Below are 144,179 nucleotides of genomic sequence, written 5' to 3' on the forward strand. Positions count from 1 at the left end.
TCAGTACTTTACATTGGTGCTCTTCTCAGCAAACAAGTTCTCCCTTTCTACAGAAGAAGCAGCAGCTTTTATTATATCATTCTGTTTTTCAAAATGGAGCAAGTCTCCTAATTAATGTAATAATCCTCTGCCTTCTTTTTTTAAATCAGTTTTTTTTAGAATAAAGATTAATCAAAATGAGGCTCTGTTTACTACTGCAGAAATACAAGCATTGCCTCAAATTCTACCTTTAGCACAGTGTGTGCTGAGCTCTCTGAACAAGACCTCATGTTACATCATTTCCTGTGATTCTATTTAATGGAGTTAAGCATTTGATAGGCACTTGGATATTATGGTGGTGGGAGCCATATAAATATTTAAATGGGGTACAAGAGATTTCATTTCAGGTCAAATTAACAAAATGTGTTTTATTTATTTACAGTAGACAACTGCCACTTTACAACAAGAAAATGAACAAAGTACATATTATGTTACTTGCAGGGTCCCCTGTATACGAAATAGTGACTCAATTATTAGCTAATTGTCCCACTCTATTTGGCACTGGTGAGGCCTCAGCTGGAGAACTGTGTTCAGTTCTGGACCCCACACTGTAAAAAAGATGTGGATAAATTAGAGAGAGTCCAGAAGACAGCAACAAAAATGATATAAGGTTTAGAAGACCTGACCTATGAGGAAAGATTAAAAAAACTGGACAAGTTTAGTCCTGAGAAAAGACTGGGGCCGGAGGAGACATAGCAGTCTTCAAATATGTTAAAGGCTGTTATACAGAGGACTGTGATCAATTATTCTCCACATCCACTGAAGACAGGACAAGAAGTAATGGGCTTAATCTGCAGCAAGAACATTTAAGTTAGATATTAGGAAAAGCTTTCTAACTATAAAAGTAGTTAAATTCTAGAATAGGTTTCCAAAGGAGGTTGTGGAATTCCCATAGTCAGAGATTTATAACAACAAGTTGGACAAACACATCTCAGGGATGGTCTAGGTTTATTTGGTCCTGCTTCAGAGCAGGGAGCTGGACTAGATGACCTCTCAAGATCCCTTCCAGCCCTATATGTCTGTGATTCTATGATTCTTCCATTCTCCTTGTTTGGGCAATTGAAAAGGACAAGAAAAGAGGGGTTAGACAAGAGGGGATCACTACAGAACAAATGGTCTGGTTTCAGTATCAACTCCAGTATTGGCTTCTGGAACTGGGCCACCAGCCAACAACAAAGGGACTTTCTCAAAGTATTTTTTGTCAGTAAAATGGTCAGAATCCATTTTTATTCTTATTGTGTTAACAGTAAATGTCATGAACAAGGCCACGGCAGGGAGGGCAGAGAATATCCTTTCAGCAGTAGCTGTGGTGTCTGGAGGACTGAGAGTGGGTGGGAGAACATAAGGGTGAAATCTCAGGAATCCATGTGCTGGAAGAGAGGGTCCCGAATTAACAGGGTATTTTTTTTTAATTAGACATTTACAGTCATGGTGCATCTTGTAATGACCTTCCATCATGAGCAGCCTCTTCCTTCTCCCCTACTCCACTGATGACTGAGGGTGCAGTGTTTGCTTAAGCTGCTTCAATACTACTGGGTCCAGTTTTCCAATTCCTCACTCAGCACTGAGCCCTGGAATCTGGCCTGAAGGAAAACACTGTACCAGCATAAAGAGCATTCCAAAACTAGTTACCATCTGGCAAGGAGATGGAGTCTGCAGCAGGGAGATTTCATAGTCATTGCCAGGAGTAACATGACCCGAAAAACTTTAATTAATAACACGTAACACTGCTTTTCATTTCAGCTGCACTTTTTATCAGAGGTTTATCTGCATTTCTGCACAAACATAACTTAAATAAACCTCCAATATACAGAAGTCAAAGTGAAAAGAAAAACTAAGCTGTAAACGGTAATGACACCAGCATGAAATATCAGTCACAGGAGAATATGCACAGCTTCATAAAATAACTGCCTCTCCATTTTTCCTTATGTGAATATAAGAATGGTCATACTGGGTCGGACCAAAGGTCCATCTAGCCAGTATCCTGTCTTCCGACAATGCCCAATGCCAGGTGCCCCAGAGGGAATGAACAGAACAGGTAATCATCAAGTGATCCATCCCCTGTTGCCCATTCTCAACTTCTGGCAAACAGAAGCTAGTGACGCTTCAGAGCATGGTTTTGTATCCTGGCTAATAGCCATCAATGGACTTATCATCTTATCTAGTTCTCTTGTGAACCCTGTTACAACATCCTCTGGCAAGGAGTTCCACAGATTGACTGTGTGTTGTGTGAAAAAATACTTCCTTTTGTTTGTGTTAAACCTCCTGCCTATTAATTTCATTTGGTGACCTCTAGTTCTTGTGTTATGAGCAGGAGCAAATAACACTTCCTTATTTACTTTCTCCACACAAGGCATGATTTTATAGACCCCTATCATATCCCCATTTTGTCGTCTCTTTTCCAAATTGAAAAGTCCCAGTCTTATTAATCTCTCCTCCTAAGGAAGCCGTTCCATACCCCTAATCATTTTGTTGCCCTTTTCTGAACCTTTTCCAAATCCAATATATCTTTTCTGAGATGGGGAGACCACATCTACATGCAGTATTCAAGATGTGGGCGTACCGTGGATTTATATAGAGGCAATATGATATTTTCTGTCTTATCCATCCCTTTCTTAATGATTCCCAACATTCTCTTTGCTTTTTTGACTGCACATTGTGTGGGTGTTTTCAGAGAACTATCCACAATGACTCCAAGATCTTTCTTAAGTGGTAACAGCTAATTTAGACCCCATCATTTTATATGTATAGTTGGGATTATGTTTTCCAATATGCATTACTTTGCATTTATCAACATTGAATTTCATCTGCCATTTTGTTGCCCAGTCACCCAGTTTTGTGAGATCCTCTTGTAGCTCTTTCCAGTCTGCTTGGGACTTAACTATCTTGAGTAGTTTTGTATCATCTGCAAATTTTGCTACCTTGCTGTTTACCCCTTTTTCCAGAATATTAATGAATATGTTGAATAGAATTGGTCCGAGTACAGACCCCTGAGGGACACCAGTATTTACGTCTCTCCACTCTGAAAACTGACCATTTATTCCTACCCTTTGTTTCCTATCTTTTAACCAGTTACCAATCCATCAGACGACCCTCCCTCTTTTCCCATGATAGTTTACTTTGCTTAAGAGCCTTTGGTGAGGGACCTTGTCAAAGGCTTTCTGAAAATCTAAGTACCCTATATCCACTGGATCCCCCTTGTCCACATGTTTGTTGACCCCCTCAAAGAATTCTAATAGATTGGTGAGGCATGATTTCCCTTTACAAAAAACGTTTTGATTCTTCCCCAACAAATTATGTTCATCTATGAGTCTGACAATTTTGGTCTTTACTGTAGTTTCAACCAGTTTGCCCGGTACTGAAGTCAGGCTTACCAGCCTGTAATTTCTGGGTTCACCTCTGAGGCCCTTTTTAAAAGTTGGTCTCCTCCAGTCATTTGATACAGAAGCTGATTTCAATGATAGGTTACAAATTATGGTACAGTTTGGTTCATTTAAGATTTTTACTTCATTTGACTCTACACTTTCTTTCACATATAGTGCCACTCCTCCACCAGCATGACCTGTTCTGTCCTTCCAATATATTTTGTACTCCGGTATTACTGTGTCCCATTGACTATCCTCATTCCACCAAGTTTCTGTGATGCCTATTATATCAATGTCCTCATTGAATATGAGGCACTCTACTTCACACATTTTATTATTTACACTTCTAGCATTTGTATATAAGCACTTTAAAAACCTGTCACTTTTTAGCTGTCTGCCATTACATGATGTAATTGAATGGGCCTCTTTTTCATTTTACTGTTTCTCATCAGATCCTACCCATATTTTATCATCTTCCATCCTCTCCTCCTTACTAAGACATAGAGAATCTCCGTTAATAGATCTTCCCCTAAGATATGTCTCTGTCTGAACCACATGCTCCTCTGCACCTGTCGGCTTTCTCACAACCTTTAATTTAAAAACTGCTCTACAACCTTTTTAATTTTAGGTACCAGCAATCTGATACCATTTTTGTTTATGTGCTTTGATGAGCAGTGCAATAGTTAACAATTTTATCATAAATTATCAGTAGGTTTTGGATTATCAGTCCATTTTGATGAATAGTGCTGTTCACACTCCTGAGTTATTATTTCAGACTATCTGCACGCTCAGGTAGACATCACAACTTTGTCACTTAGTTCATGTTTATCTGTCCTCAGATATTACAGGGATGAGCATAGTATGAGAACCTATTATGACACACTGTACCCTAAATAACAACCTATAACCCCATATTCACCCCTGTTATATGGTTATGATATATTTTGTACAAAACATGCCTTGTGAGGTATCATTTGAAAAGTCATTGTCTACTGAACATCATTGTCCTTTTAAAATGTGTGTATCAACATTGTGCATGGAGTATGAGATTTCATTATATGTTTGTTACTAAGCCCTGGTCTACACTAGGAGTTGAGGTCGAACTTAGCAGAGTTAAATTGATTTAACCCTGCACCCGTCCACACGACGAAGCCCTTTTTTTCGACTTAAAGGGCTCTTAAAATCAATCTCCTTACTCCACCCCGACAAGGGGATTAGCGCTGAAATCGGCCTTGCTGGGTCGAATTTGGGGTACTGTGGATGCAATTAGACGGTATTGGCCTCCGGGAGCTATCCCAGAGTGCTCCATTGTGACCGCTCTGGACAGCACTCTCAACTCAGATGCACTGGCCAGGTAGACAGGAAAAGGCCCGCGAACTTTTGAATTTCAATTTCCTGTTTGGCCAGCGTGGCAAGCTGCAGGTGACCATGCAGAGCTCATCAGCAGAAGTGACCATGCAGAGCTCATCAGCAGAGGTGACCATGATGGAATCCCAGAATCGCAAAATAGCTCCAGCATGGACCGAACGGGAGGTGTGGGATCTAATCGCTGTATGGGGAGAGGAATCCATGCTATCAGAACTACGTTCCAGTTTTTGAAATGCCAAAACATTTGTCAAAATCTCCCAGGGCATGAAGGACAGAGGCCATAACAGGGACCCAAAGCAGTGCCGTGTGAAACTTAAGGAGCTGAGGCAAGCCTCCCAGAAAGCCAGAGAGGCAAATGGCCGCTCCGGGTCAGAGCCCAAAACATGCCGCTTCTATGATGAGCTGCATGCCATTTTAGGAGGTTCAGCCACCACTACCCCAGCTGTGTTGTTTGACTCCTTCAATGGAGATGGAGGCAACACGGAAGCAGGTTTTGGGGACGAGGAAGATGATGATGAGGTTGTAGATAGCTCACAGCAAGCAAGTGGAGAAACCAGTTTTCCCGACAGCCAGGAACTGTTTCTCACCCTGGACCTGGAGCTAGTATCCCCTGAACCCACCCAAGGCTGCCTCCCGGACCCGCCAGGCAGAGAAGGGACCTCTGGTGAGTGTACCTTTTAAAATACTATACATGGTTTAAAAGCAAGCATGTTTAATGATTAATTTGCCCTGGCATTCGCAGCTCTCCTGGATATACTCCCAAAGCCTTTGCAAAAGGTTTCTGGGGAGGGCAGCCTTATTCCATCCACCATGGTAGGACACTTTACCACTCCAGGCCAGTAACACGTACTCGGGAATCATTGTAGAACAAAGCATTGCAGTGTATGTTTGCTGGCATACAAACAACATCCGTTCTTTATCTCTCTGTGTTATCCTCAGGAGAGTGATATCATTCCTGGTCACCTGGTTGAAATAGGGTGCTTTTCTTAAGGGGACATTCAGAGGTGCCCATTCCTGCTGGGCTGTTTGCCTGTGGCTGAACAGAAATGTTCCCTGCTGTTAGCCACGGGGAGCGGGGAGGGGCTAGCCACATGCTGGGGGGAGGCAAAATGCAACCTTGGAACGAAAGCACATGTGCTATATATGTAATGTTAACAGCAAGGTTTACCGTGAAAGAGTGTACCCATTGTTCTATAAAATGTGTCTTTCTAAATACCACTGTCCCTTTTTTTTCTCCACCAGATGCATGTGTTTCAAGGATCACAGGATCTTCTCCTTCCCAGAGGCTAGCAAAGATTAGAAGGCAAAAAAACCGCACTCGCGATGAAATGTTCTCTGAGCTCATGCTGTCCTCCCACACTGACAGAGCACAGACGAATGCGTTGAGGCAGACAATGTCAGAGTGCAGGAAAGCACAAAATGACCGGGAGGAGAGGTGATGGGCTGAAGAGAGTAAGTGGCGGGCTGAAGAGAGGGCTGAAGCTGAAAGGTGGTGGCAGCGTGATGAGAGAAGACAGGATTCAATGCTGAGGCTGCTGGAGGATCAAACTAATATGCTCCAGCATATGGTTGAGCTGCAGGAAAGGCAGCTGGAGCACAGACCGACGCTACAGCCCCTGTGTAACTAACCACCCTCCTCCCCAAGTTCCATAGCCTCCTCACCCAGACGCCCAAGAACGCAGTGAGGGGTCCTCCGGCCACCCAGCCACTCCACCCCAGAGGATTGCCCAAGCAACAGAAGGCTGGCATTCAATAAGTTTTAAACTTTTAAAGTGCTGTATGGCCTTGTCCTTCCCTCCTCCACCACCCCTCCTGGGCTACCTTGGTAGTTATCCCCCTATTTGTTTGATGAATTAATAAAGAATGCATGAATGTGAAGCAACAATGACTTTATTGCCTCTGCAAGCGGTGATCGAAGGGAGGAGGGTGGTTAGTTTACAGGGAAGTAGAGTGAACCAAGGGGCGGGGGGTTTCATCAAGGAGAAACAAACAGAACTTTCACACCGTAGCCTGGCCAGTCATGAAACTGGTTTTCAAAGCTTCTCTGATGCGCACCGCGCCCTCCTGGGCTCTTCTAACTGCCCTGGTGTCTGGCTGTGCGTAACCAGCATCCAGGCAATTTGCCTCAACCTCCCACCCCGCCATAAACGTCTCCCCCTTACTCTCACAGATATTGTGGAGTGCACAGCAAGCAGTAATAACAGTGGGAATATTGGTTTCGCTGAGGTCTAACCGAGTCAGTAAACTGCGCCAGCATGCTTTTAAACGTCCAAATGCACATTCTACCACCATTCTGCACTTGCTTAGCCTGTAGTTGAACAGCTCCTGACTACTGTCCAGGCTGCCTGTGTAAGGCTTCATGAGTCATGGCATTAAGGGGTAGGCTGGGTCCCCAAGGATAACTATAGGCATTTCAACATCCCCAACAGTTATTTTCTGGTCTGGGAATAAAGTCCCTTCCTGCAGCTTTTGAAACAGACCAGACTTCCTGAAGATGCGAGTGTCATGTACCTTTCCCGGCCATCCCACATTGATGTTGGTGAAATGTCCCTTGTAATCCACCAGTGCTTGCAGCACTATTGAAAAGTACCCCTTGTGGTTTATGTACCCGCCAGCTTGCTGCTCCAGTCCCAAGATAGGGATATGGGTTCCGTCTATGGCCCCACCACAGTTAGGGAATCCCATTGCAGCAAAGCCATCCACTATGACCTGCACATTTCCCAGGTCATTAGATCTTTGATTGCATTGGCTACTTGCATCACAGCAGCCCCCACAGTAGATTTGCCCACTCGAAATTGATTCCCGACTGACAGGTAGCTATCTGGCATTGCAAGCTTCCACAGGGCTATTGCCATTCGCTTCTCAACTGTGAGGGCTGCTCTCATCTTGGTATTCTTGCACCTCAGGGCAGGGGAAAGCAAGTCACAAAGTTCCATGAAAGTCCCCTTACGCATGCAAAAATTTCGCAGCCACTGGGAATTGTCCCAGACCTGCAACACGATGTGGTCCCACCAGTCTGTGCTTGTTTCCTGGGCCCAGAATCGGTGTTCCATGGCATGAGCCTGTCCCATTAGCACCATGATGCCCACGTTGCCAGGGCCCGTGCTTTGAGAGAAGTCTGTGTCCATGTCCTCATCACTCTCATCACTGCGCTGATGTCGCCTACTCTCCCGGTTTCATTTTGCCAGGTTCTGGTGCTGCATATACTGCTGGATAATGCGTGTGGTGTTTAATGTGCTCCTAATTGCCAAAATGATTTGAGCAGGCTCCAGAAAAAAGGTGCAGAACGATTGTCTGCCGTTGCCCTGATGGAGGGAGAGGTGACTGACGACATGGCTTACAGGGTTGGCTTACAGGGAATTAAAATCAACAAAGGGGGTGGCTTCGCTAGAAACTGAATGGCCCCCTCAAGGATAGAACTCAAAATCTCAAGGATACTACTCAAAACTGGGTTTAGCAGGCCATTGATTTCACAGAGAGAGGGAGGGAGGAGAAAATGAATACAAAACAAATCTGGTCTATTTCTTGTTTTGAGCCACTTCATCTATCTTTATACATCTTGCTGGCAGCAGACTGTGCAGTATGACCACTAGCCATCGTCATCTCCTGGGTGCTCGGCAGAAGGTAGTGCAGTATGACTACTGGCCATCGTCTTCTGCTAGCTGCAGATTAAAAGACAGTGCACTGCCGGTAGGACTCAATCGCCATGAGACGAAACAAGGGAAATGACCTGACTGAGTCACTGCCATGTTTGCCCAGGCACCCGGTTAAAAGAGCACCCAGGACTACGTCAATGATGGCTACCAGTCATACTGCACTGTCTGCTGCCAAAAGGCAATAAACTGCTGCTGTGTAGCAATGCAGTATCACGTCTGCCATAACCTAGGAGACATATGGTGACAGTTAGCTGAGCGGGCTCCATGCTTGCCATGGTATGGCATCTGCACAGGTAACTCAAGAAAAAAGGCCCAAAACGATTGTCTGCCCTTGCTTTCATGGAGGGAGGGAGGAGGGAACGGGGGCCAGACGATATGTACCCAGAACCACCCGCGACAATGTTTTAGCCCCATCAGGCACTGGGATTTCTACCCAGAATTCAAATGGGTGGCGGAGACTGCGGGAACTGTGGGATAGCTACCCACAGTGCAATGCTCCGGAAGTCGATGGTTGCCTTGGTACTGTGGACACACTCCGCCGACTACATGCACTTAGAGCATTTGTGTGGGGACACACACAATCGACTGTATAAAAACGCTTTCTACAGAACCGACTTCTATAAATTCAACCTAATTTTGTAGTGTAGACATACCCTAAAAATGAGATGTGAATCTTGGGAACACTCAAAGACTAGCTCCTCAGAAATAACAAAGGACTGTAAACAAAGGCTTGCATGTCATCCCAACTGTCATGTACACAGAAGGTGCGAGCAAGAAATTTACAATTCACCTGAGAGTTGCTTTGAATCTCACATACACAGGAGACTGTTCTGTCTACACCCCGGTGGGGTTTGGGGTGTTCCTCCAGGAGAGAGGAGGGTATAAAGTAAGATACAATGGCTTCTTATTACCTCTCCTCCCCCACTTCTACTCATAGAGCAAGATCATTTAGAAAACAAAGAAACATCTTTGAACTAGGGGAGTGGTCCCATGCTGTAAGGGGATCCAGCCTGTGAACTGTCTGCAGCATCTGATGAGGTCAGAAAGTTGCTCGCTTCAAGTCTTGCTTAGCTTGGTAAAATTAGGAATTAGGCTGCAGTTCTGTGTTTTATTTCTTTTGTAACCAATTCTGACTTTTATGCCTTAAACACTTGTAATCACTTAAAATCTATCTTAGTTAATGAACTATTTTATTCTTCCATCTATACCAGGGTGTTTTTGGTTAAGGTGTCTGAGGAATCTCCACTCAAGTTAACAAAGGCTGTGGCTTGATCATTTCCTTTGATGAAATGATGAACTAATTTATGACCTTACTCTGATGAAGTGGGTTTTGAGCAGTGTAAGACTTCTGGGGTGCAAGGTTGGGGTTGAGGGATTTGCAGGTGCCACCCTCTATACAGTTCATGAATGGCTGGGAGAGAATTCATGTCACTTTGCTGGGAGTGCCTTTACATGCTAATGCCTGTCTCCCTGGCACATTCCTAGGTCCTCTAAGGTAGTAATTCTCATAGTTTTCCATACCCTGACCCCATGTTATAACAGAAAAAAACCCACCAGAGTACCCCTCTAATAAGTTTTGGCATGCTCTCACATGCAGCCATAAAAAAGGGAAGGTGGTCACAACGCCCCCAAAAAGGCCACTGTTCCAGGGTACATGCATTCATGCTGATGACCGGTTCTGCTCGATAATGATCCAAAGCAGTGCGGACCAACTCATGTTCATTTTCATCATCTGAGTCAGATGCCACTAGCAGATGGTTGATTTTCTTTTTTGGTGGTTTGGATTCTGTCATTTCCACATCAGAGTGTTGCTCTGTTAAGACTTCTGAAAGCAAGCTCCACATCTCATCCCTCTCAGACTTTGGAAGGCACTTCAGATTCTTAAATCTTGGGTCGAGTGCTGTCGCTATCTTTAGGAATTTCACATTGTATCTTTAAAATGTTCTTAAAACAAACAACATGTGCTGGGTTATCTTCCGAGACTGCTATAACATGAAATATATAGCAGAATGAGGGTAAAACAGAGCAAGAGACATATAATTCTCCCCCAAAGAGTTCAACCACAAATTTAATTAATGCATTATTTTTTTACAAGTGTCATCAGCATGGAAGCATGTCCTCTGGAACAATGGCCAAAGCATGAAGAGGCATACGAATCTTTAGTGCATCTGGCACATAAATATCTTGCAATGCCAACTACAACAGTGCCATGTGAATGCTTGTTCTCACTTTCAGGTGACATTGTAAATAAGAAGTGGGCAGCATTATCTCCCATAAATGTAAACAAACTTGTTTCTCTTAGCGATTGGCTGAGCAAGAAGTAGGACTGAGTGAACTTGTAGGCTCTAAAGTTTTACATTGTTTTGTTTTTGAGTGCAGTTTTGTCACAAAAAAACCTACATTTGTAAGTTGCACTTTCATGATAAAGAGATTGCACTATGGTACTTGAATGAGGTGAATTGAAAAATACTATTTCCTTTATTTATTGTTTTTACAGTGCAAATATTTGTAATCAGAAATAATATAAAGTGAGCACTGTACACTTTGTATTCTGTGTTGTAATTGAAATCGATATATTTGAAAATGTAGAAAAAATCCAAAAATATTTAATACATTTCAATTGGTATTCTATTGTTTAACAGTGTGATTAATCATGATTAATTTTTTGATCACAATTAATTTTTTTGAATTAATTGCGTGAGTTAACTGCAATTAATCAACAACCCTATTAATTTATATTGTTGTTTTTTTAACATAGGAACTATAAGGGGGATCTCCACCAGGAGCAGGTTATGATCTCCTAAATTTGCCATGCTTTAGAGTAGGGACAGACAGGGTAAAGGACACAGAGCAAGAGGAAATGAGCTAAAGAGATCTAAACTCAAAGGTCCAAATTCTTCAATGGCAATTTACACCAGCTGGGTATCTGGCCCAGATAAGAACTTGAAAATATATAAGAATGGCCATACTGCATCAGGCCAATAGTCTGTCTAGCCCAGTATCCTGTCTTCCAACCGCAGCCAGGGCAGTTATCGAGTGATCCATCCCCTGTTGTACAGTATGGTATAACCCAGTAAATATATAGAATGACATATTCAAGATGCACAATGAGCTCATGTAGGGTTTGGTTTCTAGAGGATTTTTATGATCTATAATTAGGCATTAGAAAGACTGGCCTAATGTTCCTAGGTCAGAGTCCTAGCCTCACTCCTCGAGGGACACATTTATTTTCAAGAATTGTTCTGGAACATTTCTAATGTTACCTCTTCTGGAGTTTCTTTTCTTTTCTTTTCTTTTCTTTTCTTTTCTTTTCTTTTCTTTTCTTTTCTTTTCTTTTCTTTAATGTGTCTGAATAGAAGTTGACAAAATTCATGAATAATTCCCATTGGGCGACATGCTGACATTCATTATGGCTTTCCATTCAAAGAGAAGATTTCATTTTTTCTTTTTATTGTTATAAAAAGGCCCCTTTTTGTCCTGAGAAATGCAAATTGGATTGGTGTATTCAGAAAAAGGGTCACTGATAATTGCTCATGTAAGCTCCCTGTCACACAAATGAGTGCTACATGAGAGATTTTTATGTTATGCATGATGTTGGATCTGGTTTCAGAGGTGTTGGATCTGGTTTCAGATTGGATCGTGCCAACCTGTTATGAAATTCCTTTTTAATTTTTTGTTGAATCATTTCCCAGTAGCTACATTTATACACACACTGTTAACTGAGTCTGACAGATCTGTGATCTGCAGTTTTGTGAAGGATGATTGGTTGTCCCTCTGTGATGGAAGGAGAACCCCAGGGTTAAGCGTAAAGGACTCAGAGGTCAGTGAGGTGCAGAAGAATAATTGGGTATAGCAGGAACACGTGATCTATGCTGCATCACATGAGAAAATCAGTTTCTAAAGCACTGATGTATCTATCTTCTGATCATTCAAGTATAATATTTTATTAATGAAAAGCTGTCATCATATAATTCATTATTCCATGGGGAAAAATGTTGTGAACAATGTACAGGAAAAGCTGTTTATTGTACAGGAAATTTTGGTCATAGTGAAAGGAACACAAAAATCAGAAGGCCAAATTCAAACCTGCAGCTTTGGTAATGACACTGAATATAACCCAGAAATCTTCAATAAGTCAGGAAGGTCTAAGCTAACACACACCTTTTTGATCAAGTTAAAAAAATGCAACCTAATGTACTTATACCAGGAACCACCACACACATATATATACACGGGACAGAATCCCTAAGGTCTTAACAATGGCAGAAATTACAAGATGGAGTAACTCACTTGTAATTCCTACCACCTCTTAGGTCACCCCTGGGTCTGGTCCAGTGTTTTATTCCACCTTTGCACCTCCTTGAATCAGGGGCCAGCTGGGTAGCAAAGTTGTCCCTGAAGTAAGTCAGATAAAGCCCTAAGAATGGCCACACTGCATCAGGCCAATGGTCCGTATAGTCCAATAGCCTGTCTTCCTATAGTGGCCCATGCTACATGCTTCAGAGAGAATAGAACAGAATAGGAGCCATCCTGTGTTGTACAGTCCCAGCTTCTGGCAGTCAGGGGTGATGGGATAACCAGAACATAGGGGTGCATCCCTGACCATCTTAGCTAATAGCCATTGATGGATTTATCCTCCATGGACATATATGATTCTTTTTGAATGCTGTTATACTTTTAGCCTTCACAACAACCTTGGAAATGAGTTCCACAGGTTGACTGTGTGTTGTGTGAAGAAGTACTTCTTTTTTGTTTGTTTTAAACCTGCTGCCTATTAATGTCATTGGGTGACCCCTGGTTCTTGTGTTATATGAAGAGGTAAATAACAATTCGCTATTCACTTTCTCCACACCATTTGTGATTTTACAGACGTCTATCATATCCCCCCACTTAGTTGTCTCTTTTCTAAGATGCATAGTCCCAGTCTTTTTAATCTTTCCTTGAATGGAAGCTGTTCCTAACCCTTACTCATTTTGTTGCCCTTCTCTGTACCTCTTCCAATTCTAATATGTCTTTTTTGAGATGGCACAGCCAGAGCTGCACACACACAGCATTCAAAGTGTGGGCATATCATGGATTTATATAGTGGCATTATGATATTTTCTGTCTTCTTACCTATTACTTTCCTAATGGTTCCTAACATTCTGTTAGCATTTTTGACTGCCAGTGCACTTTGAGCAGGTGTTTTCAGAGAACTATCCACAATGACTCCAAGATCTCTTTCTTGAGTGGTAACAGCCAATTTGGATCCCACCATTTTATATGTATAGTTGGGATTTTGTTTTCCAATGTGCATTATTTGGCACTTATCAGCATTTAATTTAATCTGCTATTTTGTTATCCAATCACCCAGTTAATGAGATCCCTTTGTAACCCTTCTCAGTCAGCTTTGGATTTAACTATCTTGAATAACTTTGCATCATCTGCAAATTTTGCCACCTCACTGTTCACTCCCTTTCCCAGATCATTTATGAATATGTTGAACAGCACAGGTCCCAGGACAGACCCTTGGAGGACCCCACTATTTTCCTCTCTCCATTGTGAAACTGATTTATTCCTTCCTTTTGTTTCCTATCTTTTAACCAGTTACAGACCCATGAAAGGACCTTCCCTCATGCCCCATGACTACTTACTTTTTTTAAGAGCCCTCCTTGGGTCATTAGTGCAACCCAGAATAGTCTAAGTGCAGTGCAATTGGGCCACACTCTCTTCTACCAGCCTTATGACAGGGATGCTTTCTGGCAGGAGGAGTGTCAGTTTTGAAAAGCTGGCACTCAGAAACCACAGAGAAGTCTAGAATCAGGGCCTGACAAAGTAGACAAAGCTACCAACAAAGGCATGTAAGAAGGTGTGTGATAAAGCAAAAGGTGTCACCTTATACTTCACCATCTGTGCAGAATTTAAAATTTGCACTGATACATATGCCTTACGCTGCCACTTATATCCCTCTGAGTCTGGCTCAATATTGCCTATTTCTTCACACTGCTAATGGAAAAAGAAATTCCAAAGTAGGTTGGGGTTTTATTTGTCTTTCTCCAACCCCCTTTGAATCATTGTCCCTGGAGCAAGGGGATTATTCCTCAGTTAGGGTACATGGTTCCATAATCCTCTGGTGTCTCCTAAATGCTTGCACTATTTTTCATAATTGGTTGAGGAAAGGATAACATTATTTAGGGGATTTATTTCTTTGTAAGGATGCCTATATTCTCTACAAATAACAAGATAACAAAAAAGACTTCAGAAAAGCGTATTGGCATTATGATAGCAGTTATTATATGCTATCCTGAATTCACTATGTAATTACTCAGGGAAAAAAGTACAGAGGCATATTCCACTGATGTATAGTAACAGAATAGCAAACAAAGAGATGTGTGATGATACCATAAACCGTGAGGTGAAACTATTTCGTTATTGCAACCAGGACAGCCCAAAGCAGTAACAGCATGTCATTCAAATCTTCATTATTCACATTTCGACTCTAAAAATATCACCTACTTTAGCTGCTCCTAGGAAACAATTACTTTTCTTTTCATAATACAATAAAGAGCAAATGTGAATTCATTGTATGCCATCAATAGGCTGAGGCACTTGGTACAAGCGTTGTAGAAATAATAGAAATAGAGTGATTACATTTTTTTCAGTAGTGCAAAACAAGTGTTTCAGGAAAGTGAGCACACCTTGAATTTATGAACTGGCAAGCTTATTCCTTAAAATAATTAATGATGGATTTCAAATTAAATCAATCAGCCATGAAAACTTTTCATCATTCACCAGTGAATGTGCCATACATCCGGTGTTAGCAGAGGGAGCAAGAAATGTTATATCAGAAGAACACACAACATAACTTTCTCTTTCATTGGCTCAAGGGAGTCCCACTCTTCCAGAGCTTCCGCTCCTTGTCTAGTTAGGTGAAGACTCACCAGACAAAGCAATCTGAAGTGCAAGCAGAAGTATATGTTCCTGGGGCAAGCTGTCTTTACTGTTAATTTGGCGGAGCAGTGGCAGCTGCTGATGGGGAAGAGGCATCCCATCTGTGAGTCCCCCATTCATCTAAAGGAAGATAAGCTCACCCTCTCCACTGCAGTCTGTGGAACTGATTCTCTTCCCCCACCCATCCACTCTGTCTGCTCTCTCTCCCCTTCCAATGATAGATTAGTACATAGTACATAGAGTTTGCATAACATCTCATCTTTGAAATACTTTGAAATCCACTCTGCCAGAAACTGGATCAAAATTTGCTAGGGAAAAAGAATCCCCAGCCTACTCCTCACTTCCATTTTAATTTGCTTTTACATTTGTACAGCTTCTCCATCCTGGTCAAATCCAGGCATTTGTAGGAATGGAGATGGGGAGCACGAGATATGTGCCCTTCTCTCTCTCATTACACACACACTTTTGCTTGGCTGGCTAGAAGCCTGTTTGGGGACACAGGACTTTTTTTCTCTTCCCATTCTCTGCCTTTTGTTGTACCTGGTCACCACGCTATAGTACAACACTGTCTTAACACATAACACTGCAACCCAAGATGACTGTCGCACTTGGTGAGCTACATCTTCTCTTCCAATCTGCTTAAACCACTAATCTTTCCATGGTAAATTTAATGCAAATCTGCTGCCTCACTGATACAACAACATGCTACATTTACCTTGGGACAGTACACTTACTGCAGGATGATTACACTCTGTGATGACCTCCACTGAATAAAAACAGCCATGCTCCACATCAAGAAAGGCCATTTAAATGGTCGAGTTAAAGAAGGCACAATTAGGACTAACTTCTTTCCAGAGTTCCCAAGGGTGGTTGCATGAACTTTGGGAAGGGAGGTTAGTCATATTTATCATGGTAACAACAGTAATGTACCTTAAATCTGTACCATGACTATCAATAATAAGCATAATCTGTGTATGTTTAATTAAAGTAAATGGAAGAAGACTTTCCCTACACAGATTTCCTGTTTAGCTTTTACTGACTAAGGAGGACTAACCAAAGTACTCAAAAGCATGGGAGGAAGGTCTCAAAAGATAGATGGGAATTTTCTGATCAGATTTGTGATCAAATGTAGCATTGGATCAAGCAAGAGAAAACTAAAGGTAATACAGGACTGAATAAATGGGGAAAATAGCATACCACCTTTGAATTAAGAGTAGAAGACTATATCACTGAGTCTTCAACTTAAAAGAATAACAAAGGACTAGGGCTCATCCCTGTCACAAACCTCTGTAAAACAGGAAAGGATCTGACCCATGTTTCTTAGTTGGTACAGCAAGCCAGGGAAGAGTTGGAAATAAGGGCCTAAATCTAAGTGCCAAAATTAATCAGACGTTACACTGTAATGTGAATCCCCCATTCTATGCAGTGTACATCTGTCTAAAAAATACCTTCTTGTAGTGGCTGGAAAGGATAGTGACAGGATCAAGGTAATGTTACTTAGCATAATCTCTCTATTTCTCAAATTTTATGTAATATTGTCCACAGAGAAGTGACTTCAAACCAAACTTGCCTGCTCGGAATAAATTAATTTTAGTAATGGTAGTTCAAGATCCCCTGCCATTGTTTTAGGAAAATATACTTAGAGTGATATTTAGAGAAGAGGGAAGCACATCTCCTAGCATTTTTCTCTTTTCTCCATTTGGAGAAAGGTGTGCCAAATTTACAACAAAGAAGAGGTCTTTTTGAGGCCACCCAGCAAGCTTCCAGGCTTCTGATATTTTAATGGACATTTACTCTTTAGATGATCTGTCAGATTCCAAAGGTACTTGTTTTACCATGCTGATTTTTGTCACCCTTAATGCCTCTTTTAACCCATTCCCAAATAGCTAATATTTTTATTATTTTCTTTCTTTCAAGAACAGACCCTTCTTTTACTGATAAAAATGACAATGGGAAGTTGGTTAGAAAAATGTCATATTCCTGTTCGTTGGCCTGTAATTTAGAAGAGAATAAAAGATGAAAGTGTGGCATAAAAGTCTTTATAGACACTCCAGATCAGGTAAGACCTCCTCCATGTATTTTCTGTTCCAACAGGTTGTCCTCCTTTCTCTCTTCTAAGTGCCCAGACCAAAGATTCCTCTATTTTATTGTAACTGGTAAAGCCCAATCCTCAAATGGGTGAGCGTTAAGTTAGATTTCATCTCTACAGCTCAGGCTAATTCTTGCTTTTGATGAGTTATGATGTTCAAGGGAATGGGTGTCTGTATCTGGAACACACTAGCTCTAATTTCTTGATCTTATTTTTTTCCCTACCTGAGAGAAAAAAATAATCTGACCTCTAAAAGACACAGTTTCAATATCTTCTATAAAACAACATGAAAGGATGCAGATCGAGAATGCCATTCCATCATCTTGCTCGTTAAAAGGCTCCTAAAGCCTTTCTCATGCATTCATCTTTTTAAAAAGATGAATGAACACAACACCTCGTATCATACTATACCTGGTAGGGCAAGGATAATGTTAAATCAATGCTAAAGTGATCAGAAATGAGATCTGGATCAATATTCTGATCCATTACTATAGACTGTGCTGTTTTAGATACAGTAGAACCTCAGAATTACAAACACCAGAATTGCAAATTGACCAGTCAACCATACACCTCCTTTGAAACCAGAAGTATGCAATCAGGCAGCAGCAGAGACCAGAAAAAAGAGAAGCAAATACAGTACAGTGTTGTGTTAAACGTCAACTACTAAAAAAAAATAAAGGGAAAGCAGCATTTTTTCTTCTGCATAGTAAAGTTTCAAAGCTGTATTAAGTCAATGTTCAGTTATGAACTTTTGAAACAACAGCCATAGTGTTTTGTTCAGTTACAAACATTTCAGAGTTATGAACAACCTCCATTCCCGAGGTTTTTGTAACTCTGAGGTTCTGCTGTATTAAAAAGAAATCCTTCTAGAAAAAGTCTACCCTGGAAGGATAGAAATATGCCTCTGAGTCTTCTAATATATTTCACTCTAAATATTACCGAAATCCAGCTCACAGATAAAATTACAAATCTGAGTGAAAAGAGCTAAAATTAGGGGAGGCTGTGACCATTAGGAAATTAAAATACAATTAAAGTTCTCAAAGAGAATGAAATACCCTGGGAGTTCAGCTAACCATAAGAAAGACTACAGGGGGGAGAACACAAACATTGTAAGTTAATGAATATGTACAGCTGCAAAATGCTAACCCTTAAAATTACCATGGATGCCCTATACCTGCTGTAAAATATTAATTCAGATTCTACAATGGAGAATGGTAGCAACACACAGATAATGGACCAGAACCTCAGCTAGTGTAAATCAGTGCAGATCCTTTGATTTCAATTCTCCTTCTGATTTCAGTGACACTTCTCTGATTTGTAGCAGCTGAGGATCTATCCACAAGACATTCAGAGATATTTTTATTTTATTTTTATTTTTCATGATAAGGGAGCAAAAGGAATGGATCCTTAGATAGGCTGCAGCATTTTGCTGATGGCTGGTGCATAGGGAACAGGGTGTAAGGCCTTCTTTCTTCCCACCTTCTCTGAAGAGTCTAGTGCTGACAGGCAGGTTAGATTCCAGTAGTTTTAGTGCATCCCTGAGCATGAAGTCTGTGATCCTGTCCAATCACTGCACAAGGGCACAAGTGGTGAAGATCCTTGCGATCTTCTCCTCCCTTTGCAAACTTGCACAGGGTTAGAATACTGCCAGCTGATGTCTCTCAAAAGGCAGATTTGGAAAGACTTTCTTCCAAGACATGAAAAACAATTTCTAAAAATCCAATCCAGCTTTGAAAAATATCCCTCTGTTTCACAAGATTTAGCCACGTAAGTTAATGGGGCAGATTCTCAGATGATGAAAACTGTCATAGCCCCATTGAAATTGATGGAGCTATGACACTTTGTACCAACTGAGGATCTGCCCCCAAGAGTTCCCTACACAGGCAGAATTACTCTATAAGTAATTTTGCTGGAGTAGAGACAGCAGAATTGGTCTCCAGGGGAGTTGAGTTGCTAACTACAACTGTCTATATGTTTGGGGTGTATGACCAGACACATGTTGTTTGGTTGCCTATTTACCTCCTATTAACAGAAAATTGAAATTACACATTTGTGTTAATGTAGTGTTGATCTTCCTCTTCTCTCCCCTTACGTCCTGGTTTTCTTTTCAGAGACACCTTAGGGCAAATTTTCCCCTCTGTAAGTATCACAATATCTTTGGGGGACCATGTTAGTATTAAATTAATGTATGTTTTATGTATCACTGTGGGCCAGGGATTGTATGCAACTCCAGGACAGAGGGTTATCACAGCTACTCCAGTAGCCTAAAAAAAACCAGTGTGGGGTGATTAAGGTGAATCACTCAGTTTGTAACACCTCCTGAAAGGCACCCTTCCCTTGGATGGTTTGCATATAATGGTTCAAACTAGGTTTTCCAGAGAACCACAGACAAAGAAATGACTTTTTGGCATAAAAAGGCTGCATATAAACTGACTCAGGGCCTTCTTTTTGATCCAACAAATGGACAGGAACTTCTGTCCAAGGGGGGCCCAATCCTTATGGAAGGGTTGGAAAGTCATTGGTCTACTAATGCCCCATAAGTCTGATGGGTGACTCCTACTATGGTTAGTGTGTGTTTTAAATCTGTTTATTGTTTTTATTATATTTTCTCTATAAGACTTTTACCTTAAGAATAAATGTACTTGCTTGGAAAGAGCTGTGTGGTAACTTGTAACTGCTGGCAATACACTGCTGGGTACCCTTGAAGAGAGGGAGCAATCCACAGGTGCTGACTGTTAGGCAGACTGCCTTGCTGAGTATAACACAATGTAAGGCAGGGAGCTGTGCAGACTTAAAATCCTTGGTCAGAAGCAAGTGGGACAAAAGTCCCTATCCAGACACAAATGATAGCTGGACACCTGAGACCTGACTGGGCATTCCTGAAGTAGACCGTGCAGGCAGGTATATTGGTGCAGTTACCCTTGAACAGTGACAGAAATAACCCTGCAATCCTATTGCAGTCAACAAAGTTGTCCGAGACTAATTAAGGGCCAAATTTGTTCTGCAGTTCCTGTATATAAAGTGCCTGACAACAATGTTGTTTAAACTGGTTTTATAGGATTTATAAGGGTTTATTAAATTGTGCCACCTACCCCCGTATCAAGATATATGCTAAGTATTTGGGTGTGGATTTTGGGGGGAGGGTTAAGGGATAGCTTTAAGGGAGTGGAGAGACCCTAATGGATAGGCAGACAGAAAGTCCTGGCCTATGCAGAGTTACCCAGAATAAACACTGCCTGCCTGCTATCTCTTTATATCCTGTATCAACATGAGAACAACGAACACCCTATTCCCTGCACCATTTCCCTGAATATGACTTGCATAAATCCCTATAATATCACTGAAGGTCATCGTCAAGTATCAGAGATGCTCACATTTTTTAGATTTGCCAGTAGAGATACCTAAGGAATATTTAACATCCAAACCCTTCAACAACAATTATCCTTATTAAATAAAATCTGTATCAGCTGTATCTTCAGTACAAAAGAAATTACAAGCACTGTGACACATCCGTAGCATAAATCCATAGAAGTACCTGATTTCTGCAAGAGAATATTAATCAATAAAAGTTTTAACTTTATCAACTGTGCTAATGAAAAGACATTTCCCATTACATATCATGCAAAGCTCGATGGGGTGAAGGAGAGCAAACCTTAATCCTCTAGATTTTAGCAGATGTATTACTTCTCCAAATTCACAATGATTTTGAAGTGCCTCAGAGCTTAAATCAAGGAACATACACTGCAAAGGGGATTTCCACAATAAAATTCACATCTTACTGACTTTGCATGTGCTAGTAATTTTGCTTGTCTTAGAATTTAAAACTGTTACATTTATGTGACAACAACCAGCATGTTCCTCTCAATAAAAAATGGAACCTATTCAACAGTTATACTGATTGCCACAAAAGCCTGAAAAGCAGAGGGCTATTTTAAGTATTGGCTGCAGAACTGTTGATACTTATTGCTAAGGCTGAGAGTCTGTCACAGAGGTCACGGAAGTCACGACTTCAAGTGACTTCTGCAGTGGCTGGTGCTGGCTCAGGGGCTGCCCAAGCCAGGCAGCCCCTGGGCCAGCAGCAGAAGTTTGAGTGTGTGGGAGGGGGCTCAGGGATAGGAGCAGGGGGCTGGGACCTGTGGGGGGGTGCTTACCTCGGGGTGGGGGGCTCCCCGGCTCCCACTGGCATGGCCTCCCTGCAGCTCCTAGGCAGTGGAGGGCCCGGGGGGGGAGGGGTCTCTGCACCGCGTGCTACCTGTGCCCACAGGCCCCGCCCCCACAGCTCCCATTGGCTGTGGTTCCCAGCCAACAGGAGCTGCGGCAGCAGGCACTTGTGGTGGGAGCGGTGGAGCCCCTGCCCTGGCCCTTACGCCACCTAGGAACTGCAGGGATACAGAGCCAGGTAGGAAGCCCCTGCCAGCCCTGCCAATTCCCCCTCCCTCAGGACCAGCAGGGTCCTGGACTACCTCCCCCTAGCACCCACAGCGCCCCCAAACCGGTCCCGCTCCCAGAGTACCCACGGCCCATGGCCCAAGTTTTAGTCATGGTGGGTATTTTTAGTAAAAGTCATGGACAGGTCACGGGCCCCTTAAGTTTTGTTTATGGCCTGTGACCTGTCCATGACTTTTACTAAAAATACCCATGACTAAAATGTAGCCTCACTTATTGCTTAAAAATCGTGTTACAATGCAAGCATAAGTACTTTTTGGATTGTGGCTGCCCAAGATGTTATGAACATTTGTATATACACAGCAGCTATATAAGGATTCCATTATTATCCTTAGATCATAAATTCAGAAATCTAAAGGCAAAACCCATACTCCTCAAGAACAGAATTTGACCCTCAGGGCTTAATCAAAATAGTACTTCAGCTGAAAATTTCAGCAGATTTCTTCTCACTATGATGACTGTTAAACTTCTGCCAAATTAGAAGCCTTCAGAACCATGACATTCACTCTGTGGATCTGACGTGAGGGAGCAGTTTGCAGATCCACATTTTAGAACCGTAGGATTGATGTTAAGCCATTAATCTTTTCAACATCAGATAATTGTAAGGCTTCCAAACACTGAATTATACAGTCCAGCAGAACTATACACTTGAGTGCTGTACACTGCAGTATTATGCAAAGGGGGCTGTAATATTTCACAGCATGTGGCATGCATGTCATTGGCATCAGAGGCATGTTACGCAAATGCTTTTTGACTGTGATGGATTACCTGGGTTGTGCCATGACACTGCTAGTTTGTAGCATGCCACAATCTATGTGTCACTTCATGTCTGAAAAGGCACATGTGCAATATGAATTTCATTTCACTGATATGCATGACTACACTGCAAAATTTTGCAATTTCATCTCAAATCTAATGTGTTTTCTCACATATGTCACTGTAAAACAATTAAAAGATATTGTACCCATTCTTTTCAGAGAGCAGCTAAATGATGCAAATAAGCATATCAGCACACATGAAAGCCAAGGGAAATGAAATCAGCAAACTAGATCAGACACAGTGGTTACCATTGGAGGTCATGCATTGCCCAAGTTCCAGACATATTATTATAATTATTTATTTTTGTGTTACTATAATGCTTAGAGGCACAAACACATTGCACCAGTCACTGTACAAACATAAAGTGAGAGTCAATCGCTGCCCCTAAGCACTTTCAATCTAAATAAACACAACAGAAGTTGAGAGAGGAAAGAAGTACAGAGAGGTGAAATAACTTGTTCAGAGACACAAGGTAGGTCAGAGGCAGAAATAGTATTCATGTATCCCAATCCATTCCTCCAGCCACTCAAACACATTGCCTCCCCACATAGTCACTGTACTTTATTACTTCAAAGAACAGCCAAAAACTATTTTAATTCTAATATCATGGAATGGTATCTGGTGGACACTGGTAACTTTTTAATGACATCCATGTATCAGATGACAATAGAGAGGTACCAACGACAAACATGTTACTTAAAAACTTTGCTAAGTAGCAGGAATGGAATGATTGACGCTTATTAATAACAAAAATGCCTTTTCATCTAGTCATTCATCACTCAAACCAGCCTAATAAATAGGTGGACATATTAGAGTATACAGGAAAACCCAGAATCATACTACTTACTTTAATCATAGAGTCTAAAATATTTGAACCAGTGGGCAGTTCCTCTAATGATGTTTAAATGTCACATGGCACTTTGCAAAGTCAACATAAGTCATTGCTCCAATTTCCTTTCTTGGAAAAAATCTAAACAGCATTAGGATGGTGCCACATTAGTTGTCATGTAGACACTCTCAGTTTGGTCATGTTTAATAGTGCTTTTTTCTTTTCTCTGGACATTTTGAAGCACTGGTCCAAAGGAAATTGGCACTTTTAATATATAATATGAACAACACTGGAGCACAATTATTTCTGACACTGTATATCTTCAGTGTACAACAGAAGGTTCTGCTTTTCCTGAGTCCTAAGTGAAAAAGATTATTCAATAAAGGAGAAAATATTTCTCTTTCATTTTCCCTGAGGTTGGTTGAGCCATCTCTGGATAAGACTGGAGCTTCTGCAGAGAAGCAAGCTCATGATGTGAGAAACCGTGTTCTTTACAATAATTTATTATTAGCCACCCTCTACAAAAGAAGAGTGTGGAAGAGATAGTATTGAAAATCACAATCCAAGCCCCCTATTTCACTGCTGATATTTGTTCACTGATGTTAGTGGGAGTTCCACAGGCAGGATGAGGAAACAATTTGGCCATCAATATTTGCAAAGATAAACAACTTTCTCTTTGGTTCACAGGCAGGCTGGGTGGTGGGGAAAGAGGAATGGTGCAGAGGCAGCCTGGGAGGGAAGAAGTGATGTACAGGCTGGGTATGGATGATGCAGAAACAGAGACATGATGCAGCCACCAAAGGGGGGGAGGAGGACAAATAGGCTTCAGACAGGAGGTCTGGACAATATCAGGGTGCAGGGGCTAAGTGGACCATTTCACAGATTCCACCCAGTGAAGAAACAGCATCCAGGCTGCAGTTGCAAGTAAGGCAGGGAGTAGACCCAACCCCTAGTGGTGGGAGCAGAGGGGAGGCAACAGAAGATAGGAAGATTCTCCACCCACTCAAGAGATGTTCTTAACAAGTGGCACACCTAAGTAAGACTCAGTGGGTCTAAGCAGGCTTGGGGCACTAGGCGTTGGGAGTCTCAACATGTCAGTGAACAGCACAGCCTCCTCACTCTTTACATTGCCTGGCAAAGGTGCGGGGAACAGTTGGCACAGCAGCTATGCCTCTTTCTAGAGGCACCACCTAGCCTCACTTCTGCAACTTTCTACATGCTGTGTGAAAGCCTTGGGACACAGACAAAGTTTCAGTTTAAAGACAAAGAAATACCAGCAAATTATAGAATCTATGATCTTTCCTAACCATGTGCAATGACATCTGTTGTCCAAGCCAGTAGCAAAGTGATTGGTACTTAAAATCTTGGTATATATTATGCCATGTTATGCAAGTATTTTCTACACAAAGTAAAATTTACCGGTAACACATATTTAATGCAGTTCATTAACCTGGAAAGAAACTCACTTACACGACTTTACTTAGAGATGCTGTTTAAACTGTGAGAGATTTCCATTCTCTCCAGATTTTCCCTCGCATGCCTGACACTAACCTGCTTATCTCACCTCATCAGCAAGCACTTAAAGGATGAGACTAAGAAGCATTATGTTCAGTGCTACACTGATTGGCTGGAAGACAGCAAATTCTTGTCAATCCCTTTGCTTCATTTACTTTGGTTCTAGATGTTACAGCTCAGTTTTCTCTTGAGGTTTATAGAAGCAATAGGAAAAGAGAAAATGATCTCAGTTTGTCAATGAAAGTGAAGATTATTTCAACTCTCCCTTTGCTCATTCTTGCCATTTCTCTCCAGTTTTCTTCCTGTTTTTCTTCTTTTTTTTCTGTCTCTTGCCCAGAACTCAATATTAATATTGTCAACACATACCATGTTGTGATCATGCTAAAGTCTCATTTGAACTATTGGAAGGCTCCTCCACAGTGTAATGAGAAGTCTCAATCCTTCCCAGTAAAAAAGTATAGAAACCATGGCTCTGTGTCTGTTGTTTTCCCATGCACAAAGAGGGCCCATAAATGAAATAAATTATTTTAGATTAAGAGAAAAAAGAACAAAAGTAAAGTCTCCATGAAATGGCAACATGTGTACATCTCCCCTGTAGCATGCTGCATATATGAGCTCACAAAATGCTATCTACAGACAGCAGGTTCCTACCAATTTAAAAGCACAGTATGCAGGAAACAAGACCATACTGTATATAACATCCGATGAAGTGAGCTGGAGCTCACGAAAGCTTATGCTCAAATAAATTTGTTAGTCTCTAAGGTGCCACAAGTCCTCCTCTTCTTTTTTTGTATATAACAGTTTCCTTATATAAAAAGTACTATACAACTTTGTACAGCAATAGACAAAGCACTGCAATAACAGTACTGCACATTGTACTGTGTTGGTCTGGACCAGTGGTTCTCAAACTAGGGCCGCCGCTTGTTCAGGGAAAGCCCCTAGCGGGCCGGGCCGGTTTGTTTACCTGCCGCGTCCGCAGGTTCAGCCGATCGTGGCTCCCACTGGCCGCTGTTCGTCACTGCAGGCCAATGAGGGCTGCGGGAAGAGGCACGGGCAGAGGGATGTGCTGGCCGCCCTTCCTGCAGCCCCATTGGCCTGGAGTGGCGAACCGCGGCCAGTGGGAGCCACAATCGGCTGAACCTGCGGACGCGGCAGGTAAACAGACTGGCCCGGCCTGCCAGGGCTTTCCCTGAACAATCGGTGGTCCTAGTTTGAGAACCACTGGTCTCAAATAATAACTGCTGCTGAATAACGGCAGTGATTTTATACATTTTCTGTTGTAGGGATATAGGCCTCAGTGCTTCCTTCCCTATGCGAGACAGAAGGGATCAAATAAATGCAAAATGGGACAGAAAGACCCTGTATCTCACAGAATGGGCCTTATCTCTTCTGTCACACACCCCTGCCATCCCCAACACAGGAACCCTAGAAGGCCCCTCAATGGAAATACTGCTTAGGTTACATCTATACTACGAGTTAGGCGTGTAAGTCTTCTGCTCACATACACATACTCATGAGTAGCAGTAGCAGAGGCATGGCTGAGTCGTGCCAAATCCAAAGCTGCCTGAAACCAGCAGGTATGTACTTGGCACAGCTCAGCCATGTTCCTGCCGCTGCTACCCATGCTATACTCCTATATATACTCTAGCTAGCGCAAGTATCTGTACACGAGCAGGGGAATCACACCCCTAGCTCATAGTATAAACATAGCCATAGTTGGAGTTCAGTATTACCAACACCATGTGATCCAAAACCATGAGTTGGGCCCCCCAATCATGAGATTTAAAACTGTTGTTGTTGTTGTTCTTTTCATTAGTTGTGTGGGTTGTTTTTGTTTGCTTGCTTTTTGTTCTGCTTTCAGGGGTCACATTTTCAAACTTTGCGCTGTAACCAAGGGGACTAGAAACTTTTTAAAATGAATGCTGAGATATAATTTCTTGAGTCTAAGAGCCAGGGCTTTAGAAAACCCTAACTAGGGCAAGAATTAAGATAAAATACTGAGAGTTGGCCACAATGACTGCTGATTGGGAAGATGTCAGGGCGCAGGTGCACCGGCAAGACTCAGCATATTAGGCCATCCATATGGGACATAACTAGAACTAGTCAAAAACCAGAATTTCCCTCCTGAAAGAAATGTCATGATTTTGAAAATTGATTTCATCCTGCATTGGGATGAAACAAAATCTCAGATTTTTTTTTCCGAAATGACATAATCTGGAAAGATTTCAATTCAACATTATTGAAACATTTTATTTAGATAAGATTGAAATATTTTGTTTCCATTTTATCCTTTTCATTTTGTTATATATTATATTACCATAAAAGTCAAAGCAATAAAGTCAAAACGAAACATTCAGACCTTATCAAAACACTTTGATCATTACAACAAAACTATTTGATAATTTCCTGCAAAGTCTTTGGTGAAATAGATATGTTCCTGTTGAAAAACTGTTCCACAGAAAAAAATTTACTGGCTCTAGAAATAACATTAATAGAATCACCATTAAAATACCCTACTTATATAGCCCCCATCACAGTATTATCTGAGCACCTCACAGTCTTTAATATATTTATCTTCACAACATCCTCATGAGATAGGAAAGTACTATTACACCAATTTTACAGATGGGAAACTGAGGCAGAGAGGCTAAGTGACTTGCCAAAGGCTACACAGGAAGTCTGTGGCACAGCAGGGTATTAAATCCAGGTCTCTGAAGTCCTTGATTAATGTCCTAACCACTGGACCACTCGGTATCACCTATCCTACCTCTGAAAGGGTGGTAATTAACAAAAGAATGGCAATAAATTGAGGCTGCCAGATGTTGGTGAGGAATGGAGAGAAAAGCATGTTGGAAAGGCCAATTCTAGGCCACTTAGTTGCCATTTTGTATGAAATACTAAAATAGTCACTGGGCCAGAGAAAAAGCAAGAATGACTCCACAGCTCAGGTGTTAGGGCCCCCCGCCTGGAACGTGGGACACTCATATGCAAGTCCCTACTCCAGTGAGTATTTGTACAAACTGAAATGGCTTTGGCAGGTGAGACTGAGAGAAACCAATCTCAGACTACCCCATATCACCAATGATTAAGGCGTTCAGGTGCTCCATACCAGGCAGAGTAGGGATTTGAAACTGGGTCTCCCACATCCAGCATGAGTGGAGTGCTCTAAACACTGGCCTATAGGTTATTGAGGGCAACCACCACCACAATTTGTGAAATAGGGCATAGACACATAACCCAGGACAGGTCCATGGCTGAGTGGGTTGCCTCCCTCCAGCTCATAGTGAGGCACGTAAGTCCCTTGTGGGGACTTCAGCCACACCCCACCCAGCATCCCCCATTGACTAGCTCAGGCAGCTCCCTGCTTGGCATGCTGGCTTTTGTGAACCCCAAATACAGACTCGTGGATGGACAGCTGGGATTAGAATTCCTAGCTCCTTATTCAGTACACTAGGAGGCAGTGCTGACTAGTGGGGGCATGGAGGTTAAAGTAGGGGGAATGCAATGGAATGCATCTCTTCCAATAAAACAGAAATTGTGCTCTCCCATCTTTGTTAGGCTTAAGAAAAGCTCTCCATCCCTTCACTAGTGCTCTGCCTGCGTGACATAACTGCTTACGGTCACCTGGCAGGAAGCAAGAGAAATCCTGGCCTGGGGGGTAAACAGGGAGGGAAAACACCAGCAGGTTTCTTTCCAGTCTTTTCAGGGGAGTAGAGCAGAGCTGGATTTGTATGTCACTGTAACACTATTCTCTGAGGTGGAGGGAGTGAATGGACACGCCTGCTGCCCTTCACACTCCATAAAAGGAGAGAGGAAGGGGACCAGTGGGCCCCTCTGCTCCTTAAGAGGGGGAAAGTAGGATGTTTTCTCTCTCTCTCTCTCTCATTGAGAAGAAGTTGTCAGGCTTTGACTTATGAGAAAAGAGAATGTGCGCTGGCCAGTGGGTCTATCCCACCCACTCTCCAACCTGTCCACACATACACCTCACTCTCTGTAAGGGAACACGAGGAGAGGGAAACTTGTTTGACTGGCCATGGGCCTGCTTGGGAACCTTGATTCCTTTCAGATAAATTCTCTTGTCTCCTTTCTCTTCCCCATGCTCCAATCTACTCCCACAAATAATGCAATAACATAGCTGCATGCAACAGCAAAACCAATCATCACAATGACCATCCAAACTGGTGAGCTCTCCCTCTTGCTTTGATCTAATGTTACCACTGGACTGACAGGATGGAATTTTACACACCCTTTGCAAACATCTCAAGAAGGGTCACAATAACTGCAGTAGAAAACATGGCTCACCAGCCCAGTAAAATGCATTATTACCATATCATCGTATTATAACAGCTTTAATCATATGTTATCATTAAAATTACATGTATTATCTTGGAATTATTTAAGATAAAAGAGGGGCCTCTAACATCTAGGGGTTCGTCTTCACTGCTGAGCCCTTATCCGAGTGTTGCTCCTAACTCCTCTTCTATCCACACACAAAAACCTCTCACCCAAGTTAGTGATGCTTTCAGCCCAGGCTAGCTGTTACAGCCAGGGATATGGGCTAAAGCCCAGGTGCTGCTTTCATTCAGGCTGGTAACTCCCCTAATTAACAGAGATGACATAAGTTAAATCACTTGAGTGCTTATAGTCCTCCAGTGCCTTCCCACAATTCCTCCCATGTGCCGAGAAGGACAGAAAAGTTCTCCCCCAATTCACTAGAAAAGAATCATAGAGTGGCTCAGCTTCCTGCAGGAGCAGCACAAAGAATGTGATATGCTCCCAGAAGTCCTAGTAACACATACACATGGGGGAGTGCTGGACCAGTGTGGACACAGTGATTCAGGTATGGCTTTGCAGTATTGCTACTCACACCAGGCTAGGCTGAGCTAAACTGGATGCCCATCACCCAGGCCATCTTAGCAGTAGGGACACACCCTAAGGTAGATATTGGTATTTTTTATGGAAATATTATGACTGCACTAGTTCTCAAATACCAAAGCAGAAGATTGTCCCTGATGCTCAGATGTAATTTTCTATCAAATCTATAAAGGCAAAAGCTAGAGGCTACCAGCCCTGATCTTAAGGGTTTGGGCAAATTAAGCTATGCGGAGCTCATTTTCTTAAGAAATAGACTGAAAAGGGGCATGAGAAAGAGTAACACTGAAGAACAGGTGTAAAGTAGATAATGTAAGGTTTTTACAGTAAAGGCAGTTCATGCTGGCAATGCCATGCATACTTTCCAGCACATTCTTTGAACTTCTCAGTGCATCTCCTCCTGAATGCAAATAATGTATGCAAGCAAGAAACCTATTAAGGCCTATTGTAAAAAATCATCAGTCATTTTAGAAATTGTACTAAAGCAAAATCTGTTTTAGCTGATTTCCAGTGTAGAAACATCCTAATATAATATAGAATATGACAACTAGATGGAATTCTATCTTCCAGCACCTGGGCAGGAGAAAGCGAGGTGGGACATTTAATGTTAATACAAAGAATTAATGTTAATACCGTAACAATGGGTACTCATGAAAAACATTTGCATTATCTGTCAGCCCATTCCTCTCAATAAACTCCTCAAATACCAGTCAGGCAAGCACCAGCTTGCAAAAAAATTGAATGACACTTGTGCTGTGTTTCTGGCTGATAGCACAATGTCCAGGTTTTAAGACAATGACAGATTCCACCACATTCTGCTGAGAAATAATTATACACCATTGAAACCAGGATGGAGTAGTGTTCCAGACCTTTCCAGTACCTTTCAGACCATGCACATATCAATTTTAATTGTGCATACCTTTTGCCAGTAACTCAGAAACTAATTACATGACTGGGCATGGTGTAATCTCCCCTTTAGTATGTGTCTCTCACTATGGTTTCAAAATCAAACAATTAACATGTTGAATTTGAAGTGAATTATCTTCAAATAATCTCCAATTATCTAGCTATTTTTTTCTAGTTTAGTTGGGTGAAGTATATAAAATTTAAAGAGCTCTAAAATATTTTTAAAGGAGCACTAAAGAGAAGTGTGCTTTTATGTTAAAGTCATTCCTGTGAACACCTGTGAACTGTTGAGTTTAATTGGGCTACAGCTGCTGCTGATTTTGAGAGTGCTGACTGATTATCTGTCTTTGCATTGTGTTGAGTTGTTGTCTTCTTTCTTCCTTTCCAGATTCTTTTTTTTTTTTTTACAGACTGTAAAGGACCATGCATCTGGGAAATCAGTGATCTAAAAGTCTGCAAGCTCTCATGCTTCTCAAATGAAAATATTTAGAGGCAGGCAGATGCACACATGAGGCCATATCTTGTTCACCTCATTCACATAAGTGGTCACGATAACTTTAGAAGGACTACTTGTGTCACCAAGGTGAGCATGGATGTGGCCAATGGGGTGGGTTTATTGATCACCCAGAGAATGAAGATGTGGATCTGGAGAGTCAAATTCACTCAAGAAAAAACATTCAGAAGAAAGAACATTTCATAGATGGAGTATTGAGAACCAAATTCTGCCCTGAGATGCATGTGTGAAGTTCCCAGTCACTCCAGTGGAGTCCCACACATATGGAAGGGCAGTAGGTGTCCCTAAAGTGGTGATTCCAGCAAGAACAGGAGGGGCTACAGAGCCAAATCTTGTCCTAAGATATGATAAAATAAGTCTGCAGCTCTGCATTAAAATCAATAGGAGTTGTGTATGTACACCTATCCCAAGATAGAATTTGGCCCTCATGCCCTGACCCAGTCTCCACTGAAGTCAATGGCAAGGGTCACATTAACTTCAGTGGGTGCTGGATCAGGCGCTTAGAGCATATGTTATGAGGCAAAGTAATACTGGAATCAGAAACCTCACAATGAATTCAGAAGGAGAAAAAAAGGAAGGAATAATACCATAAGAAATAGTGGAAAATAGGTAGCAGAAACTGTAAAGCAGTTTCTCAGTTATAGAAGAGGCTTAGGCAAATAAAAGAAGCTTAAAGTTTTTATCACAAAGTTACTATGAAAAACACCCTGACCAGTAAGGGGAACAGAGTACAGTGCACAGGAAAAAACAAGTGAGTTTTAATGGTACTCAGGCTCTTAAATCACGTAGTTGCTTTTGAAAATTTTACCCAATGACCAAAGCACATTAGATGGGAAGTACAGACCGATTCACGTAACTTTTGTATAGGTATAGAGAGATACCCTTAACATAGTATAGTGAGTGCTACACTCGCTACACTTGACACAAAGTGCTTCGGTGACCCTAAGGCTTCCAGCAGCCTGTGTCCCCTCTCAGGGTTGGGGAGCGACACTTTACCCAGGCAGGCTGGGCAGGAAGGCAGGGGCAGAGTGCAGTGTGGTTTCAGCAGGTGAGGCACTGAGGCCAGCAGCTGCAGCAGGGATGGCTCCACAGGGCCTGATGGTGTGCACCATGTGAAAGATTTATGGGAGCACCCCTGCAGCTACTGTCGCCAGGTTGGATAGAACATGGACAGAAAATGTATCATTCTTATGTAGCATTGAACCTCTTTCATACCAACTGGAGCTGGCATGTCTCTCTGATTATCTTGATCTCAGTGAGATCTTCTTTCCTGTGAGCGGATATCCAATGTATGGCACATCACATTTTTTCTGGATTGAGCTTTAAATTCTTGTTTCTGCACCACTATGGAAAAGCTTGTAGTTTTCAGTCAGGGTCTCATTTAGCTTCTGCATTATTTCTCCCTTCACCTACAAAGAGGATATCATTTGCAATTCTTTTCACCCCAGGCAGTCCTTCCAGTGCTTGAGTGAGTCTACTCTGGAACATCTCTGGAGCTGAGCTTATGCCCATCGGCATGCACAGCCATCAGTAGTAACCAAATGGTGTTGCAAAGGTGATCAGCATGCAGGACTCTTTATCCATTCTCACATGCCAAAACCCATTCCTCATATCACAGACTGTAAAGACTCAGGCTTTAAAAAGTTCTGTCAATATGTCATCAATTGTGAGCAGTGGATAGTGACTTCTTTTCAATGCCTGGTTCAGATGCATAATTTGCCTGATATGTTCCCTTCCACCAGCATGCTACTTACCTAGGCTATATTGGCCTCTACAGGTGCTATGAAACCCCTGCTCTGCAGACCTTTGAGATCCTTGTATACTATATTACATATTCCCGCTGGAATTTTCTTTCCTGGTAAACACACAGGTTGCACTGCAGGGTCTATTCCAGTCACAGCTTTCCTTCAAAGTTCCCATCGCCTTTGAAAACATTTCTATATGCTTTTAAAATTATCTCCATTGTCCATCGAACACCCCTTTTTGCTTCTTGTATGTTCTGCTATCAAATTCTGATTAGATCCATGGCTCATATGGTTGTAATCCCCAACAGGGATCTGTGATGCTTACCATCTACCACAACAAACGTCAGTTGATATTATCAGTTTCTGGGTTAGTTACTATGAGGTCACATTTCCCTGTGGGCTGCATGGTGCTCACACTGTATATTAGGACAGCACCAAGGGGCAATACTAATCTCTGTGCATGCAGCAATGTTGCATACTTTTTGTAATGGGTCCAGTTCACCCTGAGGAATCATGTCAGAGGAGTCCCCTCTGCCCAGCTGAAATCACACAGGGCATTTCCTTATCAACATTGCTGTATGCACAGAAATTGGTCCCTTGTGCTGTCCTAATAACCTGAACCCAATATGTTCTTAGACTCAAGGAGAGAGTTATGATGTCATCACTGCTATCTCATGTGTCATCCTCCTCTTGTACAAATCTGAGTGAATCCTTGAGATCTTCCTCTACTTTTGCACATGCTGCTAAAATGGTTCAACTTTCAAGTGCAGGGCACTTCTACTTTACCCACTCCTGCTGGCTCCTACGGTAAGTGCATCTCACTATTTTATAGAAGTTTGGCCATCTGCTCTCCTTTGCTGTTGTCTCACTGCAAGTACTTCTGGGATGCCGTGTAGACATACTCTTGGACTCTGTCTGCTTAAACATTCTGTTCACTTTTCTTGTCTAAGCCTCTGAGCTTTCTGTCTGGTAAACTGCTACTCCAAAGCTGTTCAACCAGAATTGCATAGTCACAATATTGCTCTCCAACACGAAGAAATTGAGAAAGGTTAAAATATACCTTCAGACAAAGAAAAGTGCTTTAACCCACACAATCCCCTTAATGACTGTATGGATGTGGTTAATGCATGGATTTTCTTCAAGGAAAATTTCATATTAAGTCCTTGTATCTCGACAGTTTGTAATGTCCTGACATATATCTAATTTGTCATAACATATTTTCCATGTGCAAAAGAAACAGCCAAGAAATTAGAAGTTCTGCAAATTGAAATCTCTAAGGCCAGATGGAATCCATTTCCAAATTTTGAAATAAGATTATGCAGACTGAAACATATTCTTATGACACAAAAGATGAAGCTGTATCTTGGAGAAGAGTTAGTACAATGTTGTATTTATTTTTGGGAAGGGAACAGAAGGAAATTACCAAGGATTTACGTTTTTATTGATTTCTGCAGTGGGAAGATAGTGAAATCACTAATTAGTCATTAGCAGGGTACAATTTGTAATACTACTGCCCCTGAGATAAAATACAATACAGTTGTTTTGTACTACAGTAATGCTTAGGGTCTCTAACTCAAGGATCAGGGCCCCATTTTGCTAGACACTGTACAAACATGTAGTAAAAAGACAGTTCCTGTCCCAAAATCTTAGTCTAGATTTATGACAAAACATAACAAGTGGATGGAACAGACCAATGAGCGGGGAAGGCCGGGGTCAAGAGTGGCAAGGATGTGTATTGCAGTTCCATGCTGGTAGTTGGGCTGAAACCAAGTGCTAATACTAATACCACCGGAGGCTGCACTATAGAGCTGCAGTCCTCCAGACGGGAAGGCAGGCTGGTTGGTGTCCAAGGTCCTAAGGTTTCCTTTTATCTAAACAGTTTCTATGTTCCAATGTACATGGTTCCTAAGTGAGTGTAATCAGAATGCTGACTAATTGCTACCTTTCACAATAGATGCAACATCCACTCAAACCCAACAGTTGATGTAAAAACACCTCAGCTGATTTATGCACATGAAGGAAATATTAGATTTATTTTTTTCCTGTTATTCAATTGTGAGTCCTCTTGCAATCTGGGTTACCATCAACCAAATAGTGTCTGCTGGGGACATATTTTTAGAACTGCTAGTGGAAAAATAACATTGCTGGCTAAAAAATTTGAAACAAAGAACAAGGCATTTTGACAAATTTGACAAACCGTATAACACAAAGCTGCAGAGTAGAAAACAATGCAGAACTGAAAGAATAATAATAACATTGCTAATGTCAGGGAACAGGTTGTATTTTTTTCAATATAATATACTAGTATCTTTTTTATTGCACTTTAGTGATGCTAAGAAAGGCATCAATTCTTATCTTCACTGTAAAGCTCAGAAGGAAATTGTGAAAACTGCTGTATCCTTTCCAAGTAAATGTGCTATTTCTGTAATACTGTGAGAATGAGCAAACTCCTTCAACTAGTAAATAGGCTGTAAAATAAAGAGAGCAGTTGTTCTTCCGGCTGGACTGTATTTATTTAATTTGTTTGTATGTTTTTAGTTTGAGATTGGCCCTCAAATCATGAGGGTTGGTTTTTTTTAAAGATTATATTGTTTTTTTCTGTTCCTTTATTGTTGAACAATCTTGCCTACCCACAGCAAATGTGGCATTAACATTGTTGCTAACTCTACCAAATGTGTGGAGTAGGATGATTCTGGTCCCTATACCAAGAGCTATCACTTGGTGCTTGATCAAGGACATTGGAGCCTTTCCAAAAGTGTGTGTGTGGGGGGGAGAAATCCGGGGGAAACCTCTCCTGCCCCTCCTCTTTCCCCCAAGTGCCAAGCCAGGCCAGCATGGTGTCCGGACGGGGAGCCCAGGTAATAGTGGGAGCTGTGCTGACCCTCCACCCGCCTGGCGGGGGGGAGCACCGAGAACCGCCCCCAGCCCATATCCCCGCCCCCTCAACCCCCTGCCAAGGGCAAGTGGAACTTCCCACAGCTGCCCGCGCAGCTCTTACCATGGCCGGGCTGTGGCTCCGAGGCCCCACCTCTGGCCAGAACCGAGTCAGGGAGAGCCACACAGGCAGCTGTGGTGAGCTGGCACGGAGTCACCGACCCTCCACCTCCAACTGCCCTGGGCGGGGAGCCTGGGGGCAGGGACATGGGCTGGAGGCTGCTCTCAGCCCCCTCCCCCCTGCACCACAGGCAGGTGGAGGGTCTGCGCGGCTCCCACAGCTGTCCAGGCTCCCCAGCTGGGCTCTATGCTGGCCTGGCCAGGGGGTGGGGCCTCAGGGGGAACAGGAGGGGAAGGGGGCGGGGGCCGCCCATCCACTTTCAAAAAGTGGGAGGGCTGTAGTGTTCCTGGTCCCCCCAGTTCCCATACCACTGTGCTCGATAGTGCAGTGCTTGAAGCTTCTCCACAAACCCCAAAGTTTTAATTAATTCTGTGCCCCCCCAACACTGTATCTGCATGTCCCCCCAGCCTATCAATTAATTATGCAACTCCAGCTCCTTATCTGTCCCTCTCCCCTCAGCATGTCTCAGCCTCTCCTGCAGCTTTGAGGGCTCTTCCCCCACTCCCTTTGCCCAACGGACAAAGTAGAGAAAAGCAGAGAACCAACTGATCCATCCCTGAGCTGCAGGGCTCTTTCCACCCCTCCTGTGAGAATAGTGTCAGCTGCTGTCTCTCCTCCTTCCCCTATCCAAAACTGTCTCTTGGCTCCTGTGGGAAAGAGGGGGAGGGAGCTTAAACTTCCCAGTAGGTAATAAGTGATGAAGGCCCTGGAAAGGGCAGGAAATCATGTGAGGGCTGGAATGTCTCCTGTCTTTGCCTGACCGGCCTCAGCAGCGGCCAAAATCGGGTTACTCACAATGATATTTTGATATTTGCCAACACATTTTCCAACAGAAAATCCTGTGTCTGCAAACTTGAAAATTTCCTCGGGAAATTTCAATTTTGAAAAAATAGAATGTGACGCTATCCTTTTTTTAAGCTCTCATTTTTTGGTGGGACATTGCTTCTTAAGCTTATTGCTTATTGCTTCTTAACACTTCATCTCTTTTGTCAGATACTTAATAGGATAAATGGACAAATATAATGTCTCCTGTCTATGCAGATCCCTCTGTTCTTGCTCAGATTCAGAAATAGCCACTGTTTTTCCAGGTACACACACGTACTTCTAATGTCACAGAACTTTCCCCACTGGGAAAATCTAAACTAAATCTTTTGTTTCAGATCAGGTCATGTGAACGGAAACATTTTGATTTGACAAACTGAACTGAAATGTTCTGTTTCAGGTGATTTCAACATTATTCTGCGTCTGCTTGAACTACTGTGGTGCTTCATAGGAGATGCACTTCAGGTGACTCATGCCCCCATTTTCTTCTGTGAGCTGGGCTCCCTGGCTGGACTACATCTCACATAATGAACCGCCATGTATCAGGTGGGTCACATGACCATGGTGCATAATGGGTGACACAGTCTAGCCAGATAGCCTACCAGTTGGAGGAGAATCAGGACATAAGGCAGCTGAATTATAACTCCTATGATGGACGGGTGCAGCTCAGTAGGACATAGATTAATGTTAAAAGGACCTGAAATGAAACTTTTCAAGTTGGAAATGTCCAAGTTTCATTTTGATTGAAAATGTGGAAATGAAACATTTTGACATTTCTGAACTGAAATTTGTTGGAACTTTTCTTTCATCTCAATCCAGGACAAAAACAAATTTTGAAATATCAGAATTTCCCCACAGGCTGGAAATTCCTATTGTTAATCTGTGTATGTGTGCGCATGTAATTCCAAAGTAAAGTTCTGTCAATTAATCAAATGGGTAAGAGGGAAATTCAGCAAGTCCAGACCTCCCTTAATAGACACACTGGATATGTCTATGCAGCACATGGAAGTGAGTCTCCCAGCCCAGATAAACAGACTCAGGCGAGTGGAGCTCACACTAGCACTCTAAAAATACCAATGTAGATAGTGCTTTGAAGATGCTGCCTAAGCTATTTTTAGAGTGCTATCGTGAGCCCAGCAAGCCAGAGTCTGTAGTCTCAGTCTGGAGGCTTGCTCCTGTGGGCTGTGTACACACACCAACTCTTGCTGCACGCATGGTAGCAGTGAGTGGGGAGAAGCCCCCACTGTTCCTGAAGGAAAGTGAGGCCAAACTTGCTGAGAGGCCCAAAGTACCCGAACCGTACAACTTCACAGAGTTAGCAGTCTCCTTTTCTGTGACTTTAATGTTTCAGCTCATTTCTTGTGACAGAAGGGTGTGCTGAGAGCCTTTAATGTGAGAGGAGGGGTTGCCATCTTGACAACAAGTGGGTGGGATTGCAAAATGTTGATTGATCTTTGGTATAAGAGAGAAATTTTGTATTTTTATCCTTTATAAAAGAGTTAATGAGCAAATAAGTACTTGCTGTGGCAATAGATTCTGCTAAAAACAATAAGAATTAGGCAAAGAAAACACATTTTGTTAATGGGCAGCTGGGAATAGTTTCCTTTAAGAAGAAACTCACAAGATAAGCCCAACATTAACGTTCCCCTTGCGTTCCCCCACCAATGTAAAGTGAGTGGGTGCAAAACTCTGCCATTCTGATTTAGTAGTGTGGTCTCCTGTGACTATCCACTTACATGATCCCCATCACTATAGTATCTGAATACATCACAAACAATTAATTTATCCTCACAAAAGGTTTAGTGAGATAAGGAAGTATCCCTATTTTACAATTGGGGAACAGAGGCAGAGAGAGACTAAGCAATTGGCCGAAGGTCACAGAGAAAATTGTAGCAAAAGCCAGAAATTGAAGCCGGATTCCCAAGTACTAGTGTAGTACCTTAATCACAAGGAAATCCTTCTTCCCTAACTTTGCTCACATATTTTTATTGCTTTCCCTCACCTCCTTAATACAGTACGTCTTGCCTTTTTAGATCATAAACTACTCAGGACAGGGACTTTGTCTTCTTATATACTGGTAAAACATCACACAATGGAGCCCCAATCCTCAGTGAGACACTTGGGAGCCACCATAATAAAAATAATAAATAATAAGACTCTCTGTATGCCCATTGACATCAATGAAAATTCCAATTACAAAATATGCCACAGGGAATGCAACAGAGATCTACAATACATGAAAAAGAGGACTTTGTCTTAAATTCTTGTGATCAATTATTTTAACTGTTGTCTTTGCTGTTATATCCTGAGAAGATTATTTTGAATGGGGCTAGTTGAGTAGATGTCTTCTCTATAAAAATGTTAATAATCAGGAAGCAACAGAAACCTTAGCAATAAAGAAAGGGACAAATGCCGTGTATAAATACATTGCTTTAATGGTGAACTGACATACTAGGTATAGTGACTGGAAATAATTATGGGCTGAGATGCTTGTGAATAGACGGTGACCTCATTAACCATTGTGATGGAGATAATTGGTAGCTCCCTGCAGTAAGTCATTATAAAAGTGCATCAAATAACAAGCAATGACAACTAGCTAGTAGTGACTGAAGGCTGGCAGATGGTCAATAAATTCAGAACTGGCACATTTTTGTCACTAAAAGGTAGGTTTGAATGTTTTTTTGGGTACTTACAGTGTTTTTCCTGTTCTAATCTGGGTCATAAAAGTTAACGTCTACATTTAAGTGCTTTAAATGTAAAGGGGAGATAAAAAACAAATTCTTCAGAGAGTAATCAAACTGTGATGTTCCCAAATACCTAATACCACTGACACTTACCACTTCACTCCAGTTGGGAATGCTGCATCATTTCTAGTCTTCCACCACACCATGCTGTGCTACACCACAAAGCATTGTATGCTAATGTGATGAGACATCACACAGTTTGATATGATGTGGAACAACACAGTGGTGAAAACTTATGGACCAACCTAATTACTTTCAGATAAGAATTATTAATTCAGCTGGCAGAACTCTGATCTAAATGCACAAGATCTGGGGATAAATAAATAGATTAGATAGATTTACTGAAAACAATTTGCAAGAATAGATATTCCATTGTGCCTGCCTCTGCACACAGCTCTATTTAAAGTGCTTCTCCCTATAGAGGAGCACATACGTGTATTAATCTCCCTCTTGCACTTTGCAAAACTGCATTCTTTTCTTAATATTTGCGTGTTTTCCTGATTTTGCCCCTTATAATTAATTAAAACTTTTTGGAGGGATTGTTTTTTGGTGGGGTTTTTTTTAAAGAGGCTGAATTGGCAAACATTGTGTTAATGAAATCAGTCTCTTTGGAAATAAATATTATTGAAGGGATCATCACAAAACTGGTGATTAGAAATAGATGGGTAGATCCTCAGTTGGTGTAAACCAGTATTTAATTGTGGAGCTATGCCATCTTACACAAGCTGAGAATTTTCCCCAAAGTCCTTATGACCAGTTTTTTGAAGCAGTCATACTGAACTGGAGAAATACAGGGGGGAAATGGCAAATGTTCTTGCAAATAACAGCACTTGCAAAGTGACTTGGCTTGTACTTGCAACTCCTTTTATTAGCAACCAGTCAGAAGAGCATGGTTTTATTCATAAGAATGTTCATAGAAGCAAAAGTGTCGTGAAGACTAGTGTGAATAAATATTCAAGAGGATATACATGTAGACACTTTGTGTTTTTGGTAGGTTAGGTGACAGAAGAGGAAGGGCAAAAGTTGTTTTTTTTTGTAGATGTAGGAGGTCAAAGTAAACAATGAGCAGCTACAGCAGGGGATAGATGATGTTGGGGAGTGGCAGAGGCCACTACAAGTGACAGAGGCATTCTCACAGTACTTCAGGGCACGCCAGGTAATTCAGCTGAGTGAGTGAAATGCAGCCAACTACTGAAGAAGGGGAATGACTAGAGCAGACAACCTCTAGTACAACTTGGTTTGGGACACTTCACAGAGCAATAAGACAGACCACTCAAAAAGCCCAAGTGGGAGACCTGCCACTAACATGCTTAATGCCAGTCAAACAACACTCTGCACATACGTGCTGTTCAATGGAGACCAGTGTATTCTATCCATTCTTTTCCTTGGCAGACATTTAAAGTGTGTTATTGTTTATATGGGATGAACGAATTACACAGCAGTATCTTGAAGACCCTTGACCACCCTTTCAGTTCTAGCACAGAAACAACTAGATGAGCAAAACAAAGATCTGGCTTCATTAGGAGCATACAATTACTTGGCATGAAGAGAAAATTGAATGGAAAGTCTTGCTAGACAACCAATAAATCTTCTTTACATTTCGTCATCAGTCAAAAAGGAACCTCATTGTTTTCAAAGCAGGGGTCCATATATGTAGCTAAAAATAATGTCCTGTTTTGTGCAAAGGAGGACATCAAAAAAATTTAATCTACTATCATTCCCTTTCACTGTTTATTGCTTGCTATATGTTGTTTCCTAGAATGAGGGTCTTCACCACTCCATCCAATCCCCAACAAAATCAAAACTTCAGTTATTTCTTCAGGCACTTCTGTTTAGAAAGCTTAGTTTATCTAACTAAGGACCAAAAATGTTTCTATGTTATATGGGGAACTAGTCCTGCAACTCAAATGCCAAATCATGAATACTTACAGTGAATTGCTCATGAACAACTGATAGGCTGCAATTTGTTCATACAAATCATTCACCCAACAATTATGCATAATGAACTAATCAGTGAAAATCACTTCTTGAACAAGGATAATTCACATTCAGAAAAAGAGAATTAATTCATTGAATAAACTATTCATCATGGCTGCAGAATATAAGTGGCAGAGGCAGGAAGAGAACCCAGGTCTCCTGAGACCCATTCCTGCGTCCTCTCATCCAGCCATTGCTGTCTCCCAGGATCCTACACATTCTGACATAGTAGTGGATGTGCCAGCACTTTTTCATTTGTTGCTTGTTTTGCTTTGTATTTTTATTCCTTTTCTGTCCCTTTCCATTTAAGTAAAAATATTCTCAATAAGAACTACTTATTTTTAAAAGGAGGACTCCTTCAAGGCTAGAATAGGCTAACGAACAGAGAAAAGTCCATGTTTGTTAAGTGTTTCTTCATTCTTGCTCACTAACTTTAGACTTTTCTTCTTAAAAAACAAGGAAATGTCCCCACCCTAGCCCAACAACATTTTCACAGGCTATACTGGAAAACAAATGTAAATGATAGAGTACTTAAGGATTTCTTCAAGCATATTGTTATGAAAATGAGTTGACTCCCTCCCCTTTTGTCAATAAAATAGGATATTACCAAACGGCTGCTTTTACGATCACATCGGAATTGGTTTTCAGACTTCACAGAAAGGTCCATTCAAATAGTGACAAACATCACCTTGGTGGGCACTACTGCCTACCTCCAATTTGGAAAGCTTTTATTAACTGACTTTCAAGCTGGGGGTCATGCTTTGACTGAATTTTTCTAAGAGACTGAAGTATGAAAGCTCTTGAAATCTCTATGTCCTTAATGAAAATAATATTCCTGAATGAATGATAATCAAGTGATGTTTTGATTATGCCGTGTAGTTTTCTGCCAGTATTTCACTTCTCCTTAGTAACAAATTTCTGTGAGAAGTACAGCCTTTAGGTTCTTTACCATAACTGACACTCCCTCCCTCAAAGGACATCTGAATCAGCATGTCAGAGAGGGTCATTTGACTATATGCACTTATCTTGTTATCTTGCACTGAATTCATTGCTCTGTGCCTAGCCAGCTTTTTATTTCCTTTTATTTATATATAATATATATACACACACACACACACATACATGCATTTGTATTAATGCTGAGACGCCCCATTTTAATGCTCTGTCTGCTGTTACAATTACTACAAGGGAAGTGAGCCTTTTATTAGAAGTGTAAAAATACAACAGCAAACCAACCATGCTGTACCTTGCACAGCACAAATCATAAATTCATAGGCCAGAAAGGACCATTGTGGTCATAAAGTCTGCCTCCTGTATAACAGAGGCCAACAAACTGGCCCTGAATAATTCCCAGACCGGATCTTTTAGAAAAACATTTAATCTTTATTTAAAAATTGTTAGTAACAGAGAATCTACCTTGGTAAATTGTTCCAATGGTTAATTATTCTCACTGTTAAAAATATATGCCTTATTTCTCAGTCTGAGTTTGCCTAGGTTCTGCTTCAGCCATTGGATTGTGCTATACCTTTCTCTGGTAGATTGAAGAGCCCATTATTAAATATTTGTTCCCCATGTAAGTACTTACAGACTGTGATCAAGTCACCCCTTAACCTTCTCTTGTTAAGCTAAATAGATTGAGCTTCTTGAGTCTGTCACTATAAAGCATGTTTTCTAATCCTTTAATCATTCTCATGGCTCTTCTCTGAGCCCTCTTGAATATATCAATATTCTTCTTGAATTTTGGGCCTCAGAACTGCACACAGGAGTCCAGCAACAGTCACATCAGTGCCAAATATAGAGATAAAATAAGTTTTCTATTCCTACCCGTGAGTCCCCTATTTATGCATCCCAGGATCACATTAGCTCTTTTTGGTCACAGAGTCACAGTGGGAGCTCATATTCAGCTGATTATCCACCACAACCCCCTAATCTTTTTCCGAGTCACAACTTCCCAGGATAGAGTTCCCTATAATCCCCTATTCTTTGTTCCTAGCTATATCCATTTCCATTTGCCCATATTAAAAAGCATATTGTTTGCTTGTGCCCAGTTTACCAAGTGAAGATCACTCTGAATCAGTAATCTGTCCTCTTCATAATTTACCATTCCCCCATTTTTTGTGCCATCTGCATATTGTATCAGTGATGATTTTGTTTCCTTCCAGGTCATTGATAAAAATGTTAAATAGCATAGGACCAAGAACCAGTTCCTGTGAGACCCCACTGGAAACACAACTGCTTGATTTACAGTTACATTTTGAGACTGATCAGTTAGCCAGCTTTTAATCCATTTAATGTGTGCCATGTAAATTCTATATTGCTCTAGTTTTTTCATCAAAATGTTGTGTGATATCAAGTCAAACACCTAAGTATATTACATTGACACTATTACCTTTATCAACCATATAAACCAAAGGCAATACAAAATTGCCTAGGCACAGAGCAATGAAGACAGTGCAAGATAAAAAGACAAGTGATTTGATGTCGTCAAATGACCCTTCCTGACATGCTGATTGAGACATCCTCTGCAGGAGGGAGAGACAGTTATTATAAAGAACCTAAAGGCTGTACTCCTCACAGAAATATGTTACTGGGGAGAATTGAAATACTGGCAGCAAACATAATAAATAGCTTATTTGTTTCTTTTTGGAGAAGGGAGATTTTGGAGAATCTTCTTTATCTCCTAAGTCCACACCGCTCACCCCACAAATAAATGTTTTCTTTAGCAATCAACCATGTGTAAGCCACAGTTCATTAGACTTTATGCTGTACAGTGCCTTTGCTAGTGACAGACTTATGTACTGTAGTGTGAGGAGAGAGTTTCAAAACAGCATGGGCCACTAATTGCATGGGTTTAAGTCTAAGACACATCAAATGGAATGCTGCCCAGTGATACATGACACTCTTCACTTCCTGTTGTAATGGATTTAGGGTTTGAGCCAACTCCTGCTACTACAGTCAAAGGGGGCCTTTCCATTGATTTAATTGGGAGTTGAATTTGGCTCTTGGAGGGGAATTTTCAAGGCAAAGAAACTAGATGCTCAGTTTTGCCCCATCTGGTTTCCTGTGGGATTTTCAAAGCTATCTCACTCTAGCCTCACTCTAGCGCAAGGTAGATGTCTGCTGCCCTCTTTTTCAATAGAGAATATGCATGTGACCCCGATATGTAGTCCTGTGCATTTCTAAGCACCAGCATCTCACTGAAATCACTCATTTATATATGCTAATGAAATATGCATGCTCATAGAAACACCTGAGATAGGATATTTTCAAACACACACACACACACACACACATGCAGCATGGGTAATGCATCAGCCCTAGGAGATCTTAGATAGGATCCAATGCAAGGAGATGGGTCTGGGCATGGCAATAGCAGTGAGGAAGAGAACCCCAAAAAGGGCCAATAGGGGAAGATCAGCCTGACTGAGGGAGTGAATGATAGAGTCAGTATGATTGGCCAATCAAAGATACAGTGTGTAAGGGAAGGAGAAGCACATTGCCTGATGCTCAACATAAGAAACAATCAGGACCGATACCGCTTGGGAATCTGTCAGGCAACTAGAGGACATGAAGAGTATGCGGCATAACAGTAGTAAAACTCCTTGGATGGGAGTTAGTCACTGATGAGGCAGCTGTGCTGTCCCTGCTCCTCTCCCCAGGTAAGTTCAGCTATGGCCCGCTGAAAATGAAGAATCCACTCTGGAGTTTGTGTGTGTGTGATGGAGTCTCCACTGCCATTCCTACTGGCCCTTTTCATTCCTGGCCTGTTACTAGATAAAAGAGTATCTCGCCCCAAGGACTAAACTGTGCACACAAGCCTCAGGCATGTGCAATAAATAGGCTGAACATGTGTACTGCTTTGCCCTATTATAGCACTTTTCAAATTAAGATCTCGAAAGCACATCATAAACATTATTAAATAAGAGCCTGATTCTGCAAACTTTAACCACATTGTGATCTGAAACTAGGTGAATTTTTCACGGTTTTAGGGTTAAAAAGCAAAAATGTATGAAACCCTGGGCGTAAAGAGCAGACTACTGTACCAGGTACCCAAGTGAATTTGAGTATTGTTATAAGCCCTGTGAATTTTCCAATGTGTTTCAGTTCTAGAACCACTTTGCTAAATATCTTAGTGCTAATCCACTGTGGGATAACAGGTGGCAATATAATTATAAAAGATGTAATTATGGCTCTGAATCCATAATGCAATAATTCCAAAATGCAAATCCACTTCTTATATGCTTAAGTATGCCTTTATGAGAGTATGCATTTGCCATAACATAGACTAGACTACATAGGTTATGTTAGATTACATAAAAATACATAATTACATAAGGACCAGATTGGATTTGTTTAGATAATGACAGACAGAACAGGTAGACAAACAAGCCATAAAAGAAGAAAGGTTATGAAGTGGCTATGGGGTGGCATGGAAAACATTCTGAGGTATGTTTCTCACTATGGGTACAAATGATGTACGTATCAATAAGTATATCAATGATCTGGAAAATTTGTCAGAGTTTAGCAGATTTCTCCACTTCAACCCATTTGTTTTAATACACACTTGGTGAGTGTCAGGTTCAGAAAGTAGTATGAACAACACCAATTATTGTATGCAATGCAGTTGTAGCCATATTGGTCCCAGGATATTATAGAGACAAAGTGAGTGAGGTAACATCTTTTATTGGACCACCTTCTGTTGATGAGAGAGCAAGCTAATACTCTCTAATACTCCAATTATTGGCAGATAATAAAAAAGCTACAAGTAAATAGGTGAGTTATCTGGATATCTTGAGTGATTTCTGCCAATATGTATCTATTAAACCATGGATTCATTTGTTACTGTTAGTAAAACACTATAGATGTGCTAACTATTACTACTGAGAGTATAGGTACTATGGCAGAATGATAAATTAGTAACACTTATAATAATAGTAAACACCACAAGCATTTCTTCTATAGAAAATAATAGCCAGCAATAAAGCTAACTCAGTGAAAACATTATCGATGGTGCCGCATTATCAAATGATAATACTGCTATTAGCGTGCACTAGCCCTCTCAGCAGCTTCTCATGTGCTAGGAGCTAGTCAGACCACGCTGGTCAATCTCTACTCATCACAATGCATTGTAATTTGGAAACCACCATATGGCAATAGACATGGCTGGACATGTAGCACAGTCCCTTTATCAGAACGTTATTAGACGCTAAGGATATTATGTGACAAAGAGAGAGCAAGACTGTCTAGGGTTGCCGTGTTGCTGACTACATATCTGAAATATGTTAGCATAATGTTTTGATTTGCAGCCACAGAGATAAATATCCTTTCTGAAATTGAATAAACAAATATTTCATTACTGTAGTCACTTTTAATACACAAATCCTTCCATGGGCACAGTTAAAAAACTGATATGCATCTCAGGGATAAGGCTGAAATACTCACAGCCTACACAAAGGATTACAGACAGTGTTGCTTATATAGTTAGATTGGCCACATTTTCTTCCACAGAAGAGATTGCTTACACCATTATCATGTATTTGGGAAAAGTAAAGAACTTAAGTTGACATCTTTAAAGCAGAAATATTTAAAGCTTGATAGAAACTGAAGCATGTACTACTCTAATTTTTTTTCTGCTGTGCACATCTGTTGGGAAGCTGTAGTGTGTCTCTAATAACGCAAACTGACCTCTGCTTTCTCATGTCTTTCAGTATTACGCTTACAGTGCAGCTACCTGCTGAGACAATAAACATGACTTCCCATGACTTTTCAGTAATGAAGCTCACTCCTGAGGCCCGAGGGTAGAGTCAATCTAAAATATAGATATGAAGGCTGGAATTAGAAATGTCATGATCAGCCAAGTATACTTACAGCAGCTACATTTTGAAGGGGGCATTCTTTCATCTATTAATTATGTTCCATTTCCCCCTCTCACCGATACTAGCGACTCATCATTTTACATATTTAATGAAACATGACTAAAAATACATCAGAATTAATCGGTATCTGTACTGTACCAAAGAACTTTCAGAGTTATCATTTATTTCTTTTAGATAGGCTGCTACTTCCTGGAGAGTCTGCAAACAAAAAGAAGGGATTTAAAAAAAAAAAACTAGTATTATGAGATTATGGCTGCAGGATATAAAAGAATGTTCAGTGTTCACTGCATAGCACAATGAAATATAAAATGTAATTGTCCAATCTTTTCTGTGTCTTTGTCTGCGTACTTTCCCTAAGTGTCATATATCCCAATATAAATTTTGCAAAATAGATTCTATAGTGACATAGTCAACTACCAGAGGCCTCTTTTTAAAAGTTAAACATTACAGAAATGGGGTGGGAGAGGTATACAGACTTAATTACTTTAATGACATTTTAATTTTGTTGCTCCCTCAAATTACAATAAAATTCCAAATAAGTAAATTAAAAGCAAAACAACAACAAAAATAAACCCGCAACCAATAAATGTGTACCCCTCTCATTGTGTACCCCTCTGATTTTTCTGTTGGGTACACATATGTTTCAGCTTGTGCTGTCTATGGGAACATACTTTCATATTTTGGGCATTGATTCTCTGCTGGGAGGAATGAAAAACAAAACCAGGTTTCTGGTTTCCTTTGCTTCCTAATGATTACAGGTTCAGATCCTGAAATTCTTACTCAGTGTGTTCTCTGGAAAATGGGACTAACATTAACAGCCAATAGACGACTTTGTAAAATCTGAGTAAGGACCTCAAGATTTGGTACACTGTGTTGTTGTTTTTTTAAGTATTAAAAAGCAAAGCTGTTGCCAAATTACTGTGAGTTTCTACCAGCAATATAAAAAAAAATCCAGACATAACAGGCCAGACACCACCTGCTCTCAAATGCTCTTGTGCAGCTCTGTCTGACTTCAGGACCTGACCCATAAATGTTTGCTCACACACATAGGCACTAACGCAAATTGAAAGCTGACAGAGGGGACATCAAAATGGCTGTAGTTTTTCAAATTATCTTTAAAATCCCGCATAAAGAACACTAAAACAATTTTACACTCTAAAATGTGTTTGGTTCATAGAAGGGGAACATGAGATAACACACAAACCATGTCCATGAAGCTGCACTGACCTCACTGGTGGCATTCTATTACATACAGGTTTTTATACCGCCTTCCTCACCCTTGTATCTGAGTGCCTTGCAGTAATGTCTTAAGCAACATAACTAACATCTGTCACATGTGGATAATTCTTTCTCTCATTCTTTTCCCCATGGGGAGAACTGTGCGTGCAGTGATGAGTTTTGTTTTGGTAGGGTTTGGCTTGTTGGGGTTTTTTTCTTTTTCTTTTTTTAAACATGTGCACTGCTATGTGCTTATATTAGAGAAAAGAAAGTCGAAGAAGTAGGTCAGGCACTTACAGAGGAAGGGATGAGTTCATTCCAGAGTCTTGGACCAGCACCTGAGAAAGCTTTGTCTCCTGCACAGATGAGCTTTACCCTTGTGGCAGAAAGTTCCATTGTGCCAGAGGAGTGAATTTGTCAGCCATGGTCTTCCCCTCAATGAAGGTGATCTTTTAGATGTGCAGGGCCCCCGATCATTGAACCTGATATCAGTATTAATTATTTATTCTTTTATGGTTCCCAAAAGTGGGTCAGTAAAATAAAAAATAAAAAAATGGTCCCTCTTCTGAAGAGCATACACTGTCGTTCCAGAAAAAAAAGGCACAAGTGGGAGTTAGTCAATGAAAATTGGCACCTAACTCCCATTTGTGCCTTTAAAATCTCCCCCAATGTAACAAACTAAGAAAGGAAAGATTAGGGGTGGAAAGGTGGGAATAACATCTACAATTACATGGTTACTCAGCAAAGGTTAGTGTGATTTCCAGCGTGGGTAGACAGATTCACGCTAGCCCTGCTCGAGCTATTGTGCTAAAAATAGCAGTGTGGGTGTTGCGGCATGGGAGACATCTCAGGCTAGCCACCCAAACCCAAGCCCACCTAATCCTCTGGGGTTCCAAGCTCGGGCAGCTAGCCCAAGCCGCTGACCATGCCACACTCTCCAGACTGCTATTTTTAGTATGCTAGCTGTAGTCTATCTACCAGTGATGGGAATCACATCTCCCAGCCATAGACGCTGACTCCGTGGGTGCTCCAGGGCTGAAACACCCCCGGGGAAAAATTAGTGGGTGCTCTGCACCCACCAGCAGCCAAGCTCCCCACCCCGCCCTGCCTCACCTCCTCCTCCACCTCCTCCCCTAAGCGCACCGTGTCCCCACTCCTCAGCCTACCTCCCTGCGCTTGCTGCCGCCAAACAGCTGTAACAAGCTCCGGGAGGGAGAGGAGAGGACCGGGAAAGTGGCGCACTCAGGGGAGGAGGCGGGGAAAAGGTGGGGCTGGGACGGGGATGTGGGGAAAGAGTCGAATAGGGGCATGGAGGAGGCAGAGTTGGGGTGGGGACTTTGGGGAAGGGGTGGGAATGGGGGCTGGAGGGGACAGGGAAGGGGTGGAGTCGGGGTGGGGCTGGGGGAAGAAGGGTGTCGAGCACCCACCGGTGCCAGACGAAATCAGCACTTATGCTCCCAGCTGCAGTGTAAACGTACCCAAACATACTTAGGCACCTAGGTCCCATTGATCTAGATCACAGGTTCCTGACAGGCAGGCCCATGGGAGGCATCTCCCTCTGCTCAGGATTCTCAAGTGTAAACCCTCTCCTGGAGTTGGACACCACCACCACCAGGACAGCCCTTTCTCATAAAAAAAGAGAGACTGAGGGTATGTCTACACTGCAATAAAACACCCACAGCTGATTCGGGCTATAAAATTTCAGTATAGACATCTGGACCCTCCCCCCTCGCAGGTCCCCAGAGCCCAGGCCTGAACATCTACACTCCAATTGTATAGCCCCGCGAGCCCAAGTCAGCTGCCACAGGCCAGCCATGAGTGTTTTATTGCAGTGTAGACACACCCTGAGAGACTTCAGAACAGAAATCCCAGAAGTTTGGGCACTCTCCTCTAGAATGTAGGAAACAGATTCAACTCCTTTCTCTGCCTGATTTGGAGCAAGGGCTTGAATGCAAGTCTCCCACATCAGCAATACAACCACTGGGCTTCTGGCTATTCTGGGAGGTGTCTTTCAATCTGTCCTGTTGGAGCTGTTCTCCTTTAAGTATTTAAGTATTAAGTATTTCTCCTTGAGCAAGACAGAGTGTGATTGACTCTATAGCCTGGGGCGGTCAGGTTCAAGTCCTTGCTCCAAATCAGGCCGAGTTGGGATTCAAACTTGAGTCTCTCACATCCCAAGTGGTGCCCTAACCACTGGGTGATTAGACACACTCCCTCTTTGGCATGAGGCCCCGTCATGTAGGCCTGATCCCATGCATCCTCTGATCGGGATCAAGCTCAACGGTGAGATAGCGGGAATGCCTAGTTTGAGAACCCTTCCAGAGCTTTTGCTTCTAGGGCTCCAAGCAACTCACTAGCTGTGAAGCAGCATCAGGTCTTAGATAGCTTTGCAAATGCTAACTGGCGGAAACTTAGGTACCTACAGGGTTAGGCAGCTGAACGGTAGTTTTGAGAATGTCAGTGACACCTAAATATTGGACTTAGGCACCTTTGTGACACAAAAAAATGATGATAATCATATAATTTATATGACCACTATTATTACAGACCCAAATGACAAAGGATTTTTAATGTTTCTAATGTTTCCACCAAAAAAATCCCCACTTTTTCTTTGTTAAGTCTAGTGTATTATTTCATTTATTGCTAAAATTTATTACAATAATGTACCACAAGCTTGTTTTTTTATGGTGATAATTAAACAAAATGTCAGCCTAGTTATCTATTCCCAAATTGCTTGGGAGGGGGGCATAATCTCAGAGGAAAGGCACACTTCTGAAGTGATTTCAGAATGCACAAAATGATTTTTAAAGAGAAAACAAAGCCATACCTTATGGAACATGATTGTTCTGTTTGCCCACTTGAGCACGTAGCAGGAAATCCAGAGCATAATCAGAAACATGTTGCATGCATAACACATGATATCTGTCCTAGTAGCTCAAGGTCAGAGTTCAATTTCCCTATTTTTTCTCAAATTATGATTCTCCTTTTCACTTCCTCCTTCTCTTTTTTCCCCTTCAGAAACACCCCCATCTTCCTCCTCCCCTGCCTTACTACTTACATACATCTGCACACATACTGTAACCGAATAAAAACAGACATATTAGAACTCAAAAGCAGTGCTTTCAGCTTGTCACTGTGATCTTTATTAGGAAAATAGAAAGATTTCCACACCTATAGTGTAACCCGATTGATTACTTAAGAATCCCCAGTTATCACAATGAGGATGGACAGGTTCTTGCCCCAAGATCAGGCCCAGTATTATTCAAATTATAGTTGGGAACCCCGATGTGCACAGTTGCAACACTCACACTATAGGAACTCTTATATTTACAAATATAGTTTATTAACACGTTTAGCACAGTCACAAACACCCCAACTCAGTAAGGTAGATAGAGATAATACAGAATGTACCGCTGCACATCCATATACTCATACCATCCCTTGTAGAACAACCTGAAATGTGAGCCATCGTCTTCCTCCTCACCATCGCCTTCCCCCTCATCACCAGTGGTCATCATTATGGCACCTCCCAAGGACTTCATCTCTCTCTCCTGCTGCCCCTAAACTGGGATGCCACCTATATATGTTACACTAACGCCGTTATGTTCGATGCATATTCAATAGGGATTGTTCCCCTTTTCCTTATTTGTATTTCCTCCCCTTACTAATGTTAGAGTGTCTTTTTTTCTATAGGTTAGTATATCAATTATCTCATCTTATTATCATATATGTCAATTTGTTACCATGACCCTTTTGTGGTCAGGTATCACATTTGTTATTTCTGTCCTAACGGGTTATTTCGGTTCTTTCCACGTTCCAAGTTGTGGTGTACCTGTTAAGTTTAAAAGAGCATGAATGTAGGAAGCCCCTATGCCAGCCTACTTCAACGCATTCTCTATGTTAAAGGTTGCAGCCATATATGGACTTTATGCTTTAGCTCATCACCATCTATCCAGGTGAAAGGTACCAAACATATGTATGCTAACTTTGCCTTAGCTCAACATACAGGATGTGGCCTGCAAGTCCCTTGTGTTATAGGCAAAATATACTCTAATATAAACTTACAAGCCTATTGTAATAAAACAAATTATCAAACCCATAAGTAAATAAGAAACTTATAAGAAAAGATATATAGGCTAGCAAGCAGGCTAGCGTTAGATGTATCTCATGTAACTGTTACGTACGTCAGTTTGTTTCCAGGACACTTCTGTGGTTGAATCATGTGCCTGTGGTCAGAACTTCCCCTTAAACTCTATTTTCAGCTCCCCAAATACTTGGGGTTTTCCATTGGGTGGTGCAAAGTTTATCTGTACAAAGTTCATAGGCCTCAAGCCTTATTCTAACTTGCTGAAGCTAATGTCTTACAGGATACAGGCCTGTATGTTTCTTGCATTACTGCTGAATATAATGCAAAGCAGAAGGTAATGCAAAGCAGTGAATATAATTAAGACAAGCTACCTGCTGGGCTACACTAGTTTCAGAATCTTGGCAGTATGCATTAGATTGATTCACTGGCCTTTTCTGTAGATTAGGAATAAATCAGATTTGTATAAACTTCAGAGCTTTACCTTGATATGCATCCTTCTTTTTCGTTTCCATATATTATGGGGTCATGCCCAAGCTTCATTTGGGGCTTGGGGTTCAAATTAACCCAAAATCTCAAGGCATAACTGGCAACACTACCAAGCTTTAATTGATTTTCCCCTGAAACGACAAATCTACCCACGTTCACATAAACCTTGGCCCACACGGGCTGATAGGTTCATAAATTTAAGCAAATCTTATGTTTAAGTTAAAAAGTCCCCAGTTTTAGATGTATAACTTACCTGGTTTGGATTTTTGTTAGAAAAGTTTCATTTAGCTGGTTGAAATTCCACTTAACCACTGAAATGCATTCAGTGATACCTGCATTGTCCCTTGCACCTGATTGTCCATTTCAGAGAAAAGGCAAACACATAAGTGTATCTCAATTCTGCACAACTGGCAGTGTCTATGCAAGACAGGGCCAGTGCTAGGTTAGCAGATGTGGTTTGGGTTAAGACAGAGGGGCAAGTTGTGTGAAAAGCTTGAACTCTGCCTAAAGCTTGGCAATAAATAGCACTTATTAGTAACTTACTCACATGATAATTGAATTTTACCAAATTTGGTATCATGTTACATTATTGGATACAAATAACTCTGAACGTGTGACAACGGTGTGGACTGTCTTGTTTAAAAACAAAACAAAAAAACTGAATTGAGAAAGAGAAAGTGTGATGAAGAAAAAGGATGAATAAAGGACTAGCTTGGCAAAGCTGAATCTCCATTTACATACATCAAGACCAATAACACTGAGCAGAAACAAGGAGAAAGGGCCTTTTTAATTCCTTAAAGTACCAGGAGAGAGACACTGGCATTTCACAGCTTGGACCATTAGGAGTCCAAGTTGATGAAGTAGCCAGTGAGTAACCCCAGGATTTAAGGAGTTTAGGACTAAGCAATTCTTCTAAAAAGGAAGGATTTGTACCTCAAGCTAGGATCCAGCTGCAGCCTCCCAGAAGAAACTGCTTCTAAGGGTCTTTGAGCAATTTATTACTTGAGCATGAATTACAAAATTTGTGAAAGTGAAATTATGTCTCTATACTTATTTCCTATGATTTATTATGATCTGTGAGTTACAGTGTTACCCATAGCTCTACATTTCTTGGTACGCTAGGAATTACCAAGTTTATATTTAATTTGCGGGGCAATGTAAATATGTTAAAGTTGAGAAGTCATTACTGGCCGCCAGCGGTACGCGCCTATGATCTAGCAACTTATGGACATTTCAAATCCACACATGAAGTACATGTGCCTGAAAAGGAGTTGGGGGTCCAATTCTGCAAAGTGATAAATGTCCTCAGTTCTCTTTCAAGTCAACAGGAGCTGAGCATGCACTCACAGGACTGGGCCATTAGTGATTTTTTTTTTAACTTTCCAGGCAACTTCAGGAATGTTTACCAACATCTTACCATAACACATTTGTATGGAATAATAGAAAAGTCTGTAATTAATGACCATGTCCTAACCTTGTACCTACTGTGCAAATACTAAGTGAAATATGCTGGGCAATATTACTGCATATGCTCCCTTTAATCAACATGCACAAGTCCTTATACTATAAATGGGAATCAAGCGCTAATTCAAGGACAGTATAAGGCTACACAGTCTGAAGTAAATCAGTGCTGCCTGCCGCTCCACACACTACCACCAAAATGAGGCATACTTCTGTGAGTAAACACAGGTGTTATGGTTATGGGCTATAAGTTTTTTGTAAACTGCTTTTAAAACAATGTAAATACTTATTAAGAAGGAATACATAAGACATATTGGGTCAGATCAATGGTCCCTCTATCACAATATCCTATCTTCCAACAGTGGGCAATGCCAGATGCTTCAGAGGGAATGAACAGAACTGGCAATCATCAATGGTCCATCCCATTGTCCACTCCCAGCTTCCAGCAATCAGAAGTTAGAGACACTCAGAGAATGGGTTTCAGAGTAACAGCCGTGTTAGTCTGTATTCGTAAAAAGAAAAAAGAAAAGGAGTACTTGTGGCACCTTAGAGACTAACCAGTTTATTTGAGCATGAGCTTTCGTGAGCTACAGCTCACTTCATCGGATGCATAGCAATATGCAATATGCTATGCATCCGATGAAGTGAGCTGTAGCTCACGAAAGCTCATGCTCAAATAAACTGGTTAGTCTCTAAGGTGCCACAAGTACTCCTTTTCTTTTTTCTTTTTTCAGAGAATGGGATCGCATCCCTGACCATCTTGGCTAATAGCCATTGATGAACCTATCCTCCATGAATTTATTTAATTTCTTATTTGAATCCAGTAATAGTTTTGGCCTTCACAACATACAATGGCAACAAGTTCCATAGGTTGACTGTGCATTGCATGAAGATGTACCTCCTTTTGTTTGTTTTAAACCTGCTGCGTATTAATTTCATTGGGTGACCCCTGGTTCTTGTGTTGTGTGAAGGAATAAATAACATTTCCTTATTCACTTTCTCCATACTATTTATGATTTTATAGACCTCTAGCATATCCCCCTTCGTTGTCTCTTTTCCAAGTTGAACAGTCCCAGTCTTTTTAATCTCTCCTCATATGGAAGCTGTTCCACCATTTAATCATTTTGTTAATGATTAATCATTTTGTTGCCCTTCTCTGTACCTTTTCCATTTCTAATATATCTTTTTTGAGATGGGATGACCTGAACTGCATGCAGTATTCAAAATGTAGGCATACCATGGATTTATATAGTGGCATTATGATATTTACTGTCTTATCATCTGTCCCGTTTCTAATGGTTCCTAACATTCTGTTAGCTTCTCTGACTCCTGCTGCACATTGAGCAGATGTTTTGAAAGAGCAATTCACAATGACTCCAAGATCTCTTTCTTGAGTGGTAACAGCTAATTTAGATCCCATGATTTTGTAAGTATAATTGGGGTCATGCTGTCCAATGTCCATTACTTTGCATTTTTCAACATTGAATTTCATCTGCCATGCCACAAGTACTCCTTTTCTTTTTGCGAATACAGACTAACACGGCTGTTACTCTGAAATCTGCCATTTTGTTGCCCAGTCATCCAGTTTTGTAAGATTCCTTTGTAACTCTTTGCAGTAAGCTTTGGACTTAACTATCTTGCGTAATTTTGTATTGTCTGCAAATTTTGCCACCTCACTGTTTACCCCCTTTTCCAGATCATTTCTGAATATGCTGAACTGCACTTGTCTCAGTACAGATCCCTGGGGGACACCACTATTACCTCACTCAATTCTGAAAACTGACCATTTATCCCTATCCTTTGTTTCCTGTCTTTTAAGCAGTTACTGACCCATGAGAGGACTTTCCCTCTTATGCCATGACTCCTTACTTTTAGAGCATTTGGTGAGGGATCTTGTCAAAAGCTTTATGAAGGTCCCAGTACACTAAATCCACCAGCTTACCCTTCTCCCCCTGTTTGTTGACCCCTCAAAGAATTCTAATAGATTGGTAAACTATGGTTTTCCTTTACAAAAACCATGTTGACTCTTCCCCAACAAATCATGTTCATCTATCTGTCTGATAATTCTGTTCTTTAGTTTCAATAAATTTGCCTGTTACTGAAGTTACTGTTACATACCAGCCTGTAATTGCCAGGATCACCTCTGGACACTTTTTAAAAATTGGGTGTCACATTAGCTATCCTCCAATCATCTGGTAGAGAAGCTGATTTAAGTGATAGGTGTAGCATATAAATTACAGTGCAGCATATAAATTACAAAACTGCAGAAAACGTTCTATCTGATTAAAGGTTCTTTATGGTCTTTGAAAATGCATGGTTCTACTTAGTAATCCAATAATATTGCATCGATACTTTGTCTGGCTGAGTAATCATTAATAAAGCAATGAAATATGTATTAAGGAATGCCTATGACACACCCTTGTTAATTATCCTCTCATTCAAGTATTTATTTGAATATCTACTTTGAAGTCTTTCATATGAATTTGTAGCACTATATTATTGTAGTTGATAATGTACCTCTTTCAAGATTTTGCTAAAGTTATTATTGTTTCCAATCATTTTCCAAATCTCAAAATACAAATTCCTTACAACCTGACCTTGTTGATACTGTGCAAGACCTGAAAGTGCACTTTTATGACTTTCTGCTGACAAAGGTAACAGTTTTTGGAAATATTCTTTTTAAAAAAGGACAGATTATATTGGCTTTAATTGTGAGGGTTTTCCTGAGATCATCTCTTTGAAGATGAACATTGGCTGTATTCAAAGACCTTGGAAGATGAAGGAGTTCTATGATGAGGAAGAGAAAAAGCATACCAAGTAAGAGGAACAGATGCTCTCAGCAGAAATATACTAATATTATAAGCCTGCAAATGTACTGCATGTTATGTAGATTGGAGTGAAGGGAACAACACTATATATACCACAGACAAAATTAATAGAACTCCAAAAGTAAACTACATGCTGCTCAATAAAAATACTTCTGTACTAATATTTTTCCCTTGTGCTTAGCATTTTCTACCTTTTCATCTTCAGTCTTCTTTTTTAGAGAAGTTCCTCCAAGGTACTCAGCATGAAGGCCATTGGTGGTAACAGGCTGTAATAACATCACAGGCTTCCTTTCAGGAGAACACTGCCAAGTGACCACTATTTGAGCAGACTATGCACTGTCGTCCACAAGAAGGCTGTTTAGTAATTTCCCCTGCAATCAGCAAGCATATAAACACAGACACAAATGAATGTATGCCGTTGTCATTACACTATTGCAGATACTTACTTGCATTTCTGACATTCAACCCCAAGCTGGGGTATGTTGAGGGCAGGAGCAAGTAGTTCAGTGATCTAAAAAAAAAGAAAAAAGGTTTTTCCCTAAGAGTAGAAGAAATGCCAGACCCTGCTGCCCCAAAGCCCTCACATTTCTGCTGATTATAGGGAAAATTAGGGGACAAGAGACAATACTGTAGATAAAAAAAATAAATCTTCCCTGTAGTTTTCCCTCACCTGAAGGATGAATCGCTCCCAGGAATGACCTCCTTGCCTTTCCTGATGAGGTCAAGAAACTTGCTGTCAGTACCACAATTATGATTAATGATCTAACTGGTAGTGACAGCAATCAAACTGTAGTCTTTGGAGTGCAGCAGGACTGTGCTAGCCTCTGAGTGGGGTGAGTCATTGCAAAGGAAGGAGATCTATCTGCTACTGCTACACACTCACATTTCAGCACAGCCTCCTCTTGTTTCTTTCTTGCAACATCATATCGTAAAAGTGCAGAAGAAACCAGCACAAAGCCTGTCTGTTAAAAAGGAGAAAACATTTTTAAAAAACTTTTGTACCAATTGGCAAAATACAGCATAACGAATAATCAAACTTGTAATAATGTAATCATCTTAAAAGCACAGAACCACTGTGCAACAAGATTAAGTGTTTAACAGTGACCAATACAATGAAAATGATGCAAGGATGAGGTTGTTGCACCACCACCCCCACTCTTTTTGGAAATCGATTCAGTACATTCTCTTTAGTTAAATGATAATAAATATTCAGGCACTGAGCTCACAAAAATTTCAGTACATAAGGATTAAAAGGTACAAAGGTGAGAATGCATTACAACATCACCTCAGCAAGGGGATACAGATTAAACGGTTAATTTGTGATATGAGGATGATGGAATAGTCTAAAGAAAAAAATAAAATGAAGGCAGACTCCAAAAGAGAGATGACCGATCAGGAGAGAGAGAGAGTGATACCACAGTTACATGGATATAACAATGTAAGAATCAATTAAGGCCAGCTACATGCTCTGAAAATATCTTCAAGTTCCATCTGGTTAAATGCTGTCTAAATTAACTAGTTGGACCATACAGAAGACAGAGTACTAGAAATAGAAAGCACTTGTAATGTTCCTGGAACTGGTTAACAATTTAACTGTATTATTTTCTGTTTCAAAGTATTTGAAGCTGTCTCTCTGGGTCTACCCCGCAGCTTGATCTTTGATGCGTCAGGCTGCCATGTGGGAGACCAGGTTTGAGGGTAAAGATACACATTGAGATTTGCAAGGCGGGGAGAGCATGCAGATAATGTTATCAGATTCTTGGAGACGAGGAGTGACACATCATCAGGGGCAGCCATTAGATGCTGTAGGCATGCCAGTCTGTTCAGAAATGTAGGTTTGCCTGGCTGGGCATAATTTTAATCTTTTAAATGCACCCAGCCAGGCCATTTGTCTGAAAGGTAAACAGGCCAGTTGGGGAAAACCTGCAGTGGGGAGAAGGCTGGTTGAGTGTCTGGAGGAGTTGGGGGAGCTGCCTTATGGAGAAGCATATCCACCACAGCCTGGACCTGTAGCACAGCATCCTGGCCTGCATCTAAGCTAGACAGCTCTTCTACATTGCTCCAAAGTACCAAACGCCAGCTTCTCAGACAGATGCCATTGTAGACATGTGATTGCTGTGGAAAATGGTGGTCAGAGTGATGGAGTAGAAGAAAGCGCCATAGTTCCCATTCAAGCAAGTCCTGACCCTGATTGTCTGCATCCGGAAATTAATTGCCCACTTTGGTATTAACGTTGGCTGAGATAGAGCAAAATGAAGGAAAACCAATCCTTGAATGTCGGGAGCTCCCATGAATGGAAGAAACAGGGATGATATTTCTTACACCAATTCTCTAGGATAAGCTTTGCCCTCCAAACTGACCCCTGAGTTTTGATACTCCATTCCATGTAAAAGGAAAACCCTTGGTATTCTGCTTCTAGTCTTCCCTAATGGCTAAAAACTGTGCATGTGTGTTTGTGTAAGTGCGTAAGAGAGAGAGAGAGAGAGCTAATTTTAGACTATTTTACTGCACTTCAGAAAATAATTTTGTTTCTTCTCGCTGCATTTTAGTTGAACAGTCATCCACTGGGTAGACACTGACTCGCTTGTCATAGAAATAATGTATGTTTCACTTGAAATTAATCTAATCAGTAAAACATTCATGAAAAAGAATTGAATCACATTTATTTGCAGCTGAACGTTAGCTGAGAGAACTACATTTTAATCTCATTATAATATGACCTTCCAAAGTCTATCACTCTGTTGCCTGGCACGTTGTTTGTTTGTTTGTTTTTGTTTTTTAAACTTCAACAGTATTTAATAGTTATTCAACAGATTGAAGGAAACAGCTTCCACTTTGACCAGATAAAATGTGGGTGGAGGGAGAGAAGGGGGAAAGCAATAATAAGCTTTAATATGGATCTGAAAACAGCCTTCATAAAACAAGAATAAACAACGTTATGGTCTAATTTACCCCTACATAAAATGCAAAATAGAACTCAGTAGGTAATAAAACATTAGTATCTTTATTGCCAACATAATCTTAACTAATCATTTATTATATTATTTCTATAGTTACAGTAATTCATCTGCATGAAAGTTGACTGAATAAGGTTAGCCCTGCAAATAACGCCACACTGCTTTTCCTCCCTGTTCTATTCACAACACCTTTCATTAATGTTTGCACATGTTCCTAATCTGGTCCCAAGCAGGATCAGCCTCTGTCTCTGCAAAGTGTCAGCAGCACAAAACAGTTTTCTTCTTAACAACCCCTTTCTTTGTAATACATAAACACAATCTTCTGGGGCTCTGTAATTATCCAAAATGAGCTTTACTGTTGCAAATTACTTTAGCAGCCCTATGATTTATCTGTCATACACACACTTTATAATATTTATATTCATATTAAAACCGCCACTAATAATGAATTGATAGTACATAAATATTTACATGATACTACATGGACAAATGCTTGATGCCCTTATAATAGTTACATTTCTTGCTCTCCCTATCATGTTTGGAAAAGCCAACACCTGGCATTTTGCCATGCTCATGAAAATGCCTTTGAAAATGGCTCAGAACATTAACAGAGCTTCACATTTGCCACACTTTTCTTTAAAAAGAATGGCATCCCTTCATACTTATGCAGTCTGGGTTATTGCTTCTTCACATTATGCATCATTACTCTGAGGAAGTGTCTTATCAGGAGCTCCAGTTGTTGTGGAGACGATTGGAATTAAGCACTGGAAGCTTTTTATTTATCTTATACGCTTTATTCCTACAAGATTTTCAGCATATAACCTTCTTTGTTCAGCTCAGAATTGGATACATTGCCAGGCATTGTAAAATTTACATCTTGCTTTTTTTTTTATTTGTTCCTAAATTGGATTGAAAACAAAGTAGAGTTTTAATTAAAACTCTGCTTGACAATAGTAAATTTTTCCATACACTGGAATTTCAGATCAGTTGTGAGGATTTTGAAAAGGCCTAACAGGTGACATTTGCCATAAGAGTGACTGAAAAATTTATTGTAAGTGCTAGAACCGATGGTAAGCATGACTGACAATGTTCATACAAAGAAAACTCTGTAATAATACCATTGAATGGCTGACAAACCAACAAAAGGCAAGGAATTTAAAGTGAAGGTTACTTTAAACTATGTATGATTTGTAATGACTCACAAATTCAAAGGATAAGTGTAGAGGAGGCAGAGAACCAAAAAAAGAAATCAAGGACCTGGCTCGGCAGTTCTTTGACTCAACAGTGGATATCAGATACCAAATAGAGCTCTTTGATGCACATAAAAAAAATCAACCCTCCACGCTACACTATGGAAATCAATACCCTTTATACGGGGGATGTCAGAACAATCAGACTTCTAATCCAGTCTTAGCTATGGGTCAAACACATTAACTATTCAAAAAACATAAAAAAGGAACTGGGTGTCAAAACTTCTCTGTTCTATTGACATCCAACATGCTAGGCTTTGCCCTGTCTTCTCTCTTGAGACCATACTAGATGGAAAAACAATAACCTGACGCACCTTGATCAAGACTTGAAAATTTGCCATTTCCTGATCTAACTAATGATTTGCTATATTAAATTCCCTAAGTATAGGGAATACCACAAATAGCACAAATATAGGTAAACCCAATAAAGTTTTTTCAAGTATCCACAGTATGTCTGCTATTGAACTCTGAAATAGACAATCCCACTTCAGAAAATTTTGAAGTTTGATTTTGAAGTTAAAGAACTAGACTTTAGTCAATACATTATTTGCAATGAGCAACAGGACTTCTGGTATTTTTCTGATTCATTTGTTATTTGTATTTTGTGTGTTTGTGTGTGTTATATATATATGTAAACTTGAAATCATCTATCTATGCACATTGTTGGCCTACATATATAGGGGTTCTTATTTTTAATTCTCTTATCCACCCTTCCTTCTCCTCCCTATTGTTTGTTGCACCCATTTCTTGCTAGTCCTGGGCACAATTTTTCTACTAACCTTTTTTGAAAAATGCAGATTCGGCGACACGGAAACAGTTAACGAATTTGTGTCAATTTCACTGGTTTCTTTCCATTGAAAGGAATACCTTAAAAAAAAAAAACCTGAAAAAATAGAAACAAAATGTTTGAATGCACATAAAAAATATTAACCCTCCTGACTACAGCTGAAATCAATACTCTTTAAACTGTAGATCAAAACGTTTTGGTTTTTTAATTTGAAATTACTTTTAGTTTCAAAGTTTCCTTTAATATTGTTTTTTAAAACTTTTAAATGTTAAAAAATGCTCAAAACAAAAATAAAATCTGAGCCATATTTTTTTTTACTTTTCAACGCACCAAAATGTTTGGGTTTTTTTCATTTTTCAGAATTGTCACTCAACCAACCAGCCAACCAACCAACCAAACAAACCCTGCCCTACTTCCTGGGTCTTGTCTCAAATGAGATTAGGGGAAGGACTGGCCCTTGCTATGTGTTTGCAGAGCGCCCAGCACAACGGCACTGTGTGCTCTCAATATGGGCCTCTATATACTTCAGTAATACTGAATAAATAATTAATAATAATGCAGGAAATTGAAAAAAAAACCAAACCTTGAATAACAGCCACATTGTGCTGTACGATAGATCAATCTCTTGTTTATATAGAATGAAATCACCTCTCATGAATCCCTATTAAAAGGCTTTAAATGGGGAACTAAGTAGGGGTTAGGAGAATGGAATCCTCCACCCCCATCCCACCCACAGGATGTGGATTGCTATTCCACTACAGCTGCTGCACCAGCATCAGGACTGCTGCACTCTCTGGGGTCCCAGGGTACACTGAATATGGTCCCAGTCACTGAATCTCATTGAGCTTATAAGGCAGTTGCCCCATCTTCTCTGCACCCTGTGACAAGCCACTTTGACTGGGGCTTCCTCCATGTTCTCCCCTCCTGAGACACAAAAGTGGCCCTACCACAGGGCTTGAGTGGCAAAAAGGGCCTTGCACAGTCCCTCCACACCTGTCTCATGCAGTCGCACAAATAGATTTTAACTCTTACCAATATGGCAATTCATGGGAGCGACACAAGGGGGGGGGCATCAGTTAAGGGGGGGCATATGATGTCCCCACGTGACCCCCCAAGTGAGTCCCCGCCCCACCCCCAGCCCAGAGTCCCCATGCTCTCCCCATCCCCTCCCCATTCCACGTTACCTGGGCGGGAGGGCTCTGTCTTCCCGCTGAGCTGGATCCCCCTGGCATTCAGCTGCTCTTCCTGGCAGCCAGGCCCTGGAGCCACTCCCGATTGCTGCCCAGTGCAGCACAGCAGCTGCCTCGGAGAGTGCCTGTCTCTCCCAGGCAGCTGCTGCGCTGCACTGGGCAGTGTACCAGTCAGCCTGGCTGGAAGAGGAGAGGCTCTGGCCTTCAGCTCTGGCCCTGCCCCTTCCTCTTCCCACCCGGGCCGGCGGGGGCACTTGAGCCTGGGGAGAGTTACTTGACTCTTTGTGCCCCTCCCACCGGTCGCCTTAATGTTCCGTGGCTAGTGCCCTGCGCGGATACAAATTTATACCTGCGGATGCAGATATCCACAGATATCAATCGGTATCCGCTTAACCGCAGGCCTCTCCCGGGAACCGCAGCAGCAAAAGGTGCAGCTCCTCTGGCACGGCTGTACCACCCCCAGCCCTTCCACGCAGTTGCATCTACTCTCTGGGGTCTATACAGCCCCGCCAGAGGACAAGGCTGGGGGCTGTAAAGTCGCGCCAGAGGAGCTGCTGGAGTGGGGCCGCCCGCCGGCCCCACGTTCTGCTCCTTTCGCTGCTGCAATTCCCGGGAGAGCCCTGCGGTGTTCAGCGGATACCGAATGTGTCTTTCTGGTACGGCATAACGGCAATTAATGTCTTAATGGTACAGGGTACCTCACTGTACCAGCTTACTTGCACCACTGGTCTGATGTTAGCCATACTGAATAAACAAACACCTGCAGGCCTTTCTGAAAATACCAATTCTGTTCTACTTTCAATTCTGTTCATTTTCTAATGATAACTTTTGTATACTTATTTGTGGGAATCCTGTACCAACACCGGTCCTTGTGTTCTCATCTATATACCCTTCAGCAATGTAAAAAATAAATAGTAAAATGAAAGTTACAATTTCCTCCTTAAATTGCCTTATTGTGCCTGTAAATTTCAGGGATCTCTGCCTGTGATTTACTGTGCTTGCTGCAGAACTGCAGCACTATGCAAGCATGGCTTAATAGTTACCACACAAAGGGCCTGAGAACCAGGACTTGGGGCTCTATTACTGGCTCATGCCACTTATGGTCCACGCAACCCTAAGCAAGTCACCAAATCTTTAAGATTCTTTAGCTTACTCATCTGTAAAATGGATAGATGAGCTACCTCACAGGTGTCTTGGCTTAGCTAATTAGATTTTGTACAGCAGTTCGAGATCCTCAGATGACAACTACTCTATAGAGCAAATTCAAAGCATTCGTGTTTCAATATGGTTTAAGAATGGAGTATCAGTCTTGACTCAAAATGTCCTTATTTCTGTCAGATTGAGCCAGATCTTTAATATTACTGGGGGTGAATCTTCTATGGGTGTTTTTTTTTAAAGTTGTTCTCTTCAGTGTTTGAGGCTTCCCCTGCTAACTTTTGCTCTTGTTGTTTTAAACTGCAGAAATTAAACCTCTGTAAAAAGTGAATGAGTTGATAGAAAGAATCATACTGGCAGGGCTCATGGGGAAATGTATTAAGATAATTTCTGAAATATGGAGAATTTAGTTGATCAACAGTAACAACTGCTGCATACGATTTTTTTTTAAGTAGGTTATTTTACAATACTCAGCAGGAACATTATCCTGCAATCTGATTGACAGGGATAGCCCATCATGTCAGGGCAGAGTCCCACTAAACAGCATGCCAAGGAGTAAGGGGCTGACTGTGCAGATCTCATGGCAAGACAAAGCCTCAATATGAATAGAGATTGTTATTTTCCTTTTTCTCTATGTTTTTAAATTGGGTATATTTCATTATACTGCTGCATTATGTGTCAATCTTAATGAAAAATTTAAAACTCTGAAACACATCCAGGTACAATGAAATCAAATGAGTGAAAGAGGAACTAAATATAGATTTAATATAAAAGTGATATTTAAAACATGATCACTACGGATTATAAAACAGCACAACACCATGGGTCAAGACTTTTGCTGTTTACTGAACCCCCAACAACATTAAAGTACAGTATTAACATACCTCCATAAAAAGGAATATTTGTTAGTCAAATATAGAATGTCTACTGAGTTTTACAATATTTTAGGTCATTTAAAAAAAATCAATAATATCTGGTTCCTGTAACTAATAAATGTTAAATTTCACATTTTTTCTAGAAGACCCCACTCCTTTCTCCTCAGCCTTTCTATTAGTTTTATCCTACTCTGCTCCTCTCAAGTGCTGTGTTGTCCTTCTCTGGCTGCCTCCTCTCTCTCTCTCTCTCATCCACCAGCCTCCTCCCTCTATTCCTGCATATTTAATAAAATTCCAGTAAATCCAAATAGATTTAGATAAGACTAACAGTGGTGCAATCCTTCACCCCTCACTCTTGTAAAACACTCATTAATTGGCCATTGCATGAGTAAGTACTGCAGGATTAAGCCCTATGAACCATAGCAACTACCACAGTGGATCAGACCCATGGTCTCTCTGTGACCCTAAGAACCTCTCTGTGCCAACTGGCAAAGGGTTTACTGTTCTGTAACAACAACTTCTATCAGGTGTGACAAATTCACTACTCCTATGACATTGCAGTCATAGTATTTATCCAAAAAGGGTTGCATGAAGTGTCTAATAAAAGCTTATGTCATGCTGATCATCATAATCATTGTAAGATAGATGTACAAATGATATTTAAGGAGTTGTGTATACTGAAAATACATTTTAGAGTCCGTGTCCCAGGCAGGGTTGACAAACAGGTTTTGCCAGGCAAAGGGATATATACTCACCCGGCTGCCTAGGTTCACATGTAGATTGTGCATTGTAAATCAACCCAATGGAAGCCGGTTCCGCATACAGAGTCAACATGAGTATGTGAAGACAACCTGGAGCCAGCACACCAGGAAAGAAACCACTGGGGTCATCCTGACTCTTGGGGCAAAACAATGAGTTTTGGGAAATCGAAGGAGACACAAAAGGACATTTTGTTACCCATTACTGAGGGAGCAAAAGGGACAGCACTTTCTGCATTCATGAAACATGGATCCTACCCCTGTTGGTTGGTTATGCTGGGAGACTGGTTTAGGTGACATACTACTTGAGATGAGGATGTTAGCCTGTAAATGTTAAGTTTAGATTCTAAGAAGTGCATTATATTGTTTGTTTTATATGTAACGATTTCTTTTCATTATTCTTACTCAATCTGTATCTTTTGATAATAAATTTATGATTGTTTTCACTGTAACTATATTTCAGTGCTGTAATGTTATAAAGGTCCCGATCATGAGTTGTACTAGTCAACCTGTGCGTATACTGTGCCCTTGTGGATAAGAAACTTGGGAATTTCTGTGAGTGCTCAGTGGTTAAGGGTTAGACACTGCAGGGGAACAATTCAAAGGGGGTCCAGGGGTAAGGTGCACCTACTATTAACCTGCAAGGCAAAATAAGGGCTGGCAGAGCCCTGAGAGTTTGTTTGGGTGGCTAACAGACTGGTGAGGTCTGGGAACTAATACCCAGATAAGCACAAGCAAGTCTTCCTCTCGCTGGAGATGGGGGGGCAGCAAGATGATGCACAGTCCTGGGGACCTTGAGAAACCCTGTAGTTCAGTCTCCAGTAGTGGACAGCACCAGGTGCTTTTGAGAAAGGGACAAGAACTAAGAGTAGGCGGATGTGTCAGTGTTGCCAATGCTCATGATTTTGTCATGGGTCTCATGATAATTATGGTTTTCCTTAAAGCCCCAGCTCCTGGAGTCCAGTGGATATGTGATGATTTCAGCCTTCAATTCTTAAAGAAGAAGTAAGTTTCTAGCCCTTGTGGCTGTGGAAAAAGCTTCAAAATGTGACCCCAGTGCACCCTAAAGGCTCAACAGGCAGAAGGCAAATAAAAAGATCCCCAAACTATTATTTTTACATAACCTCATGATTTTAAAGCCAATTGCATGATTTTTGGTGAGCCTGACTCGTGATTTTTGAACATTTGGGGTTGGCACTACTGTGGTATATTTTGACCAATGAAGCTCTCCTCCTAATCCTTGCTACGTAGTGTCTGGTATAAATCCTGAAACAGATATGTACAGTTGTTCATATGCACATGCACACACATGACCATAAACAAAATTATTTTACATGACTGAAAAATATTCGTGCTCTTTTACAGGGCTTTTTATTGGTCAAGTGCAGTCACAAGAGAATAGATCATAGTATATAGATCAATCAGGTGGCAAATGTAATTTTTGAAATAGAAACTATTTGTAGACTTTATGACAGCCAAAAAAGGATCTGAAATGGGTAATCTTCTATTCCTCTAAATGTGCTTCCCGACTGAGACTTTGTGTGCCAGCTTCAGCCTGAAGCAAATTGTGATAGCCGAGCTATTAACTTCTAAAAATAGGGGTCTGTAATGGAAACATTAAGAGACCTGCTATTGAGCACAGAACAATCCAAGGAAAGATGTAACACCAATCTCTTATTTTTGCTACTTTGCCACATCACAGGAGTGCAGTGTCTGTGGGACTGAATCATGCCTGTACCATTACAATAGGTGTTTTTTAAACTAATTTTCTTTTACAAAGTAGTTTTTAAATTATATGATTTAATCTGTCTTTAAAGGAGCTTGAAAGCATCCAAATATTTCAGGTCAGGCCTTTGACACCTAAGACTCTGCATTTTAAAGAGGTGTTATTCCTGGGGGAGAAGAAAGCAGTCATGATCATTGCAGGAAGGATCTGAAACTAAAATGTTTTGGGAAAGGTGATTTTGTATTTTTACTTAGACCTAGTGGAGCTCAGGTGTATCCAAGTGAACATCTTGTAACAAAATGTACAGCAATGATTCATGAATTACTTTTCTGTCAAGAAATGTGCTTTCTCTCTGTTTTATTGTAGCAAATAACATTTCTCTTTAGCTGATATGCATTTTACATTAACCATTGTAACCAAAGAGTCTCTGATTCACAATTCGGCAGTTGGGTAACCCCTATCAGAGGCTTCTTGGAATTTTTTTTCAACCCAGTTAGCACAGCTGTAGCCTTCAGTAAATCATCTTTAAAAGTAATATTGGTAATCAGAGCCAGAAAGTCTTGAAAGATCAAATGTGGTATGCATTCTACAAACAGGCTCTCAACAGAAATCCCCAGAGTTGGGAACCACAGTAAAAATCATCTCAAAGGAGCAGTAAACAAGTGGAAAAAATGGATCTTGGTATAGAAGACATGCTGTTTATGGAGGTCAATCTGCATCAGCGACATAACATTTCAGGGCTATTCAGCTATAAACACATTCACATGAGTCTAACAGGGTTTTGAAGAAGAGATCAAAAGATGAGCACATGCAATGTGTGTGTACGTGTGTCTTTTCCCCAATACGTAACAGATTTCTTTTCCACTGTGCCCACAGTGACCTGCATTTCAATTAGGACAGAGGCAAACTGAAAAATAGGCTGTTAGTACTTCAGAAGAGCCAACTAAATCAATATATCCATAATCCAGATCCTGTTTTTAAAAAGGCTGGAAGTTTCAAAAGTGACAAAGTGACTTTGGAGTACAAGTCCCACTGAAAAGCAATAGGACTTATGTTCCTAAATCACTCAGGTACGTTCATAGTTTCCACGGTCAGAAGGGAACACTGTGATGATTCTAGTCTGAGCTCCTGTATAACACATACCATAGAACTTCCCCCAAATAATTTCTAGAGTATCTTTTAGAAAAACATCCAATCTTGATTTAAAAATTCTCAATGATAGAGAATCCACCGCCACCCATGCTAAATTGTTCCAATAGTTAATTACTCTCACTATTAAAAATGTATGCCTTATTTCCAGTCTAAATTTGTCTAGGTTCAACTTCAGCCTTTGGATCATGTTTCTCTGCTAGGCTGAAGAGCCCATTATTAAATTTTTGTTTCCTATGTAGATACTTATATAGTATAATAAAGTCACTGATTAACCTTCTCTTTGTTATGCTAAATAAATTGAGCTCCTTGAGTCTATCATTACCAGGCATATTTTCTAATCCTTTCTAATCATTTTCTTCCATGAACCCGCTCCAATTTTCAAAATCCTTCTTGAATTGTGGACACCAGAACTGGACACAGTATTCCAGTAGCAAATGCATCAGTGCCAAACAGAGGTAAAATAACCTCACCGCTCCAACTGGAGACTCACGTTTATGCATACCAGGATCACATTAGCTCTACTGGCCACAGGTCATGGGAGCTCATGTTCAACTGATTATCTATCACAATCCCCAAATCTTTTTCAGGGTCTCTGCTTCCCAGGATAGGGTCCTCCATCCTGTTGGTATGGCCTCCATTCTTTGTTCCCAGATGTATATATTTACATTTAGCCACATTAAAATGTATATTGTTTGCCTGCACCCAGTTTAGCAAGCAATCCAGATTACCCTGAATCAATGACCAGTCCTCTTCATTATTTACCACTTCCCCGATTTTTATGTTATCTGCAAAATTTATCAGTGATGATTTTATACTTTCTTCAAAGTCATTGATTAAAGCATTAAAGAACCAATCCCTGCGGGACCCCATTAGAACACACCTGCTCAATGACAACTCCCCATTTACAGTTACATAGTGAGACCTATCAGTTAGCCAGTTTTTAATCCATTTAATGTGTGCTATGTTCATTTTATATCATTCTAATTTTGTAATCAAACTGTGGTGCAGCACCAAATCAAACACCTTACAGAAGTTCGAGTCAATTACATTTATCAAATAAACTTGTAATCTCATCACAAAAAGATATCAACTTAGTTTGACAGGATCCATTTTCCATAAACCCATCTTGATTTGCATTAATTACATTACCCTCCTTTAATTCTTCATTAATCAAGGCCTGTATAAGCCACTCCATTATCTTGCCCATATCGATGTAGGCTGGCAGGCCCAGGTCATCCCGTTTATCCTTTTTGAAAATCATCAGAACAATAGCTTTCTTCCAGTCTTCTGGAACTTCCCCCGTGCTCCAAGATGTATTGAAAATCAACATTAATGGTCCAGTTAGCTCCTCACCACTTCTTTTAAAACTCTTGGGTGCAGGTTATTTGGATATTCTAAGTTAAAAATGCCAGACTTTAGTAGCTTCTGTTTAACATCCTCCAGAGATACCAGCGGAATAGAAAGAGAGTTATCATCAGAATAGATTCAAATAAAGTAAATATGTTAAATCACTATGTTACACGGCCAGAAAGGGTTACACAAGTAGCAGACTAACTGACCCAGATTCAACCTTTAGAGACATATTAGAAGATAATGGTTGCGGGTTTTGTGGGTTTACATATATATTGTTAGAGGTTGACAATATAGCCAAATGGTTCCTGTTTATCACTGTATTCTGTTAATTCAGAGATCAAAAGGAGATGTTAAAATTTAGATGAACTGTGAATGTAGTAATATCATTGTTCTTATTTCTCTTTGAAGTTTGCAGTAAACTACCTGTAAATAGCTGAAGATGGGCAGTTGCCTTATGTTAATCCATGTAGCTAATTACCGGTGATGCTTGGGACACAGGAGTTCTACTTCAAAGCTAGGATAATTGCCTATTGTTCACCCAAGGACTGCACACTGTCAAGAAGCTGCTAAACAACTATGAAAAGAACTGTAGGGCCCTGATACTTTCATCTCATATCTGCTTAAGCTTCATCAGGGGAAGTTTGAATCACAAGTCTGAGATCTTCAGCTCCATTCTGGATCACCCTGATATTGGCCATTGGACTATAACTTAATGAACTGATTCTGGAAAGGACTCTTTTCAACTTTAAAGTTCACCACCTCTACTCTGAAACTGACCTAAGAACTTTATTTATATTTTCATGTATAATGATCTTTTAACTAATACTACCTCTTTTATTTTTTAAATAAATTTTAGTTTAGTTAATAAGAATTGGCAGTAAGTGTGTATTTGAGTAAGATCTAAAATATTTGTTAAGCTGATGGGTAATGTGTCCGATCCTTTGGGCTTGGTAAAATGTTTTATATGATTAACAAGATTTTTAGTAAAAAGAAAAGGAGGACTTTTGGGACGTTAGAGACTAACAAATTTATTTGAGCATAAGCTTTCATGAGCTACAGCTCACTTCATCGGATATAATCCTCATCATATTTAACTTGGCTATCTGGGTGGAAGCCCAAGGCTTGGTTGCTTTAAGGGAATTGTATTTCTGGCTTCTGGGTAACCAGTAAAGTATTGTAGAAGCTGTTTTGTTCCTGGCTTGGTGACTCTAAGTATTAGAATGAGCACCAGTTATTGTCTGCCCCATTCTTTGCAGTTTGCCCTAATTGAGCAATCTCAGCGTGGTCCCCCGGGAATCTGGTCACAGACTCAAACTGTGCCACAGAATCTCTATGAATGGAATTTCCATATATGATCAATAAGAGTACAGCAGTAGAAATATACTACCAGTCATCTGACCAGGATGGTAACTGTGAATGTGAAATGCTCAAGTCGATTAGAGAGGCTACAAAGGCAGAAAATACAATAATAATGGGGGATTTCAATTATCCTGATATAGACTGGGTATATGTCACCTCAGGAAGGGATGCAGAGATAAAATTTCTAGATACTATAGATGACTGCTTCTTGAAGCAGCTTTTCCTGGAACCCACAACTTTGCTGTTTCTTATGGTGGCTTTTTTTGGTACTCTTAATTTTTTAAAAATTTTGGGTATACATTTAGTTTGAGCATCTATTATGGTGTTTTTAAATAGTCTCCAGGCCGTTTGTAGGCATTTCACCCTTGTGACTGTTCCTTTTAATTTCCATTTAACAAGCTTTCTCATTTTTCTGTAATCCTCTTTTGAAGTTAAATGCTACTGTGGTGGATTTCTTTGGCATTTTTCCCCATCAAGGATGTTACATTTAATTACATTATGGTCACTATTACTGAGCAGTTCAGCTATACTCACCTCTTAGACCAGATCCTCTGCTCCACTTAGACTAAATCAAGAACTGCTTCTCTTCTGTTGTTCTAGGACTAGCTGATCTAAGAAGCAGTCATGACATCTAGAAATTTCATCTTTGCATTCCTTTCTCAGGTGTTATACATCCAGTCAATATAAGCATAGTTGAAATCGCCCATCATTGCATTTGCTGCCTTTCTAGCCTCTCTAATCTCCCCAAGCATTTCACAATCACTGTCATCATCCTGGTCAGGTGGTTGGTAGTATATTCCAACTGGTATACTGTTACTGTTAAAGCATGGAATTTCTATCCATAGAGGTTTCATGGTACAGTTGATTCATTTCAGATTTTTACTTTATTTTATTCCATTCTTTCTTTCACACATAGTGCCACTCCCCCACCAGCACAACCTACTCTGTCATTCCTATATATTTTGTATCCTGGTATTACCATGTCCCATTGATTAGCCTCATTCCACCAAGTTTCTGCAACATATATATTATATTAATATTCTCTAGGCACTTGAATTCACTCATCTTAGTGTTTTGACTTCTAGCATTTGTACATTTTGTCAATATTCAGTTGCTTACCTTCATATATTATATTTAAATGGGACTTTTTTATGTTTGACTGTTCCTCACTAGCTTCTACCTTTACTTTACCAACTTCTTTTCTATCCTCTTTATTAGGATACAGAATTCCTCCTTTAATAAAGTGATGTCTCCTTGTCACAACTTCAGGAGTTCCCCTGGGAAGGCAGATCAGCACTGTATATGGCTAACACTGTTGCAAGCATCACAAAGCATTTTGGGGAAGGGTCAAAGGTGTGAGAGTAGGGAGTGGAAGTTTCCTCTGCAGATCACGAGAGGCTGGGGCGGGGAGAGGAAAAAGAGCAGAGAATGGGTTAACTCAACACTTCAGCTACCTCCGTGTGAAGATAAGATGCTGGCCCCAGCCCAAGGTCATGGGCTCGACGAGAAATCAGCAGCTGCCCAGCCGTGAGAAGAGGAGAACTAAGTTGAGCAGAGCTGCAGAGATAGCAGCGAGAACACTGAGAGCAAATGAGACGGCAACAGCGAAGGTCAATAGAAGGGAAAACAAAATCTCTGGCATGAAGTGCACCAGGAGCAGAGGTCCCCGAATGGACCACCCCCTTCCCCCCGCTCCCCCCATGGGGAGCAGGACTTAAAACCCTCCTGAGAGCTGGAGCAATTTGGAGAGCAACAGCAGATTTGTTCAGCCTGGGCCCAGGACAGCACTCTCATCCATCTTTCCCCCCTCCCCCCCATCTTCTTCTGACCTTACACCCAGGCCTGGCCAGTCTTGGGTAGTCCATGTGTGAGCATGAAAGTGGGTTAGGGCTTGGGGCATTTACGCTTTCTTTCTTTCCCTGAGTGATGTGGGAGTGTTCCCAGCACTCTCTGCTGTTATTTTATTATTTTATCAATAAAGCTTTAAAACTTAGACACTTGTTACATCATCTCCCCACCAAAGATCCTGTGGCATCAGCCTGATCAAGTGACGCAGTGGCAGATTGGTAACAGAAATCTGTCACATCCTCCTGAACCATGTGCTCCTCTACACATGTCTGTTTTCCCCCAACCCTTAGTTTAAAAAATCCTCAACCCTTTCAATTTTAGATGCCTGCAGTCTGGTTCCATTTTAGTTTAGATGGAGCCCAATCTTCATGAAGGCTCCTCCTTTCTCAAAAGGTTTGCCAGTTCCTAATAAACCTAAAACACTCCTCCGTCCACCATCATCTCATTCATGCATTGAGACCCTGCAGTTCTGCCTATCTTTCTGGCCCTGCACAAAAAAAACTAGAAGCATTTCAGAGAATGCTATCATCGAGATCCTGGCCTTTAGTCTCTTACCTAGCTGCCTAAATTTGGCCTCTAGGATTTTTCTCCTACCTTCCCTTTCTTCCTACGTACATGTACCATGACTACCAGCTCCTTCCTAGTGCTACACATAAGTCTGTTTGGATGTCACGTGAGATCTTCGCATCCAACAAACACCTTATATTTATTGTTATTATTTATTTTATAGCATCCAAAATGTACTAGGCACTTCAAAACTGTATATGGCATGTCACTGGGCCTGTAAATCCTGGCTGCAGATTCAATAAAAGCTACATTTAAAAAAAACAAAACACTTTATTCAGTTCACTCACCTATAGTTTAAACTAAAATAGCCCTGTTAATAGTGGACGCAATAGCTCTAATTCATTCCTGGTTTAATTCCACTGAAATCAATTGGCATGCAGACATGTAAGTCCAGGCATGTTAGCTCAGCATGGCAAATATTGAAGAGATTATTTTTCAAACCAGAAGAAATAAGATCTTCTAATAATGATTGATAGCTATTTTGTTAACTGATAAATTTCTCTCTGAATTGTGCAAACATATAAAAGGAGGGTTAAAACATCCCAGATGGAGGCAAAAAAAGACTGAGCCATCTGGTAGAAGAAATTATCTGAAAAGTGGGATCTTCAGTAAGAATTGTTTGAAGAAAGAAAAGAGATGCTCTGAAGAGGAATTTGGAGTAACTGGCAAAGTAGATGAATAAAAAAGAACCTTGAGATAAGAATTTTCTTCTTCCAGTTTGAAGTGGAAACAGCATGACTGTAAACATTTGGAAGAAATGAACATTTATAACAGAATGAATAAGATTATTGTCAAATTCTGCCCTCAGTTATGCCTACACACCCACTGCTAACATTAGCCTCACCTGCTTTTATACTTGTTTTATTAGGGAAAGACTTCTGTACCAGCGTCTGCCTCCACAGTATTCCCACTGAAATCCTATTGCAGCCAGACACTCCTCACCCCATTCTTCCTCCTGAATGCAAGTTTTAGTTTAAAGACATAGGCCCTAAGTCTCCACTGCCTTTCATTTTGTGAAGTAATTTACACCTCTCCAAACTGAGTGCCAAGTGTGTGAAAAACGCTACCATTCCAATTTGGCAAGAGCTAACTCCCATTTTCACTCACTTTGCACAAGTGTAAAAGACTACACAAGGTGATAGGGAGGGGAAAACTAAGCCAATAAATATTAATGAAACAGGACCAATCAGCTACCATGATCCATCCCTCTGTCAGCTGCACTTTAGATGACTGCCGTGGAATTTTACATGGGGTGATACTTTAAATCCAGTAAAAAATGAATTCTCGTGCAGCAGCTCACTTGTTATGTTATGATTTTATTTTTAAAAAATCTTTTTATGAAGGCCAAATGACAATAAAACATTAACATACTACACTGTACATTACTTATTCCGGATCAGCTAGCACATCACACCTGCACTTCATGATCTGCATTAGCTACCTTTTGATTCTGAATGGAATTTAATGTGCCAATTTTGATCAGGTGGGATTTTCAGAAGTGACTTAGAAGCATAAGTTCCATTGAAAGGCAATGGGATTTGTGCTCCTATGTTATGTAGGCATTTTTTTTAAATGCCATTCTAAATGGCTGAGGTCTGGCCTACAAGAATTGCATCGTTCTCCCTGCATAATTCTGCCATAGCTGAAATCAGAAAAGGAGCTTAAGCTGTAACTTCTTTGGTGTAAAAGGAAGGGCACTCCTGACAGTGTGTTTTGTATGAGATCCCCCAAACTTCGGAAATCATTCTCAACCTTGGTCCTAAATAGCCTTAATCTGCTGATATTCAGGTTGTAGTAATAATGCTCTCTTTGCTCAGAATTTGAGGAAGCCAAGTTCCCCATGCTGAACACTTGCCAGACTGCTGTGAGGTGAATCAAACAATGAATCCTATAAGCCCTTAGCTTATGGGGGCTGAGCAGATTTTAGGTCTGTAGGTCTTTGGGTCTATAGCAGGGATCTGCAACCTTTGGCACACGGCCCATCAGGGAAATCTGCTGAAGGGCCGGGACAGTTTGTTTACCTGCAGGGTCCACAGGTTTGGCCAATCACAGCTCCCACTGGCCATGGTTTGCCATTCCAGGCTAATGGGGGTGGCGGAAAGTGGCGGCCAGTACATCCCTCGGCCGACACTGCTTCCCACAGCCCCCATTGGCCTGGAACAGCAAACTGCAGCCAGTGGGAGCTGTGATTGCCTGAACCTGTGGACACTGCAGGTAAACAAACCTGCCTGGCCCACCAGCAGATTTCCCTGATGGGCCACATGCCAAGTGTTGCCAATCCCTGGTCTGTCGGCATGCACTCCAGATGCTGTGTCTCATGCCCCTTTGGAAATATGGGCACCATGGCCCAATTCCCTACGTCCTGAAATTAGTGTAAACCTCCCCATCAGCTGTTGCACATTCCCCAGTATCCCACTGAAGGGCTGGGCCTTTTGGTTTACAGTTTACCTCTTCAGAGACACATGGTAGCACACAGGCTTAGCAAAAGGTTTCTAACACTATTGCTGTGTACATAGGAGATAAGGCACAAGCAAACACAGATATTTAGAAAACAACAAATAATCCAGAATGCAGCTGACCTTTCCCTTGGGAGTTCTTAAGGTCTCTCTGTGTTCAGGTAGGCAGGGTTCCCTCAACATCAGGCTCCTGCAACAGCTTCCATTGGCTTGAACTGATGAAAATAGCCAAAGACTCTGAGGAGAGCAGTTCCTGCCCTTAAATTATAACCTCCCAGTCTCCTGTCATATGACCTCCCAATCAGCCTCAAAAGGATGAGCAGACCCATGTGACTTAATTGCCAGGCAACCTCTCCCCTGGGAAAAGAAAGCCATTTTTACAGGGTATTTCCTCTTTCAATAGAGGACCATCCAGATTTAATCACCCACTATTGTTAGTCCGATGCCACTACCCCTCGGAATTGCAGAGCAGCATGGAAGTAAGGGAACAACAGAGAAGACAGCAAACCCCACATTCAGAGTGGAGTCTGCAGTCTGACATAAATACATATCAAGAGCCCCCAACATCAAACAGAATGCTTAATCGTACATAGACAGATTCTCCAAATCAGCACAGGGAGGAGATGGTATTGTTGGAGAGGGTGAATTATTTCTTTGTTAAATTTATTGTTTTGGCTGGTTAATGTTGGTGAACATGTGCTGCTGGATTTGCTGTTTTGTACAAGGGCAATTTGGTTGTTGTTTTTCTTTAAGTTCTGCCAAAAGCAACATGGCCAAAATTTTCAAAGGAAATACCTTAAGTTCCATATTTGGGCACCTCAATTAGTGGTATGATTTTCCGTGGTGCTAAGCACTCACAGTACCCTTTAATGTGCTCTAATTTTAGATATTGAAAAGTATGGTCATAGAGGATGAAATATACATAATGTCAGTATCTACAATAAAATTTAATTGATTACTTTAATGTAAACAAAGTAATGGGACATCTTGTTTTAGTGGATGTATAGAGAGATTTATTTGGTAATGCCAGTGATTATTTTATTATATAGCCGCCGAAAAATTTTCCTGAGATAAGAATCTCTTCCAACTTAAGTTATACAGTCTAATATTGTAATGATGATCTTTTTCAGGCTTGTTTCAGCAAACAAGATGAAAATATAACACTAAATGTAGTACAAGAGCCCTATAATCCAATAATATTGCAAAAGAAACTGAATACTACTTGTCATGAGATGACACACTAGAAATCTATATGAAATTAAATGGACAGCTATGTTGAAAAGATGTGAATTGCAAAGAGCAAAATCTTATATTTAAACAAACACATTGGAAAAAATATTCACAAAAAGGACTGCATCTAACTGCTTATTCAAAAAGTTAGCTACAGCCAGAAGAAAATGTAATGGTCTTCCTATGGTGATCAAACTGGGTGGGGGTTGAAGGGAGAGGGTAAACTGAATTAAAGAAAGATGCTATGTAAAGAGAAAAAAGGTTGACAAGCGCCTTGTTTGTCAGAATGTAAAACAAGCCAGAGAGTATAAAGTCAATAGAATAGTTTTTTATAGAATCAATTTTCATAGAACCATAGAAACGTAGGGCTGGAAGGGACCTCCAGAGGTAATCAAGGCCATTTCCCCATGCTGAGGCAGAACCAAGTATACCTAGACCATCCCTGACAGGCATTTGTCTAACCTGCTCCTCTAAACCTTTAATTATGGGGATTTCAAGACCTCCTTTGGTAGGCTATTCCAGTACTTAATGATAGTTATAGTGAGAAAGTTTTTCTTAATATCTAACCTAAATCTCTCTTGCTGTATATTAAGCTGATTATTTCTTGTCCTACCTTCAGTGAACATGGAGAACAATTGAGCACCATCCTCTTTGTAACAGCCCTTAAAATATTTTAAAACAAGTATCAGGTTCCCCCTCAGTCTGCTCTTCTCAAAACTAAACATACTCTGTTTAAAATCCTTCCTTATACGTCAGATTTTCTAAATCTTTCATCATTTTTTTGCTGTCCAGTTTGTCCACATCTTTCTTAAAGAGTGATGCCTGAATTTGGACACATTTGAAGCATCACTAATGCCAAGTAGAGCGGGACAATTATTTCCTATGTCTTGCATACAACACTCCTGCTTATACACGTCAGAATGATATTAGCCTTTTCTACAACTGCATCACATTGTTGGCACATATTCAGTTTGTGATCCATTATAATCCCAGATCCTTTTCTGCAGTATTTGTGCCTAGTCAGTTATACCCCATTTTGTAGTTCTGAATTTGATTTTTCCTTCCTAAGTGTAGTACTTTGCATATGTCTTTACTGAATTTCATCTTGTTGATTTCAGACCTATTTGCCAATTTGTCAAGGTCATTCTAAATTCTAATCCTGACCATCTCAGTTTAGCATCATCTGCAAATTATATAAACATACTCTCCACTCCACTATCCAAGTTGTTAATGAAAATATTGAATAGTAATGGACTCAGGATAGACCTTTGAAGAACCCTCACTAAATACATCATCCCAGTTTGACAATAAACCATTTGTAACTATATTTTGAGTATGGTTTTTCAACCAGTTGTGCATCTATTTTATAATAATTTCATCGGGAGCATATTTTGTTAGTTTGCTTATGAGAATGTCAAATGGGACTGAGTCAAAAGCTTTGCTAAAACAAAGATAAATCATGTCTAAGGCTGAGACTTTGTCATGGATATTTCTAGTAAAAGTCATGGACAGGTCACAGGCAAAAAAGAAAAATTCACGGAAGCCATGACCTGTCCCAGACTTTTACTAAAACTATCCGTGACAAAATGGGGATCTGGATCTTCAGCTCCCCACACTGCCTAAAGTGGGGCAGCTGGGTGGCTGCTAGGAGCCACCTACAGCAGCTGACGGATGTGGATACCCCCGCCACCTGCAGCTCCAGGGGCCGTGGTGGCCAGGAGCTCAGGGGTTCCCCTGAGGCCCGCAGGGTCCGGGAGCTGCAGGATACCCCTGCCACCCATAGCTTTGGGGGCCTGTGGCAGCTGGGAGCCTGGGGGTTCCCCTGCCACCACCGCCCACAAGCTTAGGGGTTCCCCACTACCCGCGGCAGCCAGAAGCTGTGGGGATTCCCCTGCCACTGGCAGCTCTGGGAGGCCCCCACTGCCCAAGGCAGCCGGGAGCTCAAGGGTACCCTGCTGCCCAGGAGCTGCGAGGTGCCCCACTGCCCATGGCAGCTTGGAGCTCTGGGAGCCGCCAGAAGCTAGAGTACCTGGCACCTCCCTGCCCCTGCAGATGGCGGAGGACCCTGCAGCTCCCGACCACCACAAGCTGAAGTCACAGAGATTGCTGGAAGTCACGGATTCTGTGACTTCCATGACCTCCGCAACTAAATTGTAGCCTTAATCATGTCTGCTGTTTCACTCCTTTTTTTATCAGAGTTGTATATTTCAAAGTTGCTTAAGTGACATGAATATTTAAAAAATTCTGCAACTCTCTCCTATCATTCTCTGATCCTGGATAATCAAAACAATCTTCATAAGTAAAATAATGCTACAAAATTATTTACCTCAGTTAAAGCTCTCTTCTTGACTAAAATCTTTAATTAGTCAATTGGAAATTGCCTGATATATGAATGAAACAATCTTGCTTATTCTCAAAAAAAATATATATGAGGAACTTTGTGGGTTCTCCTAAATTCATATATACCTGCTTATATGCTTGGTATCAGACATAAAAAATTAATTATATGGTCTAAATAAATCTTATTAAGAAAAAAAATGTAATGGCTGATAATTTACTCAAGTATGTTAATATTCTCCCTCCTGCTGGGTTAAACGAGTCCTCCTTAGTTTTTTTGGTTTCTTGATTAAGAAAAAACATCTGAAGGAGTGGAGTGGTTATTTTTGTTTGTCCATGCTTAAAGAATGGTCTTTGGCCATAATTATGTGAAATATATTGAAGCTAGGAATGCATCTCCCAAAGCCAATATTAGTTTAACATCCTGGAATCTTTTTTTTTTTTTTTGAGGTAGACGAGTTGCTCTTTAGCACTGAGCAATATACTATATGAATGGAACCTTTAACACAATTTAGTAGAGTGAGTAAGGCTGTCATAAGTTTAAGAATTGGTTGCACAATATGATGACAATATGTATTAATTGTTTCTAATTCAATAATATTTTCAAAATGTGTAAGGAATTTCTGGGTTCAAAACCAAGTTTGGAAAAGCAGAAGCACTGTTCCCTATGCTCTCCCTGGAATTCTCTTAGAGCTAGCGTTGATTTCAAGCAGACATCTAGTACACTTTGTTACATAGGGGTTAAAATATCAAAGAACCATGCAGACTTACAGACTAACACGGCTGCTACTCTGAAACCTCTCTTTGAATTATAGTCCACCTCTGAAGAAAGTTTCAGAAGAATTAGCTCATTGGAAATCATTATGCCTTTCATGGGGAGACAGAACAAATGTTATTGAAATGAATGTTCTAGCAAGATCCAGTTATTTATTACAGGTTTTGCCTATAATGAGACCACTTTTCTTTTTTTTTAAATTCTCACAAAAATTTGCATGGAATAATAGTTATTCACAATGTGGTATTATTTGGCTTCAGCAAAGAAAAGGAAAAGGAGGTTTTGCTTTGCCTCACTTTAACTTTTATTTTCTTGCTACTCATTTTACAGAAGTATTTGATTTTTATGTGGAAACTCTTTTCAACCCTTTTCTTAGCCTACAGAACAGTCCATTGGACTAATATTAAATATATTCGCTTTCTTCCTAAAGTGGATCTCTGAAGATGCAGGGTCCAATCCTGCAATACTCCCATTGACTTCAGTGGTATAGGACTTACCTAGACCTTGTCATCTGTGCATGTTATATATCTATTTAACTAGGTACATATGCAGCTTCTTAAGTGATATTTTATGCAGGATTGAATCGCGAGAGCAAGCACCCTCTAGTTCAGTATTTCTCCCCTATCTAATAATAACTAATTAGTTAGTTATAATACTTTTGAGTTACATAACACTGTGACCAAAGATTCTCTGGATGCCAACTAGCAGAGGGCAAAGGAGTATAGGGATCCCCTGGGTTCACCCAAAGGATGTCATGTAAGGTCTCTAATGAAAGCCTGTCTCACACTGATCATCATAATGATTTCACAATGTATGTACAGACATTGTGTAAGGAGTTACATGTATACATTGAAAAATATGTTCTTAAGGTCTGTGATCAGAGACTGGTCATCAGAAAGGTGAAAAGCAGGTTTTCTTTCATGCAAGAAATAATTATCCATTTGTCTGTTTATATGTAAATGGTTCACAATGGGCATCCATGTACAGTCTGAGCCAAATATTAAAAAAGGATTGTGAAATCTTCAAAGAGAGAAAATTTACAGGAAGAAGTGACCCAGCAGGGAAATGCCCTGTTTACATGTAAGGACAATGAAATTTGGGGGGTATAATAAGGGGTACAGAAGTACACCTTCAGCCTTCCCCTAGGAAGTAAACTGATAGCACATTGGCTTCATGAAAAAGAAATTTCAGCCGGGCTTGGTTGAAAATGCTGGAAAGAACTTTGGATGCGATAAACTTATTTAGGCAAGAGGATTATATGTTAGTTATGTTTAGGCTCTAGAATGCATGTTATGATTTTGTTTTAGATGTAACCATTTGTTCCCATCTCTTACACTGCTTTTTATTTGAATATTTTTATTCTTTCTTAAATACATTTCCTTTTGTTTGTAATTGAACTCAAGTGCTGTGTGTAACAGAGGAGTGGTGATCAAAGGTAGAGATGGTAAACTGTGATACTCTTTTCCTTTGAGAACAGACGATCTGGAATTTCTCTGTGTAGGGAGTGATCAGGGGCTGGATACCACAGGGGGATTCTTTGAAAAAACTCATGGGCAGAGGTGCCACTATTGTCAATCTGCACAGCAAAAACAGTCCCAAAGAAGAGTTCTTGAGTGTCTGACAGGCTAGTTGTGCTCACGAGCTAACACCCAGTTAAGCACATGCAAGTCTCCCTCATGTAGTAACAAGGTGACCCCCAGCCCTAGGTGTCCCAAGAAGTGTCACAAACGCCTTCCTCCCAAAGTACTTAAGGGACTTTCACTTACTTGTGAGACAGGTAAAATTTAAAATCCCTATTTTCATATGGAAATCAATGCAGAAAAAGATTATGTGACTTTCATAGATTCATAGATATTTAGGTCAGAAGGGACTATTATGATCATCTAGTCTGACCTCCCGCACAATGCAGGCCACAGAATTTCACCCACCACTCCTGCAAAAAACCTCACACCTATATCTGTGCTATTGAAGTCCTCAAATCGTAGTTTAAAGACTTCAAGGAGCAGAGAATCCTCCAGCAAGTGACCCGTGCACCATGCTACAGAGGAAGGCGAAAAAACTCCAGGGCCTCTTCCAATCTGCCCTGGAGGAAAATTCCTTCCCGACCCCAACATGGCGATCAGCTAAACCCTGAGCATATGGGCAAGATTCACCAGCCAGATACTACAGAAAATTCTTTCCTGGGTAACTCGGATCCCACCCCATCTAATATCCCATCACAGGCCACTGGGCCTATTTACCATGAATATTTAATTACCAAAACCATGTTATCCCATCATACCATCTCCTCCATAAACTTATCGAGTTTAATCTTAAAGCCAGATAGATCTTTTGCCCCCACTGCTTCCCTTGGAAGGCTATTCCAAAACTTCACTCCTCTGATGGTTAGAAACCTTCGTCTAATTTCTAGTCTAAATCTCCTGGTGGCCAGTTTATATCCATTTGTTCTTGTGTCCACATTGGTACTGAGCTTAAATAATTCCTCTCCCTCTCCAGTATTTATCCCTCTGATATATTTATAGAGAGCATCATATCTGCCCTCAACCTTCTTTTAGTTAGCCTAACAAGCCAGGCTCCTTGAGTCTCCTTTCATAAGACAAGTTTTCCATTCCTCAAATCATCCTAGTAGCCCTTCTCTGTACCTGTTCCAGTTTGAATTCATCCTTCTTAAACATAGGAGACCAGAACTGCACACAGTATTCCAGGTGAGGTCTCACCAGTGCCTTGTATAACGGTACTAAAACTTCCTTATCCCTACTGGAAATACCTTTCCTGATGCATTTCATATCACATTGGCGGCTCATAGTCATCCTATGATCAACCAATACTCCATGGTCCTTTTCCTCCTCCGTTACTTCTAATTGTTGTGTCCCTAGCTTATAACTAAAATTCTTGTTATTAATCCCTAAATGCATGACCTTACACTTCTCACTATTAAATTTCACCCTATTACTATTACTCCAGTTTACACGGTCATCCAGATCCTCCTGTATGATTTCCTGGTCCTTCTCTAAATTGGCAATACCTCCCAGCTTTGTATCATCCACAAACTTTATTAGCACACTCCCACTTTTTGTGCTAAGGTCAGTAATAAAAAGATTAAATAAGATTGGTCCCAAAACTGATCCTTGAGGAACTCCACTGGTAACCTCCCTCCAGCCTAACAGTTCACCTTTCAGTAGGACCCGTTGTAGTCTCCCCTTTAACCAATTCCTTATCCACCTTTCAATTTTCCTATTGATCCCCATCTTATCCAATTTAACTAATAATTCCCCATGTGGCATGGTATCAAACGCCTTACTAAAATCTAGGTAAATTAGATCCACTGTGTTTCCTTTGTCTAAAAAATCTGTTACTTTCTCAAAGAAGGAGATCAGGTTGGTTTGGCATGATCTACCTTTTGTAAAGCCATGTTGTATTTTGTCCCATTTACCATTGACTTCAATGTCCTTAACTACCTTCTCCATTACCTAAAGTTACATAGCAAATCTGTCGGCTGAGAACAGAATGCAGGTCTCCCAACTCCTGAGCCATGCATTAGCAACAAGGCCATTCTTCCCTTATTTTAACCAACATTGTTTTCTTTTCTCCTTTCTCAGTCCTGCCCTCTTTCCCATCTAGCTTTCTCCAGTTCCATTGTCTGTCTTGTCCACCACCTGGTCCTTTCTGTCTCCTCTACCATCACCAATTTCCACTTGTCCTCTCCCATCCAAAGATCCAGTCTCCTACCTGTCTCTCCAGTTTGCTCAACTTAGATAGATTGTCCCTTGTGACCTCCTCCTAAGGACCAACAGGCAGCCAAAGCATGTAATTTCCTCCTCCGCATTACTCTTTATTGTGAGACATAATGGAGGCAAGAGAGCCAGCAGGATTATCAGGGAAACCTAAGCTTCCAGTTCAGCAGGCCAAATAACAGTTTGTAGCCAACTCTTGGATAAGCCTTGCTCACTGCCTGCTTTTAATCTGTGACATTTCATGAACAGTGACAGTGCCACAACAGGCCAAACAACATTGCAGCGATTCCTTTTAAGCAACCTAGTGGTAGTAATTAATTTCTTATGAGAGTGAAAAGTTTATTTGTCCTTTTACTTAAGCAAGTAGAAATGTATCATTTGTTTCTTGGTGTATACTACAGATGGTACAACTTGTAACACAATAATAAACATGCTGGAGTGGCTGGATTTTCAAAGGCCTGTGACACACCAAAAGCCTGACATTTTGACACAAAGATCCTATTGAATCACTGCTGTTAGAGAAGGACTAAACCTATTAGATCTCTAATCAGCCTCCTGATCTCCCAGTGCAGGACCGTCCCAAAACATACATTTTCTAGTGTTCTGTCCAGACTACATTTTAATGTTTCAGGTGACAGGTTTATGACTATTTCCCTAGGAAGGCTATTGTATAACCCAACTGGAACTTTTCTTAATATTTAGCCTAAATGTTCCCTTTTACTTGTCTTAGTTAAATCCCTTATACTACTGCAAAAACCTCTTCTCTCTCCTTGGGTGAAATCCCGGCCCAAATGAAGTCAGTGACAAAATGTCAAGATTTCACCATTGGTCTTTACAAGCAGCAGACAATTACAGTTATTATATACCCCTTTGTTTTTGCTTAGTCAAGCAAATTTATCTTGCTCTTGTAAACTTGCATCATAAAATCAATCCCTGTAGTTCTTCTGTGAACTCTCAATGAAGTTTTTAACTACGCCTGAAATAACACAAATACCTAGATACCTTCCCCCATTTTGATACATTGCTGTTTATCATTATTACTATTAGTTTACAATCTTTCAGCCAGTTTTCAGCCTATAGCAGGCTATTCCTATTGATCTGAATTAATGTTTCAAGTATGATTTCATGATATCTTTTATTCTATGGTTTATTCAAATTCAGTTATATGACATCTACATTTCTCCATTAATTTTGTAATTCTGTCAAAATCCTTCATTTTCTAGCAAAACACATTCTTTGCAAACCAGTGTTGCTTATTACTCACTATCCTAGAGATGTTTAGCTACTTTTTTCCTCTCGATATTTGTTCCACTGTTTTACTAGGGACAGAAGTTAAATTTATGAAACAATAATTGCAGAATCACTGGGTAGTTGCAGGATAGTGGGAGAGGAGATAATAAGCAACTGCCATGGCAGACTTTGAAGAAGTGGACAGCAAGTCGTAAGGAAAACTAATAGAGTCCAGCCATGAGGTAGAAATAATCATGATCATGATGGTCAAAGGCAGCAGGCAAATCAAAAAGAATTAAATAATTGAAGTGCTCCCTTGATTTTAGCTAAGAATAGATCACCTGTGGCTCTGGAGAGTGCTATTTCAATGAATTAGAAAGGGCTGAAGCTAGATTGTAAAGGATGACAGAGTTGAAGCACAAGTGTAGATAGTACACTAGGATTTTACATACGATTAATTTTCAAAGAAAATGCAAATTCATCCCATTGCAGTTGAATCAGGCTCCTATAAAAATGGACAGAGATTGAGCTGAGCTACAAATACAAATGTATACTTAAATATTTCACATGCGAAAGGACCATTTTGGTAGGGCAACTCTAGTAGACTGATATCCCTGACTAAGAAAAGTGGCATTTGGCAACATTTAATAACCTATATCAGGTCTGACCATCACTGGCATAGATAACACAAGGGATCAAATAGTAGAAAGAACATTCTTACATGACTCCCGGAGAAATGGATAAAGGTCTCCAATGGCAGAAAGCTGATTCAGAGAAACACAGCAACTAATCAGTATTTGGACCTTGAGTGGACCCAGTCTGGAGAAATATACCACATCAGTAGGGATTTCAGAAGGCAGATTTGAAAAGTACAACACACAGGAGGCGCTTTACATCAAATGAACACACACATCATTAACAACCTGTCATGTAACAGATGTAGAGAGCACAAGAAGTACTTAGAGACACTATTCCAAGGAGAACAAGTCATCGGATTTTTTGTCCTTTTGATATAGAGCTGCAATTAGAAGCCCCGTATTCATTTTATATGACATATGTTATGTTATTATTATTCTGTCTGTTCTAGGGGCTATGAGTAAACCCATATAGATATCTGTCTTTGTTTCTCGATACTAACCATGTCAAAATGAGAAAAATCAGCTCATTTCTTACAAGTGAAACAAAGGTGACCTGCACTTTATTTTTAAACAACTAAATGTGGTTTTATGTACTGAATGTCCCAAATAGCAAGGGTAATGTGAACACTCTGCACATAAATTATTTAACTTACCTTGCTTGTATTCAGCACATGTCCCTTGAAATCCAAACTAACAGCCTGGATACACTCTGTATGTCCACGCAATCCCTAGGACTGTATGATCATATACTGACCCCTATCATATACTGACATCATAGCTACCAAGGAATCCCACTAGACCACACTGACGGTGGTGGGTAAATGGAGGGTTTTTACTGTACATGATTTTGAAAACCGTACTATTTTATATCCCAAAGGGCATATATAAAATAATATTGTACCAAATGTTTGCCTAGGACAAGATGGTTGTCGCAATACCACAGACCACAACCACTCTGATCTCACGATTAATTCAGGGATAGATCCAAAATCACAGGATCCTAGGAATGTAGAGTGCTGCTGTCAATGTGAAGATCTGAGCAGCCATGGTCCCAGCATGCTGACAAATACAACATACACAGACTTGTTAAAACATTATATAATACTCCAAGTTGACAAAGATAACAGAATTCACCTTGCAACAGTTTAGAAAGTTTCTGCTGTTCACTTGTATTCAAATGCTGAGTTGCTTTAACAGTGTCTAAAACTAGGTCATCAGATTGTCCAGACAGCATCTTCATGTCTGGTGGTTAATTATTCTTTATTATATTTAAAATATTTTAAATATACACGAGTCATTTGCAGGAGTTAGAATCACTTTTATTGCACTGCAGTTTTCTTTTCCAAAGAAAAAGAATTTCAAATACCCAACGGGCTTTTATAAGGAATGAAGAAATTAAAAAACTGCTTTAAGAATTATGAAAAATACCTTGACAGTTGTCTTTTTAAAAAAGGAGTGTGGAAGCTTCTGTCACAACCTTATTGTTACTTAAAAGAAGTTCCATGTGTTAATGGAAATAAAGCCCAGACATGTTCATTCACCCTGAATAGAGACTCTGGCGTTCAAATTCTACAGATTAAGGACAGCTGGATTAAGTTAATGAAAGGACCTTGAGCAGTCATGGTTTACAGGCCCTCTTTGAAAGGTATGGCACTTTGATTTTCATATAGTTTGGCACTTTGTCTTGTTACTCCTCCATCACCATGAAACTTACTACAGTTGACAAACAAGTTGTCTAATATACTGGAAGTATGAAATCTATATAGCATGCATAACTCTGTCTGGATAAAATACTACAATAAACCTATACTAAAGCAGTCAGATATGGCTTCTTCTGTGTTCCTGACACAAATGACAGCACCTGCACATGGCAACTGCCTTTGCACCATGTTTCTAACCGCATAGGGATATCACTGATTAAACAAACAGTGTATAACAGCATTGGGAGTGACCTGCCCACTGCGCTAGCAGACATGCTTCTGACAATGACAGGCAAAACGTGTTCGGGAAAAGAGAGTAATGAACAATATTGCCAACTGGTGTGAAAGTGTAACCTAACATTTTGTCAGGCTTTAACAATGATAAAATAAATTGCATAAATATTAATATTAATAATCTTGTCTCAAGGATCTATAAACACTTTACAAAGGTGGGAAAACATCATTAGCTCCATTTAACAGATAAGGACACTGACCTAAGAGAGACTTGCTCAAAGTGACAAACTGGCAGTCAGGACTGTAACTCAGTTCTCCTGATTCCCAAAGTTCTTAAACATTCAAATAAGCTGTAGTTTGCCAATCCACTTCATGGTCTCTTCAAGCAATAACCAAATAGGAAACAGGAAGAGCCACATTATATGGTTCTTACAAGTGAGGCATGTATATACTTTCAAGTGCTACCGTGATAGCTGTCCTCTTGGTTGAAATATTGGAGATTGAACTGAGAGTATCCGGAGCAGGAAATTCTTATATGTGGATTTTGACACAGAGAAGTGTCCCTATAACCCATACTCACGAGTTACTTACACTCACCAACTGCTGTCCTTGCTAATGCTGTTCAGAGCTATCTTACAAAAAAAATTGTAAAAGTTTTCTTTCCATTCTGACTTCTTTCCTTCCATCCCACTCCCTTCTTCAATAACCCCCAACTCTGTGATCCCTGTCGCATCCCCACCAGATCACAAATGCTGCTAATATTTACACGGCGTGCTTTGGCTGGATGACTGAAGTATCCCACATTAATTATGAAACATTTTATTCTGCCTGGAGGCCCAAGTAGCCAATTTGAAGGCAGCTTCAAGCACATGAGGATACAATTGATACCATGGTGCAGCAGAGTGAAAGAAGTGGGAAAGAGATGACAGACTGAATAAAGGGCAAGCAAATTGAGGAGGATTAATTGAAAAGATTTTGAGTTATGACAGATATTGAGTTTCTTCAGATAGGACATGATGTAGTCAAGAAAATCTGGAGGGCACATACCATATTAGCATGTTGTTTCTGCTACTGATGAGACTCAACTGGTTATAATAATTGACTCCTCCTGTCTCCAGAATAACTTCTAATGGTCGCTTAGCGTTTGTGCCCAGGGTAGTATAAATTTAATACATGAACATTCCTTGTGGGATTGCTACATAAAGGAATGTATTCTGCCAAGCAGAGGGATGAATTCAAGTATCTAACAGGTACGTTTCATCTCTAAATACTGGGCATATTTAATATAATGTTTAAAGCCTGTACTAACTTTCTTTAAAATTTGAAAAAGTTAATTTCACAGTTAAATATGTCTTTGAAACAAACAAAAGAAGTAGAGTGACCACAGGAGAAGGCTAAAGTGTTGCTTAACAAGTTGCTATTTCTGTTCACAGCCCAGATGGGAAAAATACTAATAATACTGTCAAAGTTTCATTTACTTATTTAAAAAATAATAAACCAACATGATTAATAATAAGATCCTGAGGTACTTGGGAAACAATATTTCTCAGAATTTTTTCTTCTGCCCAACTTCTATTCATGGTAATGCAATCTGGATCAATATTTACAAAATTCATCCACCATTTCTTTAGTTATTTTCCTGAAACATTTTCCACGAGTCGGCTTCTCTGAGAAGGAAGTTGGCAGATTATTTCTGGTGTTACTCTTTTTCTATTCTCTGCTGAAAATACAGAATATTATGCCAAAAATAATTTCCAGATTAGTATGCTATTTTTATTAGTCTATAGTACACACATTTTTAAAAGTAATCTACTGATAGCTGGCAACTCTTGTCTGCCACTTGTGTGATTTTGCTTTCAGAATGCAGCAAACAGGATTGGTGCGACCTTTCCTTCCAGAGTATCGGAATTTACATTAGTATCATACCAGTTTTTAGTAACTGGGAATCATTAATTCCATGAGAAATGATGACAAATCTTAGCCTTAAGGCTAGAACACTCTTGAAGCATGCTAGCGCAGATTTTAACAGATGTCACTTTGTACCACTGATGACCATTCTGAAGTTCCTGCTACACTGCAGACAAATTAATTGTGACATACTAATGTAATTTTCTTTTACCATGAACTGTCAGAGTACAAAACTTGTCCAGTTCAGAAAGACAAGAATTTCATGGACAATCACTCTTCACTGTACCTCTGATTAAGAAGCTTTTATAAATAATTCAAGCTGTGACTGATTGGTTTTTATACTGTCAAAAAGACATGCCTCTTTAAATCATGCCTAGATTTAAAAAAAAAAACCCACAACCCCACAGTTTCCACAACAACCCTAAAAATCACAAAAGTAGAAAACATCTGTGTGATCCAGGCAATCCCAAGCCAATACAAATTGTTCACTATAGTACTTGGTTCAGTTTATTTTCAAAAAAATCAAGCTAATTGTGTTTATTGCACATCCCTTAGGATGCAAGAGTTTTAATAAACCCCAGAAAATGTGTTTTTTTATATTATCACAAGGTTAGGCCCTGGTTATTTAATAAGAAAGTTATTTTCTTCCTATTAAATATGTATAGGCCCTGATCCAGCTCCCATTAAAGTCAATGGAATGATTTCTAATGACTTCCTTGGCAGTTGGATGAGGCCCATATTGCAGAAGCACTCAAAGGCCTCAGTTGGGATGTTGTGTTAAATGCTGCACAAATATAACTTAAGACATTGTGTGAAACCATGGCCCCATGGAAGTTAGCGGAAGTTTTGCCATTGACTTTACCCACATGATCAAAGAGGATTACATCTGGAGGGTATAAATATCCTGCCCTGACTGCATGCCTGACGGGTCAGTGCCCACACCTGAGCTGGACTTCTGGGTCCCTATTACTCTGCTCACCTCTTTTGCCTTTCCCTCATAACTCAAGGAAGTAGGAACCCTTATGGGGTCCACAATCCTTTCTTCTTGCTGCCCAGACAAAGACCTACTGCATTCAGTTGTGGAGTGCACTTTGTAATAAGTAAATATTTTAAGTTATTTAGTATCCTGTCTGTCTCTCAGCCTAGCCCTCTTTAGTTAGCTTAGCAGGATTGTGGCAAAGGCAGGTCTTGAGGCAGGATATGAAAGCAAAGAACCTAGCTGCGCTCAGTTTTGGTTCTAGATGGATTTTTTTTCTCTGTATATAGGAATGTGTTTGATCAACCTACTTGCAACAGTGCCTTGGCTTACCTAACCACCTTCTCTGACTCTGACATAGCAACTACATGCTTTTAAATGGTATTTAACTGGCTCTGAGCATGCTCATTTTATCTTACTATATTCTCCTAATTAATTCTGCTTCATCTACTTCCTTCTAGAACAGACCTGAAACTTAACTTTCCATTAATATAAAACAATGAGAACACTCCAGTCTTTTTTGTTTTATATCATAAGGCAACACAGTTGATTTCAATAGTACAGACAGTCTATCACATGTACAAATGCCTTCAGCTAGAAATGCAAAGTCAACTGTTATAAAATCTCTATACAGAGTGAACAGAGAGATTAGTCCTTCACTTCCATCAGTTACTCCTTATGTTGCCACAGTCTTTCCCCATTTGGTCCATCACAACAAAGTCATTGTGGTTCTATTTCTTGATTTCTCTGAGATTCTGCCAATATCCAGTTTTTCCAAACAAATTTAAAGATCTGCTCTGACTATACATGCATTCCTGTAAAACCAAAAGTCATCTTTCACTCTAGTTATTTATTTTCTAGAAACGTTTCATTTAGCATTCCAGGTTACAATTTGCATGAATAATCAGGATTTTTTCCCCCTTCCTTTTTTGGAAAGTTGTAGGAATCTAATGGAATAGCCCTATGGATTTCAACAGGGATGAAACAATAGAAAATATTCTAAAACCATAATTTAATAGAAAATTATAGCCTTCCTATGGAATTTTGTACTGTCTAGTAGATTGTAATTGGATAATTGTATCCCTTCTATTGATCTGTATAGGTAGGATTCAACTTTTTATAGAGAGGTCACCATTCATTCTAAATACTACAGCAACTTTCCATAAGAGAGACAGCGGTATGATATTTTGTATCCCTGATCCCTCTTTTTTTCTTTCTTCTTTTAGGAGAAGGTACCAGAGCTTTCCTGGGCTATTGTGTACCACCCTCCAGAGTTGACTCTTACTCCTCACTGTAAAGAATTCCTTCCTTCCTGAAAGGTCTGGGTTGGAAATATTTCAAACAACTTCTAAATATTCAGTCTGGCCAGAATATTTAACTCATGAAGAGAACTGAGCTTTAATAGAGACACCACAGCATGCTAGGCTCTGGTTGTCTTACTATTTATCACTTGTACTGCAGAAGTGTTTGGAGTCCCCAGTCATAGGCCAGGGCCCCATTGTGCTAGGCATTGTACAAACAGGTAACAAAAAGACAGTCTCTGCCCTAAGGAGTTTACAATCAAAACCCACTAGGAATAAATAGGTCACGTATGTACAATAGGCACTGACTCTGTGGGTGCTCCAGGGCTCAAGCACCCACAGAAAAAAAAATAGGGGGTGCTCAGCACACATGAGCTATAGTGGTTCCTGTCACTCTCCCCCACAAGTTTTGTAACTGAGGTCTGATCACTGGGCCTGCCCTAGCCCCACACAGAGCTTGAGTGTGGAATATGATAAATTTGCAAAAAGAACAGGAGTACTTGTGGCACCTTAGAGACTAACCAATTTATTTGAGCATAAGCTTTCGTGAGCATCCGATGAAGTGAGCTGTAGCTCATGAAAGCTTATGCTCAAATAAATTGGTTAGTCTCTAAGGTGCCACAAGTCCTCCTTTTCTTTTTGCAAATTTATTTGAGCATAAGCTTTCGTGGGCTATAGCCCACTTCATCGGATGCATAGAATGGAACATATGGTAAGAAGATAGATATATACATACAGAGAACGTGAAAAGGTGGAAGTAGCCATACCAACTGTAAGAGGCTAATTAATTAAGATAAGCCATTATCAGCAGGAGAAAAAAACTTTTGTAGTGATAATCAAGATGGCCCATTTAGACAGTTGACAAGAAGGTGTGGATACTTAACATGGGGAAATAGTAGATTAAATATGAGTAATGACCCAGCCACTCCCAGTCTCTATTCAAACCCAAGTTAATGGTATCTAGTTTGCATATTAATTCAAGCTTAGCAGTTTCTCATTGGAGTCTGTTTTTGAAGCTTCTTTTCTGTTGCAAAATCGCCAAATTCTGTACTGCTAACAGCTTCTGCCCTTGGGGCAGGGAGTTTGTTTATAAACAGAGGCAGGGTGATTAAGATAACAAAGGGCTTGTCATTAAATTAAATTAAGGATCCTTAGATGATCCTGAAAGCATTGCCAGCACTCCAGTTAAAAGATAAGAAACAAAGGGTAGGAATAAATTGTCAGTTTTCGGAATGGAGGGAGTTAAATAGTGGTGTCCCCCAGAGGTCTATACTGGGACCAGTGCTGTTCAACATATTCATAAATGATCTGGGAAAAGGGGTAAAATAGTGAGGTGGCAAATTTACAGATGATACAAAATTACTCATGATAGTTAAGTCCAAAGCTTACTGCAAAGAGTTACAAAGGGACCTCACAAAACTGGGTGACTTGGCAACAAAATGATAGATGAAATTCAATGTTAAGTGTAAAGTAATGCAAACATAATCCCAACTATACATACAAAAGAATGGGGTCTAAATTAACTGTTACCCATCAACAAAGAGATTTTGGAGTCATTTGCATTACTCTGGAAATACTGTGCACTCCCTTCTTTGTCTCTGCTTGTTATTTCATGAGGAATTTGAACAGCATAGGAAAAAGATCATTCTGCAACCCTTCTGGGATATACAGATTGTATACAGATCTATAATGACCTCTCACTGTGTTCCACACGGATGTGACACTCTACAGGGAAAAGTCTGACAGAGCTTTCTCTTCAAAGTCCTTTAAAAGCAAAGATGTTGTCTTTGCTTTTAAAATAATGTCACAATAATTTGACCTCTCAAACTATGTGAGTTGTCATACCTAATATATCCAAAATACAACCACCAAAAAACCAAACAAATCAAACCCATGAACTAGCACAGCATGTTTTAACTTTTCTTTCAGCATGAAACAAGGAAAATAAATCCCATCAGTAAGTAAATGAAGTGGATCTCAGCATAACCAATCTATGAGCCTAAAATGAGTTTAACTCCCATGGTGGGAAGGTTTCAGATTCATAAATTATAAACCCAGAAGGGACTACTGTGTCCATATATACAAATTTAGGGGGAGATTTTCAAAGACACAAAGGGCAGTTGAAGCATCTAATTCTATTGTCTTTTAGTGGAAGTTGGGTTCCTAACTGCCATTTGGGCCTTTGAAAATCTCACAAAGAAAATAATAAATTGGCCCATGCCCACAATTCAAAATTCTGATAGCTAATAACCTGCTTTGAGTTATTAATGTCTCAAATGTAATCAAAATGTTAATAGAATTTAGGTTTTGATATAGGGGATTGTCTACCCCAACTTGACTGAGGAAGAGAAGGTTACTTACGTTGTGCAGGTTCTTCGAGATGGTTGTCGAGACGGCCTGTTCGGAGGAAATAGAAGACATATTACTGAACAGTCATAGAATGAATACAAGAAAGACATATATCCATAAGTGGAAACAATTCAGCGCTTGGTGCCAAGATAAACAGATCTTACCAACATCTTCCCTCTAACAAGGTCCTGGACTACATATTAGAACTTTAAAAACTGGGACTCTTCACAAGCTCCATCAAGGTACACTTGGTGGCTATCACAGCTTTCCAAGAGAAGGTGGATGGAATCACTATATTTGCCCACCCAATGACTAACCGCTTTCTTAAAGCATTGAGAACACCTACCCCCACAATAACGAAACTGCCACCCAACTTCATCTTCTGCGGTCTTATGGGAAAGCTGTTTGAACCCCTCGCAATTGGCTCATTACTACATTTATCTATGAAGGTGGCCTTCCTCATCATCATCACATCCTCCAGATGAGTGGGAGAGCAAGGTGCCCTAATGGTACATCCCCCTTACACAACGTTCTTTAAAGATAAAGTTACTTTAAGACCACACCCCAAGTTCCTACCCAAAGTCACTCCCCCCACACACACTTCATTTGAAACAACCCATTTACTTACCTGTGTTTTTTCCAAAACCACATGCAGATGGAAGGGAGGCATCACTCCACACAGACATTTGCAGAGCATTAGCTTTCTACATTGAAAGATCAAAAAAATTAAGAAAATCACAGAGACTTTCGGTCTCCGTAACAGAATACTCAATAGGACAAACCATCTCAAAATAAAGACTATCCAAATGGATATCAGAATGCATCCATCTTTGCTTCCAAAAGAGCAACCTACAAGCCCCAGTGGGAGTCCGCACACTCTACCAGAGCACAGGCAGCTTCTGTGGCCTTTCTCAACAATGTCCCCATTACCGACATTTGCAGAGCAGCAACCTGGGCATCAGCCCACACATTGAGAGAACGCTATGCTATAGAAAAACAATCAACATCAGATGCTTGTTTTAGACTCACGGAGTTATCCAATATTTACAACACAACTCCGAAGCCCCTCCCTTCCATTGAGGAGCACTGCTCAACAGTGACCTAAAGTGGAGCACCCACAGGGACACTCCAAGAAGAAGAAGAAGAAGAAGAAGGTTACTCACCTTGTGCAGTAACTAAGGTGTTTTGAATTGGCTGTCACTGTGGGTGCTCTACTACTCTCCCACCTCCCCTCTACTTCAGAGTTTCATACAGATTCTCTGCGGTAGAGAAGGAACTGGGGGGCGGTTGGTTGTGCAGCACTATGTAACCACCTGGAGTGGTGCAAGACAGTGACGGCACGTGTGTGACCCAACTAGGCACTGCTACCACAAATCCGTGTGTCAGGTGTAAGGTGTACAGACACCTAAAGTGGAGCACCCAACAGAGATGCTCCTCAAAGAAGAAGGGAATTGAGTTGCTACATACATTCTCTGATTATTAGGTTATTTTCAGAATAATGGATGTATTTACAGTACCACACTAGACCTTCTGATCATTAGACCCATTCAGAAACTTTAGGGAAGAGGGAATTTGGGCCTTAGTCTGAAGTTGGAAGTATAATTCTCTATGTAATTTGGTCAGGAACTTTTCAGCTAAAAATTTTTCAATTTGTAGAAACCAGAACTTTTGATGGAAACATATTGGTTATGAAAAAACTTTTGTCAGGATTGTTTTTCAGGTCCAGGAGGAAATTTCCTGTAACACAGAGAGAGAGATCCAGCACAGAATAGCCAAGCAGTTCGGGGATTCATGTAGGAGACCCAGTGTTCAGTCTGCTAGATTCAGACTACTGACTTGAGCCTGGGTCTCCCACATCCCAGCAGTGTACCCTAACCATCTGGCTATCCCAGGGATCTCTCCCATATCAAATGTTTTTGTGAAATTGAATTCTTGTTTCCAGGCAGCCCCGTATGTAATCTTACCTCTCGTGTGCTTGGCAATAAACTCTGTAAGTAATTGGCAGGTTCTAAAGGGAGGTCAACCTTTCTTATTTTAAATATCTGTTAATTTCACACACACGCGCATACACACACACATCCCGAAGAGAAATTATTTGAGGGCACAGCCACCAGTAAATCACAGTTCTTCTGCCACTCGGAAGAATAACAGTAATTTATTGCATTTAACCTGGAAGAGGTTAAATACATTACAGTTACTATTCTGATTCTATTTGACTGGGATACGGCACACTTAAGCCAACAGCTCAGATGATTTATTTGCCTGTCTAGATAAACTGCCTCCTCGTGTCTGCCTCTCATATTTAAATATAGTTTAACTTAGGCTATGCCTACACTTAAGACAGTGTGTAGAGTACATACACGGCATGCCCCCCGGAACACAGCTATAACTAGCAGTGTAGAAGGTGAGGCACTGCTTAGGTGAGTAGACACATCAGAATCTTAGGGTATGTACCCTACATGGCTCTCTACACACAAAAGCAGTGGCTCCCATGGCTATGCTGCTATTTTTAGCAGTGTAGCATCCTGCTGCCTCTCCATTGCAGGAGTGTTTCCCCACCAAAGGGAAAGGCTCCAGCAACAGGAAAAGGGTCTAGCAGGGGGAAGCAGTGGGAAAAATCTCTGACAGCTCCCCACTGCCAGAGCCTTTTCTCCTGCCTCCCCTGTGCCAGAGCCTTTCATTGCCATGTGTAGCTACACACCACTGTGTGGATGCACTCTACTCCACTGCAACATGTAGCTGCATGCCGCCACCACTGTAGACAAGGCCTTAGTGTTAAAAATAGTGTGTTGGGGGGTAGAATATATTCCAGCTATAACCACTTTACACACAGCAGGGAATGCAAGAAATTAGGAGCCATCATACTGCATGAGACCAGTGAACCAGTTAGTTCAGAATCCTGGCTCTGACAGTGGCCAGAACCAAGGACTCTGTTTTCCATTTCATTTGGCAGTCTGTTGATCACTCTCTCATTGATGGGGTTACAGGCAAAGTGCTAGAATTGAAAAAAAAAATGCTAAAGAATGTATTTCACAGCCAGGTAAGGTTTCCAAGATTCCAATACATTTAAAGTGATTTCCTTGAAAAAGCCAAGGTAGAGGTTTGTCAGATTTGTTGGCTTTCTCAGAACAAAATCTTTTAGGTGCTCTAATTGCATACACCATTCAGATAATATCAATTACATTTATTTCTCTAATAGTCTTGCTCATTTATTTCAAAGTGCTACTAAAGCACTATTCTGTAATTTTTCCAATTGGGTTTAACTGATCCTGAAGAGCCAGAAGTTGTTGGTTTACCAAAGCAGCCACACTTCAAAAGTTTCTCCAAGTTTGCAAGATTCTATCGGGGTGCAAGTCTCACCAGCCATATCTCTCAAACTGGAAGAAACTTTTGACGTGCAACTCCTGACACTGCTTCCTTCCTGACATATTGAGATAGCCCTGCCCCTTCTCACTTGCTGGTCCCCACCACAGCCAGGGACAGGAAATCTTAGGGGTGTAGCGGTTAGCTAGATAGTTATCTGTGGCATCATTACACTACATTTCAAGTTTATCTATTGACCAGTGCCATCCACCCTTTAGGTTCCTTTATTATTAAAATTAGTACCAGCGGAGCATGGTCCTGAAATGCTAATTGAGCCAAATCTGACAAACAATTTCTCTGGCAACCAGATGAATATCAAGAAAAGAGTAATCTAATCTCAAATATGATTGGTGTCTCAGTGAAAAAAGTGCAATCTCCTTTCAGAGGCTGCAGATGGCATCTTACATGTTTTTGTCTTCTAAAAGTTTTCCTAATTTTTTCACTTTCAAGGTCAGAGAGTTAGTGGGACCTGAGCAATTTTAGAAAGTATATATATAACAGTGACACCTAGAGCAGGGCCCCAATGTGCCAGGTATTCTACAAACAGATATGGTATGGCTTCACAGCAGAGGGTACCAGGGTATAGGTACTCTGGCTTGCCAAGCCCACCTGTAAATGTCCACACTGCAGAGTCACATACAACTCATACCAATGTCCACGCTGCAGTTACCCGAGTTTAGCGCTAGGATTTATGGGGGTATATCCCCAGGTTCTTAGCACCTGACTACCTTGAGCCAGTCTAGGAATTTATTGGTGATATATTGTGGGAAATCTTGTCTGTCCTTGAGTAAGAGGCAGTTCCTACTTTGAAGAGCTAACAATGTAATTGGATAAAACCACCCATTGGAGGGAAGGGAAACAAAAGGAAAACTGACTTTCTTGAAGCCCACTTAGCAGCACAGTGGCAAAGCTGGAAAGAAAACCCCCATCTGCTGAGTTACAGAGCAGTGTGTCTTGCAGTAGACCATGCTATCTTGCTCACAGCCTCAGCCAGTCACTGATCATTATATTCAGGATGAGGAAGGAATTTTTTCCCCCAAGGCAGATTGGCAGGGACCCTAGGGTTTTCATAATCCTTTATGACATGGGGTGTGGGCCACTAGCTAGGTTCATCTGGGTATAGATCATGTAATCAATTCCCTGCTATTGCAGGTCCTCAGGCATTGGTCATCCCAGTCCCTCCTGTTCTCTGCCTGTGGCACATAAGAGATTAGTATCCTGGGGGCTGTAATACTTTGGTCTAATTCTGGTTGTTGGGTTTGGTGTGGTGGTGGCTGGGGGGCGTTTAGTGGTCTGTGATATACAGGAGGTCAGACTAGATGATCTGGTGGTCCCTTTTGACCTTAAACTCTATAACTCTAGTAGTGACAATGAGTCCTACCACTCCCTATTCCCAATGTTCCATGTGTATGCAAATCTTGAATATGTAATTAAAAATAATCAGACTAGAGACAGCATATAAATTTTATTCCCAGTTTCTCCAACAACCAGTGCGATCCTACCCTCCTCTCATAGTATTGTTGCAGTCAGATGAATGGAACATATTTATGCACACACAAAAAACTTCTCACCACCCTGGCTCTTAACATCCTATGAAGAGTAGAAATACCCCTCCACACTTCAAATTTTCATGCTCAGTGTTTGATGAAAGGAGATTCTTGAAGGAGGGGAAAATCAGCCTTTAGTTTCTTTTTAGATAAGAACTCTCATTTTACAGGGATGGTCTAATGTCTAGTGAGATAATTTTACATGAATCACCCATTACAGAATGTTAATGCTTATGTTTGTATCTTGCAAATAATTGAACTCAGAGTAATCCTTTGTTAGCAAACATCTGGAATGATAAGTGAGAAAGGAAGAGAAGAGATGTTCTAAGACAGATTTTAAAAAACTGTAATGTTCCTTTGTTTCTTTGTTCAAAAATCCCAGAGCATATGGTGCCTATCCTTTCTTATAACGATTCAAACTCTACCTATCGAGGTAAATCAGTAGGCCACGAAAATAAAAATAAACTGCTGTAGCTAAGCGAGAGAGAATCCAGATCATAAGTTGGTTAGGAAAGGAAAGGAAATTATATGCTCGGTAGAGTCTTGCTTCTTCTATTAAAATTCTGAACTCCCTCTTTCCACCTTCCACTTCAACAATATAGTCAACCACCAACTCTACAGTAGTTATATAATGTTATGTCAACAGTATAGTTGCACACATACTTGAGTGAAATATACGCTTTGTCAACCCAAGACCCGTGGATAATGAAAAAGGAAAAGACAGCAAGATCTCTAGGGGAAGGGATGAGGAATTATCATAGAATCATAGAATATCAGAGTTGGAAGGGACCTCTGGAGGTCATCTAGTCCAACCCCCTGCCCAGAGCACAGGGTTACAGACAGGATACACCATAAAGAGTAGACAGAAACATTTCCCTGCTTTGCACAGCAAGTCTTTGATACATAGTTGTGTAACTGGCAGAGGTGCCTCACACACACAGTATTCACAGCTTTCCTAGATTCTAAGAAATGAACACATTTCAAAACTCAAGTCATCTATACTAAAGGCTTTTCTCAATAGGTTCTCCACACTATTCCTCTTTCATTCTGTGTTAGGAGGAATGCAGAATAACCCTACTTTATACCATATCCCGAATACACATAAGCTAATGAACACTAGAAGAGGGCCAAGTTAGCCATCACTGTGCCAAATTCTCCTCACTAGGGCTGACATTTGATCCATTGTGTCTTGTTTAACTTGAGCATCTCAGTAGCTTGCTCTTTTAACATGACTTATTTTCTAGATATCTCTGTATTGTGAATAATTATTTTCTCATTTGCCTTTTGTGCACATACAAATTCTATCTACCTTCAAGGGTGAAGCTCCTGTGTATAGCTGACGGAGGTTTTGGAATTCACTCCTGTAGCAACTAAAAATAATCACCAACCTCACCACCCTCAGATCCAAATGCAAATCCCACTGTCTTTGACCTTGCCTCCCCACACAGAAACTCCAAATCTATTAGCATTTCTGGGACACTCACAAAAATCTAACACAACTTATTCACCCCGGGGGTGGAGGGGGGGAGTTTGAAGAGGAAACTTTACTGATGGTAAAGTTTGGTAAAGTTTACTGATGGTAACTTTACTGATGGTAAAGTTGTATGATTTTTAACTCTGAAAAATACTCAAACATGGTGATGGGCATGGTATAAGAACCTACATAAAAAAGAGCTGGAAACATTTTTGATCAGAGAGAGAATACGCCATACTGAAAAGAGAAATATCTTTTATCATGATTTTGGTTCAGTACAGAGTACAAGTCAGAGTCAGCTGTGGACTCTTTTAAGTTATTTCAAATATATGAAAATAAAAAATATTTTCCACCTTTAGCCGTAATTATATGTATATTTCTCTTGAGATAAACATATGAATTTGCTTTAACAGACTCTCTCTTTTCTGACAATATCCCGGCCCCCCCCCGCCCCACCTTCCCCCCAACCCCCAGGCAAACTTCCTTTTCAAATTATCAGTGGCTGAAGGTTTGGGTTGTTTTTTTTTTTTAAAGCAAACAAATAAATTACCCATCTTTAACTATATTCATGTGCATTTGGGAATATATTAAGTGTTTTACATTTTCTTTAATATTGCATTACAAATCCTGGAAGATTGTTCCTTGCAATATGTGTTCACAGATATATTCATCGGTGAATGAAAGCCTAATTTTCTAATGGCATTTAAGATTATTTTAGTAACAGTGCACATATGTTATCAGAGGAAGAAGCAAAATTTTAAGTCTCTTCTCTGCTATGTTTGTTGTTTTACTCTTTGACCACTATACCCTAGTGAGTTTTGGCAGCTCCAGGATACTAAATCTTCATTTCTCACCATCCAGAAATGTTATAGTCAGTAGCTCTGATTTTCCAATCTGTTACATCACTTTTGTGCCAGTATAATTCTACTGAAATCAATGGCCTTACACCATAAAAAAATTGGTAAAATATAGAGGAGACTCTGTCCTAGTATGTATACACTGCAGACTTGGGAGTATATGTTTTTTCACATCACAATAATGCTAAAGTATGCTTTTCAGTATTGTTTTACTGCAATATAAAAGGAAATACTTTAATCCAGGTTAGCACATTGAAACTACCCCATTTGGGTACCATGTTAGTCAAAGCTGGGTTTCAGAGTACTTATTGTGGTAGAATTCAAACTTGGTCTCATTATATCCTAGAAACATGCTTTAAAATTGTATGAATACAAATCTGGCTACCCCCTTTCAAACCAAGGTAAATTTTAAATGAGAACCACAAAGGAAAAAACCATAATGTTTGCACCCTATTTTTCTTCTTTGTGATATATAAAAAAACCCTGAATTTCTTTCCCACATAAAATACAATTCTATTTGTGGCTCCCCCCCCCGCCCCCCGCCATCTCAGTTATGTCTTTCCTGTTTTTATTTAAGAATTCTTTGGAGAACTAGATAAGTGATAGGTTACTCAGCTCTTTATTACACAGAGAAAGCTTTTCTCCCAAAAGTTTTTCAGATGTTAGAGTTAAATACTTAGTTACAAAAGCAATCATACTTGCTCAAGTTTTAGTCCTTCAGTATGTCCCACTAGTTTGCCTGTCTTCCAGCACATGCAAGTGACAACCTAATATTTAAAATGTAAAAAGTATGTAGAATAAAACCTGTAAATATATATATATATTAAGTATATCGAGCTACTTAATGCAGTAGAAAGAAATAAAAAGGGTGTGTCTACACTTTGTTTTCCTTTTGTTTAGGTCACCTTTACAAGTAGTAACTTAGAGATGGCTTGTGTGACAACCTGAATACCTAACATCTTATTAGTGGAATTTGTCATAGTTTTTACTCCACTGCATGTTAACTATTGCTACACAGGCCATCTTTAAAACTATTCTTAAATAATATATTTTATATATTGCTCTATTTGTCATTATTAATACCTTTCTGAGGATAAGTTGTGAACACAGCTCTCTTTCCACAGGCAGAACTACTGTTCCTGCAGTAGTCAGCTCCAGCTGTGGTGCAGAAGTCTAAAAATAAATGGAGATACTGCAGCCTGGTGAGACTGTTATACCCCTGTGGTGATGATTCTTGCTCCTTGGTGAGTTACACTAGTTCAGAACATCTAGTCCACTGGGCTGCTCCAGTGTATTAGCCGAGAAAGGTTTTGAAGTAGCGGCCTCTTTCTTGCAGATGGGAGAGGAAACATGTCTGTTCATGTTAAGCACATAATAAAATGCATTGAAAAGCCTTTCAAGTCAGCAGCAGCTCTGACATAGCATGGTGCCACGATGAGCTGTTGCTAAGACCTGGATTCTGAAAAAATATAGATGTGTAATCAGTGTTCTACAAATCAACTGAGCGAAAATCAATCAATAAAAAACCTACACCTCCACAAAAATCTTCCCTTTTGTTTCTGATTCGCAGCTGGAGCACATGTGCATTAACCAGCCTCTGAACAAAATCACTGGCATGTCACTGAAATGGCTTTTGTCCCTCTGAACAGCCTTCCATGGGCATTTTTGCCTATTTCTCCAAAGAGACTGTGAGATCTTGCCATAGACTTTCTTCATCAGAGGAAAGGCAAAGACATCCAGAAATAATATCAAGCTATCAAAGCCAGAGCCACAGACTAAAGGAAGCCAGCTGCTGAAATAGAAATTAAGGAAATCAAAGGGCCTCTCGAAATAATAAAAAGGGCTCTTAAATAACTGCAGCAAAAGCCAACTGAATTGAAAGCAAGCACTAACTCCAGTTCCTGAAAGAGAGAGACACACAGAGAAATCAGTTGCGTTTATACAAAGAAATCTGTTAATTCACTTGTAATAAGGACCAGTAGCTGCAGTTCAAAAAAAAAAAAGTCAAGTACCATCAAAAAATAATAACACTGTTAAAAATCAAAAAGTTGCTCCAGGGTATTGAAAATTTATGAGTATTAGAAACTAAGAGTTTATATATATTCTGTCAACTCAGTGACTTGGCATCAGTTTTACCTACTGCTATGCAAGAGGTCAGGGTTAAAGAAGAGCCACAAGACTGTTGCCTTTAGGACCAGCAGGGACTGGAAGTGTTGCTGACCTTTTGGGCTCAGGGGAAGGTAGAGTGCATCTCATGTCTCTCTGGAACACTCCCCAGCAGCCTCCAAGTAGATATCTAGCTAAAATAATGACAACAATAATCACAATCTTGAAAATAGTGGACTAGCTGAAGCAGCAAGGGGCAGTATTAAAAAAGGAAACATCCTCAGGAACTATTGAGGACTCTCTGAAAGACTCAAAGTATGAGGCCAGAGTCTGTTTGCTTCAGAAGCTTCCCTTGAGAGTGAGGAGCGGGATTTAAGATATCAGGGATAAAAACATGTGTTATTAGAACTAAGGAAGGAGAAAGGAAGATTGTGAATCATCATTAGTCATTATAGGGAAATAAAGGAATAAGTTCTGAATACACTTGAAGCCCTTGACAGGGGCAATGACAACTATTGAAATGACAGCACAGCATTCCAACCACTTTATGACAGTGCTACAATTGGATTTTACAGGAAGCACAGTCTGCTTTCTCCTGAGATGTCGTTTGTGAACCAGCTAGGGTCTGACACATCAGCTGCTCCAGCAAATAACGTATCACTGAACTTACAAAAGGTTAAAGTTCTGTTTCCTTACAGATCATAAGAGCAAAGTAGCAACAAGAAACAGTACTGCCCACCCATGAGCTTTTGGGAACTATAGCCCTAAAAAGCTGCTGGGCTTTCAATCCTGGAACCTGGTGGTGGACCTGAAAAGAAACATTAAGGATCTAATCCTCAACTGGTATAAATGGATTCAACTCCATTCAAGTCAACATGTAGCACAAGGGGATGCTCTGGTGTATTAACTTAGAAAAGTTTTGAGGTAGTAGCCTCTTTCCTGGAGATGGGAGAGGAAACATGTCAGTTCATGTTAAGCACATAATAAAATGCACTGAAAAGCCTTTGAAGTCAATGGAGATGCACCCATTTACACCAGCTGAGGATCTGGACCTAATATCTCAACCTACGTCCCTGCAAGATATGTAAAATTTGGCAGCATCCCCTAGAGCTGATAACTTTGAACTTGTTTGTATTCAGAATGAGGTAAAATGCTGACTAATCTTGTTCTGAAGGTGATTTTTTAAACGAGGGTTGAGACTAGAGTTACATTAGCAGTGGGCACTTTCACATAGCTCCTTGGCACAGCGTGTTAAAGGCACTGGCCTTTCACCTCAGCTCAAGTCTAACATAAGGCTAGACAATAGGAAATCAGTTTGGAAGTCTCATCAACTGCCTAGTAGATATTCATCTAGGACCTGACCCAATTGAAAGACCCCCTCTGAAAGACTCCCATTGACCTATATAGCAAAATTATCTCACAGTTTGGCACAACTGGCAGTCTGCCTGTAAGACAGGACCTGAAATATAGCATAACATCAGCTGCCAAGTGTGCCAGAATTGCGGGGCAAACTGCTGGAGTCTATGGTATCTTGTGGGACTTGCCACCATGACTCCTTTCTCTGAAAAAGGAATCCCACACAGATGCTTTAAAAGCTTGTGTTTGGCAAAGCCTCTTTAAGCATTGTCTGCACATAATAAAGCTTTTTCACAGGAAAAAAAATAGCAAAGCTTTTAAAGCTCCTGAGGCAGCTACAGGGATTGACTCCCCTTGAAGAGGGAATCCAAGGTGGAGGCTGCACAGAGACTGTTTATCATTTTTTAAAGTCAGATAAATCATTGCAAATAAAGAAGAGAATCAGATCTATTGAACCACCACAGATATTATTACACTATGTAACTGAAGAGAGGTAATATGGCTTTACAGTTGGAGCAAGGAATAGGATTCAGAACTCCCTGGTTCCATTCATGGATCCCAAAGTTATATAGCAAGTCAGTGGTGGAAATGTATTTCCGCATTTCTCTGCCTTGGTTACCCCATGTCTACAAGAATATTATTAGCACTTATTTACTTCACAAGGATGCTGTGAGGCTGAAATAATTTATAGTTTAAGAGTTTTGACATTCCAGAATGGAAATCATTATCAGGACTTATACATTACAGTACATTTCACCCTATTTTTTGTAAATATGACAACTATAAAGACTATAGAATGCACAATCACATGCAAGCAAAATATTTCTTTGTAAGCTTAAAGCATTATAGAGAAATAAAGCAGTAAGTTCTGGATAGAAGTTGAAGCAAACAAGTTAAAGAAAACTGACCAGATATTCTTTTCTACCTCCATCCAAAAGTTAAATCTGGTAGGATTGAAATGAATTTTAAGGGAAGACTCCACTTCCCCTTTAACAACAAGGTCCAAGTTGGACAATAACTACTCAGTTTAATCCTTGTAAGCGGAAGTACTGAAAAAATCTAAGTTCCGGTCTAAGGTTAGGAAAGGGCATAGGGGAGCCTGTTTTTAATCACACTACGGACATTTCCTAGAGGTGCATATTGATTTCACACTGTCAAACTGCAAAATACGTTATAACAAAGCAATTAAAACTGTTGATAATTATTACAATTAACTCACTGCGTCTTACTAATGGAATGTTCAAGCATCCGAGAATTCCTGATTATCAGAAACTAATGGATGTTTGGAAGAGGAATGTCATTTTCGGTAACAGTATGTTCTTAGTTGATTTAATGTTCTCTGCAAACAGTTTTGCTCCTCTCTATGTTTCATTTGTGGTTTTGCAAGGGAAAGGATGATGGCAGTGAATTGTTTTTCTTGAGAAGGAGCAGGGCTCTTCACTTTGCTTTTGTGCCAGGGGGACGTGAAGCCAGGATAGAGAAAAGGGTTGCATTTCTTTGTACATGAATTCATTAGCTTCATCAGGCCTGCTTCTGGTCTCAGTTACATCAGTATAAATGTAAACTAGCTCTTCTGAAGTCAACAGAGTTATACTGGTGTTCGTGAGATTGGAATCAGGCCCGCTATATCTAGCTGTGTTCCTATATTATGGTCATAACCATGGCATCAGACCACCTCTTTCTCATGGGGGTCTGAATTCCTTCTTACACTGGTGCAGAGCCTGGCAAAGGGACTTAGGGGAGGCAATGCACTTCTCCTATCCTGGAACTGCAAGAGGCCTAATCAACACCCATTGCAAGTTAGCTACCCTAATTTGCTCCCTGGATACAGCAGTCCCTACAAAGCTACGTGACAGCTAGAGAATAGCAGAGGCACAGAGACACTCCAGCTATGCCCACCTCTGTCTCCAGAACTGCCTCCTGTATTGCAACGGCAGTTGTGCTCCAGCCAGAGGGGGGCCCTACACTGGGATATTTTCTGCAGGGAGCCTTACAGCAGATTTGCAGCCCTTTAAGACCATTGTAAAGAACCACAACAGAGGCTGTACTCAGTAAGGGTGGTGAAACGTTGACCTTGACTGAAGAGATCATTGAGCGGGGAAGGAGCACTTTGAGGAACTGCCCAACCTGATGGACATGGCCCGCTTCCAGGAAGCCGCGCTGGAAACCGCTGATGAGATCAGATCTATTTCTGATGCTGAGATCGATACAGCAATAAAGTGCCTTCATAGCAGGCAGCAGGTGGCTGAGATTCACCTCGACATGTTGAAAGCACTGGAAATGTTGGGGTGCCATGGTTAACACACCTCTTCAATGTTTCATGGAAGGTAGGTGCAGTACTTCTGGACTGGCAAACTGGGGTGATGGTCCCAATCTTTAAGAAAGTAGAGCAGAGGGTGTGTTCCAACTATAGGGGGAATCACACTCCTCAGCCCCCCCGGCAAAGCCTATGCCAGGGTGCTGAAGAGGAGGTTATGCCAGTTAGTGGAACTCAGATTCAGGAGGAACAATGCGGATTCCATCCTGGCCCTGGAACAACTGACCAGCTTTTTGCTCTGTCCCGGATACTTGAGGGGTCATAGGAATTTGCTAATCCTGTCTACCTTTGTAGACCGGGAGAAGGCATATGATCACATTCCCTGAAATGCCTTGTGGGAAGTGCTGTGGGAGTATGAGGTGTCGGTGCCACTTTTGCCTGCTACCCAATTCCTCTATTCTCAGAGTGAGAGTTGTGTTTGTATTCTTGGCATTAAGTTGAGTTCATTCAAGCTGGGTGTTGGACTCCGCCAAGTGTGTGTCTTATCCCCACTCCTGTTCATGATTTTCATGTACAGGATATCAAGGCACAGCCAAGCTGTGGTGTGCATCTGGTATGGGGACTTGGAGGTGGCATCTCTGGTAATTGCAGATGATGTTGTCCTTCTTGCTTCTTCAGACTGTGATCTCCAATGCACACTCAAACGTTTTCCTGCTGAGTATGAAGCAGCTGGGATGAGAATCAGCACCTCCAAATCAGAGGTCATGATCCTTTCCCAGAAGAAAGTGGAGTGCTTTCTCCAGATAAGGGGGGAGCAGCTGCTCTTAGTGGATGAGTTCAAGTATCTAGGGGTCTTGTTCATGAGTGATGGCAAGTGGGTGAGATCAACCAGCAGATTGGTGTGGCGGCAGCAATGATGTGGGCACTGTACTGATCCGTGGTGGTGAAGCGGGAGCTGAGTTCTCGGATGAAGCTCTGTGTTTACAGATTGATCTACAGCCCCATCCTCACTTATGGTCATGAACTTTGGGTAATGACTGAAAGGACAAGATCACGAGTACTAGCAGCGGAAATGAGGTTTCTCCGCAGGGTGGCTGGGCTTACTTTCCAAGATAGGGTGAGGAGCTTGGCTATATAGGATGGGCTTGGAGTAGAACCACTACTTCTCTGGATCAAGAGTGGCCAGCTGAGGTGGTTTGGACACCTGATAAGGATGCCTCCTGGGAGGCTTCCGTTAGAACTCTACTGGGCACATCCCACTGGGTGGCTAAGTTCCCCCTAAGCTGTGTGGCCACGCAGCAGGCTATCAAGGGCCATGCAGCAGGGAGAGGCGTGTTTCTCCCGGCCCCAGTCCCGGGGCTGCCATGGCCGGGGAGAGGCACCTCTACCCTGGCCCCAGGCTGCTGTGGCAAGAGAGGGCTAAGGGGAGATCTTTCTCCCCCACGGCAGCTCCGGGGCAGCCTGTACGTCAAACCTCTCATCCCCAGCCCCACCCTAGAGCCCTCTGCCCCAGCCCTAAGCCCCCTCCCACACTCCAAACCTCTCAGCCCCACATCATCTCCATATTGGTGCACATAACAAAATTAATTCCGCACATGGATGTAAAAAATCAGAGGGAGCATTGCTGACCCAGGACATGCTGAAGGGATTCTATCTCCCAGCTGGCCTGGGAACACTGGGGAATCCCCCAGGAGGAGCTGGAACCTGTTGTGGAGGAAAAGGAGGTCTGGTCCTCCTTACTCTTCATGCTGCCGCCAGGATCCTCACCAGGAAAATCAGCATAAAGGGAAAAGAAGCAGCAGCAGCAGCAGCACTAGGCTAAAGAACAAGTGAGAATGATTCTATAGCCCAGTGGTTAGGGCATTTCCCTGAGAAGTGGGAAACTCGTGTTCAACCAGTTTCCTCTCTCAGACACTTGCCTACCCAATTCACAAGGAATCATTTGGATTAATTCACATCCCTAGAGCTCTATGGTGATGTACAGTGCTTTGTGTTTGTGTAAATTAGTCTTATGAAGAGAACCAAATTCACCTGCAATAATTAAAAGGGAAAATAAACAGCTAAAAAAACAGAGGGGAGGCTGGATATAGCTTCAGGGTCAATTTCTGCTGTGACTTACCCCCACTGCTCCTATGAAGCTACACAGGGTGCAATTTAGGGCAGAACCTGACCTGTAGTTACTCTGCCTTTCTCCCATGATTTTAAACAAACATATCCTAGGCTCACAAGCTCAGAAGACTCTGAGAACATTTTTGGATTTTAAAAGTGAAGCAGTTTGTTTCCCAAACTCTCACAGTTGTGCCTATGAATCAAAGACTGTGAAAGTAGAACAGCATGTCCTATTTCTGACATCTTGTTGCCCTTCATAGACCCTAAGGTCATTGTCACGTTCAAGGGTCTGAAATGCATGCAACCACATTCTAATTCTGATAATGTGACAAAATAAGCCAGAAATGAAAGGATGAAGACATATCATCAGAGATCCCTGGAAGAAAAGCAGAAAATAGTGTGAATGTAAACATGGTGACGACAACATGTCCCAGTCCTAACTGAATTTCAACTGAAAAATGAGAGAAGTGGCACAAAGATCAATTGAGGAAAATGTGAAGTCCCAGCTGAGTTATATGACTTAATTTTAAGTGTAGAGAAAAGCTTTCTTTCTTGACATTGAGACATATGGGGCAGTTTTATCAGATGAGTTTTGAATTCCTTGTTGCTCGTAACAGACAAAATTCCCCCAAAACTCTTGCAGTTTAAGCCACAACGATGATCGATGATGTGGCGGCAGCGGATTGTCATTCTCTAATTCAGATATTTTGTGGGAGGAAACAACAATCTGAGATAACACAGTTAAACAATCACATGTCACCTACTGTGAATTTTGAGTGTACAGAAAAACAAATGGTTTCAGAGTAGCAGCTGTGTTAGTCTGTATTAGCAAAAAGAAAAGGAGGACTTGTGGCACCCTAGAGACTAACCAATTTATTTGAGCATAAGCTTTCATGAGCTACAGCTCACTTCATCGGATGCATTCAGTGGAAAATACAGTGGGGAGATTTATATACATAGAGAACATGCAACAATGGGCATTACCATACACACTGTAATGAGAGTGATCACTTAAGGTGAGCTATTACCAGCAGGAGAGCAGGGGCGGGGGAACCTTTTGTAGTGATAATCAAGGCGGGCCATTTCCAACAGTTGACAAGTTGAGGAACAGTGGGGGGTGGGGTGGGGAATAAACATGGGGAAATAGTTTTACTGATTGTCATCATCTCCAGCAGTTTATGACCAGCTTTGTATTTGGGCAGCAGCACTGTAGTGTGAAAGACATGGTGTGGTGAAGCGAGTCAACCTCAAGTTTCCTACTTCCCTGTTGAGTGAAGCTCAAGCAGGTCACAGAGGTGAATCACACAGAGCTTTTGATATAGTGTCTGAAATAGGGAAGTATTTTCCATTGTTCAGTTCTCCTCTGTAGGTTACAGGCGAATATTCCAAGTGTATTTGTGTTGCCAGTGGAACGGAGTTTCCCTTCTTTCCACAAATGCTTTTATCTGCCACGTTTTTAGCAACCAAAATGTTGACATTAACTAACTGCAAAGCAAATGTGATAGATGCAAAAGTAATCAGGCATTGAGTGAACCTGATGAGTGCACTTCACATCTAAAACTTGCTCTCCCCTCCATCCCACACTGAAGTAACTGCGAATCATTTTAATTATTCTTCCATAAAATGCCGTACTCTAAATGAGTTAAAAAAGATTTCAGTACAATCCACAGTGCATCACAAATACCACCCTGAGCTAGAGCCAGTTCTGCAGACTTAAATCTGAGAGACAAGCAGATGAGATGACAGGTGTACACATAAAAGAATAAAATATAGCAGAAACCAATTACAGCCAAGTCATTTTTCTTCCTTAAGTAAAATTATAACAGAAAAATTACTACAACAAAAGTGACTGTAATTTTTTTAATGATTGAAAGATATACCTATTTTCTGTAAGAACCAAATTTCACTCTTTCAGAGTAAATTATAAATAAATTGTCTTTTTTGCCATGATTATTATAGTTCATTGCATTTGAAACCATGTCACCTGCATTGCGAGATACATTCGGTAACTCATGTCCTAAACAATCAGATGTAATTAATATGATTGTCACAATTAATATGTTTTCATATCTAAGATGAAACAGGCAGATGGGGACAAGAGTCTTCGATGCACCTGGTATCAAATAACAGGAGCCTGACAAAGGATCTTTTGCTTGACTTGTTATTTACATATTTGTCTAAGAATGAAGAGGTCTACTGTGTGCATGTGCAGAAAGTCAGTACAGCCCAGAAAATCCCACAGTGGTACTCCTTAAAATTCAGAAATATAGTATAATGCATGCCAGCTTCATCATGTCCCTGTCTGAGGGAGTCAACAATTGTAAGCATTATAAAGAGGGAGTGTTCTCACATGTTGGGTAGTGTGACAGGGTTGGGCCAGATGGCTATAGGAGAGTAATAGAAGGCAGATATATAAGCCCCAGGCTAAGTAGGTCCCTTTTCCCTGGGTAAGGTAACAGGGAAGGTTCCAGAACAATCAGGAACCTTCTGGAGACAATTAAGACAGGCTGATTAGAACACCTGCAGCCAATCAAGAAGCTGCTAGAATCAATTAAGGCAGGCTAATCAGGGCACCTGGGTTTTAAAAAGGAGCTCACTTATGTTTGTGATGTGCGTGTGAGGAGCTGGGAGCAAGAGGCACTAGGAGCTGAGAGTGAGAACGCAGACTGTTGGAGGACTGAGGTGTACAAGCATTATCAGGCACCAGGAGGAAGGTCCTATGGAGAGGATAAAGAAGGTGTTGGGAGGAGGCCATGGGGAAGTAGCCCAGGGAGCTGTAGCTGTCGCACAGCTGTTCCAGGAGGCACTCTAGACAGCTGCATTCCACAGGGCCCTGGGCTGGAACCTGGAGTAGAGGGCGGGCCCGGGTTCCCCCCAAATCCTCCCAACTCCTGGTCAGACACGGGAGGAGTCGACCTGGACTGTGGGTTCAGAAAAATGGCCAAGCTGAGGGCTGCCGTGAAGCTCCAAGGCGAGCAAATCCACCAATAAGTGCAAGACCCACCAAGGTAGAGCAGGAACTTTGTCACAGTAGATATATCATTAGCAATGGGCAGCTGCCACCTGATTAGGAAGATTGATCTGGAAATCAAAGTTCTTACAATAAGAGTCCTGTGTAACTGTAGAGTGCCTTGCATCAGATGATCTCAAAGCACTTTACAAGCATTAATGAACTAAGCCTGACAATACCCATGTGAAGTAGGGAAATATTATCTCCCTTTTATAGATGGGAAACTGAAACACAGACAAGTTGAGGGCTAAATCATGGCCCCTCTGCTATGTTGACCTATGACCGTTCCCCTGCTCTCCCAGTATTTGTTGTTGCTACAAGTTTAACAACACCATAGGAGTATCTGATTGACAGCTATGATTTGCTTATTAGTTTTCAACATGCATGGGGGCAAGTAGATGAACATAAATAAACATGAGTAATTGGGATTATTAAATTGCTAATAGTCACTGCCTGTTATATTAGTGTAAGGCTTTGTGGGACTAGTTATCCTAAAGGCTGGAATTTAGCTAAGAGAGTGTAGGCCAGAAGGTATAACACTAGGTCATCATTCTGAACTCTCATTCTGAGGAGGTAAACAAGTGACCACAAAGGGTACAGTACACCACAAAATACTGCCAGATGGGAGTTTGGGGGGGAGGGGTTGCTATGCAGTACCTAGGCCGTTAAACCATATTGACTCTAGGAATTATTAAGAAATGATTTATGCAAATTAATATTAATGATTATGGTTAATTATGGATGTGCAGAATGCCACAGATGGGATAGGGGCAGGAACCGATCATATGATAATTGGGTTAACAGAACAAATAAAGATATATATCCATGACATCTACATAACGTGGGGTATAAGACACCACTACCAGTTCCCTTTTCTTGGGTTCTCTCACGCTCTGGAATTGGTGTTAACTGCATCTGTGGTCTTCTGAAGTACTCCATTAAGTGATTCTTCATCCCTGTATTCATCGTCTCCTCCTTTAGAGTGTAAGTATGAAATCCTTTTATTAGCCCTGCCATATTAGGTGCACAGGCTGCTTCTTTGGGTAGGTTTATACTGTTTAGTAATTATACGTAGTACAATTGTTTGGTTTCTTTGTAAGGTTACAGTTGAATCTGTATTGCTTTATAGCCAGTCACATCAATCCCAGAGAAAAAGAGAGGAATTCTGAGAGAAACGTGGGGGTAGTCCATTTTGGGAAAGTACCTGTGACTGATTATTCATAATAAACATTATAAGTGGGACAAATCAGTTGTGTCATCATTTATCGGGCTACAGCTCGCACTTAGAGGGGAGAGATGCTTCCTAAGTGTATTTATAGGCATTCCTGACACAGTACAGCCATGTCAACTCCAGAGGCCTCTGCTCAGATAGGTTTCCTCTTCCATCTCCCAGAGCAGTCATAATCTAAGTATAGTCACTTAGTAGCAGAGCGAGGAATGGAATTCTGATGCAGAGCGATACTCTAACCACTAAACAGGACTGCTCAACCTGGGGCTCACACCATTCTGCCCTTCCCATATTACAAAATGGGGAGAGTGGGAGGTTGCTCGTTGCTAGATTCTGACTTGAAGAGAAGGTGGTATTGATAAGCTAAAGGATGTCCCAGTATGAAAAAAGTTGAGAAGAACTATACGAGGCTACACTTCCTTTCTGATTAGTACCTTTTGTCAGAAATTTTAAGAAATACAGGCATGAAATTAATTAACACACGCAGCCAGAACATCTGATCGGAAAGTTAGTGTCCAATGCTTCATTGTAATGGGATATGATACTACCGTACTTAGAGTTTTGTGTTTGAATATTATCCTCCTTGGACAACAACTTCAGAGTATTCTCTTCCTCCTCTCAGGCACCACTTACCCAGTTCAGGCAGATGGCCACCCTGCTACTCCATCTCCCAAATACCAACTGGGCCTAGGTGCTTGGAATGCTGAAAGATTTACAGTCTGTCTGGTAAATGGCCCTAGAAAAGGTACAGGTATGCCCTGTGGTAGGATCCATTTTAATCATGGCCAAATAGGGAAGAAAAGGTCAAAGTAAGAAAGATGTTTACAATCACTTATCTCTCAATATTTCTAACTTACATCACTGAATGTAGATGCCCTAGTAATATTTTCAAAGGTAAAGGATGCTTTTGGAGATCTGCCAGGAAGCCTGTTCTTCATCCATTTAATGTATACACTAATGATATTATAAAGTGCTTTTTTTTTAATCAGAATGTTGTGTAGTACTAAGTCAATTACCTTACAAAAGTCTGTTACACGTATGCAGTTACCTTTATCAATCAAACCTGTAATCTCCTCAAAGAATAACATCAGGTTTATTTGACAAAACTTATTTTCCATAAAACCACGTCATCTGGAATTGATCATATTCCTATCCTTTTCAACTTTATCAGTTTATCAATTATTTTGGCTAGGACAGATGTCAAACTAACTAGCATATAGTTATCCAGGTCACCTGCTTGCCCTTCTCGAATACTGGAACAACATTAGCACTGTTCCAGTCTGCTGGAATTTCCCCGGTATTCCGTATTAAAAACTAACATCAGTGGACTAGAGACCTCCCCAGCCAACTCTTTTGGGACTCATGGGTACAAATTATCCAGGTCTTCTGAATTAAGAATGTTTATCCCTAGTAGATGTCGTCTAACATCATCCTCAGTTATTAATGGATTGAAGGGAGCTCAGACTCTATGGTGATGGAAGTCATAGAAATACCTTTGATAAATAGATGACTAGATATGTAACGATCTTCACGTTCATTAAAAAACAACCCAGTGAATGAGAAAGGAATAAAACTTTAATAAAACAAACTGAAGAGCATCTCTGGTGAACTGCTGTACACAGCCATCCGGTGTTCCCAACCCCCACCTCCAGGGCACATCTCCAAATTCCAACACTCACAACCTAGTCCCTTATAAGGGAGCATCTCAAATTATAATCTTTCATAAACATATCTGTACATCTTTCCTCTTAAAGAAAACAAAATTAACATATATATATATATATATATAACTGTTAACAACTATCTAATAACAAATACATTTCAATAGACTCAATGTGTCAGTTACCTAGAGAGGACAGATTACCACCACATCACTCTGGAGTGAATCTTTACCACTCACTTTCCTCAAATACCCTTTTCCAGGCAGGTTAGGGAGTCTCTATGAGTCTTTCAGGACATTAATCTCCCGCTCTGATCTTTTCAGTATCAGCCTTTCATTAGAGTCTGAGTTGGTCTCTTGTTTCTTGACAGTTTCTCCTTTGTGCATCGATGATAAAGGATTAGTCAGATGGGAAATGCCAGAGTTCAGATCAGCTGTCAATGTGTTGGAACTTTCTGGGATTACTCATAGATCCCTTTGACTATGTTGAAACATGTCCCCCTGGTCTGTCTGGACTACATAAAACTTTGGATGCAGTTGTTCTTTAATGGTACCCCTTTGGCCCCAAGTATTAGAGGTGTGATTCCTCAGGCACACTCTATCACCTGGGTTAAGAGATGGGAGATCACGGGCCTTTTTGTCAAACTAGATATCTGCTTCCACTTCTGATTTTCTTTCATTGTTTGGTTTCATTGTTATGAGATTTCAGCAGGTTAACAGTAATTGGTAAATTTAGATCTGAGCCTTCTTCCCGTTAAGAGCTGAGCTGGAGAAAAGCCATTCGGTGCACTTCAGTAAACCAGTAACACTTTATACAAATCACTCCCACTGTCAAAAATCTTCTTCATAATGTTCTTTACCGTCCGTATAGATCTTTCCACGAGTCCATTTGATTGGGGGTAATTTGGACTTGATGTTTTGTGACGAAAATCCCAATCTATGGCAAATTGCCTAAAATCTGTATCGGAAAATTGTGATCCATTGTCGCTAAAGACTTAAACCTGGAATTCCACGTCTGTAGAAAATTCCCTTCATGCCCGCTATCACTGACTTACTAATAGTACTGTTCAGTGTGAAAATTTCTGGATACAGAGAATAATAATCTGTGACTATTAAATAATCCTTTGATTGCTAGGTAAATAAGTCAATGCCGACCTTCTCATAAGGCCTTTTTGGAACTGGATGAGGTCTCACTGGCTCTGCCTGCTGGCATGGCTTGTATTTCAAGCAGGAAAAGCAGTTTCCTACCACATTAGTGAGGTTGTGATTGATCCATGACCAATACAGCACCTCTCATGCTCATTGTTTGCACTTCTGAATTCCTAAATGACCCTCATGGCTCTTCTGTAGCATCTCTTTTCGGAGGAATTATCTTACTGGCCTTGAAAATCACCACAAGTTCATGTCTGAAGTTCCAATAGTCTCTTATACTTGGATAGCAACTGCTTATTTCTACAGGCCATCCTTTAATTATCACCTCTTTAAGGACTCCCAGGGATTCATCTTTCTCCATTTCCTCTCATATTTGGTGCAGTTTCCTGTTAGCTATGGGAATTGACCTTACAATCATAACTACATTGGCTTGCATCTCTGTCTCTAAAGTCTTCTCTAGTTTTGTGGGAGCCATGGCTATGGAAAGTGCATCTGAAGTGAACATGAATTTACCAGGCACATAGATCACAAGCAAAATCATACTTTTGCAGCATTATCATCATTCTTTGAATCCTTAAGGTACAGTCATTTACCAGTTTGCTAAATAATACTATCGGGGGCTTGTGGTCTGTTTCAACTTCCACTGTCTGTCCATAAATACATTGATTGAATCTCTCACAGGCAAACAATATTCCTAAAAGCTCCTTTTCAATCTGTGTGTATCTGGTTTCTGCTTCAGTCAGTGATTTAGGTGCATATGCCACTAGTTGTCAACAATCCTCATGCTACTGTAAAATCACTGCACCTAACCCAGGGTGTGAAGCATCTGCTGAGATTTTAACAAGCCTTCCTGGTGCATAAAACTACAACACTGGTTCCTTGTATCAGTTGTTGTTTTCAATCTTCCCATGATTCCTCCTGTTCTGCACCCCAATACCATTCATTTTTATTCTCTAGGAATTTTCTCAAAGCTGCTGCTTTGGTAGATAGATGAGGTATGAATTCTGCCAGATAATTAACCATTCCTAGGAACCACTGGACATCTTTCTTCGCCCAGCTTCTGTGGAATAATTGTTCCATTCATTGTCATAGGCAGTATCCAATCCCTCTCATCAGGCTTGCTAGATCCCAGTATGTCTATGAAAAACTCCTCAACCAGATTGTCTTTAACCAGATTGACTTTTCTGTATTTGGGATCTGCAGCATTTTGCAAAATGATTATTTTTCCCACATTTTGACAGTTTCCCAAAGGCAACATGTTATTTGGGGCCATGCTGTGATCCATGCCTTCCACATAACCATCTATACCCAGTCTTCCCCCTAGCAGTGGATTTCATAGTGAGTGGTTCAATTTTCTGATTTGACCTATTCTGGCTCTATTCTTTAGTACTTAGTACATGGATAACTCTTTCTGGTGAATTCAGCTCTTTGGCTTGTACTTTCACAATTTCTGTTGCCCTGCATATTTGGAAAGTTTTTTCTAAAGTTAAATCTCCTCCACAGAGCAGTCTCTATCTTAACACATTGTCTTTAATGCCACAAATGATTCTATCTCTGACCAGAGACTCTGTCAATTCACCAAAATCACAGTTTTACCGAGTTTCCTTTATTCTGTGATATAGTGCTCTATGGTGTCACCAGTTGTTTGCATGCAAAAAAACTGTGTCTCTCAAAAGTTTCGTTCCTTTTTGACATGCAATGTTCCTAAAATTTAGTAAGTATTTTACTTAACTTCATGCTTTCACCTTCTTCAAACTTAAAGTTGTTATAAATATCCAATACTTCCTCCACAACAGCATGAAAAAAGATAACGGGTTTCACTTTATCATTTTTCTCCTCTGCCCCTATGGCTGCTAAATACAATTCAGATCTCTGTCTGAATTTTTCCCAGTTCTCTGCAACGTTGTCTGGCAATTGCAGATTGGAAGGAGATTACAACACATCCATTTTGGGCTTTCCCCCGCCCCCTCTTAAGCAAGTCAAGCTACTATTGTGCTCACCAAATATATGCAAAAGCCTCTGTGCTTTGCGCTCCATGTACTTCTCTGGTGCCTCCCTTTGTCCCTGCATTGAGTTGAAAACCCTGGAGTTAACTTCAAAATGACTGCAGTTTTCTTCTCATTCAGCACTTCTGAAAGTGTAACAATCTTGGGGTTCATTAAATAACAAACCAGCGAATGAGAAAGAATAAAACTTTAATAAAATGAACTGGAGAGCATATCTGGTGACCTGCTTCACACAACCATGTGGTGTTCACAACCCCACCTCCTCCAGGGTGCATCTCCAAATTTCCACACTCACAACACAGTCCCTTATGAGTCCAAATCACAATCTTTCATAAACATATCTCTCCAAGACTGGTAGTTATTGAGCAAGAATACAAGATGCCAGGGAACAGTGATCTTTGAGTAACTGTACACACTCTTTGGCACTGTGAGAAAATAACTATAGCACAGGTGAGTTTGATATTTGCTTATCATACTATTATAACATGTTAGAGAAAAATAAGTGGGGACAACATCAATTCTTTCAACATACTGCTTGATATTACTTTTTTTTTAAAATGCAACACTTTAGCTTCATTAATATAATTCAGTTAGAAATAAAAGTACAAAACATATTCTGATAGACATTCATTCTTCATGTCCCCTAGTGCTAGCACTAGTGAAGCACAGATGCACAAATAATAACACATAAAAAGAATGTAATGAGACAAAAATAATGACACATAAAAAGAACACTATGGGTTGATGGTTCAACTTATCCTGACATGCAATTGCTTATGATTTTGCTTCTTACTGGATTTTATACAGCATGTTCCACAGGTTGATTTCCATCTAGAGTACAAAGCAGGGTGAAGCACTAATAAATCATTATGTATATGGTTTCATAGCTGTATCGAGTTCTTTACAATGGATAATATACATCAGGTAATATATGTCAAAAAGCAAGAACAAATCTCTGCCACAAGATCTTACAACTTATGTTCATGAGTATGTGCAGCTCAGGGCAGTACATGGAGGACGGCCATTATTGCCTGGGATATTGTTCTTGCTACTCTTCCTCAAGACAGGATATCCCATTGTGATGCTTCCCAGGGTCACCCAGTTTTGTGAGCCACCCCAATACCTCCCACCCTTACAATGAGGAAGTCTTGTCTCTGCCTGCTGCAGGTCAGCTCCCAAATCCATTGGCCATGGGCAACACAAGCACTCCTTTCTAGGCCTCCCAGACTTCTCTGGTACTTTACATTAGCAACAAGCACGCCCCTAGACTACCTTCTGAGCATCTTGCTGGAGCATCCAGCCTTGATCCACTGAACATTCACAGTATTCACAGATTTATTGCTTCCAAAGAAACAGTACACCCCAGCTTACCAGTTTCACCTCCAATCACTGTCCCACTTAACACATAGCACCTAGATATGTTCCTAGTTAAATCAAGTATAAGTTTGTTTAACAAAGCATAGAGATTCAAGTAATAGCAAATAGAAGCATTATAAATAAATGGTTACATATAAAACAAAATCATAACATGCATTCTAGAATCTTTACTTAATTAAGAAGACACTCTCATGTCTAACCAACTATAGCTCACCCAAAAACCTTGCAGTGTTTTACAAACAGGCTTGGCTGAGATCCTCCTTTCATGAGACAAGGACACTATCAGCTTGCCTCCCAGATGAACGACCCAGATTGTTTCTTTGCCACCCAAGATATACTAGTCCCATCCTTTGTCTTTATCCTGCTGTTTGTTTCATCTTGAAGATTTTACAATCTCTCATTTTGCCTGTGATTCTGTATGCAAATTGTGAGGCATACAACACAACACACACATGGCCAGCAAGGTAGAAAGATTTCTGTTATCTCTGCCTGAAAGGAACTGTGACCGTATAGATCATTGTTGCACCCACGGTCCTATGGTTGCACCAGGTCTTGTACAGAGGTCAAGTGGGGTGTCCATGGAAAAGTTGTAGTTTGCTGGTTATGATAATGCTGTCTGTATGCGTGTATCATTTTTGTATTGGAAGTTATGGATATTGGCTGTGTACTTGTATCTCAATGTGTTTTATTCTAAGTAGCCTCAATGAAGCATTTGGTCAGCTTCTTGAGAAAGGACTATTCTCAGTAAGCGCCCAATCAAGAAACACTAACTGACAATGGACTTTGGGAGACGCCAATCCACATCTGAGCTTTCCTGGGAACATTCAAACTAACATGTAAACAATGGCATCAGCCTATAAAGAACTGAATCATTCATGGATATGTGACTTGCCCAGTAGGCTACAAACTCCATCGTGTTGCTGTGATTTTGCACATGAGAACAAAGGGGTTTCCGTCCACAAGAGGAAGAATATAAAAGGCCCTGGAAACCCCTCCATTTTATCTTCAGCTGGCTCAAGAGATGGCCTCTCCACCCCCAAAGAGATGCCTGAAAGAAACTGGAACAAAGGACTGTAACTATGGGGGTGTGAGTGATTCCTGAACCTAGGCCATACACTACAACATTGGTCTGAAAAGGATTGTACCTGGGATAACATCTAGGGTGAGAAGTTAGTATTTGTAACTGGACCCTCATGTATTAATTTAGCCTTGTGTATTTTGATTTATTTTACTTAGTAACTTACTTTATTCTTCCTGTTATTACTTGGAACCCTTTAAATCCTACTTTTTATACTTAATAAAATCACTTTTTGCTTATTAATTAACCAAGAATAAATAATTAACACCTGGGGGAGCAAACAGCTGTGCATATCTATCTATCAGTGTTACAGAGGGCGGACAATTTATTAGTTTACCCTGTATATGCTTTATACAGAGTAAAATGGATTTATTTGGGGGTTGGATCCCACTGGGAGCTGGGTGTCTGGGTGCTAGAGACAGGAGCACTTGCTAAGCCGTTTTCAATTAAGTCTGCAGCTTTGGGGCGCGTGGTCCAGACCCTAGGTCTGTGTTGCAGCAGACTAGCGTGTCTTGCTCAACAAGGCAGGCTTCTGGAGGCCCAAACTGCTAGAGAAAACAGGCTCAAAGGTAGTCTCAGCACATCAAGTGACAGTCCAAGGGGGCCTCTGTGATTGAACCTGTCACAGGAACATTTCTGAGTTACATTGTCTGCTGGTGACCTGTCTTAACTCCAAGACCGTAAGAACATAATTTTTAGTATAGATAAATAACTCCTTAAATATGATCTGTGCTTGCAATGATTATGACAATCAGTAAGCTACTGGCTCTCAGATGAAATCTCACATGCCACCCTTCAGTGAACTATTATGCATATATCTGACCCAGGGGATGCCTGTAGAACCCTATGCACCCCCTGTGCTCTCTGTCAGTTGGCACTAAGGAGTCCCTGGGTCACACCCATGTGCCTACATGTTTAGATTTCATATCTGGTTCTCTTTTGGGACCATTTAAAAATCATTTCTAGGGAGTATAAAATTCCAACTGGGGATTAATATCAATTAACTCCCCAGGTGAAAAACATTATCTAACAGAGTCTGAATAAGAGTCAGGAAATGGAGGGACTGCCAAAAGGCCAAATCATTTGCTTGGAATAATTCATAATTAACATTTTCACTGGCAAGCCTTTCTAAGTAAAAAGTAGGCAGGAGCATTCGGTTTCTTTTCATCCCACCCTGTGCACACAAAGGCTTTTTTAATTTCTGGACTCTAGGAAGGAGGAAATTAAAAAACAGTTCTACCTAAGCTTCCTTTCTTAGGCAGTTGCTGTCAACATCTGGGCTCTACATGCACCCAGAAGTACATGGGAAGTGTGTTTACTTTTGACAGCCTAAAACATAAAACTCTGATAAAATTTTGAAAAGGGAAGCACAAAAATTAAATACTGAAACAAAGGATTAACAAACTCCCAAAGGAGTTAGTGGGCCAAATTCAGAGGTGTTCTGTAAGATATTGTAATTTTAACCATTTCCACTAACTAAGCCCTACTTACTCCCATTCTACTGGAGTGTAAGGCAGTGTACCTTACATTTCACCTCTGAATTTGGCCCACTTTATTTGGTTTGTTGGATGAGCCATTGTTTTCAAACTATGATACAGCCTCTTACGTGTAAGTAACTAATTCAATATCATTTTAAGATTCTCAAATATTTTAAGAATAGACATGGATGTGACAACATAAACATCAGTTAAGTTATCATAAAATTTCACAATTTGTCAGCAAAATATTATTCGTTTATTTTCTATTGTTCAAAACAATTTAACTAGTTAGGTAAAAAAAGTAATTTATGTCTCTCAAGAAAGTTGCCGTGGCTTTTATGGGCTTCCATGGATTAATCATATGCTGGCTTTTGTGTAGGAAGATTTTACTAAAAATTAAATTGATGCACAGAGTTTCTTGCAGTAGCAATGTGCCAAGTCAGGGATATCACTGGTATTCATGTAAATGAATAAAAGCATAAAATCACATTGTTTGCAGACAATGTACTCTCTCTTTAAATTAAACAAAGACTTGAGATACCTTAATGACATGATTGGAGAACATTCCTCAATTTCTGGTTTTCAAATCAGAATGTGTATAAGTCAGACACAATTCCACTGGGCTATCAGCATCCATGTTCTCTTCTATGGACCTCACAGCCAAATGGTCACCTGTGGAACTCAAGCTGTTCACTTTAAATGTATGCCCCTGGTTGCAAACTCAAACATGGAACTGCAAAGGTGACAAGGCCTTCTCTTCCCTTAACTTAAGAGAACTGATCTCAAGATCATCATTCTACCTCAGACTTTGTATTCTCTACAAATTCTTCTATACTATTCTCAGCATGGTCTAAAATGGAAATCAACAGGATTTGTAGTGGTTTTGTAAGGAAGAATTTAAAAAAATTGGTTTCAAATAGGTAAAAATTCATTGCAATTGGCCTCACTATACTAATTTTAGGTACCCTTTTTTTCACTATGCCTGGGATTGACTGCATAATATTGAGACTCAGTGATAAACCTACCCTGACAAGCATTGAAGTTTTTTGCCCCAGTCAACTTTGTTATCCAACCTAATAGATGGAGAGAATTTACATCTACCACAAGAAGTCAAATAAAATCTGATTATAAGGTGAAAACCTGGTCTCACTGAAATAAATGGGAGTGTTGCCAATGATTTCAACGTGGTCATGATTTCCCTGCTAAAGACTATGCTGGAAAAAGGCTACCAAGTGCCTTTACACCCCCTTGCAGTATACTTGCCCCTTTATATTTCAAGGCCTGCCAGGATTCTCCCCTGGACAATCCCCTGGATTCTCTCCTCATTTTATGAGGTGTCATGAATTTGGGTCAAAGATTATTATAAATAAATTTATTTCATAAATAAAATACTGGCAAATTTTGCATAATTCTGATCATCCCCAGAAAGACTTCAATCTGCCTGCTGACCACCATTTTTTGGGACCATACGACTTGTTAAGGCCCTCAACCAGTGGTAAGATGCTAAAAATCTCTGATCAAAAGCATATATTGTGTTTCGCATCAACAACTTTCAGATCTATCCTTCCAGCAGTAAACCACAGGCCCAGGATCTTGGCATCACATTAGATCCTGACTGCTGCCAAGAGTCTCTCAGATATCACTTTTCAGAATAGGTTTGCAACACATAAATAGATATAGTACTGTATATTACATGGACCATATTATTCCTTCTATATATATTAAATAAAACCTGACCAACTTTAAGTACACGCTTTCTGAAGCGTGGACCACACAGGTATTTTTAGATTCTGGATGCATGAGCATTGCTTTGTAAGCACCAAAGTGCTCTTAAATACCAGCCTCTAGCAACTTCTCTACCCTTTAGGGGTAGATTCTCAGTGTGAATTTGCCCACTCTCAGTGTGAATTCGCACACAAAACATTATTTGTGCAGAATACAATTTCCCTTCTCAATAAGAACCTGATTATGAACCTACATATTACTTCTGCAATACAGCAACTGCACTTAGTACTGTCATGCTGTCTAGAGTGGCTCACAACTGTGAGTGCCTATCTCAGGGCAGACTGTCAGAAATCAAGGGCAGACACCCCAAACTGGTGTTATATTCTATGATTAGATTTTACCAAGCCGGTAACAAATGTGAGCTCCTGGATTACTATACCCATCTCACCCTGGAGTCACAGACAGTCCCCTTACACACTCCAGTCTATCTTGCCACCCAAACTGGACTTTGTGATAAAAGGTTACTTAAACCTAAAATCACAGAACATCGGGTTTTTCCCAGTGCCAAGAGACCAGTCACTCACTCCATATCAATTGATACTCCAGATCTTACACCAAAGACAATGCTAGTAGCCAATTTTATAGTAAACTAACTATAGAATTATTAACAAAGAAAAAGAAATGATAGTTATTGAGAGGTTAAAGCAGGTAAAATACATTAACAGATGAGTCAAAGTTTTTAAGACCATAATGATAAAGATATAATAATCTGCCCATTTCTCCAAAGTCTTTTCAGGGCTACCCAGAATAACTCTGGGGATCTCAGAAACAGTAGAATCTCACCTTGAGTCAGTACTTATAGCTTCTTTTCTCAGACAACAATCTGACAAGTGTCTGTACCCACACAATGGCCAATTGCTTTAAATTTAGCACTTTTCTTCATTTGCATTCAATGAGTTATTTAGTCACAGGGATATACATAATATACATAAATTCCTGCCATTACATAATAATCGGAATAGGTATGTGAAAACAATACAAGTAACAGTCCATTAGTTTTCATGAAGTTCTAACATCTGAATACATTCTTACATTAACACACACCTTGATCTAGGGTTATTTAATCACTGGGCATGCATAATGTAAATGTAATGTAATAGTAAGCGTCAAGATACAGATAGGCAAAAACAATACAATAAACATCTCCTTCGATCTCTATTAACACACAAAAGTGAATTGTCCTGAACATATTCTAATACATTTAACCTCTTTGATATTTACACAAAAGTGAATTGGCCTATGGCTCTGGTCTGAGCTGGTCTGTCAGCATCACAAAAACTGATTTGAAAGATTCTTCTATTTCAGAGATATTCCCTAACTTTAAAGTGGAGAATTCTGTTAGAGCCAGTAAAATCTTTAAAACAAATGGGACTTTTTGAGGGCACCTACTGTCTCTATAGTGGGAATGTGAATTTTGGAGTTTAAAAGTCTATCTTACCCACCTTTCACAAAATCCACTGAACAATTTTATAATACCTGGTGTTCTTATGTAGTAATTGTGGAATGGGCCTGAATGACTCTTTACAAGAGTGCCCAAGATACTCAAAATGACCTGCAGACAATCCCCCTCTATGCTGGATGTACACAAGATTCTGCTTCTCTTTTCTCCCTTATTTTAACCAATAGTTAATGAGATATTACAGGGGTGGTCATGATCTGTTTACTTAAGCTGTCATAAAGCTAACTGGTTTCAAACTTAAAATTGTGAGTGTTCATCATATTACATATTGTTGTTAGAAATTTCTAGAAGACTATGTTGTTCCTATGATAACTCTTTAATGCAATAATCTAACTGCTTTACCTTAAACCTATGTAATTCATATTGCTACGATATGCTATGTCTCTCTACCACTATATGGTATGCCTTGTATCTCTATTGTTCAAATCAAATACAAATAAATATCTGTTATTTTCATATTATCACTGAGTATCCATATTGTATTTATACTGCTTCTGATGAGTAATACATTGTCACTACTGCTACTATGCCTGAATTTCTAGTCACATTTGAAAGGAGTTTAATATTTAGGGCCCTTTTCACCAAAGTACTTGCAGACACTCAGTTGTAAACTTGGGTTTTTTGGCAGAGGAGGGAGTTACTGGAAGAATGCAAGATTTCATCGTACTGCGACTGATTGTAAATTATTTCCTCATCAAACGAGTACAAAAGGTAGACGTTTCTCCAAAAAAAATGTACTCAGGAAACGGTGAATTGTACACAAGAACAAATTATACAGATAATCTAAGCCTGAGACGAATCTTATCTGCACTGATTTTACAGCTCTTTTGATTTTAGTGATGTTACTCCTGATCTATACTGCTTCAGGATCAGAATCAGGTCCTATGTATCCCTATTTTGAGACACCACCACTGGTTAATTTCTTTTCGCTTGAAGCCTTCACTGTTCTCACTTGCTACAGTTAACTTCCTCCTTCTCTTGCATCTTGCTGTGGATGCCAAAGGAAAGCATCATTATCTGGTACAAAAGTCTTCAGTGGCTAAGCTCTCAAGCCTGGGAAAAATCAAGGCACTGGTGTTTAAATACAAATTTTTTCATTTTCAGAATGTCAGTCTGGCAGTCCCTACCTGCCAGGATAGTTGAACTCCCAATTTGACATATAAAAAATGAGCCTTTTGGATTGCTGAGGGTTAATGTAGCCTGCCAGGAAAAAGAAGCCGACTCCCAGGTGACACTGCTAGAGAAATTAATCCTGGAGTTTAGCATCTGGCTCCTTCAACTGCCAAGCTTGCCCCAGTGGTCCGTTTCATCACTGGGGCAGATTAAAAAAGAATGATGAACAGGAGCAGGTTCTGCACCATCAGTGACAAGAAGAAGAAAAAATCTCAAAACCAAATGAGTCTTGCCATTGCATGTGTGAGCTAATGGGCTTTGAAACAATGTGCAGCTTTAAAGCTGTGTCAAGAAAAGCCAGCCAAGTCTGTCAGTTTGTTTTTGCAAACAGGGTGAAAGTTAGAGGTAGCAAATTTGTGCAGGTTCAAACCCATTAGGGTGCCACCTGTTACATATTTACCCAAGCACACAGGATTTTGAAATGTATTTGCTTTCAGGGTGCTTGAAACATTTGTCAAGCATTTCACTACCAGCCCCTAAACATTCCTTTAAAAAATGCAAATTCAAACTACAGATGGGCTCCAGCTGCAAAAATTCACATCTGGATTTTGATATCCCCAAAATTCAGACAAGTTACAATCTAGGATTTGTTTCGGTCCCATTAGAGTTTAATGGCCACCTGCAAAAGTTGGATCTCGGTTCAGATTCTGAGCTCCTTAGTTTAGTATTCATATTGTGAGGCAACCTACCCCTCACTCACACACTCACACAAAATCATGAAGCTCGGGTCTAGGATTTTGCTTTTTGTCTAGCCCTATTTAAAAAAAAACATTAAAATTCCACGTCCTATCATTTCAGTATCTAACATTTTCCAAGACACAAAAACTATCCTGAGCTCTGGGCTCTTTAATCATAGAATCATAGAATAACAGAGTTGGAAGGGACCTCTGGAGGCCATCTAGTCCAACCCCCTGCCCAGAGCAGGACCACTCCCAACTAAATCATTTCTTTCTTAAAGAGTTTGCTTTTACTCTTTCAAAACAAACATTACAAAAATATTAATTTTAATCATATCATTGGGGGACAAAACTGCACTCTGATGATGGAGAGGTGGAACAGGCAAGAAAGGTGAGATCAATTATAACACTAATTTTCAGGGCAGGACCCTTAAAAATAATGAGTTCCCCAGAGAGGTATATCTTATTTCGAGGTAGGAAAGATTAATCCAGCTCCACAATTTCAATAAGACTGCTGTATTTTTTTATTGCAGATGAATTTGTGTATGCTGCATGTGAGGAAGTTGCTGGTTTGATCTGTAGCAGGAAATGTATTCCCTTGAATATCTGCAATCTGTGAGTAGGGTAGGGTACTTCTCTAGATTATGAATATTCCAGGCCACATTTATGGTTGCATATGGAGAATGGAGATCTGGGAAAAAGAGGAACTGAGAAAACTTACATCATCCCACTGCTGCAGCTGTTGATGCTAGAGATTTGTGTAAGTTGCAAGTCTCATCTGATATAACAACTTATTTTTGAGAAGCACCAGCAATGTGCAATGCTGTTTTTGTGGCAAACAACTTGTACAAGTGAACAGACGGAGGAAGGTGCAGCCACAGAATACTGCAATTTATGTACCTTAGTTTGGTATGATGTCTTGGTCATCATGGTCAAGACTTTCAAAAGTGACTAGTGATGCTGCTTGCCTTTGGATGCCCAAATTGAGACACCTTAAAGTCTTAAGTACCTATTGTAGTGTGAGGACAAACACAAAGAGCCATGCTTTTAGCAGCAACTAGAGAACTCCCTGACCAGGAAATTCCTGTTTTTATTATGTTCCCCACTGCAAAACATCCTGGTCCTCTCTGGTATTTGTGGAGGGCAAGGAATTGTATAACCACTCAACACCCATCCTTGGAAAATCAGGCCCCTTTTTGGTGTTAGGCAACCAAAAACTGAGTTACCAAAATCACAAGGCAATCACAAGTTACCAAAATCACGAGGAACATTACATATCAGCATTCTCACTGGATCTGCTCCTGCTATCACCAGAATGAAGAGGAGCTTTAATAACTTCAGTTACTATTGCTACTTATTATTTTGGCGGTTCCTGATAGTTTTGATGATCAGGCCTCACTTCCAATCAAACAACCCATGTCCGGAAAATACATTGGATAAGGTTCAGACTCATGACCAGAAGGAAGGAGATGAGGACCACCAGCAAGGGAGAGAGGGTCCTGGAGCTCAGGTGGCCCTCTGAGAGAGGATGACCTTCACCTCTCTCATCCAGTTAAAATAGGCCTGTCTCTCTCCCAGGTAGTTTCTCCTTCAAATACCTCTATCTTCATCTAGGGTCCCTCTCTTCATCTACAGCCAGGATCTCCGGGCAGAGGAGTCATCCTGGAGGCCTCCAAGAAAACAAGCAGCCAGTCCCATCCTATGTATATAGAATGATCCTGGCAGCATTTTCTCTCTTCTGCTGCCATACCCCTTTCTCTGGACATATCTGCTAAAATATATGAGCCAGACCAGATTCTCCCATCAGAGTCTTCTGTTCACCCTGTGGAGCGATCTCAGGTGAGCCCATACCACTGAAGGGCAAGCATTCGCCTGAGCACCTTCATTCACTCACCTGAACTTCTGTGAAGTGGGCTGACAGGTGATGAATGGGGCCTCCTCCCAGCCCTATCTCCTCCACACCTCCAGACCTCCTCATCTCTTTGTTCCTACTTCCTCCCCTTTTATGTAACCCTACATACCATGCTCCTGCACAAATTAAACTGTATGGCCATCTCGCTACTTCCTCACAAAACAAATTTGTGTTGTCATAAAATAGATTTCAGCTGTGGCCCTGAAATATATTCTCCACAAGCATTCACAAAATGCAAATACAAAAGTGATGCAACCACAGCAAATCAAATTCAGTTTCTAATTTGTAGATGTTTTTTTCCAACATTTACCCAGCTCTACCCGATAATGATATAGAATTTCCTACTGCAAGCAAAGAGGACATGCTGGTAGAAATTAGGATGTCTGGATGGAGACTACAAAATGAATACAGAAATGATCTACTCAAAGCAGCAAATCTCTATTCCCTTAAAAAGATGTAAAAACTAAACTTGATAATATGGGAAATCTAGACGGTATTAATAGAATGGAACAATCTATGGATTGGATTAATTCTAGATCGGTGATTGGAAAAGCATAAATATGGATATGTATTGTTGGTTCATGTCATTTAAATCATGCAATTAAATATATTAGCTGATTAAAAGTGTTGAAGAGGCAGCAGAAAAGCTCTCAGAATCAAAACTGTTCTCTTAATCAGATCAAAGACATATTCTAGCAAATAAAATTAGATGAGTCAATCTCTAATTTAATAACTTCTAATACACAAACTGGATGTTGTGAACCAAATCATCAAAGCAGGGCCCAGAATACTGACAGAAATTCATATGTACCCTGTATGCCATCAAACACTGGCATTTATGTGCACAAAAATGTAGATTTACATTCACAGATGACTGTGAACCCAACTGCAGGATGAATTTGCATGGGTCATTACCTGATTCAGCCTGCAATCACAGGAATTTGCACTTGTAAAGACTAAGTCCTCCTGTTTTGAGTTTAAGCTAATGTCTAATGTGGTATTTGGTCTGCTTCTGAAGTGTTTTCTTCAGTCATTTCACAAAATTCTGAAGTTTTCACAAAATTCACAAGGTCCTGAAGTTATAACGAATAACACTTCATTTATGGATGTGGCAACATGATTGAATCATTAGTATAAGAGACTAAGAATTTGAAGACCTCAGTCTACGCCTAGCTCTGGCACTGACTTGCTATGTCTGACAACGCAAGTCACTTAGGCCCAGATTTTTAAAGATATTTAAGGCATTGCTGCATTACCATTGCAATGCCTAACTGATCTAGGAGACTAAATCTCATTTTAAAAAAGGACTGAGATACTTAGGAGCCTAAATCCCATAAATTGTCAATAAGATTTAGACTCCCAAGTGCCTAAATCCCTTTTGAAAATAAGATTTAGGATCCTAAATATATTAGGCATTGTGATGCAGCACACAGCAACATCTAAATATATTTAAAATCTCAGCTTTAGGGCCAGATCCACAAAGGGACTTAGATTTAGATGCCTAAGTGCTAGTTTTAGGCACCATTGTGATCCACAAAATCCCGGATCAGCTGTACCTAACCTAAATTGACCCTGTGCCTTTATTTTTGCTGTAAAAGTTCCCTAGGCACCTATTTTTCTGGGCAATGAACACTATGCCTCACTCTAAGTATCCAGATAGTTTCCAGTACAATCTTCAAATCAGGTGAAGGAAAGTATTGCCCCACATATCTTGCCTGTTGGCCCAAACTAGCAGACATTCTCCTGCCTTAGAAGTTTTTAAGGTCAGGCTTGACAAAGCCCTGGCTGGGATGATTTCGCTGGGGATTGGTCCTGCTTTGAGCAGGGCGTTGGACAAGATGACCTCCTGAGGTCCCTTCCAACCCTGATATTCTCTGATTCTCTGAGCCGATCTATCTCCACACACAACAGCCAAGGGGTGCGGTGGAGGGGGGGAGAGGGAGAGAGGTAGGTGCAGCATCAGCATCCCTGATAACTTTTAGCCCACTGGTTACAGCACTCACCCAGGAAATGGGAAACACCATTCAATTCCTCCCTTTGCCTGAAAAGGAGAAGGGTTTTGAATGGGGACAGGGAGTGCCCTAACCACTGGGCAACAAGGCTATTCTCACTCTAACTCTGTCCCAATTAATATGTAATTAAGGTGGAACGGCTTCAATAGCAGAGAATGAAAGAGACCCTCATTAGAATATTCCATAGTCTAGCTGGAAGCACTCCAAGAGGTGAAAATAAGCCGGTCCAGTCCGGTACGGTGTACTGGTAAGAAAGTGCTGACTGTACCGCAGTGCATGGCTGCTGATGGGGGGAGGGAGGGGCAAAAGGGGCAGCTGCCACAGGGCCCAGCGATTTAAAAGGGCCCTGGGCTCCCGGCCCAGCTGCTGCTACCACGCCTGCTGCCAGAGCCTCGGGCACTTTAAATCACCACCGAAGCTCCTGGCAGCACGGGCCAGGCAGTGCTGAAGGGCTGGCTGGGGGATTTTGACCCCACCCCAGCCCCTTCCACCTGAGGCCCCGCCCCTTCCAGGGGCCCAGAGCTGCCCACCACCCCCTCTTTTCCAGGATCCCAGCCACCCTGCATCTTGGTAAGTCATTTAAGTTACTTTCACCCCTGAAGCACTCCTCTGAGAGGTTGGAAACCCCTGTTCAAATCCCTTCTCATCATCAGGAAGAGGGAGTGAACTGAACAGGGGTCTCCCACATCCTGTGTTAGTACCCTAATCACTGGGCTAAAAGTTATAAGGAAGGTCGCTGCTGGCACCTCCTCCCTTCCCAATACTCATTTTGTGTGGAGTTAGGCAGACACCTAAGCTGTTCTTGCAAGAAACGGCTTAGGTACCTAAGACATCTGACTCCGGGAAAGGGATCTGTGCATCACTAGAAGAGATAGGTGCCTCCCTGCCACCTGGATTTAAGTGCCTAACCTGTGAGAGGTCAGGGTTTAGAGGCAGGTCTGATCAGCAACTGCTTTTGGCTAGTTTAGGCATCTCCTTGCTTAGGGTGCTGGCCTCTATTCTTAGGTACCTATCTCTCCCCATGTAATGCATATAGACTGTAGGTGCCTAACTCAAGCTTTGTGGATTCCAGTGATTTTCAAGGTGTTGCAACACTTTGGTCTCTTTGTGGACTGAGGCCATAACATCTCTGTTGCGAAGTTGTCTCATCAGTGAAATGGGGTTAACATGTACCATTGTACAGTGTCTGAGACAAGAAATTGAATTTTAAAGATCTTGGGATGTAAAGTGATATATACTTGCAAGTGTTATTTTTTAATTTGAGTTCAAGGCATTTAAGGACAAAACAAAAGACTTAGAAAAGTTGTGTCAACAATGAGAGAAAGCCACTTAAAACAGAAATTTGAGAATGAGTTTGAAAAGGACCTGTAACGGGGTTCCATTCACCACGCTGGCACTGCCTACTGGCCGTCTTGGGGACTAGCTCTGCAGGTTAGTACACCTTCTCCCGATGGTGTCTTGCCCACTGTCACTTCTGCTCCTGGACCCACGTCACTTCAAAGACCACGGCATCCTCTTCATGACACAGCCCTTCAGCCACATCATGATCTGTGTTCTCCCCTTTCGGGGGCGAGTGCTGCAGTCCAACTGTCCCACCACTTCCCCACTGGTGACTGAAGCCAGTTGTCCTACCAATTCCCTGTGGCCTCAGCATCCTCTTCACCCTGGCCTCAGGGCATCAGCCTACAAATCCAAGCAGCCAGCCAGGAGCTTTCTCTAGCTCCCTCATCCCTGCTAGCAGCACTGCTCTGTCCAGGGTGCTAGCTTCTTTCTGCCTGCCAGCCCTCCCTCCTTAAACTGCATGGAGTAACTGATCCTGCTCTGTCCTGCAGCTCTTCTTATATGAACCTACCAGGGCCAGATTACCTGCTCCTCTCAGCCCCTCTCTAATTGGCTGCCTCCTGTGTAGCATCCCTAGGACTCTATTAACCCCTTCGAGACCAGTGTGGGGCCAATGCCCCATCACAGACCCATGTGCAAAAATCTGTACAGTTGACATCTAAAACCTGTTTGTATGCGCAATCATGGGAATTGCACAGGAAATCATATTATGTATCTGTGCAAATTGAGCACTAAAAATTTAATCCTAAAAAGGTAACATTAAAAGAAGCTTTTTATATTAGTCATACAATGAAATGAGCAAAAATGTTTAATTGCTCAAATGAATCATTCAGATTGTTAAAACACCCACTCTGCAATACAAAACCAATGTACGGAGACTTATGGAGATGATGCACAATTTTGCAAAATTATTTCCCAATTTCACATCACTTGGCACCGAAAAGCTAGGTATACCATAAACTTAGTTAAAACACTGGTCACCAATCCACATGTTTAAAAATATGAATTAATTGAACTAGATGCAGTATAAGTAGATGCATCTTCTGCAGGATTGTGGGCATGCCTTAATCAGAAAGGACCATCTTGTGTGTTTTCATAGATGTTATACACACACACACACACACACACACACACACACAAATGCTGAGGAAGAAAAGAAGGTTCAGGCAATTGATTGGTTAAGTTCCACTATCTATAAATGAAAGAAACAAAAAGCTGTCTCCCTGTTCAAATAATATCCGGCTTTTATATCTGTAGATCCCGAAGTCCTTCACCATCTCTAATGTATTTAACCTAACACCACCAAGGTGAGAGTGGAGTATTAGTACTCTCACTTTATATATGTGGAGCACAGAGAAGCTTGCTCAAGGTCATAACATAGAAAGTTTTGTAGTGGGGTAAGAACTTGAACCTAGGTTCTCCCAACTCCTCTTCTAGTACCCTAACCACTGGGCCATTCTTGATTAAAAGCTCGTGAAAACTGGAGTGATATACATTTGATCACCACCTAGCCTCCACCTTAGGATATCAAAGCTGTTAAGATATAGGGTCTGATTTTCTACTGACTTGTACTTTGTGCAGTCATTTACTCCTGTGCAAAAAGAGTGCAAAATGGCAATAAAATGTTACCCAATCAGAATGGCATCATTCTAAACCAGTGGTTCTCAATCTTTAACAACCTGAGGACCTCCATTTTGATTTACAATTTTCCACAGACCCCCAAACCCACTGCTCAGCCCCAGACCCTGCCCCTACTTCACCGCTTCCCCCTGCCCCACCTCCGCTCCACCCACCCTCCTCTTCTCTGCCTCTTTCCACCCCCTCCCCTGAGCACACCCCATCCCCGCTCCTCCCCCTCCCTTTCAGCGCCTCATGCACGCTCCTGAACAGCTGTTCTCTGGTGTGCAGGAGGTGCTGGGAGGGAGGGGGAGGAGTTGAGAAAGGGAGAGGGAGGAGTAGATCAGCTGGGCTTGCGGACCCCCTGGAGTTCCCTCACGGACGCAACCCCAGTTTGAGAAACGCTGTTCTAAACTAATCTGATTTGGTAACAATGTACACCTATTTTTCCTCAGTGTAAATGACTACACAAGGTGCAAGGCAATGAAGAATCAGGCCCTTTATCTTCACAATCAACTAAGGACCATGATAGCCATTAGAAGGGCTACAAACAGCTCAACAAAATCCACCAGTGAGATTCATGAATTGAATATGTTGTTTATACAACAAAGAATATGTTGATCAGTCCAACTAAACTAGCAGGAAGAAAAGGAGGACTTGTGGCACCTTAGAGACTAACAAATTTATTTGAGCACAAGCTTTCGTGAGCTACAGCTCACGTCATTGGATGCATCGGATGAAGTGAGCTGTATCTCACAAAAGCTTATGCTCAAATAAATTTGTTAGTCTCTAAGGTGCCACAAGTCCTCCTTTTCTTTTTGCGGATACAGACTAACACGGCTGCTAAACTAGCAGGGTTTCAATAAGAAAAACAGACACACCATTTTGAATAAATTGGAAATGATAGTTTAATGAGGTGGCGGGGAGAGAGAGAGAGAGTGTACAGAGTTTTATCCCTCAACTTGAGATCATCCTGGTCAGTTGGGAAAGAGATGAAGGCACTAAGTAGGTAACATTTTCCCAATGTTAAAAAATGGGATACTCATTAATAAACTTCCAGCTACCATCTAGGTGCTGAGCAATGTAAGAAAAAGGATAGGAGAATGTATTTTGTGTTGTAATGAGTGGAAAGATAGCAGCCATGGTAAGTCACTTGGTCACGTGGATTCAGAAAAGTCCCCCACATAACAGAGCTGAGGAAGGGTCATGAAATACCCAACAGGAGGCCACGAAAAAGCTAGGAAGGGATTTTTGAATGTAATGCCATTAATTTAGTTGTTTATACTAGGGTACTGCTGCCAAAGTATCCTGGCACCTCAGCGAATTTAAAAAAATCCAAATCCAAATCGCCCAAATGGAGGCCCAATAAAAAATGGCAGCAGCCACCCTAGGTTCTCGCACTGGAAGAGCCACGTGACCATCCCATTGAATTTGCACAAGGAGTTTCAACCCCATCAGAGTCAAGTGCCACAACTAAAGTTCTAAATAAGCTAACTACACACCTGTATATAGAAGGATGGCAAAGTTAGCAACGGAATAGAGAGGTTTGTTCTCACTAACGTACAGAATCTATATCCATGCCTTCATTTCCTCTCACCTGAACTATTGCAATTCACTTATGTATGGCCTCCCCAAATCCTAGACTTCTAGACACCAGCATTTGTTCACCTCTGCTTCCTGACTTCACACACATACAGAGAAACATGGCAACATCTTCCCCCTTCTCAAACAACTCCACTGGCTCTGCATTCACCTCAGAAGCCATTTCAAGATGCTGTTCCATGGTCTTGATTCACCAAAGCAACACTCCTCTACTTTTATGCTGATGTAGCTCCACTGATTTCAGTTAGCCAATTTCAGCAGAGCTATGCTGGTGTCAAAATGGAATGAAGTGTGGTGGATCATTATTAAACCTCTCCAGGGACCTCCCGTCCCTCGTCCCTTGTTACTTTCCTTCCTGCTCCCTGTTTTCACCCAAATCTGCAATTTTCTTATCTCTTCATACAGTTTCCCCTCTGTTGACAAAAGCCTTCTCCTCTTTCACTCCCTGTGCTTCCTTGTTACTCTCTTACTACTTGATCCTGCTCCCAATGAAGCCAATGGAATAACTTCCATCACTTTTAATGATGTGAGATCAAGCTCATCAGCTCTCCATCTTTCTTTACATTTTACTTGAAATACAATCTTTTCTCCCCATTTATGCCTCCTAATTTCTTCCTCCTTCCCTCCTCTGAATTGTTTTATGATCTCATCCATTCACCATAAAAAGTCTGTACACTATTGCTGATACCTGTCATTTATATGATATAGTGAAATATATTATTTAATTTTGTAAAGAGTTTTGGGATATAGCTTAATAAAAAGCACTCTACACAATAAACATATCATATTGTAATTTGAATCGATTACTTTACTGTATTTATATGTTTGAATACCTTCTTCCCTAATAATAAAATTCATTTATGTCACAGACACCTAGTTATTGGTCTCTTGCCTCTTCTAAGAAGTAGTGTAATTGAGCACCTGTGTGTGGGGACAGTGGGAATTGGGGGTTCTTGATTAATTTTCTCCAGTTATAAATTATTTATTACCTTGTTCCATTTCCCTGTTACCTTCATAGGGACCCTTTCAAACTGTCAGAGAAACCTATTTACTTTTAATTGATTAGTATTCTGCATTCATTGAGATTTCCAAAATGACCAAGAGAAGCAGTAGAACCGAGATTAGCCATATCAATCTACAATATGATGAGTGACATAAAATATGTCACTGACAGTGGACTGCAGTACTTAAGTGTGGTATTTCAAGGATTTGCTAAGACATAGCAGAGCTTGAGAAAAATCACGTCAGCTTCACCAAATGATGAGGTAGCTGAGAGTTCAGTGAATATCATACAATCTCTATGAAAGACGTTTAAACAGCATGACATAGTGTATAGAGTGCTGGACTTGCTATGTTACCAACTGGCCATGTGACCGTCAGCAAGTCACTTTACTTTTCTGTGCCTCGGTTTCTCTATCTGTAAAATGGGAATAGTGATACTAGTCTTCTTTTGTAAAGCACTTTTACATCTATGGATGAAAGGCATTATATAAAAGTTAAGTATTATTGTTAATATTATAATAAAGAACTCTGCTTAATCCAACTGAATCTTGGGAATCTGCCAATAGAGACTTAACATTTCTATCACAAGTACTAATGGGACATCAGTCAAAAACAAGCCCAGCAACTCAGACCTAAGCTTTGTAATCTGGACGTACAAATAAAACTTGAACAACAACAGAAGAAACAAAGCTATTACTATGGCTAAGAAAACCGCTGTCCAGACTAATAGTTGTACTTGAAAATAGCAGGAAGCCAGCTATAGCTGTTGCCTCACCATAGTGAGACAGCCACCACACACTATGCAAATTGAAGATCAAAGGTATGATGCCAGAGAAGTCAGAGAAATAATGACAACTTACGTTTATGGGAGCCAATGGAATTCTTACAAAGACAACATCTAAGTCCAAAACCTTACAGAAGACTCGAAATAACCATTCTTTTAAGAGTAGCGTTAGTCAATATCATATGTGGAAAACAGCATCATATGTAGACAATTCAAACTATGTGACTAGTTAAGTGACTCTAACAAATATGATAGGGAAACATAAAAGAAATCATAGCAATCTTCAACAATGTTTAAAGTACATTCAGGGTGAGATTTTTAAAAGCATCTAACAGGCTTGGGTCCACAAGTCCCACTGAAGGTCAACAAAGCTGAAATATAATACACAGAGGGGACTGGAGGTGAAAGAAAAATGTACTACCATATTTATGCTCTTTCTACACACATGTGCCCCGATTCCTGAAGAAATGGTTTCATAAGAGAAGCTTTTAAAAACAGTGCACATTGAAATTGCAGCTATGTCTGCCTGTGGAAAAAAATATTAGTTTAGCCCAGAAGTGAACATTTTAGCCCAAAGTGCACATTATCATGCTGAATGTGTGCAAGTCCTTATTCACAGGAATACAAAGTAATGCTGTTCCATTAGGCTTTCAGTGGGTAAAAACCTAAAATGATATAGCATAAGAGACTGCTATATCTGCATCTCCTGTCACAGTCTTCTCTTTGTGTTGCTCCTGCAGCTTTGACCAGGCTACTTCACACGTGTGTAAAAAGTGATCAACAATAAGATGTTTTAACTGCTTTTTTTATACATAGTCAAAAGAAATCAATAAAAATCCACATCTTGCATCTGTGAATAATGGATGTGCATATTCCAAACAGCTAACTACAATTAGAGCTCTCCATTGAATATTAAACTACGTACATTCCCATACAGTGATACATTAATGTCACTTGTTAATAATACCAATAGCCGACAATGCCCATGCCTTTCACTGAATTCTAAAAGCAGTGCACTTGTGTGACTGGTCTAGCAAGAGGATCATAAATCACTCTTATCTTGATTGTATAGTTCGTAATTTGTTAAGTGGAAATGATGCCTCTTATCTTCATGTTGCTGGCCCTTAGCACCTCAGAAAGAGTTATTTAGTAAAATATCCTTTTTGTATTAGGAACACCCAGTACATGAATTTGTGTGGATTTGCAGTAGACATGCCAAGATGAGATTTGTTCATCCCACAGCGTTTCTCTTTCTCTCTCTTTTTAAAGTAATACATCCACTCAGGAGAGGACTTTTTTTAGAGAGGGAAAGCTCTTAATGCCAACAGTATTCATACCTTCAAACACAGTGACCCTAAACAATAAGATCTTCATAGAGGAATCCCACTTACACTTTGAAGTGCATTTATGGGGAGAATAGGAAGCTTCATTCACTTATATACAATCCATGGGAGAATAGAATTTTCCTTTCCTAGCCAATTATACTCATAGTATTTTAACTGAGCCATCAGTTAAAGAGCCATTGCACTTTTATAAAGTCCTTATCATAAACTAGTAGTGCTTAAGGCATGCTCAAATTATTAGGCTTTTCTCACAGAGAGAATTAGCACAATGCCCCTTTGGGACTGTTTAGAAATTCCTTATTTGCTCTACAAACATTAAAACACTGGCAGAGCATGAGAGCAACAAATTAGTATTATTTAACAGCATTCAAAATCAGTCCAATTTTTATAAATGATTTTTGTAAGGTTATTATAGTCCAACACAATTAAGGTTAGAGAATAAACAGATATGAAGTGCTCAAAATTAAAGCAACAGCTACCACCTTTGAGAATATTAGTGTATTACCCCAGGGTTTAACCTCCTTTGACTGGCTTTGCAAAAGCAACTAGCTCAGTGCTAACAAGAGCCATGATCAGTATTTGTTAATGATCAACCTTGTTTTCTCTCTCTCTGCCTTTTTTTTCCCCCATCACATGTGGACATCAGCAGTTTCCCAGTGCTATACACTTTATTTTTCTTTTTTATAATCAATTTTGGACAAGCAATAGGAGTGTAAGATTTTTTTAGTTATTCTGGACAGTTGTATAGATTTAAGGTCCAGTCCTAGAATGTGTCAGCAACTCCTGCAAGGCACTGAGTTCCTTCAAAGCCCAGTGAAGTAATGTGGTGACAGACAATTATCTGGAGAAACTATACAATTTGCAGCACGTTATAGGGAGTTGACAAGCCCTACCCCAGCCTACCTTAAAGCTCGAACAGTGCCCTAACCAGTAGCCTATGGCATACCCTGGGATAGATGGCTCTCCTTCTGAAGTTATTCCACTTTGTATAAATAATTAAATAGTCTTTGAAACAGAGTGAGAATGACTCTATAGCCAAGTGATTAGAGCACTCAGGAACCCAAACTCAAGTCCCTGCTCCAATGATTATTTGTACGAAGTGAAATAGTTCCAACAGGAATGATTCCTAGGGAAGAATATCCCATAGCCAAGTAGTTGCAGCCCTGTCCTAAAAGAGTGGGCAAAAGAGGTTCAAATCCCTGCTCTATATTAGGCCAAGTGAGGATTCGAACCCAGGTCTCCCATATCCAGGGTGAGAGCTCTGGGCTAAAGATTATGGGGGCACCACTACCAACTCCTTCAGCAGGTGTGTTTTCTGTGGAGACTGATCAGTTAGCCTCTGAAAATGCTTACCAGATTGCACAGGGGAAAGACTAGTCTGAGGATCCCTCAGAGTCTTATACAGGAGATAGGTGCAGGAGATTGAGACTTAGACATCAGTTTGCATGTTCACTGGCAGATTTAGTCACTTACCAGACTTTGTTGACAGAGGCCTAGATGCCTGGGGACTTTAGGCACCTACAAAGTTGAGTGGCAACTGAGTGGGAGGGTTTGAGAATCTAAATTTTGGACTTGGTGCCTAAAGTGGCAGTTGTGCTCTGAAGTCACCTAAGGCTAGATCCACAAAGGGACTTAGGTGCCTATGTGCCATGTAAAATAAATGGGACTTGTGCTCCTAAGTGCTTTTGAAAAATCTATTGTTCCAAAACCAACACTCAGCAGGTAAAATTCAGAAAGGACAACTGTTGTTCCAAACAACTTCCAATTCAAAGCAGGGAGGTCAGCTCTTCAGATATCTCTCAGACCCTCTCTTGAGATATATTTGCTTATTTTCACCCAAAATTATCTTCACAAAGTAATTGTAAACATGAAACAAAACAAATAAATACGCAAACAAACAAACCAACCCTTCACCCCCATTTTAAAAATTGCCAAGTGTCTGTTTTAAACTGAATAAAACTTGGAAATTCGAGTATTAAGCTACGTGTTCCAGCTTTACCTATCTGACTGTGTCCATTTCAGGAGGAATCAAACACATACAGCAGAGTATAGCTTTATACAGCTGTGATGTATACTTAGGCATATCACACTGAAATGAGCTTTAATTCTGAACTTCTTGAGTTTTGTTATTTTAAGCCAGCACTTTAAGCATATTTCTGCCTGGATACATACATATATAGAGAACAATAAAAGAAACCAAGGAGGTTTCACCTGAGTATGGAAAACTACAAAGACTGCATGGTTAAAAGAATTTGGAAAATAAGGAAACATTTGATGCCATTCATTTAAATAAAGTAAGTGAATAGGTTATGTCAAGAAAGCATAAATATTCTTAAATTTTAAGATATAGTAAGTCAAAAACAGAGGTAATATAAAGAGGGAATAATCAAATGAGCCTAATCTGATCATTAGTAAGCACACCATGCAAAGGAAAAGAAGAGAGGAACAGATGAGACACTAAGAAGCTGACCAGATCATGAAAACAAGCTGGAAAGAAGGGAGGAAAAAAGGAAAGGATAGTTAAGCCATGTGGGGGTTCTGCAAACTAATGGTACAGAATAGTAAACCTTTGCAGCTGTGGGCCCCCTCTTTGAACCCAGGTCTTTGTCATTCTTCATTAAGGAGAGCAGGGATCTGAGTTTCTGCAGCAAGTAATTGCTACATATTTCCAAAATTACACCAGCCAGTACTTATTCTCTCTGTGGTGGAGGTAACTGTTGCCCTTGAGCATGGAAAGCACCAAGAAATGAGTTATCTTTGTTATGCTCAGAAGCAGGTATACGGTGCTAGTACAAGTACAGACGCTGGTGGTGCAGCAGTCATGGGTAATGCTTCGTTTACTTCAACAGCTCTCTCTCTCTCCTTCCATCCTCCTCCCCAGCCACTGATTATTGTTGTAGTGAAGTGAATTAATGGAGCTTTAATTAGGAAGGGAAAATGGCTAAATAAAACAAAGCACAGAATATAAAATGTGTGAGAAACATACTGCATTGGGAAATAAAATTATTATATTACTAATAAAATTAAATAAAATTTGTTGCAGCTATTCCAGGCTAACCTATCATTTATTGTTCAATAAAGATGGTGCTGATCGTAGCAGTGCAGTACAAGGTGGAGGTAAAAGAACTAACTGTCATCTTAATCTACTGATTTCATTATTTACTAGCAAACACAGAGGTTGTTCAAATCTTACAGACAGACTCACAAACCAATGAAAGCAGGGAAATTCAAACTCAAAGTTACTGAGATGAGGTCCTTAGCTGATCTTGTATTGCAGTGGTATCCAAACAGTTTAACATTATATCCTATGCAGTTCTGTTTTAAGTGTAGTACCTAGGCACAGCAGGGGGAACTGAGGATAGCGTCTCTGAAATCCTTTGCAGTTGTCTCTAAGTCAGGTCCTTCAGATTGGGCCTGATGTTCTTCTCACTTACACCAGTGTAAATCAGCAGTAACTCTCCGGAAGTTGGAGTGATCCTGATGAACATTTGGGAAAGAGGAGAACCAAGTCCATTGTTTTTAATGTAGCATTTTGTGTTTATTTTTGTATCTATTTTAAAACAGCAAATATTGACATGTGACTTCTTAGACAGCAACCTAACCAGAAATATCCAAACAGTCTGTGGGAGAAAAAAAAGACTAGCCCTGTTACTGTTAAATGGGTCTGCTCTACTCTGCTCAGTTTCCACTGGGTGCTGCCCAGGAGCGGGACATGAGAGAAACAATGCAGCTCCTGAATCTCTAACCTGTTGAAGTAGCCTTGATGGAATGTAGAACAGTCTAAAGGGATGCTCTCAATTCATCCACCTGATAATGGCTCTCATCAACTAGAGATAGGAGGGGCCTGTGCTCTGGCCACCACGACCCCAGCCCAAACATGCCTCTACACCAGAGACTGCAGGGCCCAGAGTAGGCCTGAGAA

Source organism: Natator depressus, chromosome 1 (assembly GCF_965152275.1).
Source record: "Natator depressus isolate rNatDep1 chromosome 1, rNatDep2.hap1, whole genome shotgun sequence".
Classification (NCBI taxonomy): domain Eukaryota; kingdom Metazoa; phylum Chordata; order Testudines; family Cheloniidae; genus Natator; species Natator depressus.